General features: G+C 44.6%; 1 protein-coding gene across 2 annotated transcripts; it reads right to left on the reverse strand.

Annotated features, from left to right (window-relative positions):
* Positions 1-301: 301 nt before the first annotated feature.
* On the reverse strand, positions 302-107,705 carry SLC9A3 (solute carrier family 9 member A3). 2 transcript variants are annotated; one of them, XM_035134704.3, is made up of 17 exons: positions 107,334-107,705; positions 35,254-35,556; positions 33,393-33,553; positions 32,479-32,557; positions 28,440-28,617; positions 26,809-27,029; positions 23,690-23,892; positions 21,979-22,068; positions 19,629-19,699; positions 18,035-18,164; positions 15,733-15,848; positions 13,359-13,488; positions 11,629-11,802; positions 8,065-8,122; positions 4,430-4,537; positions 3,235-3,478; positions 302-1,798 (listed from the first exon to the last, which is right to left on the reverse strand). In XM_035134704.3, exons 1-17 carry the CDS (start codon positions 107,554-107,556, stop codon positions 1,795-1,797), a joined length of 2,493 nt encoding a protein of 830 aa, XP_034990595.3. In that variant the 5' UTR covers positions 107,557-107,705; the 3' UTR covers positions 302-1,794. The 2 variants fall into 2 exon arrangements, with proteins under 2 accessions (XP_034990595.3, XP_034990597.2); XM_035134706.3 differs by lacking the exons at positions 302-1,798; positions 107,334-107,705 and adding an exon at positions 61,584-61,892 and having other exon boundaries at positions 3,231-3,478.
* Positions 107,706-119,704: the final 11,999 nt, after the last annotated feature.

The raw sequence follows: 119,704 nt of genomic DNA on the forward strand, positions 1-119,704 counted from the left end.
AGTATTTGAGGAACTAATGGTGTAAAAATTAATAATTTTATAGATTTTTAAAATTCACTCTGTAACTTGTGTCTATTTTATATCATGTGGATCAACTTATTTTTTTTAAAAAAAAGATGAGACTACTCAGGTTTCTCTGCACTAAAATTCTACATCAGCTTTGGAGGGGGCTGTTTATAAAGCAAAACATTATTAAATTCCCTGCGATATTGATTGTAGAAAACAGATAGAGAATTAAAACCCCATAGTTCAATTAGCTATTCACTAGTTAAAATATTTGACAGTAAGAAAATATATTTCCTTTTTCTTTCGCAGTTGATAAAAAGGCACTACACCATTCCACCCAGAATATATTTCTGCGGATCACCTTACAGTGCAATACTGTGCATGTCTGCTCAGAAATAAGCCCAGCAGAGCTCAATGGGACTTACTCCCAAGCAGGTGTGCACAGGATTGCAGCCTTGGTGCGTGTTTTTGGAAATATGGCATGGGAAGAAAATGCAAAGCTGCTAAAGGTTCCCGGGGTTGAACCAGGAACTGCAGGGGTCTGCTGCTGGGATGTAGTTTAGCAGCCAGTCTGGATGCTCTGTGTCGCCACCGTGGGCCATGACAGCCCATTGCAACTCACAGGGTAACACCAGCCCATCGGTAGTCAGAATGAAGCCTCTGGATTGGCCAGGCCTGGTATAGACACCAGGAGCCAGGTCAACAGAGCGGGGCGTGGGCAGCTTCCAATTTGGGCCACTGATCTTGGGATCCCTAAACTGGAGATCACACCTTCTGAGTCTGGGTTCCAGTATGGATGCCCTTGTGCATTGCAGGGGGCTGCACTAGATGACCCTCCATGACCCTGGCCTGGTACCGGCCCTGCAGCCAGATCCAATTTCTATTTTGAAAATCTTCATATCGCAAATCCCTAAAATAAATACTTTTTTTAAAAAAAGGAAGTACAAGTTGTGGGGGGGGGTTGCATTCTGGGTCATTGCATGTCTCAGCGGCCACACGTAAGCCTGTTCCACCCACTTCCGGGGCCAAAAACAATGTGTGGGTTGGCGGTCGCACATCAATCAGATGCGCACAAAATGGTCACCACCTGTACAGTATATTATCTTGATGTTTGAACTTGAGTTCCTTCACTGTGAAACATAGCCAGCTGAACGCAGAGTTCAGTTTTTCAAATAAAGTTTTCTACAAAATCTGGCTGCATTTAAACATTCTCTTTTTTAAAAAATATACATACATAGAGTCTATATAATTCACATTCTTTCTCATGTGTTCCCCTCACTCAGGTCAAGACTCACAGCTGAGTTTCTTCTTGCTCCCGGGGTGGGGTGGGGAATGTGAAAAGATGCCAACTTTTAAAGTTTAGGATGCTGCACAGGTTTCAGCCTGTGGAAAAAATGACGACTCTGAACCCGTCTTGCTGCTGCTGACCTGTGTGAGCTTGTGCATTAAGCGGCCATTTCTTCTTTCGAGTGTTCCCAAGATCAGATTCCTGCTCGTGAATGTGAATTCACTGGTTCGTACCTAGTGTCAGTATAGTAACTTGTATTAAAATGTGCTTGATTGTCACTTGCATTCAAGACTGCTTGCCGGTGGAGGCCAGGTAACTCCTGGCGAGAAAGAGTCAAGGGTTAAAATGTCCCTGCCTTCCAGAGGTGTGTAGTCTTGTTGCCAGGGCCCTTAAGCGGAGGCGTTTCTCCGATAACAAAATCCGATTTTGTTTGTTCGTATTCCCAAGGAGGGGGCATTTCATCTGAAGAATGTCCTGACATCATAGCAGCAAGGGTTGGGTCACCTGTTGCGGCAAAGGAATTGGAAGTCAGATTACAGTGATGTCTTAAATGAAAACCAACTACAGCTTGGGTCATCTTACATGACAATTTTGGTTCCTGCTTTCGAGGTACGTGAAACAAACGTGAAGATCGCCTATCCAGTGAAGTTATGAAAGGTCCATACTGTACTGCAAGGAGAGCTCTGAATGGCTTTTATTGTGGCGCCACCAAGTGGACATTTAACTGATTCTACTAATATATATATTCTAAACTGCAATCCTTTCTATACAGTACATACATTTTAGGGCACAATCCAGTCCACCATGGCCACAGCACTCAGGGGCTGAGAATTTCCAGGCGCTCAACAGAACCCTGTCTCCCACCTGTGTGCAGGTAACAGGCAGGTGGGATAGGACTGGGTACACTTCTAATACATCCACCCAGCCCTACCCCTTGCCTTGATAAGTGTTACTCATTCTCTAGCGCCAGGGGCTATTTGCACCAAATGGAGATGCACGCCTCCCATTCACACAAATGCTCTGGGGTTGCGGCGCTCATCTCGCTCTATAGGCCGAGGGAGCCAGAGTTTGTCCGCAGACAGCTTCCAGGTCATGTGGCCAGCATGAAAAGCCGCTTCTGGCAAACCAGAGCAGTGCACGGAAACGCCATTTATCTTCCCACTGTAGCGGTACCTATTTATCTACTTGCACTTTGATGTGCTTTCGAACTGCTAGGTGGGCAGGAGCTGGGACCGAGCAACGGGAGCTCACCCCGTTTCAGGATTCGAACCGCCAACCTTCTGATCGGCAAGCCCTAGGCTCTGTGGTTTAACCCACAGCGCCACCTGGGTCCCTTGCACACACACCTTATCAACCCCCAAACCTATTATCAACCCCAACAACTCAACAAATACAGCAGTTCAGGAGGAAGACAGGAGGAAGACACACACACACAGAGAGAGACACAGACACATGCAGACACACACACACACACAGAGACAGAGGGAGGGAGAGAGATATTTTAGCCTCATCAGTGGGCCTGCTCTGCTGTGTGGGGTAGGGCTGTCCCTTGCATTTGCGAGAAAAGCATGTCAGTTGTGTGACTGACATATATTTAAGAAAGTAGAGAAGCATAACCATATATAAATCTACATTCAAAACCTGCACTTCTTTTGCTTCAAAACAGAAAATATAAAGTTAATGCTAGAGATGACAAAAAGATCAAAAGGAGGCAGATAATGTAAAGAAGAGTTTGGACTGCCTTTGTTCCTATGGAATTGCTAGAATTACTGAATCAAAGGTGATCGATGAAGCGGATGTGATCAAGTGAACCCTGGGCCGTTAGGATCCCCAAACATCTAAAGGATTGCTCCTTGAGAAGTTCAAAAGAAAAGAGAGAAAGATGAAACCTCAAAAGTGAGGAAATAGCTGTCTGCAGACATGCTTAAAATATGACTTACATGTGTGTTGATTCTGGGAGGAAACTTTGAGACCGCTCTTCAGGACCATCTACTTGCAAAAAGGAATCTACAGATCTATTGCTGAGTCGAATGGGAGCGATCCGCTGGAAGTTGTTTGGAGAATAAGGTATCTGCACTCTGGCCCGTTGCGAAGGCACCACCATCTCTTCCCCGGAGAGCCAAGGCGAAAACCTCACCGTGGAGTTTTGTTCGACATCAGCTGAAAATACTGGATTATCAATGCCTATAAAAAGTTAGGGAGTGACGAATTCAGTTGTTAAGTAAACAGGCAATAAGTTCACTGGCATGCAACAGTCTCCACCCTGAAATTGGCTAGGAACACAGAATTGTGCTGGGCTGGTTCATCTTCATGTAGCTTAAGAAACTAAGATCTCCCTTATTGGAAAGAGAAAAGCTTCCAGCTTCCTTCACCCATTTCCTCTGTAGGACAATATTATGTCTACTGCATTGCAATATGCCAAGGATACTTTTCATTCAGAGTCCCATTCATGGAGGTTACAAACAGACCCCATAGAATGATCACAGAATCATGGAATTGTAGAGATGGAAGGGACCCCGAGGGTCATCTATTCCAACCCCCTGCAATGCAGGAATCTCAACTAGAGTAGATCATACATGACAATGGCCTTCCAACCTGTGCTTAAAAACCTCCAAGGAAAGAGAGTTCACCACATCTCTTAACAACACAGAACTTCATGGTAAACCCACATCAAAATTTTTGCTACCACTCGTAATATTTCTCTCTCCATTGTAGCCTGAAGCACTATTTCATCATCTCAGGAACAGAGTTGAAAGTGATTGCTGAAAAAAAACCCAGTTCTGCATTGTAATTGTAATTTCATGATGAATTTAAATACTTCCTGCAAAACCCTGTCCCCTCCAGAGAACTCTGAAAACTTAGTTTTGCAGTATGGAGAATGAGGTTTAATGTTTGTGGCTTTTTTACAGGGTTTCAAGCAATGAGACTGCATTTTAATTGGATTTCAAATTTAGGAAATTAATCAGATCTTGAACCTGTGCAAATTCTCATTTTAGCACCAGTTATGGTGTCCTTAATCCTCAGTCTGCTGTTGTAACTAGAGTTAACTATGTTAGATAGCATCATGATAAAAAAAAAATCAAGATATGCTTTCATAACATTGCAGAGGTGATATCGTGCCATTCATATCCTTACCACTCGTATCTGTGAAGTTCTGCTTGGTGACATTAGCAAGGAATTCTATTGCTTTCCCTGTCTGTAGATTGTCATAATCATTCTCCTCTGGTTCAGAAAACTCAATTTCTGGAAGAAAGCAATATTAATTTACAGTACAGTCTTATACAGTAGTGCAAACTGAGGCATTCTTAAAAAATAAAAAAATCCCCTCACCCACTTCTGGAAGTTTGGCTAATTAAACAATCTATGGGGGGTATTGTTTTTGTTTGTTACTATGTTATGTATTTTTGTATTTTTATATTGTAAACCACCCTGTGATCCTCAGATGAAGGGCATTATAGAATTTATTTATTTATTTATTTTAAACTGCTAACCTTGGCTTAGTTTGCACATAATGTTAATCCAATGCCTCAGCACAAGCCTGAACTGTGTGTGCTCTCAGGGAAGAGGCAAGAACTGTTTGGCTCTTCTGGGCCTTCTGCTGCTGCCCTGATTGTGTTGCCTGAATCTGGTCTCCTGGTTTAGCTTTCTCCAGACAGAGCTGCAGCCAAGGGTTGTGTTATGCAGGGCTGCCATACATCTGGGAAATCCCAGACATTACCAGGATTTCAAAGGCAGAATTGACGTCTAGAAGGAATTTCTGAAAGTGGCACTTTGTCCTAGATCTTAAAAGGTAAAGGTAAAGGGCCCCCTGACCATCAGGTCCAGTCGTGTCCGACTCTGGGGTTGCGGCGCTCATCTCGCTCTATAGGCTGAGGGAGCCGGCGTTTGTCCACAGACAGCTTCCAGGTCATGTGGCCAGCATGACAAAGCTGCTTCTGGCGAACCAGAGCAGCGCACGGAAACGCCGTTTACCTTCCCGCCGGAGCGGTCCCTATTTATCTACTTGCACTTTGATGTGCTTTCGAACTGCTAGGTGGGCAGGAGCTGGGACCAAGCAACAGGAGCTCACCCCGTTGCAGGGATTCGAACCGCCGACCTTCTGATCAGCAAGCCCTAGACTCTGTGGTTTAACCCACAGCGCCACCTGGGTCCCTACATCCTAGATCTTAGGCAAGTCAAAATCACATTTTGGGGGTTTGTCTAAAAAAAAAAGTTCAACAATTTCAGTGGTTTCCTGGTTTTTACTTTTTGAAATATGGCAACCCTATGTTACGGTTTGCAGATCCTAGCGTGCCTGGGAGAAGTACGGTAAGCCAAAGGCATAAATGGGGGCAAGAGCAGATTAGAGAATGAAGCAGTATTCACACAAAGTTGGAAAGGAGGGAAAGAAAGAAAAAGGGGGAACAGGCAGCGGGTGGACAGAGGGGCTGGCTGAATGTGAGAAGGGAGGGACAAGAGGAAGGTATGAGGCAAGAGGAATGGAGAGACTCATAGAATCATAGAATCATAGAGTTGGAAGAGACCACAAGGGCCATCCAGTCCAACCCCCTGCCAAGCAGGAAACACCATCAAAGGATTCTTGACATATGCCTGTCAAGCCTCTGCTTAAAGACCTCCGAAGAAGGAGACTCCACCACACTCCTTGGTAGCAAATTCCACTGCCGAACAGCTCTTACTGTCAGGAAGTTCTTCCTAATGTTTAGGTGGAATCTTCTTTCTTGTAGTTTGAATCCATTGCTCCGTGTCCGCTTCTCTGGAGCAGCAGAAAACAACCTTTCTCCCTCCTCTATATGACATCCTTTTATATATTTGAACATGGCTATCATATCACCCCCTTAACCTTCTCTTCTCCAGGCTAAACATACCCAGCTCCCTAAGCCGTTCCTCATAAGGCATTGTTTCCAGGCCTTTGACCATTTTGGTTGCCCTCTTCTAGACACATTCCAGCTTGTCAGTATCCTTCTTGAACTGCGGTGCCCAGAACTGGACACAGTACTCCATGTGAGGTCTGACCAGAGCAGAATACAGTGGTACTATTACTTCCCTAGATCTAGATGCTATACTCCTATTGATGCAGCCCAGAATTGCATTGGCTTTTTTAGCTGCTGCATCACACTGCTGACTCATGTCAAGTCTGTGGTCTACCAAGACTCCTAGATCCTTTTCACATGTACTGCTCTCAAGCCAGGTGTCTCCCATCCTGTATTTGTGCCTTTCATTTTTTTGCCCAAAACATCAAAAAAACCAAGATCATGGCCACTGGTCCCATCACCTCCTGGCAAATAGAAGGGGAAGAAATGGAGGCAGTGAGAGATTTTACTTTCTTGGGCTCCTTGATCACTGCAGATGGTGACAGCAGTCACGAAATTAAAAGACGCCTGCTTCTTGGGAGAAAAGCAATGACAAACCTAGACAGCATCTTAAAAAGCAGAGACATCACCTTGCCGACAAAGGTCCGTATAGTTAAAGCTATGGTTTTCCCAGTAGTGATGTATGGAAGTGAGAGCTGGACCATAAAGAAGGCTGATCGCCGAAGAATTGATGCTTTTGAATTATGGTGCTGGAGGAGACTCTTGAGAGTCCCATGGACTGCAAGAAGATCAAACCTATCCATTCTTAAGGAAATCAGCCCTGAGTGCTCCCTGGAAGGACAGATCGTGAAGCTGAGGCTCCAATACTTTGGCCACCTCATGAGAAGAGAAGAATCCTTGGAAAAGACCCTGATGTTGGGAAAGATTGAGGGCACTAGGAGAAGGGGACGACAGAGGACAAGATGGTTGGACAGTGTTCTCGAAGCTACGAACATGAGTTTGACCAAACTGCGGGAGGCAGTGCAAGACAGGAGTGCCTGGCGTGCTATGGTCCATGGGGTCACGAAGAGTCGGACACGACTAAACGACTAAACAACAACAATACTTTACATTTTTCCTTGTTAAAATTCATCAAGGGACTTGAGGGAGAAGTACGCAGGGTTGTTGACACACCACCTTATTCCTCTGCTTCATGCACATGCTCACACCCCAATCGTCTTTGCTTCCCTACCAGGCTCCCACAGAGCCCGGAAGCCTCCCCTGATTCATTCCAAGGCAAGTTCCCCCTGCTCCGCCTCAGAAGGACCACCTGGGCTGCAGAGCTGGTGGGCAGGAGGATGAGTGGGAGAGAAGAGGAAACTGAGTCAGGATGGTCAGACAGGAGGGGGGCTGGGAGGGGCACTGAAGGAAACTAGTGATTGCAGGTTAATGTTTTAAATTATCATGATTAACTGCAAATAGAGAGGAAGGGGATAAGAAAGGGAAATTTACACAAGAAGAAGTGAATATAAAAAGGAGCAGGGAGGAGGGATAAAAGAAACGGCGGGTTATGGGGGAGATGGGGAATAAGATGCAAGTTAGATGTGACAGGAGAGAAAATAACAGGAGATGAATAAAAATACTTTTAAGAGATATATATGGAAAGAGGGGGACACAAAAAATGAAAATCCTTCTCTAGTTAAGAACTTCTGCATGAGCAAATTCTATCTAAAGTGGAGAGTCTGAATCAGTCAAAGGAAAGCTGAATTACAGAATTCCCTGCCAAACTTGTTGTGGCAAAATTTTCCAATTTTTGGCCATCTCAAGTGGGCGCTGGGTGAAGAAAGTTTGAGAACCTCTACTTCTGGCAACTACAAGATACAAACCCAAATATATTTGCAAATGTGAGTCAAGTGTTCTTATTCCTAAACCTTTAAAAGGTACAGGGGGAAGGTATTACTATTTTAAGAGTACATTTACCTTTTTCCTTTATGGCTTCCGAAGAGAGATTTCCATTTGGAATGACATTGCTATTTCTCTGAAATAAACAAGCAAAATGACACACACATTTTGGTACATAGCATATACAAACAGAATAAGTTTGGAATCTTTTAGTGGGCCCAAAGATTCCAGTGGTGAAATAAAAAGTGAGTCTCCATGTGTCCCATAGCAGAAAAGCCTTGTGAAGCACCTTGCGCTACACCTTTTCTGTATTACCATTGTATAAGGAGCTCTCACCTATTTTCAATTTGTGTAATCAAAATTACATTGATTGCTCCAGGATCCAATAAATGGAGCCCATTTCTCCAGCAACAGAGCTGAATGAGAGACTCCTGTGACCTGGCTTGCATGACACTTGGGTTTGCCCAGGTCTGGCAGTTAGTGAGAAGAGAGCTTGACCACAGGCCAAACCTTGGTTCAGATCTAGTAAAAAGGGAAGAGGAAGCAAAGCGGCTGTGAGCTCCTCTCAGGGAGCCCACACCTTCAAGCAGTCTCAGTGTGCCATAGACTGGCCTACTGTGCCATGCAAACTAGGTCCATGTTGTCTTCTGGTAGTGCTTGTCACCTTGCCCATGTGTGCACTTTAAAGCCATTCCTTTATCACAGGCATCCCCAAACTTGGCCCTCCAGCTGTTTTGGGACTACAACTCCCATTATCCCTAGCTAACAGGACTTGTGGTCAGGGATAGTGGGAATTGTAGTCCCAAAACAGCTGGAGGGCCGAGTTTGGGGGTGACTGCCAGTGTCTACCTAGAACTAGTCTTAGCTGCAAGTTATATGATTGTGTCGGCATTCATGAAATCTCATCAACTTTATCAAGTGAGACTGTGGGAGAATCCATGTGCAGAGGGTTGTCACCGTTCACCGAAAAATAAGAGCCAAGGCTCGTTTCATCTGTTAACTGCTGCTCAGGCCAGTAGAGGTCACCATCCCCACTCTGAGACACAGCTTGGCCACCAATGGAAAGTGCAAGAAACTCTTAGACCAAAATCACCATCGCCACCCAAAGGGGGCATTACTACAGATAAGCACAATTCCTAGTTTACTCAGAGGTGGTCCCACTGAGTTCAGTGCTACTTCCCCTTGGAAAGCGTGTATAGGATTGCAGCTGCAGCCGTAAAGTTTTTATTATACCTTGAGACAATTGCACAGGTGGTGATTAAAAAATTCATGTCAATGGTGGTGATGATAACAATGCACATCCTTGTAGGTGCAGAGAATGTGGCTCCAGCTCCCAAACAAAGTCTTTCAAAATCTCAGTTATGCAGCAGCCTAAAGCTCCACTAAGTCAGCAACAGTACTCAGTGATCATATCTTCTGTTGGTCTTTCCACAGTTCTCTTAGTAACACCAAACAGGTTGGAAATGTACTGTGAGTGGAAAAAACAACCCTCACTCTCTATCATTGGAAATGCTGGACTTGTTGTTTCTCGCCTCCTTGTTGCAGAAGCAGGTTCCTTATGCGGCAGAACTCCTGAGTTCCATTGTGGACCCACCAAGAAATTAGTCACCCTAAGGGTCCTCATAGTTCCTCACCAGGGATTACTGGCTCCAGCATGGCAAGGCTAAAGCTCTCCATAACCGGCAGAGATGGCAAGCTTTTGCCATCACTGGATCTATCCCCCTCCTCGTGCCAGCTTTTGAGATAAGGAGACGGGAAACTGGATCAAACCAACAGATCAGATCCTGGCCTCCCCCACCGCTGTGGGCGACTCTGGCAGATGGGCAGGGCCACCTACCTCTCCCTCGCCTGATACGGTTATGATGTTGGGGGACCACTGCAGAGGGGCTTGCTGTCCAGGCCAGTCAGCTGACCCACAGCAACAGTGAGCCCCTTTGAAGTGGCCCTTTTGCAGGCACACTTTAGATTCAAAGTGGCCTGTGGCAGGGCTGGGGGAAGGGCCAGGATTTGGCCTGCTGGCCAGATCCAATTTCCCACCAATGTCTAAAAAGCTGGAGCAAGGGTTGGAGTTGCAATGAAGAAGCTGCTTCTGTTTGGATCACCGGCATTTCATGATCTCTGCAGGGTCTTGCACGAGGAAGGGCACAGTTTGCATGGCACTGACTCCTGCATTTACTTATTAACTTCATTACTTGCAGCATTTGTGTGGCACCCCATCACATAAAGATTGCTGGGCAGTTTCGAAGAGGTACCAGCATATTGCATGTATGGTGCAAAGCAGCTTAGCACAGTGGCTCCCCCAGTTCATTTTCCAGCCACTTCTCCTTCACGGCTGGAAAATACTTTTTCTTACATGTTTTTTTTTTCCTTTTGGCAACGTTGTAGCTTTACATCCGGAAAATTCAGCATACACGAATTCCACATGTGCAATTTTGCAAAGAACTCAAAAGATTGTTTCAGAATGACAGGGACAAATAAAGTCAAATGATTTGAAAAGAGCAGTAAAGTGAGGCAAGGGCCAGTGGGAGAGAGCGCAATAATCCTGAACGGCAGAATGATTTGTTTGTTTGTTTATTTTATAAAAGTATTTATACCCCACCTTTCCATTTAAAAGAAAACTCACAACACACTATTAAAACACACCAAAACATAAACAAACAAAAAAACTAAATAAATAAAATATACAGCAGCAATATGGTGTGTTTTTTTTTAAGGAAGGGAAAAAAATCAAGGCAAAAACAAACCACGCCAAAGCAAGCCAAGTAGAAGGAGAGAATTGAGATTACTTCTTTTTTTAAAGTCAACACAATCTCCCAGGCTCTGCCCCTATCCTGCCCCATCTGAGTCTCAGACCCAAATTATGTGTGACATTATATACGTCACTTAATGTTGCATGTTTGTTTTTCCAATAAAAAAAAGCAGGTGTGTTGTGTGTCTGTGTGAGACACACAGGGCTGGGACCATGCCCAGGAGGAGTTACAAACCTCCCCTCTCTCCACGCTGCTGCAACCCCAACATAAAATACCCCCCCCCCCGCCGCTATTTGGCATGGGATGGAAGGGATTCCATCCCGGCCAAGGAAGCTTGACTCCTGTGCCAGATAGAAGCTCTCTCTGTGTGCATCTTAGGGCTTCAACGCCTCTCGCTGCATGTCGTGGCCCAGTCCTGAAAGCCTTCCCTCATATCTACTATTTAATGTTTGAAAACAATCACACAACTCCCAGGGGCTGCATAAAACTCCTCGGGCCCACTCCCTTGTTCACTGCCTCTTGCACCAGCGAAGTGAGTCCCACCTGCTTGGTCTCCCACCCTCCTGCCTCAGAGGACGTTGATGGGAGCTGCTACCTGGCTGCCAGCAGCCAGGGAGGGAAACAAATGATGAGGCAAGAAACGCTGCCTGGATAACCCTGGCACCACAGGGACACACCGCTATTTCTGCTCCAGTGCTAGAATAGAATGTGGTTTCATTGTGAAAACCTTTTGCAAGCTGCTGTGTGAGACTCTGGGGGTGGGTTATAAATATTCTAAATTAATAAAGCATTTGACCCACCAGAAACCGGGCACCCTTAAGAGGGGATAGGCGCCTGGCCTCCACGTTCCCTCCCCCTGTTAGTGAGGCAATCTCAAGTGCTCTGCTCTTACTCTTTTTTGGCCTCGGTCTCTTTTGTGAATTTTGTTCTTCTTAGGGTGGCTCATGCCTAGTTTGGTGGTCTTGAACGACTCCAGGCGCCTCCTCATGGTCCTGTGGAAAATCTCTTTGTTTTGCTTATCCTCTTCGTTGGTAGATATTTCATGGCGGCTGTACACATGCTTGTGCTGTCGGCAAGACAAGAACGATCAGAAGGCCAAAATGGATGTGTGTAGAACAAGCACCTAGACACAAATCCTTGCCCCTTAATGCCTGTTTCTGACCCCTTGCTGCTGCTGCTCCCCACTGCACCCTGGACTTGAGGCATAAAACTAGAGAGAGAGTTCAGACAAAAGCTCTTTACCAAACTGAAAGTGTTTGTTAAAGAAGGTTGGTGCTTCAAGTCTGTGGGCAGGAGTCCTGCATTGCAAGGGGCTGGACTTAGATAACCCTCAGGAGCCCTTTCAACTCTACAATTCTATGAATGTCTGAAACAGTTAGGATTATGGAAAACAACCAAGTACCTCTCCCTGCCCCCCCCCCAAAAAAACAAGAGGACTACTCAAATTCCTAAAAGAGAGGGGAAAGCCCCCAGGATTCATGGTGGGACAGCAGTGGTTGGGAATCTTGAGGCCATTCACATATCGGTGGAGTACATGCAAGTAGGATCATCCCTAACCATTGGCCAGGGGCGGGAGAGCATGCAGGATGAAGATCATCCTCTGCGTGTCCTGCCCCCGCCTGTTGCGCCCAGCCGAGGCTCCCCCTTCCCTTGGTGAAGGCCGACTTGGGGGTGGAGAGCGGCTGTGATGCGCAAGGAAGCTCCTGCTTCTTCACAGCCAGCCCAGCGGTGAGAGAAGCATTGCCACCTGCTCTCCTGGACTGGGGCCTGCACCCCTGCCTGGATGCCACCGTATGTATGTACTGTACAAAATAAATCCCAAAGAAGAACACAGGTGGGGGCACTTTACGACCTCCATCCCAGAGCTGCTTTGGAGATCTCAAAGCGGAGTTGAGAGAGGAAGTGTGAGAGACTTCTGCCTTCTCTCCCCAAGCTTCCAGGTCTCATCTCTGAAAGCAGGGGAAGGTGAGCACAGGAGTCTCCTTCCAACACAAAACACACATCTTCCCACTTATCATGAGACTTAGGAGAGTTGGGTCTTCCAAAATGGCTCTCAGGTTTGGATCCAAAGAGCCACGAGCAGAAGAAATATAGCAGCTAGTGCTGTCTTGCAAACCATTCTGAAAAAGAGTACAGTGGTACCTCTACATACGAATAACTCTACTTACGAATGTTTCTGCTTACGAATGGAGCTCCGTCCGCCATCTTGGATGCGGTTTAGATAGGATTTTTTCTACTTACGAATTTTTAGATAGGGTTGCTTCGACTTACGAATTTTTTCTCCCAATGCATTCTTATGGGATTCGACTTACAATTTTTTTTCGACTTACAAATGTGCGTTCGGAACGCATTGAATTCGTAAGTAGAGGTACCACTGTAACTGGTGGGGTTTATAGCACTTCTCATGCTCTTGGTTTCACAAGAGGATGTTCATGCTCTTGCCCATGGCAGAAGAGATACTTCCTGGTTGCAGAATTATATAATAGCTCTTGCTGTGAGCTACAGCTACTCATAATGAGAGACCAAAGTCCATTTTGCTACTATTCTATTTCTCCCAGAATATCCGAATATTGCATTGTTAGCGTCTCCTATTCTGGCATTGGGGTGTTCTTATGATCTCACCTCTTGCCTGGGCTTGTACAGATACTGTTGTAGAGTATGGTGGGTGAACATATCTTCTGCATCTCGGATGCTTTTTCTTCTCTGCTCCAGGGCTTGCATATCAAGACACACAGAACTGGCAGTTTCTCTCCTAAAGCAAAATAGACAGATATATATTCATTCTTCCATTCTTCCTCCCTCCCACGTCTCTCTATTGCAGGCATCCCCAAACTTTGGCCTTCCAGGTGTTTTGGACTACAATTCCCATCATCCCTGACCACTGGTCCTCTTAGCTAGGGATCATGGGAGTTGTAGGCCAAAACATCTGGAGGGCCACAGTTTGGGGGTGCCTGCTCTATTGCTTTCTGTTCAACAAACAACAAAACCAGCGAATCTAGAAACATTAAAACACAGACATAATTGAATCCACACAAAACAATTCCTTGATTCAAATCTGTTGTCAGTTTAGAAGAGGCATTTGCAGGGAGTTTCCATCTCTCAGAGGAAGCTGGCGAGGGAGAAGCTCCTGGTGGCTCCTTATTACTCTGAGCGCGCACACCTGGACTTGGCACTTTCTGTTCACCAGAAAGGAATAGATGTGGAACGTGAGCTATTCTCCCAAGGTTGTGTAGGCATGCTTCTAGTTTCTTATTGCGACCACAGAGTTGGAAGACAGCAGAAGTGTCTTGGTCTAAGGTATGTTTGAATGGTCCCCATCCCAGAAATTGTTCCTATATAGAAAACTAGCAGCACATGGGCAGGCAGGAATTTATTGCATGAGAGTTCAAACAGGCAATCCCACACCTGTAGTCTATATTCTAGGTAAAGGTAAAGGGGCCCCTGACCATCAGGTCCAGTCGTGTCCGACTCTGGGGTTGCGGCGCTCATCTCGCTCTATAGGCCGAGGGAGCCGGCATTTGTCCGCAGACAGCTTCCGGGTCCTGTGGCCAGCAAGGGCGTACCCACCGCGGGGCAGGGAGGGGCCGCTGCCCTACTCTAGAGGCAGGGCCGGTCGGGCAGCTGCGGGCAAGAGTGGCGCTGCCGGCGGGGCTGGTGGGCAGAGGCGGAGGACAGCCCAGCGGAGCGCGAGTTCGGCGCCCGCAGCAGTCTCTTGTGCCCGAGCCGTGCGGAGTCCACACAGCCGCGCTGTGTGGGAGGAGGCAAGGGCTGACGCTCCCGACGTTCGGTAGACCTTTGCGCATGCGCAAAGCGGGGCGCATGCGCACAGCGCGGCTGTGGACTCCGGCGGCCGCCGTGCAGGGCGCATGCGCACAGCGCGGCTGTGCTCAAAGGTCTCCCGAACGTCGGGAGTCGTTCAGCGCCTGCCAGACCGCTGCAGCAACGGAGCCTCGGATAGCTTCGCGGAGGCCGGGGCTTTGCTCCAGACCTCCGCGGAGGCCCCGATCCAAGCCTGGTTCCCTTCTCTCCCCCCCCCGCCCACCCCCAGACTTCCCTCTTCTCCTCTAGGCGGCCGCTGGTTTTCTCCCCTTCGCCGCCGTCGCTTCAGGTTTATTTTGATTTCACCTGGGCTCTGTAGCCCCGCCCACATTCCAACTTTGTGGCCCCTCCCCTCCCGCGCCTTGGCCCCGCCCCTTGCCCCCCCCTAGTTTTGATCCTGGGTACGCCCCTGGTGGCCAGCATGACAAAGCTGCTTCTGGTGAACCAGAGCAGCGCACGGAAACGCCGTTTACCTTCCCGCCGGAGCGGTCCCTATTTATCTACTTGCACTATGAGGTGCTTTTGAACTGCTAGGTGGGCAGGAGCTGGGACCGAGCAACAGGAGCTCACCCCATTGCAGGGATTCGAACCGCCGACCTTCTGATCAGCAAGCCCTAGACTCTGTGGTTTAACCCACAGCGCCACCTGGGTCCCTAGTCTATATTCTAATACACCACAATTTACCTGAGAGTAAGCCCCTTGAAAACAATGGGACTAGTTTCTGAGTAGACATGCCTCAAAATGCTGCAGAGCTAAACGTACTGAGGAGTAAGCTCTGTTAAACACAGTGGGAGTAGACATACATAGGATTGTGCTGCATAACTCCTTCAGATTGCAAACCCCTGGGGACAGAACTATTGACATTCAGAAAGACTGCTATAAGATGCTCCGAGCCCATGGAATAGGGCAGGCTACAAATCAAATAAATAGTAGCAGGAAAGCCAAGTCAACCACTTCCCAGTCCCATCAATCTCAATGGGAGAGTTAAGTGGTTTATGGAATCTGTCACATTAAAAGCACTGGGACTTTAAATACTTAACTCTGGCTGGACTGTACCCAAAAGGTTCCTTTTCACATTTCTCTCCCTACTGGACTTGTGATGCATTAGCTTTTGAGCTATTGGCGGACATAAAACTGGATTCATAAAGTACGGGGCAAAACTTGTGGCCTTACTTACAGCAACTGGGAAACAGAGGGCTCTCCATTCATTTGATTAATAATGCTGAAGTCCACATTGGCCGTGTTGTCAATACTTGCTGAGCGGATAAATGCCAGAGAACCTCTTCGCTCTCCCTGTTTAACAAAGAATACAACATACACACTCAAACACATGGTACTATGGGGCTTTCAAGTAGAGAGCAAGTTTTATTTTTTACTATGGCTCATGAGCTACTGAAGTACCAAGAAGCATCATGAAAACATGGAAATAGTTTCATAGGGTTTCTCTGAGCTAAAAGCAATAAAAAATAGTAGTCATACCTCTGGAGAAACGTTTTCGCTAACTACCGTGTTTCCCCCTTTTTAAGACGTAGTCATAATATAAGACGTAGCAGGATTTTCAAGCATTTGAGAAATATAAGCCACACCCCGAAAATAAGCCATACCTAAGACGGCCCTGGATAGAGCTCCTGAGGGTGGCCAGCCTCGCTATCGCCACCTCCGCCACTGCTGCCACCCCGCACGCTCTTCGTCCCCCTGTTGTTGTTTTAGTTATTTAGTTTTTGCGCGCCTGCCGCATTCGCAGAGCGCGAGAGAGTTTTTAATCTCTGCCGAAGCGGGCCCTCCCCCCGCTCCCTCTTCCGAAACCACCACCGAAACCTCCGAGCCGGGTCCGCAGCATGGTGGTAGCGGCGGAGGCGGTGGGTTTGTCAGGGGGCTGTGAAGGGAGGACGCGAAGGGGGAGGGAAGCCCCCCCCCGTGCTGCTGCCGGGCATGTGCGGAGCCCCAGGAAAATGGCAGAGGCGGTGTGAATCCAAGCGATGGGGGCAGCTAACAGACACACGAGCCCAGTGAGTGCCGGTTGGGGGCTCCCGGGCCCGAGGTTCTGCCTTCCGCTGCGGCTGCCGAGGAGCCTTGCAAGGGAGGAAAGGAGGCGAAGCCGGAGCCACCTCCCCCTCCACCGCCTCCTCCTCCTCCCCCTTTGCCTCTTCTCCCCGCTGCAGCGTCTCCCGGGTCCCGCATGCTGAAGCGCGGGCAGATGAAGGTTCGCTCCGCATAGGATCGGCCTGCCTCTTTCTCTTTTTTTGCCCAGCTGAGGAGACCTGCCGCCCCGCCGCCGGAATCGGCGGCTGCAGAGCGGAGCGCTCCGCAGCGCCGAGCGCCCGGCAGTGCTGGGCAGAGCAAAGAGCCAGCGACCTGTTGCCTCGGTGCCTGGAACCTGCTGCTGCTACAGCGCCTCGCAGAGCGCCCAGCAGCACCATGCAGAGCACCCAGCAGCACCCCGAGCCCTCGGCCGGCCCGGCCAAGGAGGCCTTAAGGTACCATAAAAACATAATTTAAAAAATAAGACATCCCCTGAAAATAAGACACCGTGTGTTTTTTTGAGGGAAAAAAGTTATAAGACGGTGTCTTAAAAAAGGGGAAACACGGTAGAACACGTCCCGGTAGATTATATACACTGGAGGTTTGCAGGATGTAAATTGGGATCTACTTGATCTCTGATCTCTTACAATAGATTGGCAAGGATTCTGACTCCCGTTAGTTTAATGGCAGCAAGTAAAAGCAAAAATCAATTTTTGCCATGGCTGGCCTTATACTATCTGCTTATCTGACTGACTAATGGATTGTCTCACAACCCCAGGGTTCTTCACCTTTAAAATCTGAGTTTTAGAATATTGCATTAGAATCTCTGAGCTGCAGCAATTCAGATGTAGTTTTGTATTTAAGCAATGCATGATATTTTAGACTAGAGTATGGCTCAAGGGTTGAGGTAGGTAACTGGTTCAATCTCTGGAACACAATTTTGTGTGCATCTGCCACTGGCTGGTAAAAAATAAAGCATACCCCACAAACTTGAAATAAGCCCACCTCTGCTCTACGTATCAAGGCAGGTACTGAAGTGGATTCTTCAGAAGTGATGGACTTTAAGATCCAGCCATACAAAGAGTCAAAGTTTGGAGAACCAAACAATACACACCTGACCAAAAATAACCACATCGTGCTATGAACCGTAATCTTTTGTTCCTAAACCTGTTGACTCTTATGTTGCTTGTGCCAACAAAACAGATTCACTATGATCTCTGTATTATCTCCAAGATCACAGATATAACCTAGCCAAGAGCTAAGCAATGTTAGATCCCATTCATTACAACAGAAGAGAGTTCAACATACTTATATTTATCCTTGAAATGAATGGGATGAAAAAATGCTTAACTTGGGCCTGATTATGTATGCTAAAGTGCTAATATATCACCAACAGGCAGAAACAAACCTAAAATAGACATGTTTCATCCTGAAATATGAAATATATTTAGAATTACCTCAGCCACGTAGCTAATGGCATCCTTCAAGTTGAGCTCACGGAAAACTTTAACAATTCGGTCTCTACTTTTCTGAGCAGATCTTCTCATCAGTACTTTGCTGAGGATTTGCCTGTCAATATTAGTCCACCTGATGATTCAAACACAACATATGTATCAGCTATTAATTAAATGGGGCATTAGGTAATCAAGCATTAGGTAATCAAGGTGGGCACCCCATCCCAGGGTGTGGAGACAATAACAATATAACTTGAAGACATCCAATTCTTTTCTTGTGATGTGGCTCACAATGGGCAATTTAGAGGAAATGAGGCATTTTTCTTTGGGGCACGCAATGTACAGTCAGGCCAGAGAATCCTGTAGGCAAATCACCAAAGATAAAATTTCACTTTTTTGGGGGGGGGAGAAGAATCACTGTTGGGAGGTAAGGCTAGTGTTCCCATCTTTACCCCTTTTCTGAAGCAGGGAGCTAACCTCTTACCTCAGAAGATCTAAGACTTTTTACTACCTGAAATGCAGCCCCAAATACTGCCACTCCCCTTAGGGTCAACACTTATAAAACAAACTTCTGGAAGCCGCCCAAAGTGGCTGGGGAAACCCAGCCAGATGGGTGGGGTATAAATAATAAATTTATTATTATTATTATTCATTATTATTAACAAGCATCACTTTCCGCACCAGTTCCTGCCTTCATCTGTCCGCCTTCCCAGTGCCACCTTCAGCAGGTCACTGCAGCACTGGTTCCCAACACCAGCCCACCTGATGCTCAGCTTTTCATTGCAACCTGCATGTTCTTTAATGCTGCCTCCAATGTCCCACATCCCCTTCCTTCCAATGAAGGGGGGGGCAGTCATGCTGTCTGCTGTTCAGGACAGATTCACTCAACCACCCAACAGACGCCAAAGCCCAGCCAAGCCGATGGCCGCAATAGTAAGCAGTTGGGCCTGGCTGTCACCCTGAACTGGGGAGGCATGTCCCTCCCTCTCTTGGACCCCACTATGATACCTGGAGGCTATGGAAGAAGTGTTCAAGGTGTACAGCAAGGGAGCCCTTCCAAGTTATTTTGCCAAGGCATATGATGTTAAGAGAAGCTTGTTGCGTTAAGCCCAGAGGGGCTGGGGCAACCCAGTCAGATGGGCAGGGTACAAATCAAATCAAATCATGGTTTTAATGGCCTCACAAGTTTGCTTTTCCAAGGAGAGTAAAAAGCAAACTAATAAAATACTGTAAGTATTTGGCACTCATAAGAAGCACAACCCCAGAGTCGGACACGACTGGACCTGATGGTCAGGGGCCCCTTTACCTTTACCTTTTAAGAAGGGGGTTAAGATATGCAAATTTTGGAATTGTTTTAAACTGGCACAGTTAATGCAAAGAGCTGTAATTGTGATGTCAAAAGAGTGGGAAGAATTCCAGAAATTCCAAAGCTTACGAGAAAGTGTGCCGTTTCTCAACATTGACCTGTATCACCAAATATAAGTTTGATTGGCAGATGACCAGATGTCAGGCCATCCTATCGTGCTATTTTAGTCCACCTTTTCCATTTGTCAAACTGTTCCATTCTCGTAAGACAAAGGTGCCTGACTCCACTTACTTGTCTCTCAGGTAATTATGTCCTATTTGACCAGATATATCTTCAATGGCTGAAAGAATGTGGTCAAAGGCCTGTGAAAACAAAGACCACAAAAGGTGGTTGGGTAATTGCAGACTAACATATAACCGTTTAGATGCAGACAGAGGCCAGGTTTGGTCAACGTATACACACCAAAGATAAAGCACCACTGTGAGAGTCATTCTTGGTATCAGTTGTGCAAAAGACCAGAGTCTGACCTCTGTCCCAGAGCCTGGGACCCTGACTCTGCTCCCTCCACATGCTGTACTGTCAGTAGGATTGCTGATCCCAGGACTTGAGCAGTGCCCCCTACAGGCTGTGCCACTGCTGTGTGGGGCTACTCTCAGCAAAGCCAGGCCCTCCTGAGGGGCCAGCAGCCCCCCCTCCCCAACATGCAAGTTATTTGCAGCAGGAGCCCAAGTGGCCAACCTCAAAGACCTTGGTGGAAGGTGCTAGTCAGCCGCTTCAAAGCAATCAGTGCAGGAAGGGCTCCGCTTCCCAGGTGCAATTCACACCTCTACCACTGTTTAAAATCACAAGTTTTCCCTCTGTTTCCTTAATTCAAACTTCTTCTGTTGTTTAAATCCACTTTTTAAAAACTTTCCTTCTCTTTTGCTCCCTTCCCCCTTTATGCAAAGCCAGGAATGTGATGATGTAGTTACAAATTCTCCCATGGGGGCCTGTGCAATGACAGCTTTACATTTTTATGTATATAGGAAGATACATGTATGTGCATGTATGCACACACAAACAAACACACACTTCCCGCCACCATAACCACCGCAGGAAGCTTTTGCAGCTCAGAAAATACAAACATCATACCGGTAAGTTCAGTCTATCAAAAGCAGAGGGGAAGGTGAATCTTTACCTGATGCCAACGATGCGGTCTGGCAGACCTTCCACAGATGAGGAGCCACAACTGAAAAGGCCCTCTCACTTCTATACTAACAGTGATCTCATTTTCTGGGTGCCTGTCCCAGGCATAGGCAAACTCGGCCCTCCAGACTTCTGTAAACCATACTGATTGTGCCATTTTGGTCACATAAAGATAGGCCAGGCATAGGCAAACTCGGCCCTCCAGATGTTTTGGGACTACAACTCCCATCATCCCTGACCACTGGTCCTGTTAGCTAGGGATGGTGGCAGCTGTAGTCCCAAAACATCTGGAGGCCCGAGTTTGCCTATGCCTGGCCTATCCTTATGTGACCAAAATGGCACAATCAGTCTGGTTTACAGAAGTCCAAAAACAGATGTGGATGAAACATGGAATGCTAAGTGATTGTTTGCAGGGGGTGGGCAGAAGGGAGTATCCATGGCTGCCTGGAAGTCTGAATAGGAACACCCTGCACAGCAACATATTGTTACAAGTCCCACTTGTACAGTATACAGTAGCTAAAATGGGTTTCATCTGTTTATGAACATACAGTGGTACCTCTACTTACGAATTTAATGTGTTCCGAATGCACATTTGTAAGTCGAAAAAAATTGTAAGTCGAATCCCATAGGAATGCATTGGGAGAAAAAATTCGTAAGTAGAAGCAACCTTATCTAAAAATTCGTAAGTAGAAAAAATCCTATCTAAACCGCATCCAAGATGGCGGACGGAGCTCCATTCGTAAGTAGAAACATTTGTAAGTAGAGTTATTCGTAAGGAGAGGTACCACTGTACCTAGAATCACAGAATTGTAGTGTTGGGAGAGTTTACCCACTGCCTTGTGGGACATCTTCAGGAGAAGGAAAAGCTACGGAATACACCTGACACAAATCCAGAGTGGAGCCCCGAAGGCCTCTTTCTGGCAGCTTCTGCAGCCAAGCTAGTGCCAAATGTATTGCTCTGCTGTCCTTTCGACCACCTCAGTCAGGCTGAGGGGAAGGGTCTTGTTGTTTGGGCAGCCCAAGACCTCCCCACACACTGCCCAGGCTTGTGCCGTGGGGAGATCACTTTGGTGCTACTAACACAGCAGAAACAACATGGGAGGCAACCATTATGAGCTCCCGGTCTCTACAGGCACAGCAGGCGCTGTGATCATCACCCCTGGAGGAGCACTTCATTGTCTCTCAAGATAGATGTCAACAACAACAGAAGAGTTGGCTGCCCAGCCCCCTGCATGCTATCCCAACTCCAGTGCGCAGATGCCACCAACAGTGAGAGAGACCTGGGAGCACGGGGCCTTCTTACTGCTCGCTACCCAAACAAGCAAGGGCTAGAATTTACCAGGGTGGTATTATTACTGAGGTATTATTAGGAAGTGGCAGGGTCTTTGCTCACTGTACAAGACTCCAGACTTGACCTCACGGACCTCTATTTGTTCTGAGCATGAGACCTGCTTACCCTGCCATGGAGCTTCTCGTTCAGCTTGGGCTCTCGCTGCTCACTTTTCTTCACTTTCAACCACTGCACCAAAGGCTTGATTGTCAAACCCTGTGGAGGGAAAACCGACAAATTACTCCCACCTTAATTAAAAGCAACAAGAGAAGGTTGTGCATGCATTATAGATACTAAAAATCTCAAAGATGAAGGAAATATCACCAAACGTTTTCACCACGTACCACGGATAAGCAGATTGAGATCCGAGAGTAGGTGGATCTGTCACAGTGAGTTGTAACAAGTCAAGAGGGTGCGCTGGTGCAATCACATAATGCGCAAGCATCTCTGCTCATCTGCTAGGTCCTTTATTCTTAAATAAGCTGCTTGGGCTAAGGGTGGCTGGTCCTTCTAAATGGACATGTTCTATGCCACTCTGAAAATGTTAGGAATCATAGAATCATAGAGTTGGAAGAGACCACAAGGGCCATCCAGTCCAACCCCCTGCCAAGCAGGAAACACCATCAAAGCATTCTTGACATATGTCTGTCAAGCCTCTGCTTAAAGACCTCCAAAGAAGGAGACTCCACCACACTTCTTGGCAGCAAATTCCACCGTCGAATAGCTCTTACTGTCAGGAAGTTCTTCCTAATGTTTAGGTGGAATCTTCTTTCTTGGAGCTTGAATCCATTGCTCCGTGTCCACTTCTCTGGAGCAGCAGAAAACAACCTTTCACCCTCCTCTATATGACATCCTTTTATATATTTGAACATGGCTATCATATCACCCCTTAACCTTCTCTTCTCCAGGCTAAACATACCCAGCTCCCTAAGCCGTTCCTCATAAGGCATTCTTTCCAGGCCTTTGACCATTTTGTGAGACCTGAGTGGGTTCCTTCCCGACTGGCATGTCATATGTCACCACATCCCTCATGCAATTTCCACATCTCAGTCATGAGTAGAGGAGCATCAGATACAACCACTGAGTCATGCTGTTCAGGTGAAATAAAACAACAACCCTCTAACCTGTAACCCTTAGAGAACTTTGGGCAATGTCTCCCACCACACTCCACCAGCTTCTAAATGACTTGTAACTGCCTGTTAATTACTAGTCCTTGACCTGTCAGAGTCTTGTCTGGCATCTATTGGAACACATGTCTTTAAATGAAGGCGATGCTGCTCTAAAATACAAACATTTTAATGATCAATGTATATGCAAAATAAATAACAAATTTCATAAATTTATATTGTGTGTGTGCCTTGTATGCAGAAATGGCATCCCTGCCTCTAAATTCGCCTCATTTAAAGAAAGTGATAAGGATTTACAAATAGCAAATAACATTGGTGTAGTCTCTCTCGTGAAATATTAGCTCAAGATCTACTAATACATGGGGGTCTGACACAGAGATTTTAGTTTTTAGTACGGAGCAAACATTTTTTTTAATACTCCCCGCTCACTGACATAATATAAAGCCAACATTTGAGATCTGCTTTTGATACTTCATTGGGCCCTCGCAGACTTTGCTTCCTAGCAGTCTCTCCCCACTCCACCTGCTAACCCACTCCATGCACCGACTTGCCTGGATTTCATTTCATTCCATGACAAACAGCTTACCACCGAACACTGCATTCAGATGGTCAGACCCTGCTTTTTACCAGAAGGGAAGAGGACATGACAAGGATCCTAACCCGGCACTTCGCCCATAAAAGCAACAGAAAGGCTGAATGATTGGAATTACCTGGAATATGACGGTAAAAAACACAACAATGATTGTTGTGCTGACAAACAGGTTTCTGTCTCCAACATCATCTTTGTTCAGAGTTACAACCAAAGCAAAGGCAACGGCACCACGGAGTCCACCGTACGACATGACCACTTGATCTATTATTCCCAGCTGGACCATTCGGTAGTGGTTTAGAACCCAAGTCTGCAGAATCACACCTGTTAAAGCAAATGTTTCAGAGTAGCAAAAGCCTGCATAACAATATTCTTTTAGGAATTAAGAATGGCATGGCCACTGAAGCATCACAACACAGAGCTGCTGCCAAAATACGTTTCTTTCCTAGATTGTAGTAACAATCTGGCAAATAATGAAGGCAACAGACACTGCCGTGATCCAGCTTTCCTCATGTTTTGTTACATGTGCAACCTCATCACTGCACAACCCATTATGTTCCACGATGAGCACTGCAATGAGCATCCATAGCAGTTGCACACATGGAACTCTCTGGCTGGATTTGTTTGAAACAAAAACAATTCCTTGAAAAGGTTTTAACTGCTTTCCATAGGGGTTGTTTTTTAATAATGGTTTCATTTACTTTCCTGGTAAAGGAGATAAATTTTGAGAAAACAACAAATAACTTGTCCTGACAGAATTACAGACTTCTGTCATATCATGTGTTAAAGTTTCATTGGATTACTCAGAGATCACGTCACATTTTCCCATGAGTGCTGAGTGGATTCATGCCACAGTCTGAATAATTTATGTATTCAATAAACATTTGCCATATCTTATAAGAGGAATATGGATTTGTGTTTGCCCTTTGCTGCTCTCACCTGGCATGTTAGTTTCTCAGCCAATGCTATTGACCATACACTCTTGCTTTCCAACACCTGGCTATCTCCATATGGGCAGCAGTCAGTAGAAAGGCTCAGAGCTCATCTTTGGAATAATCATGAGCAGGCAGGATCCTAAGCCCAAGTAGTGCTAGTGCAGGGGACATTTCCATTGTTTTGTTGTATATTCAGCTTATTTCTTTGAAGACGGCATTCCTGAAGGGTTTGATGACGTCACAACACCATCACATATGGAAATATGTACCTTTGACTGGGTATTCCCTCTGACAATTGGGATTGACTTAATTACATATTTGGGACAGCCTCACCAGTGTATAATGCCATCATGCAGAAGTTTTAATGAGGCTTCCCTTATTTTTGCAGAAACTAGACCATTGGTATTTGCACATCTAGGTCCATTTCCCATGGCACTTTTGTGAACAATAGATTGCCATATTCTAGTGTTATTAGAGCTTTATAAATTGAGAAAGCTACGCCCTTAGAGAGTGGAGGGAAGTTAACAAAGATGTGCTCTATTGCTGTTAGTTTCCTGTTTGCTTGAGTGGAAGTGTCTGGGTTTAACAGGAATCTTCACATCCGGTTGAAGTGGTACCATGACCATTTAAGGTTTGGTATGGCAGCTATGAGTTGTTCCTTTCATAGTGGGATACTGTTTTCACAAAAATCTTTTAATCTACAAAGGCCCACCTGTTCCCAACCATTCCAATCCAAGTATTGCCCTGCTTCTTTAAAAGATGGGTGAAAGCAAAGAGGGATAAGGGGAGATAGTGGGGGAGCCAGTTTTTTAAACATTGCTTTCCACACATTTAGTGTGGAGCGGAGGAAAGGGTTCACAATGGTATGGGTTTTATGTTTTCCACAGGTAAACTATCAGGTGCTAACTGCAATTCTGATTTTTGCTGAAAATTAATCAGCACACTAGTAAAAAAGATGATTAGAAATTTCTCAGATATCAGATCTCATCTATTTAACCAAGTTTAATATATTAAAGTCGTATATTGGGTCTGCAGATGAAGATGGCCTTAAATCTGCTTCTGATCAGCTATCAGGGGTTACTCACGTCAGCCCAACTGCAGGCAGCGTTTCTTCACTGTCAGTCTGATCCTCTAAGTCATGGCAGTCCAACTTTTCATACCAAGTGGGCTGCAAGGGTACTTTGACATGGAACCCAGGGGCTGCACATTGCCTTGCCATGCCAGGGGGGGGGGAGCAGGGAAGGGAAGGGAGCAAGGTCAAAATCTGATACACACACACTTGTGCTGCCTTCTCAAAGCCTGTTAAGCAAAGCACCAGGCATTGGGAACGAGGCATGAAGGCTCTGGCAGGGTCCTAGAAACCCCCCCTCCAACTTCTTCCCAAAGCTGAGAAAAGCACTAACTAGGCTTGGGGAAAGAGGTTGCAGGACTCTAGGACCTTGTCAGAGCCTCCTTACCTGGCTTTGGGAAGACAGGGGGTTAACTGTTGCCTACAGCTGCCCAAAAAAGCCTTGATGGACCATCTTGCTTTGAGTGCTTACACAAGAGAAGAGATGAATGGGTGCTTCTGGAAAATGGGAAGGACCACTACTAAGCAGAGGAAGATGGCCAGCGCCAACCAACACCACCAGCAAGGCTGGACAGTTTCCTGGAGCCCAGAGATGTTTAAAAGGCACACTAAGCCAAGTCCTAGACCAGACATAGTACAGATTCCACCTTCCTGGCAGCTGTCTTAGTGATCAAAATGGCAAGAGGAAGAGGGGATTAAGAATGGTGGGAGAGAGGCAAGCAGCCTGCTCTTGCTGGGTGGACTCTCACTGTAGGAGGAGAACAATGCAGTTCTATTGCACAGTCCCATAAAAATCTGGATCTGTAAAGAGTTTGTTGCAGAATTTAAGCAGCAATGAAAACAAGATCCCTGATTTAAAAAAAAACCTGCAAAATGTTCTAATTTATTTTTCTACCCAGCTGGTGATATAACATGCAGGAGACCTAAAGTTCAATTTGCAGTGGTACCTCTGGTTGGAAACGGAATCCGATCCAGAGCCCCGTTCGCAACATGAGCAGTACGCAACCTGCGTCTGTGCTTCTGCGCACGTGCGGATCGTGATTCAGCACTTATGTGCTTGTGCATGACGTCATTTGATGCTTCTGTGCATGTGTGAACTGCCAAACCCAGAAGTAACCCGTTCTGTTACTTCCCGGTTTGGCGCGTTTGTAACCTGTGTTGTACGCAACCCGCAGCATTCGTATCCAGAGGTATGACTGTAATTAGCACTCTTAGTAGGAAAACAAGTTTCCTTACCAATTACTCTGTAGACTGAGATGAAGACCAACGTCAAGAGTATGAAGGCTGTATTCCAAGTCCAGATCTTAGGATCAACAGCTGAAATTCCCAGGAACATGAAAATAATAGTCTCTGCACCACTCGCCAACATCTTCATGGTGTATTTCACAGTGGTAGAAGACTGCTCTGAAATATTTGCCTTGACGTATTTCTGACAGCAGATACCACAGAAAGTTATACTGAAAGACATTCAACACACATCTTAATCACTTAGCATTGCAGCAACTTGTTCTGCATTGTCATATCTACTGAACTGTTCTATTCTGAAATCTAAATGCAGATCTATGCCTAAATGTTTTGTTTCCCTCTGAGACACTGACCCACCTGAGCCAAATCCTTTGGCAGGCAATGGAAATAAAAAAGTTTAATTGCCACAACTGCCAGATGTTATTGGATCTGTGTTTGGCTGCTCTGTGCAGTTAACCTCTGAACTGAAGATAATGTCAGTTTATAGAAAGTAGTCTTGCTGGGTGTTATATTGGAGTGGATGAGTTGAATTATGTTTATATATAGCTGACATATGAAGAAGTTCATTAGTTTCTCAACTTAATTTTTTCCTCTTTTAATCCTTTATTTCTCTCTCTCTCTTCTTTTCCTCTGGATCTGTGTTTTTATCTAGATTAATGATTCAGTTTGGATAAAAACGATATTTGAGAATAGTCTTTTTATCTCTCTTTTAAAATTCTAATAAACGTTCCCTCCCCCCAAAAAGAGGGAACTGAACCATGGAAGATGATAGGTGACCCCTGCCTCCTGGTATGTCCTTCGGTCCAAACCTCCAGCTCAACCTGGTCTCCTGCCATACCTGCCAAGTTGCTGTCGGAGAAATAAGGGACCGGGCGGAAGTAGCAGACCGGAAGTAGCGCGGCTGCCATTTTGGAACTGGCCGCAGCATGCTCAGAAGTGACTTTTGATGCTGCTTTGCCCAGTTCCAAAATGGCCGCCGTGCCAGAAGTCGCACTACAGCCATTTTGGAACTGGGCAGAGCAGCATCAAAAGTCGCTTCTGAGCATGCTGCGGCCAGTTCCAAAATGGCCGTCGCTCCAGAATAAACCGGGGAAAAACAAAAAAATCCGTTTTTTCAGCTAGGAACAGCTGGAAAAACGGGGATTTCCCGGGGAATACGGGAGACTTGGCAGCTATGTCTCCTGGTTTGCCCTAAGAGCCTGACTCCTGCCGTGTCCCATGGCTTCTGCTTCCTGGCTCACCCAAGAGTGCTGCTCATAGTCCAGCCCTGACACAATCCACATTGCAAGGGCCCCAACTCTCCCTAAAGGAACAGTACGATCCCCATTTTATGCTAGTGCCACTGCTATATGAAGGTTTAGCTGGTGGTTTAGCTATATCATTTTGATTATTGCAATCTGCAGCACAACAAACCATAGAATTCCCCAAGGGTCTTCGAATGGCTTCCAAGCCTAATAGCTTTGGGACATTCTCCCCAAGTTTCCATGAGTTTCTTTGGTTTTGTCTTTTTTAATCCAGATAGACAATGTTTTCGAACTCAGCTGGGCATTACAATCACTTTAAAACGACCCCTTCCTCCAGCAGTATTAGAAAGAGAAATCAATTAATGAACTGAAACTTACGCAAGGATGGCAGAAAGTGACAGCATCTCGGCCGTCAAGTAAGACAGGTAGGAGACAACAAACACGAATCCGGGCTCAATTATTCTGACGTGCTTTGTGAAACGAGTGATAAGCGAGAGAAGGAATGCAAAGACAACTCCGACTAAAGTTCCTCCGATGCTCACCACGAAGAAAGACACTGCAAGAACAAAAGTCACATTGATTTTTTAAAAGACACTTTGATTTTTTAAAAAACAATACACACTTCGGTTTATTGACTTTTTTGGCGGCTGGGAAAGTTGGGGAGATGGAGCTAAGATCTGTCACACAGATACCCAGGTATCATAATAATTCACCTGCACTGAGGGGCCTGATAAGGTAAAGCTAAAGGGACCCCTGACCATTAGGTCCAGTCGTGACCGACTCTGGGGTTGCGCGCTCATCTTGCATTATTGGCCGAGGGAGCCGGCGTATAGCTTCCAGGTCATGTGGCCAGCATGACAAAGCCGCTTCTGGCAAACCAGAGCAGCACATGGAAACGCCATTTACCTTCCCAATGTAGCGGTTCCTATTTATCTACTTGCATTTTGACGTGCTTTCAAACTGCTAGGTTGGCAGGAGCTGGGACAGGGCAACGGGAGCTCACCCCGTCACAGGGATTCAAACCGCCGACCTTCTGATCAGCAAGCCCTAGGCTCAGTGGTTTAGCCCACAGCGCCACCTGGGTCCCCCGAGGGGCCTGATACCCACTCTCAAAAGAGGTGTTCTGCTGGTGAGACACTTGTTTACCTGAAGTATTAAGTACCTCCTGCTCTACGGTGCCTGACCAACAGTGCAGAGAGCATTCCAGGGAAGACACCACAGACAGAAGGGAAATACTGTAGGTGCTTGGCCCTTGAAGAAGCCACACTCCACAGCCAGGAAAGGTGGATCTTAGGGAGGGATGAGGTGTAAGACAGGCTTCCTCAACCTCAGCCCTCCAGATGTTTTTGGCCTACAACTCCCATGATCTCTAGCTAGCAGGACCAGTGGTCAGGGATGCTGGGAATTGTAGTCTCAAAAGATCTGGAGGGTTTAGGTTGAGGAAGCCTGGTGTAAGACCTCAGTCAACCACTAATTTTTGGTTGGAGCCAGTTGCGCACGTGGTGCTGACTGAGGTGCTTGTTGCTTTGTGAGTTTCTGCTGAGGGCATGTCACATCGTGCCCTTGCTCCTTGGAGCTCAGAGTGGCATCTATGAATGGCCATCACAGCCATGTTGCCTGAGGCTCATGGGAGTTGTAATCCAGGACACCTGGAGAGATCCAGGTTGGCAAAGGCTTCCTTGCTTGAGCAAGCCTGTATGCCACCTTAAAGGGAGACAACCAAAAACCCTCTGTATACTATTCGTCAGCTATCCAAAGGAAGAATGGTATAGTTTTGCTTATTAGTTTGCTTTAAAAGTTTGTTTCCTGTTCCCTGCCCCCACTAAAAATTTCCAGTATCTTACAAAAGCCTTTAAAATGGAACATAAATGTTAAACAACAAGTAGTGCATTAGCTATTCTGCAGTGGATACTAAGAACAGCTGACCATTAGGTGCAGTCGTGACCGACTCTGGGGTTGCGCGCTCATCTCGCATTATTGGCCGAGGGAGCCAGCGTATAGCTTCCAGGTCATGTGGCCAGCATGACAAAGCCGCTTCTGGCAAACCATGGAAACGCCGTTTACCTTCCCGCTGTAGCGGTTCCTATTTATCTACTTGCATTTTGACGTGCTTTTGAACTGCTAGGTTGGCAGGAGCTGGGACCAAGCAACGGGAGCTCACCCCGTCACAGGGATTCGAACCACCAACCTTCTGATCAGCAAGCCCTAGGCTCAGTGGTTTAACCCACAGCGCCACCTGGGTCCTTGTACAGAACAACTGTACAAGACCCTAAAAAGTAGGGTTTCCAAAACTTAGGTCTCCAGCTGTTTCTGGACTAAAATTCCCATCATCCACGCTAGCTGACTTAAAAACTTAACGCCTTGTTGTGAAATATATATAGTCTTAAAGCTTAACTTAAAGCTTGTGAAACTAAAGATGTTTTTCATGTGGTATCTTAATATTAATATAAAAAAAATCTCCCCTCTCAGGAGGCAACTTCAAAGGTGTGGCACCACACACAGAGAAAGGCAACTTCACAGCCTCCAAATATGTTGGGGTGGCAAGATTGCCTGAGCAGAGTCTTCAGTCATGTCTCAATGAAAGGCAAACTCGTATGTGTAAATGCAGCCTTTCAGATATCTTTGCCCTAGTTCTTTAGGCGGGGGGGGGGGGTAGGGTGTCAAAAACCACACTTTGAATTGTACCTGGAAACAAACTGGAAATCAGTAGAAACACACACACACACACACACACACACACACACACACACACACACACAAATAAATAATATATAGACAAGACGGTGGTTCCTTTTTATTTACTTTTTTTAAGAGGAAGCGGGAGAGAAAATGGAAGAAAGACAAGGAGGAAGAGATTGAGAGACAGAGCACCATAGATAGAATAACCTAGCTCAAAAACATGCAAAGTGGGCCTCTGTCTGAACCATCCCTTCTGCATCGTTGCCTTTTACCCATTGGCAATGGCAAGCAAACTACTTATCTTTTTTTATGACAGCCCTTAAAAGGACATAAACATAATAGGGCTGTTAACATTCCAATAAACTGCACAAGATGTACCATTCAAGAGTACCTGCTAACACAGGGACATGTGAATGTATGCCACCTTGAGCTCCTTAGAAGAAAGGGGAGATATAAACGCCAAAAAAAAAAAAAGGATTTAAATTGTAGGGGAAATGAGACAACCGAAGCTAGGACTTTGTTAGCCCAAAAATGGAAAACCCAGGAGTTACCGACGATTGAAAAGTGGCAGACAAAAATGATGGACTATGCGGAACTAGCAAGACTGACTAGCAGGATCCGAAACCAGGGAGAGTCAAAGTTCCAAAAGGAGTGGAGTAAATTTGTGGACTATATGGAGAGGAACGGTAGAAGTTTAAAGACACTTGCAGGACTGAAATAAATCCTGCGAATTGACTTTAAATAGAAGGAATAAAGAAACTGTGAGATAGGAATGGGCAGAAAAAAAACGATTGGGGGGAGGGAGGGAAGTCAAAGCTCGGCAGAGCAAAGAAAATGGTAATAATTTATGTTTAGAAGAAAAAAATTGTGTTTGTTGTGGTTTGTTTTGTTTAATGTGTTTAATTGGAAAATTTAACAAAATGTCTTTTAAAAAAATAAATTGTAGGGGAAATGCAGGGTACTTTTCTGCAGAATTCTTAGTAATTGTAATACACAAAAGCTAACTGTTGTTTGATTTGATTTTAATAGTAAAGGCAGGATGGAAACACGTTCAGTTGTCTTACACTGGAATTGCATGCATTACCACTCGGTTCTGTATGGAGATGCCCAGCGATCCCCTGCCTACTGCACGTCAGCACCTAGAGGAGCTGGTTTGCAGGGGAGCAGCAGTAAGGTGGGGGCTGGGGGAGGATGCTAACACCTTCCATTGCATCTGCCACTCTCCCTGCTCAGATGCTTTTCATCCATCATGGGGTATAAATCCGACATAATTTAGGATCAAGACCCCAGGTGGATGGGAATCGCAGAGGAATGAGAATGGCAGGGAAAGGCTAATCACCCCTCTGCTCACACACACACACACCCCGAAAGCTTCCAACATTTCTCTCCCGATACTGCTTTGTGGCAGAGAAGCGGGACCTATACATTGATTTGCATGCAAAAGATCACAGGTGACTTGAAACTAAGCAAGCTTTTATATATATATATATATATATACCCATACCAAACAAATTAAGCAAACAGAGTGATATGGGCTCTGCTTTGGAGTGGGGGAAATCTTTATATTTCTTAACTAGCCCATAGCTGCAACTTTGCTCTCCTTTAAGTGTGCCACTGAGGTTCAAGAATAGCAAATGAAAGGAAAAGTGAAGAGTGTTTGAGGCAACAGGGCATCATTATTAAAATTTCACAAGATTCTTACTAATGATGTAATAATAAGTTTTAAAAGATGACTTACCTACACCATAGACCCAGTCGGTAGCAGCCACATTGTCAGTTCCTATTTTAACAAATGATTCAAACACATTGTATAGCACCTAAGAGGAAGATAAATTGATCATTTCATAAAGGAATCAAAGAAAGCGTTTTATTGTCTACCAATAACAATTTCCTATTTTTGTAATGTACACAATATCTTTCTTTGTCTTCTATATTGTTTTCTACACATGTACTATTTCTTGTTTTTTTTCTTTTTAGTATCTTAAAAGGTAAAGGGACCCCTGAAGGTCCAATGGTGACCAACTCTGGGGTTGCGGCGTTCATCTCGCATTATTGGCCAAGGGAGCCGGTGTACAGCGGTGTCATGTGGCCAGCATGACAAAGCCGCTTCTGGCGAACCAGAGCAGCACACAAAAACACCGTTTACCTTCCCACCGGAGCGGTACCTATTTATCTACTTGCACTTTGACGTGCTTTCGAACTGCTACGTTGGCAGGAGCTGGGACCAAGCAACGGGAGCTCACCCCATCGCGGGGATTCGAACCGCCAACCTTCTGATCGGCAAGCTCTAGGCTCTGTGGTTTAACCACAGCGAATTATCTTATCCCACCATTTTTTTAACAGTACCCTACCAAATGCAACATCTATAGGCATCTATTTTACATTTGTGATTATATTGTGATGGAAGAAAGCCTATTTGCAAAGAATTTGGGTGTGTGCTTACACAAACAGCTAACCTTTCTTTCTCTATGTAGTAAAACAGCAGTGATATTTACCTCAGTAAATTTATAGATTGCTGCTTCATACCGATTTACCTGTGTTCTGAGTCATTCAATGCATTCCTGATTTATCCGCAGTCTATTGGCCATTAGTTCAGAATTAATTCTGAGGAATTCGCTTTTATTTTGGACTGGAAAAAAAATAAAATCTTACCACAGTTACAGCATCATTAAGTAACGACTCTCCAAAGACAATGATGAAGAGGACTTCATTGACGTGAACTTCTTCAAATACAGCCAACACAGCAACAGGATCCACTGCAGCTATTAGACTACCAAACAAGAGGAAATCCAACCAACCACTTTTAAGGTCACCTAGAACAACAAAGCAAACCTCATAAGAATGTTGGCCAATCTTTTCTGGGGTGGGGAATTGAGTTGCATTTAAAATTGCCTTTCTTATGTGCTTGGTCCTTCTTGAGTGCATTGCAAGGGGGTGTACGTGTGCCTGGATTTACTAGTTTCATCGTGGTTAGAATTATTTCCCATTGAAATGTTAGGTTTGTTTAATTTAGGCACCATTCCCATATTAAGACTTGTGTGGATGTAAGTTACTGGATAAACCTGCCGCTTTCTTAAGGGTCTAATTCATGACACGCCTAATTCGTGAGCATGTGGAACAGATGTATACCCCCCAGCCCCTCCAAGTGTCTACCGTAGTATCAGGTATGCCACTTATCTCCTTTTTAGCACATAGATCATGAAGTTTCAAGGTCAAAATAACTAGAGCTGGGAAAGATACAATTAGGACCACCTCTAACACATGCTGCATTTGCAGCCTGGCCACAGAAGCAGTGAAAGCCAGCCTTTCAAAATTAAACAGAGACCATGTTAATTTCGCAAACTGAACACATTTCCATTTCGCCAATGGTCTGCAGTCTGCAGTGATAGTGGCTGAACTGCACGACTGAAAACAAAGTAATAGTTAACCTGCTAGCAAAGAAGGTTCTCTTCCCTACCCCCCCCACCTCCCACCTTTAATGTGTTTAAATGTCAAAGGGGGTGTGTGATTGAGGTTTGCTTCAGACTGACAAGAGTTTTTTTCTTGATGATAATCCTGAGGTTTTGAGAGAGAACTATTCCCTAAGGCTAGATTGGAAGAACAATAGTGGCATGTGCCCATTCAACCTACCGGTAGTCAACAATGGCACTAAAGGGCACGGTTTCCATTTCAGAATAAAAAGGGCCTGTGGGCAGCAACTGTCCCCACTGCGCACAAAAGAAAGCAAAAGCAATCCTTTATAGTTGATTTCCAAACTACACCTATTGTAAACTGAGCCCTAACACAAACACCAAGAGGCTTGCCAATCCTAAATGCTACCAAAATGGCAGCCTATCTTTACTGTAACTTCAGAAGAAAGAGTAAACCAAACACAGGCCTAATCTGGCTTCGAAACTTACGCAACCGGATCTTGATGAGCAACTTGAGATGGGCAATCTTCTTTAAATGCAAAGATCATAGTTTTCTCAGAAGCTGTGAGCTCACCATGCATATCGTCCTAACCTAACCTAATGCACAGGTCGAAACAAAATAAAAAAATTCCTTCCAGTAGCACCTTAGAAACCAACTGAGTTTGTCATTGGTATGAGCTACCTACATGACCTGGAAGCTGTACGCCGGCTCCCTCGGCCAATAATGCGAGATGAGTGCCGCAACCCCAGAGTCGGTCACGACTGGACCTCATGGTCAGGGGACCTTTTACCTTTACCTTTACCCACCTGTAACTAATGCACAGGGTCTGTAGTGAGAATGTAGCTGGAGGGGAGTAACCACAGAGACTGCTCTGATCCCTTTGGAAGAAGGGCAGGATAAAAATATAGCAATAAATATATGTAATAAATTATCAGCTGTGATGCTGCTACCACCGCAAAGTGAGCAAAGCAGGTTTGTACCAAGTTCATGGCTTGGAGCGGTGGATGTGACCAATGCTCCACAGTTACTCATCCCAGGACAACCCAACAAAACATGAGCCAATAGCGAAGAATGAATGAAATAATGATTACCCATGCCTTACCCATTATTCCTGTGAGAAAGACCCCGTAGAGCGAAAGGCCTGTGGTGACAGTGTTCCAGATGGTCCCGACGACGGCATAGATAAGGATGGTGCCCAGGTTGCCAAAGAAGAGTCGGTTTGGCATGAAGTATCCTGCATCTAAGACGATGGGTGGCAGCAAGTAGAAGAAAAAGACGTCCGGCGTAAGGGTGAAGGAGGCAATGTGATCTGCTGCGAAGACAATGCCTCCCAGGATAATGCCCAGCACAATGAGCAAGACACTTTCTGGAACCACACTGGTGACTTTATGGGACAGGTGGAAAACTGTCAAGAAAACAACATGGACGAGAGTCAGAAGGCAAATGCAAGAAGAAACAGTAAATAATGCTTCTGGGTGCATAAAAGTGTGCAAAAGTCTGTAACTGACAATCCAGCCCTTAAAGCTCACGACTGATGAAATAGCACTGTGCAGTAGGTCTCTATTGACAATTTACTACTGCTGGCTTGCCGATCAGAAGGTTGGCGGTTCAAATCCCCGCGACGGGGTGAGCTCCTGCCAACCTAGCAATTCGAAAGCACATCAAAGTGCAAGTAGATATAGGTACCACTCTAGCAGGAAGGTAAACGGTGTTTCCATGCGCTGCTCTGGTTTGCCAGAAGCAGCTTAGTCATGCTGGCTACATGACCCGGAAGCTGTATGCCGGCTCCCTTGGCCAGTAAAGCGAGATGAGCGTCGCAACCCCAGAGTCATCCATGACTGGATCTAATGGATCCTTTATCTTTACCAATGACCTACTGCTCTAGGTTTCACATTAGACCAAGAGTAGGGAACCTGTGGACCCCCTCCAGATGCTGTTAGACTACAATTCCCATCACCCCTGGCCATTGGGCTATGCTGGCTGCATCTGGAGTCCAACTGCATCTGAAGGCCCTGGGAGTTCACCACCTCTATATAACACCAATGGTTTTTAGGTGAGCAGCCATCTAAACTGCTGAAGGAATTTTGAAGCAAGGAATTTTGTGGCATCTTAAAGACTAAGAAATCTCATTATGGCATGAATTTTTGTGGAGTACTGTAGAGCAAACCTCATCAGGTACATGGTGCGAATCCTCAGTTGTCAGATATATATGTTTGAAGGAGTAAATGCAAATGTTGGAATTAAACATGACAAGTACCGGTATGTCTGCAACAATTCAATTACAGCAGGGGTCAGCAAACTTTTCCAGCAGGGGCCCGGTCCACTGTCTCTCAGACCATGTGGGGGGCCAGACTATATTTTGAATAAAAAAATAATGAACAATTTCCTATGCCCCACAAATACCCCAGAGATGCATTTTAAATAAAAACACACATTCTACTCATGTAAAAACATGTTGATTCCCGGACCATTCGCAGGCCGGATTTAGAAGGCAATTGGGCCAGATCCGAGCCTTAGTTTGCCTACCCATGAATTAGAACTTAAAGGTATGCAAAACAACCCTTCACAGCAGCCGCAATTGGTGATAACACAATCACCTCAGCTTTCCTCCGGTGCTTTTTTTCTTTAAAAAAATGTTTAGGGGTACTCTCATTTTCCTACTCATATTAAAATACTGCCCCCCCAATAAGGCCAAACTTAGATCCACAAAATGTTAGGGGTATGCATACTCCTGCGTACCCCCAGAAAAAAACCCACTGATTGCTTTATTCAGACACAAATGAATGGAACTGAACATACGATTGTATTTTAATATTGTACTATTGTACTTTAATATTTTGTTGGAAGCCGCTCAGAGTGGCTGGGGAAACCCAGACAAATGGACGGGGTAATAATAATAATAATAATAATAATAATAATAATAAATTGCTATTCAGTGGTGACACAAAGTGATTTGATAGAACAAAACAGAAAATCCCTAAATGATTTAAGAATCAAAGCACCAACAATATATCTCAATGGAAGATGAAACAGATATAGTTGATGTTATTAAGCCCTGCAAAAGTACTGCCAGAGTAAATATGGGGACAAGCATTGCCAAGTAGAGAAATGGTCACTGGATCTTTCACATTATACTGCTGAAAGATCCAGTAATGGCTTCCCGAGAGTGCAAAAGATTTAGGAGCAGGGTGTGACTATTTTTGTCCTCCCATCCCTAGAGTGCCCTTATCAAAAGATGTGTGCCCTCTATAGTCCTTTTTTAATGCAAGCAGCTAATGAAGTGCTAAGAGCACTTGATGCTGTCAGGAGCCTATACCTGCATACCGGTAGCTGGCCTGCCAGCAGGCATGCATTTGCACAGCACTGGATAATTTTACTGCTGAAGTACCTAATCTAGAAAGCTGGCGTTGCATCCGGGGCTCTGGCCCTTTAATGATTTGATGAAACGGACACAGCTTGTCCTGCCACTGAAGTCTTGGAATCTGCAATTCAGTTACATTATGTGCAGAACACCTCGTTCTGAACTTTGGGGACCAATGGCTCAAGTCTTGTCAAGTCTCTAACATGGTAGAAAGAGCAATGTGAGTATATCATGGGGCAAGATGCCTTGCACCTTCTTCTCCTCCACAGATCTCTGCTCCAATAATGGCTAAAAAGCTGCCTGTTTATAATGGGGGGGAAAGAACTGTAAAATGAATTTTGCAGGGGAGGCTTGGGGTAAACACTCACTCAGAATAGGGAGCTCACATGCTGATTTTACTTCGTATCTTGACCAATGGGAAGGGATTGAAAATAGATAGCTAGTTTAAAGAGTGGAGATGCAGCGACAGCGCTGCCCACACCCTTCTGTTGCGCCATCACAATTATTAACATAATTTTTGGTGGTTCTTCCACCTTGGATTACCCCGCCCCACCCCCTTTGAATTGCTCTACCCTTAATGTTATAATACGTCAAAGACTCCCCAGGCACTCATTTAAATTAGAACAGGGCTGGGGAGAATACAGTGCCCTGTTTGGAGGAAATGGCTGGCTTTTAGGAGGGAGGTTACAGTGCAACATTTTGTTGCAGATCTCACTTGTAACATTGCTAATGTCGATTTTCTCTCCTCCTCCAATTAATATTTATTTGTAGAAAGTAGGTCACTTGTATCAGTTAATACAGTGTAGGAGTGAACAGTGTCCTGAAACGTATTATTCCAGTATGCAAGAAATAAGATCCATTTTCTTGTAATTTCCTTCTCAGTTTCTTTGGGATTCACATTGTTGTTCTCATACTTTGTTTCTAAAATACACATAGCATTGATATTCCACCTTCAAGTCTCACATCCTAAAATCAACGCACTGAGCTACTCTGTCCCAACTCTTCATAACCATCCCCCAAGCAAGCCAAGCGCATGGCTTCGGTGCCACAAATGTGTCCAAATCTACAGCCTAGGAATCAAAATGCCACACACAGCTCAACTACATTTCTAGCCAATGCTTTCTAGACATCTGTCTGCATCCTCTACGACACCATTAATTATTGTGGTTCCCCACTTGCTCTTATTATTTTTCCATATTCTAACAATGTCTGAGCCCTGGTCAAGGGCTAAGATACCTCTGTATTAGGACCCTGGCCAAATAAAACTCCTGCCTCAAAAGCTTTTAAAGTTTGAAAGAAAGAAATGGATGGATGCTATGATAGACAATAGGGACCCAGGTGGCGCTGTGGGTTAAACCACTGAGCCTAGGGCTTGCTGATCAGAAGGTCGGCGGTTCGAATCCCTGCAACTGGGTGAGCTCCCATTGCTCGGTCCCAGCTCCTGCCAACCTAGCAGTTCGAAAGCACGTCAAAAATGCAAGTAGATAAATAGGAACCGCTACAGCAGGAAGGTAAATGGCGTTTCTGTGTGCTGCTCTGGTTTGCCAGAAGCGGCTTTGTCATGCTGGCCACATGACCTGGAAGCTATACGCCGGCTCCCTCGGCCAATAATGCGAGATGAGCGCGCAACCCCAGAGTCAGTCATGACTGGACCTAATGGTCAGGGGTCCCTTTACCTTTACCTTATGATAGACAATAAGTGGGGTGCTTCCAAATACAGTACTATTCATTATTCTCTTTGCACATATAGACTATTATAGCAAAGAATAAATAAATTCTTTCCAGAAACCACACTGCAATAACCAGTGGAAGATGTTAAAGGGCCAGCCCACCCTTGAGGCAAGGTGAGGCAACTGCCTCAGGCAGCATGTTCCACAGGGGAAGCAGATCCTGACAATAGATCTTTATTCCGCCCTGGTTTCTGATGTAGATTTCCATTCATCCCTTCTTCCCTGGTGGGGAGGGGGAGATGCTATTTTACATTTCGCCTTGGGTGCCAAAATGTCTTGGTTCAGCCCTGGTAAAACATATTAGTAAACAATCAAGTAATCAATATACTTGCAGTGCCCTAATTATCGAGGCTTATGGCTCAATATCAGCTGTAAGAGCTAAAGAACAAAACTCAAAGTACCCCCTGTCTACCTTCCCTAATCTTAGCAAGTGCTGAAAATGTCTCCCAAGTTAGATATAATCTTAAAAAAACAACGGCTGGTTAGCACTTGGCTTGCTCTCTGGAAGGTTTATTAGTTGCTACACACTTAATGATCACCACAAAACCTGTATACACCATTGCAATGAGCTCATTAAAATCACAATTTAAGGTCACTGTTCTTTGTGGGTCAACAAATTAGCAAACTTACATTAGCAATTTAAAAGTGGACGCTATTTTAGGATCACCAGGTCAATGTTCCTCATTAAGTTATGAGGTCATGTGCACACCTGACTTCAGAAGTCAAATGTCAATGGAATTTGGAAACAGACCTATTGAAAACCTTGTGGTCAGTTTTTTTTTGGGGGGGGGGGGAACCAGAGCAAATTGAAAGACCATTCTAGACCTGGATTTTGCAATCCATGAAATGAGGTGCATTTTTACATTGATCTTTGGAAGAGTGCTGTAGTTTAAAAGTCAAGGTAGCATGGGTTATAGCTTGACATGCTGAGCCATGGAAAGCCATACAAACCGATCTCTTCTAACATTCCCATGTTCCATTTTCTATGACTAAGCAGATAAGGTCCAGTTAGAGTTGCCAAAAAGCTTCAATACATTCTATTACATTGGCTTCTGTAAAACCAGAACAAGCCCTGTTACTTCTACTCTTTGCATACTGACTGTGGCTTTGTTAACATATCATTTTCTTAAACATAAGGTTAAGCAAATGCATATACAGTACCTTGATTGTTGCAAGCCTCCTTGTAAAAAAATCCAGGACGCCCCATCATCTCAGGTATTGGCACTATTACAGTGGGTGTTTCTGGCTATATGGACTCTGTTCTGAAACCATATGCCATCAGTGTTCCCAACTATGTACATGACACCACAGATTTTCTGAGGAAAATACAATCTTTGAATAATCTTCCTAACAACACCATACTAGCCACTATGGGTGTGGAATCTCTGTATACCAACATCCCACACAACAATGGTTTACTAGCCATAAGGAAAACCATTTCAGATCAAATCACAGCGGACTTTGCTACCAAACTCTGCTATTTTGTCCTTACCCACAACCACTTCAAATTTGGTGATGACCTGTTCCTCCAGATCAGCGGCACAGCCATGGGCGCCCGCATGGCCCCACAGTATGCCAACATCTTCATGGCAGATTTAGAACAACGTTTCCTAAACTCCTGCCCACTCAAACCTCTCTTGTACCTGCGATACATTGATGATATTTTTATTATCTGGACACATGGTCAACAGACCCTGGACACCTTCCACCAGACATTCAATGAATTTCACCCCAGCATTACTCTAACAATGAACCAATCTATGCAACACTACTATAAAAATATAGGATGGGCATATAGACACCACCTTATACCGTAAACCTACTGACCGACAAACATATCTACATGCTTCTAGCTACCATCCCAAACATACCAAACAATCCATTGTATATAGCCAGGCCCTATGTTACAACCGCATCTGTTCCAATTCTACAGGCAGAGACTCTCACCTAAGAGATCTACAGCAAACCTTTTTAGAACTATATCTGCCCAATGAAGTTAAACAACAGATCAACAGAGCCAGACTGATACCCAGAGAGAACTTGCTGCAAGACAGACCCAAAAAAGAAAATAACAGAACACCACTAGAAATCACATACAGCTCCCAAGTTAAAACAGTACAATGCATCATCAGAGATCTACAACCTCTCCTAAACTCTGGGAGGAAGACCTTTCATTGCCTACAGACAGCCACCCAATCTTAAACAACTCCTCACCCACAATAATACCACCACCAGACTTAACATGGGCACTAGTACCAGAGCCTGCAATAAACCCAGGTGCCAACTTTGCTGCCACACACACCCAGACAACACCATTACTGGCCCCAACAATATCAAACATACCATCTCAGGACTATTTAATTGCTCATCTTCTAACATTGTGTATATGCCATCAAATGCCAACAGTGCCCTTCAGCTCTCTATATTGGACAAACAGGCCAAACCCTATGCCAAAGGATGAATGGACATAAATCTGACATCAGGAATCACAAGACAGAGAAACCAGTAGGAGAACACTTCAGTCTCCCAGGACATTCTATACAAGATCTCAAAGTAGCTGTCTTATTACAAAAGAATTTCAGAAATAGACTGGAAAGAGAAGTTGCTGAACTGCAATTTATCACCAAACTTAAAACCACAGAGAAACCTGGTCTGAATAAAGACATTGGATTCTTATCTCATTATACATGATAAAGCTATCTTTAGCCATCTCAGCCCTTGCTTTTTCCTGCAAGACCAATTGCAGCCAGTCAATCACCCACTCCTACCACAAGGAGGGAGTAATACCCCTCCCCACCCTCTCACTATATATAAGCATCTGGTGACTTCTGTTTCAGTGTATCTGAAGAAGTGTGCATGCACACGAAAGCTCATACCAATGACAAACTTAGTTGGTCTCTAAGGTGCTATTGGAAGGAATTTTTTTTATTTTGTTTCAACTACACCAGACCAACACGGCTAACCTACCTGTAACTACTTCCTTGTAACTATGGTAAATGACCAAGGTGGGTGTTGGCAGGCTGGCTACTAGCTAATGAACTTGGAAGACACTTCCCCCCAAAATTGCTTGCATGATTTTAAAACTTGGCTTTGGTTTGGTTCACTTTTTAAAGGGGTTGCAGGAGGCATGATGGAAAACATAGCCCAATGAGTTACATTGGTTACCTTAGGGGAGGTGACATCCCAAGTCATATGCACAGAATATGACTATTGGATTTCACAATCCAATCAATGCAATTGAAGAAATAATTGCAAGAGAGTGGCCCTCAGGAGAGGAGGCCATTGTTCAACAGCTGATCTCATCAAACTAGCTGAAGATAGCAGGTACCACCACCTGTCCCAACAAAAGAAAATTCTATCAGGGTGAGGATCCATGTCAACCTCACCCCAGGAGGTACAGAGCTATACTAAATGACACCTCCCTGATCCTTTACACCTTTTGTTTATGGGAAGTTGAATATCACTCCACCTAAAATCACTTAGCCACAACCCAGGGGGTCTGACTCACCTGTTTTTCTCTCAGTACCTCTGGTTCCCACTTCTCTGGATCCTACAGAAGTAAAGGTCCCTGTTTGCTGCAGCTGCTTCAAAAGACCACCACCACCCTTGCTAGTTGGAGCAGAGAATCAATAAGCAATTTTCAGGGCCTGCTCTTGCTTGACTTTTCTTCCCTGTTTCCCTGCCTGACCCTGGAGTTGCAACCCTTCCCCCCCCCCCTTCCAATCCTTCAGAATTCCCACCAGAACTAGGAAAGTTGCATCCTACTTCCTGTCTTCTGAACATACATTCCCCACAAACTGGTAGCCTCCACATCTAGTTGCTCTTCCCACGTGTGTGTTTGTGTGTGCGCGCACACATTTTAGAAGCTACCCTTTGGTGTCTCTCCTCTTCCCAGCCAACCATGCCTGACTGAGGAGGCCTAGTCTACAAACGTGGGCAGAGAACAGGATAGTGCTGAACTCAACTATGCCTCCATCTCCTCTGATGTTTGGGTGCTATTTCTTGCTTGCAAGGGGGTGGGTGTTTGCGTGGCTGCAGTTCCTCTCAAACTAAAGAAATGTACGTCATAACAGTGTGAGAGATTATGGTAATTCATTATCTCAACCAGGTAGGAGTGACTAAGTCACGTTAACAAACAAGAGTATGTCTCCTTTTCATATCAGTATTTTTTAGAAGAGAAAGATGCTTTCGCAGGCGTATCATCTGCAGTCAAGAACAACATTCACCTTCCCTTTGCCATTTCCATAACAATCTTGTTCTCCTATGCTGTCATACTGTGATTTTGCTATTCCAAACTGAAGCAATGAAACTCGTATGTTTCATATGCATGTTTTGTTTGGTCATTATTGACCCTTTATGCAAGTCAGTGAGTGAGTTACTCCCTGATGCTTTTTTCTGTTAAAAACTGTCACCTAAATGAGAGGAGGAAAGGGCTATCAATGGGCAACCTCCAAAGCTGGAGTCAGCAATGCTTCTGAATATCAGTGGCTGGAAACCACTGGAGGGGAGAAATGTGCATATGCTCGTGTTCTGCTCCCTGCTTTCCCATAGGCATCTGGTTGGCCACTGTGAGAACAGGATGCTGGACCAGATGAGCCACTGGTCCGATCCAACCTGTGCACTCTCCCCTGCAGCTCTCCAAAGACTTGGTGAAAGGATTAGCTTTCCACCATGCACCTCTTCCCCATGTGTGTGAATGGATGAGTGTACATGTGCATAAATGAAGGCAAGCTTGTGAGGAGGCAGGGTGATGCAGTGCAGATCAGGGCACACGAGGGGAGAGTCCTCCCCATGTCCAGCCACATTAAGTTCCTATACCTGCCAAGTTCCTCTCTGAAAAATAAGGGACCAGACCGAAATTAGCATGCCGGAAGTAGCGCGGCGGCCATTTTGGAACTGGGCGGAGCATGCTAAGAAGTGACCTTTGATGCTGCTGTGCCCAGTTCCAAAATGGCTGCCGCGCCAGAAGTTGCACTGCAGCCATTTCAGAACTGGGCAGAGCAGCATCAAAAGTTGCTTCTGAGCATGCTCTGCCCAGTTCCAAAATGGCCGCCGCGCCAGAATAAACCGGGAAAAAACAAAAAAATCTGTTTTTTCGGCTGGGGACAGCTGGAAAAACGGGGGTTTCCCGGGGGAAACGGGAGACTTGGCAGCTATGTAAGCTTCTGACCACCCTTCTGTGGCAAAAAGGTTCCTCGCCCCCAAGATAGAGGGTGGCCAGTTCCATCTCACCCAGCTTCTGAGCTTTACATCTGGACTTCAGGTGGACCATTTCGTTGTCCCAGCAGGACAATGTTCTAAACTAAATCTGGAGCCAAGGTTTCACTGGTTTTTCTATGAGGAAAATGTCAAGTAACATTGTGGCTGAAATCAGAAACATAAACATTAGGAAGTTAAGTTGTTCCAGACTCAAATGAGGCTTATTTCTCAGTAAACATATTTAGGGCCAGGGTATGTATGTGACATAGTTCAAGTGTAGCACCACAGGCTAGAAAGAACATTTAGTTTTATTACATCTTATTGTTGACCAATAGTAAAAGGTCAGCAATAACACTAAGTGGTATTAGCAGAAAAGAATTGGAAGTAAAAAGGTTCGCCTCAGGTGTTCATAAAATGACATCAGCTGAGGTTGTAGCACAAAGCAAAATGGCATTCAAGAACATTAAGTCAAGGTTGAATAAGTTATTCACTTAATTCCCTGTTAAGATTGCCCTTCAAATGAATATGTGGTTTTGAAACTGAAGCAAGCTAAATAGTATGTGATTTTTTTAAAAAAAAAAAAAGTTAAAGCCATGTTCTGTAGATGATGGGAAACACATAGTGTAAAGAGGGGCAAAAGAGTCTGAAGTATTGACAGTCTCACAAAAAATTTTTTCTCTGTCACACATGCACACTGCCTTCATTCCACCACCGTCACCCCTTTAAATACACTGGCCAGAAGAAAGAGGAGTGTGAGGTAAATCCTAAAAGAGCAGTTGTCAGCTGCTTTACTCCACAGTTTGCCATCTAAAGGCTTTGTCGCCTCATGGTTTTCTCCCAGTTTGTTCACCAGTACAGTACTCGGGTGGTATCTGAACATAGTGTTTATTGATTTCAGTAAGGCTTTTGACAAAGTCCCCAATGATATTATTCTGAGGAAGCTGGTAAATGTGGGCTGAACAAAGTACAGTCGCACCTTGGAAGGCGAACGGAATCAGTTACGGAAGTCCGTTTGACTTCCATAATGCTCAAAAACCAAAGCACAGCTTCTGATTGGCTGCAGGAAGCTCCTGCGGCCAATCGGAAGCCAAAGAAGCCCCATCGGACATTCGGCTTCCATAAGAATGTTCAAAAACCAGAACAGTCACTTCCAAGTTTTGATCGTTGGGGAGCCAAAACATTAGAGAACTAGGCTGTTTGACTTCCAAGGTACAACTGTAACTGTTAGGTGGATTTGTAGCTGGTTGACTGACCAAACCCAGAGTACTCATTAATGGTTCCTAGTCATCATTCAGCCTGAACACTAAGGTCCAGACCCAAGGGCCTTCTGGCGGGTCTCACTGCGAGAAGCAAGATTAGAGGGAACCAGGCAGAGGGCCTTCTTGGTAGTGGCGCCCGCCCTGTGCAACACCCTCCCATCAGATGTCAAGGAAATAAACAACTATCTGAGAAGACATCTGAAGGCAGCCCTGTTTGTTGTTGTTTAGTCATTTAGGGAAGTTTTAAATGTTTGATGTTTCGTTGTGTTTTTAATATTCTGTTGGGAGCCACCCAGGGTGGCTGGGGAAACCCAGCAAGATGTGTGGGGTATAAATAAATAATATAATATAATATAATCATCATTATCCTGGGGAAAAGTCTGATGCTGCAGGGTTCTGTCCTGGGCCTGTTGTTGTTCAACATCTTCATAAACGTCTTGGATGAAGGAATTCAGGAGATGTTCATCCAATTTGGAGATGGCACCAAACTGGGAGGGGCAGCTAATGCCACAGAAGACAGAATCAGAATTCAAAATGACCTTAACAGATTGGAGAGTTGGGCCCAAGCTAACAAAATGAATTTCAATAGGGGAAAATGTAAGGTTCTACACTTAGGCAGGAAGAACCAGATGCACAAATATAAGATGGGGGGGTACCTGGCTTGCTAGTAGTATATGTGAAAAAGGATCTCAGGGTCTTGGTGGACCACAAGCTTAACACGAGTCACCAGTGTGATGCAGCAGCAGCAGCAAAAAGAAAAGAAAAGAAAAGAAAGCTAATGTTATTCTAGGCTGCATCAACAGAAGTCTAGTGTCCAGATCAAGGGAAGTAACAGTACCACTCTATTCTTGGTCACACCACACCTGGAATACGGTGTCCAGTTCTGGGAGCCACAGTTTAAGAAGGATGTTGACAAGATGTAATGTGTGCAGAGATGGGCCATCAAGATGACCAAGGGTTTATGAGGAACGGGATTTTCAAAGAGGGGTTTCACAGTGGACCGTATTAGGACTCCAGAGTGCGGGACTCCTTTCTGAACACAAAATACCAGCTGAACATATAAATGTGCTGCTTGATTTAATAGTTCCTTTTGTACTCCATTTAGAAAAGTATTTATTTAGTCTCTAATTGTGAATATTCTTGTACATCCATTTTTACATATTACTCTCATGAAGTAATTTATTAACTTTACTCTGATGCCTTCTTCATTGTCTTGCAGACAGGGGCAAGGAACCTCTTGCAAAGACAATAACAGGAAGAGCTGCAAGTTAAACAGTCACCATTACTGAGAATTCACCTGACGGGAAAGCACCTACAGCATTTTTCTTCTTTTGTTGTTGGGGGTGGAAAGAAGGTGGCAGACAGGTATCTGCAAAAGTATGTACTTAGCACTTACTAATGTACACATTTAAGAACTGAAGAAGATTAGCTTGACAAAGTACACCAAAGGAAGTGCACAGAGATTAAGGGGTCAAAGCACTTGGCTTTAGGATAGCTAATGCAACTACTTGTGAGTAAGTGATTTGGGACAGCTATCAGCTTGTGTTTTGCTTCCAAAGTGAAGAGGTGAGAGGGCAGAACCTGGCAGAACTGAACAGAGTTGGATTTCTAGCAGTTAATTCTCCAACTATCTAGTTACTAGTGGTTATGGGGAAAGAGAAAGCCAAAGAGATTATGGACTGTAGGTCTGGTGAATCATGAAAGTGTCCTTAAACATGGAACATCAGAAGCTGCCCATACAGCAGCTCACTAACACTTTGCTCCTCTAACCCCGTAGGCAGGGTCTCAATGGCAGAGAAGGTGTGTGTGTCTTTCATGCCACCTGCTACCTAATTGTGAACCTAGGATCTTCAGTGTGCAAACAAAGTGTGTGGTCTATCACTGATCCTTAAAAATGCCATTTACCATATACACCGGGGGGGGGGGGTTGCCAACCTGGTCCCTACCGTCCACTAGTGGGTGTTTCAGGATTCTAGGTGGGCAGTAGGGGCTTCTATGGCACAAGCTGAATCCTTCCATTGAGCACTGGTGGGCGGTAAGGAAATTTTACCATCAAGAAAAATGCATTAGTGGGCGGTAGGTATAAAAAGGTTGACTACCCTGATATACATGATGTTTTCGGTCTGAGCCAATAAAAATAAAAGAAATCAAATTAAATTAAAACTCTTCTTTATATGTAGGGTGTTCCTGTCCTACAAAGTCCCCAATGTACATAGGTAATGCCCAGCAAAAACTAACCTCTATCCTACTTAAATTAATATGACTAAAAGTGCTCAACTTTGGGCTGAATACGGTACATACCTACCCATGTGAACCAAGCAATGATATAACATAGCCAAGCATAAAAAATTGTGGCTTCTTTTCCCAAAAATGGGCAGCTGTTTCCTAGAATCATGGTGGAGCTATGATGTATCTGGAGGTTTGCCCCTTAGATTCTCTGTCCAGGAGGTCCAGCTCCTGTCTTTCTGGAAGCTATTCTACCCCCTAGGGCCTGGGCAGAAGCCACCCAGCTGCACTGCCACATTATTCAGAGTTTTGTCCTAGGGAGAGCCCCACCCACAATCATAAAGATTTAAAGCAGATTATTATTATTTCTTCTTTTTGCCACTGTAGAGCTAAAGCTCTACATTTTGTCTACAAAGTAGACATAATGAAAACTTTGCCTGCCAAAGCTTATTTCAGTCTGGCTGGGGTCCATGGGAGCTGTATTGCAAAACATCTGGAGGGACCATAGCTGCCAAGTTTTCCCTTTTCTCGCGAGGAAGCCTATTCAGCATAATGGAAAATCCCTTTAAAAAAGGGATAACTTGGCAGCTATGGGAGGGACACATGTTGAGGAAACCTGGTTCATATAAACCAGTTCATTTCTCATGTCTCTAGGCTGCCGTGCCAACCCTTTTAATTGTTACGTAACTAAAACTGGGACCTGCAACAAAATACTGCACCATGGAATACCCTATTGACTTTTACAGCCTGTCGGCTAAGCTCACCTCTGCAATACTCTGCTCCATTCCTCCTATTGAGTGGTTTACTAGTTTCCCACTCTGAGCTCTGTCCTTGTTGGGCTGATTTTTATGGGGGGGATTCCCCTCCTTAATATCCCCCCACCTAAAGATTTGTTGTTCCTGTATAAATCTTGGGGCTTCCCCACCCCCAGCCCTGCTGATAAGCTTCTCTGGTACATGATTGGGACTGTTTTGGCTGCATAAGCAACGGCATTCACACCTGAGCATTGGTAATAGAGGAAATGATAGGTTTCCACTAAGAAAAGCAAAGAATGACATAAATTGTATCCTCTTAAGTGTGGTTGCTGTGTCCCCTCTACTCTAAGAACTTTCCTCCCCAAAGCCTCAGTATTAAATGCATATTGCATACTTTTTTCTGTTGCCTGCTTCTCCAGGCCCAATGAGATTTGGAAGGAGCTGCAATGGAAGTTTGCAGAATTGGAAGGTGCAAGGCAGAAGGAGAACAGTACAGGCAGGGGAAAGTGCTTGCTCACCACCTCCCAAAATTTAATGGTGAACTGCATTCAAAATGAAAAGGTGCCTTATTTTGCAATGCTGATAGGTGCAGAGAAAGCAAGAAGTGGAGAAAAAGTACTGTGGGATCAGTTCCCAAACTTCAAAACACTAAACAATGGAGCATGGCATTAAAACATGGCTCCTCTGTAATCAGCTTTTGTCTTCATCCAGCCTGGGTAAACTCTTCCTGTTTCCTTCCAAAATGGAACCTGCATCTATGACATGCTGAAGGAAGCATGTTTCTCTGCAGGTTACTGAAACTAGAATCTGTATCAAGGATAAGGGATAGTTACCATATTGAGTATGGAGAAAGCTAGAGAGTTCCAGAAAAAAACTTCTGCTTCATTGACTACGCAAAAGCATTTGACTGTGTCGACCACAGCACACTATGGCAAGTTCTTAAAGAAATGGGAGTGCCTGATCACCTCATCTGTCTCCTGAGAAATCTCTATGTGGGACAAGAAGCTACAGTTAGAACTGGATATGGAACAACTGATTGGTTCAAAATTGGGAAAGGAGTATGACAAGGTTGTATATTGTCTCCCTGCTTATTTAACTTATATGCAGAATTCATCATGCGAAAGGCTGGACTAGATGAATCCCAAGCAGGAATTAAGATTGCCGTAAGAAATATCAACAACCTCAGATAAGCAGATGACACAACCTTGATGGCAGAAAGTGAGGAGGAATTAAAGAACCTTTTAATGAGGGTGAAAGAGGAGAGCGCAAAATATGGTCTGAAGCTCAACATTAAAAAAACTCAGATCATGGCCACTGGTCCCATCACCTCCTGGCAAATAGAAGGGGAAGAAATGGAGGCAGTGAGAGATTTTACTTTCTTGGGCTCCTTGATCACTGCAGATGGTGACATCAGTCACGAAATTAAAAGATGCCTGCTTCTTGGGAGAAAAGCAATGACAAACCTAGACAGCATCTTAAAAAGCAGATACATCACCTTGCCGACAAAGGTCCGTATAGTTAAAGCTATGGTTTTCCCAGTAGTGATGTATGGAAGTGAGAAGGCTGATCGCCGAAGAATTGATGCTTTTGAATTATGGTGCTGGAGGAGACTCTTGAGAGTCCCATGGACTGCAAGAAGATCAAACCTATCCATTCTTAAGGAAATCAGCCCTGAGTGCTCACTGGAAGGACAGATCCTGAAGCTGAGACTCCAATACTTTGGCCACCTCACGAGAAGAAAAGATTCCCTGGAAAAGACCCTGATGTTGGGAAAGATTGAGGGCACTAGGAGAAGGGGACGACAGAGGACGAAATGGTTGGGCAGTGTTCTTGAACCTACCAACATGAGTTTGACCAAACTGCGGGAGGCAGTGGAAGACAGAAGTGCCTGGCGTGCTATGGTCCATGGGGTCACGAAGAGTCGGACACGACTAAATGACTAAACAACAACAACCATATTGATTATATTTTACTTCTATGCAACTAGTATTTCTCTCACTCACTTTCATGCCTAAAATGGCGAGATTGGCTTATTTCACATCAGCCTTCATTCCCACCTTGCCAGGCCCATTTGACTTGAATTTTTTGGCAGGAAAATCTGAGTGACTTTGTTACTCTATTCAAATATATATTCGCACAAGCATGATCTTAAGAGCCTGTGCTAAGTGATTGAGCTAAGCAGCCTATTTGTCTTTTGAAGAAAAGACCAAGGAACTGAAAATCATTTATCTTGGCTCTGATATGCTCAGAAGGAATAGTTCAGACTCAGAAAAAGAAAAGAAACAAGAAAAGAAGCTATAGCTTTTCACCTAATTACATTTTAGCTCAGTACAAAAGAAATCAAGGTGTGAAAACAGGCATTCTTCTGTGCTTGAGAAAACAACAGCTATGAATGAAGTCAAATTCATGTATTGTAGAGTAGGGGAAAACAAGCTGATGGGCATTGACCACCTCTTTTTTAAAAAAAATCATGCCACCACCCGGAAGTACTGAAAAATTAAGGCTAAGACTTCAGCTGAAAAATATTTCTGGTACTAGGATCAAATTTCTAGATGCCCAGGTGACCTCCTAGATCTTGAGATAAATCCAGTCTGCTTGCCACCAAAACCCACCTCTACACACTGAAAAGTGTTATACCATTTGGAGACTACAGCCATAAGGATCACGGGACCCACAACACCCCCTGCACCATATTCTTGGTGACCACAGCAGAGGGCATAGCATCCATCTCACAACATTCATCCAAATACCATAGCAAGGAGAGGGAAGAAGTCACCACATCCCCAGGCTATGTTCAATGTGCATAAAGGCTGCAGGCCTTGTCCAAAGGACGAGAAAATGCCTGCTTACCACAATGAATTTCAAACAATGTTTCAGGGAACCCTGAGGTTTCTCTGTCATGAGGAGTTTCTCACTGAGATGGTCAGTAACGAAATACAGGCCCCTGAGAGGGACACTAGGACTGAACTGCAGCCTCAGTCCAGTTTTGAACGTGCTATAGGGCAGGGGGCACCAATCTTTTTTGCTTGCACTGACAGTTTGCAGAGCTTACAGCAGGAATGCACAACCTTTTCTCCTTTGAGAGCCACAGCACCGCCCCAGTGGGTGTAGCCATCACTGGGAATAGCCAGAGTCAAATGTGGGGGAAATACCATAAGAAGAGCCTGCTGGATCAGGCCAATATCCCATCTAGTCCAGCATCCTGTTCTAACAGAATCCAAGAAACTGGTATTCCAAGGCATGGAGGCAGAACATAGTCATCATGATTATTATTATTATTATTCATTTATTTATTTATTTATTTCTACCCCGCTCATCTGGTTGGGTTTCCCCAGGTACTCTGAGCAGTTGTCAACAGAACATTAAAAACAGAATAAAACTTCAAACATTAAAAACTTCCCTAAAAAGGGCTGCCTTCAGATCGAATAGCCTTTGATAGTCCTCTCCACCATGAATTGGTCTAATCCTTTTTTAAGCCATCCAAATTGGTGACCATCACTGCCTTCTGTTAACTATGCTCTGTTCGAAGGAGCACATTCTTTTATCCATGCTGAACAGGGCCGTCTCAAGCATGTCGGGCGCCCTGGCGCCATGGTGTGGAGATCGCCCCGGTGGGTGGGCGCAGTGTGCAGCACGGCTGCCGCACAGCGCCCCCCTGCCGGCCCCGCGCCCTGGCGCCCCGCGCCACCCAGCCTTACCTGTTAGGGAATTTTATGGGGGGGAGCTGGGTGACTGAGCAGCCTCGCACCCAGAATTTTGCCCTAACACTACCCCTAGAGCCAGCCCTGATGCTGAATCTCCTAACATTCATTTTAATTGGATGCTCACGAGTTCAAGTGTTATGACACAGAGAGAAAACTTTTCTCTATTCACTTTCTCCATGCCATGCATAATTTTATAAACTTCTACCATGTTACTCTTACTTGCCTTTTCTCCAAACTAAAAAATTCCAAACACTGCAACCTTTCTTCATAAGCGAGTTGTTCCATCCCCCTGACAGTTTTGGTTTCCCTTTGAGAACCTTTCTCAACTCTACAATATCCTTTTTTGAGGTGAGGCAACCAGAACTGTACACAGTATTCCAAATGCAATCACACCATAAATTTGTACAATATTGTTAAGATATGAGCAGTTTTGCTTTCGATTCCTTTCCCAATGATCCCATGAAAATTGCCCTTTTCATGGCTGCCACTCACTGGGCCAACAACTTCATTGAGCTATCTACAATGGCCCCAAGGTCTTATTCCTGGTCTAGCACTGCCAGTTCAAACCCCTTGTGTGCACATGTGAAATTTAAGATTCTTTTTACTCCAACGTACATCACTTTACATTTGTTTACATTGAATTGCATTTGCCATTTTACTGCTCATTCACTCAATTTGTATGTGCTTCAAGCTGCCCAAAGTGGCTGGGGAAACCCAGCCAGATGGGTGGGGTATAAACAATAAAAAAAATATTTTAGTAGTAGTGGTGGTGGACATTTTGGAGCTCTTTTCGCAGGGGCAAAAAACCAAAAAACCTACCAAACCAACCAACCATCACTTGGACAAACCTGTACCTAGAAACGTGGCACAAAAGGAAGTCTGGATGAGTGCTAGGTTAACCAGATGCCCATCTATCTATGTGCTTGCTGACACTCTCAAAGAATTCTAATAGGTTTATGAGACAGAATATTCCCTTACAGAAGCCATGCTGGTTCTGCTTCAGTAAGACTTGTTCTTCTATCTTTAAAAATAGTTTTTACCAGTTTTCCGGGGACAGATGTCAAGCTAACTGGCCTGTAATTTCCATGATCCCTGCTGCATCCCTTTTTTAAAAGTGCTATGTTGGGCACTTTCCAGTCCTCAAGTTTGGAGACGGATCCAAGGGACAAGCTTCTTTTTTTTATTGTTGTTAGAAGATCAGCAATTTTACATTTGAGTTATTTGAGAACTCTCAAGAGGATGTCATCCAGACCCAGCAATTTGTCAATTTTTATTTTGTCTATTAGACCTAAAACTTCACCTCTTGTCACTACTATCTGTCTTAGTTCAGGCACTGGGATTCATCCTATATCCTCTGTTGTGAAAACAGATCTAAAGAATTCATTCAGCTTCTCCCCGATCTCCTTATCCTCCTTTGACTCCCTTATCATCCAAGGGTCCAACTGCCTTCCTGGACATTTTCCTGCTACTAAGAACTTATTGTTTCTGGTCTTAATGTTTTCAGCAACGTGTTCCTCAAATTAATTTTTAGTATCCCTTACTTATTGTCTGCTTGCACTTTTTTTGCTAAAGTTTGTGTTCCTTTTTGTTATTTTCATTTGGACAAGAGTTCATTTTTTTGAAGGAAGCCTCCTTGCCTCTAATTAACCACGCCAGTTTCCTCTTGGCCTTCATGGTACCTTTCCTGCTCTGAGGTATATATTCAAGTTGTGTTTCCAATTTTCTGTCTTTAAACAATTCCCAAGCAATTCTGAGTGATTTGACCACCTTGATTTTGCTTCTCAACTGCCTTTTTCACTAAGCCCCTCATTCTGGGGAAGTTTACTCTTTTGAAATCAGCTGTGACTGTGGTGGAATTCCTTCACAATTGGCTATTTACAGGTATACTTTATTTAACAGCACTCTGATCACTGCTCCCACCTGGCTCAACTAAGCTTACATCTCACACCAGATCCTGGGTGCCATTTATCTCCATTTATTCTGCTGCTGCTCCTTCCCTCTTCTCTCTCTCTCAACTCTTCCTTCCTCTCTGCCCAGTGAGCTGCTGGGGAAGGAACACATCACTCTTGTCACAGGGCTGAACTGTTTGCTTGCAAAGGGCTTTTGATATTTGGCCATGGGCCACAGATTGCTAACAGTGTATTTGTTTTCAATGGATTGCTCCTTTTGTTTCAAAACACTTACAGGTACGTCCAAGGGCATAGGGTTATTCTAGAATAGCTGGGTTCTTTGATGGAATGAACTTTTGGTTTTGGTTTCCATCAGCCTTAAAATGTATGATTTAACCCATATGGGCAACGTATTAGTACCTATGAGTTATCTCTCTTTTTTTAACTTCCAGAGTTCAATGGATTGTGTGTTTCTGCATAATATGTATACAGTAATAAGAAAGATGAGCAAAATAAACAAATTTTGTGTTCCATCAGCTGGCATAATCAAAAGGATTTGTGTTGACTTTAAGCACTGAAATGCAACCACCAAGAGGGGTCCACTGAGACTTGCGCAAAAGCTGCTTACGTTGAGGCACACCTTGATTCCTTATGTAAATTCACTGTATACAAAGTGCTGCTGTGAACAGCTGCCACATTATCTATGGGCTGTAATGTGAACCATGTAGAGCTGTGCTGCTTTGGGATCTCATTTCTTACTGTAAATAATTAAGACTTGCATCTAGAAAAGCTTAGTTGTGCCCTTGCATGTGTGTGACTAGGAGGTGGGGACAAAGGAAGGGAGGATACAACCTAACAGGTCTTCTGAATGCATTAAATTAGTCAGATGGAAACTAAATGTGATCACAGGCATCCATTTACAGTAAGGAAATTTAACACAAGCATTGTTTGCATAAGCCCTAAGACTGGCAACACTCACTTGGCAAGTCCAGGCTTCTAGAAATTCCAGGCTAATATATTTACTTACTTTATTCTTATTATAGCCAAAGTGCAGATTTAAAAGATACCTGGTGCAGCAACACAAATCGAAGCCATATTCTTCATTGATAAGATAGCAAGCCACGTGCAATCCATACCTGTGCCTTTTCCAATGATGGAAAAAGCCTCGTTTTAATTGAACGTCCACAAAACCCAACACAAAGGAGCATGCCTGGAGCTAGACAGTGTACACGAGTGTAATAGTTTGCTGCACAGGATGGATTTTGTTAAACAATTACCTATTTTAAATCAGGAGGAGGAGGCTGCAATCCTAGGCACAGGGAATAACAAGTCACATTATAATAATTGGCATTTTCTTGCAAATAAGCATGAATAGGATTGTACTGCAAGCATGCTACAGCTTTCACAAGTGTTGGTAGCGCTGGTCAAATATCTTCAATTCTATTTAATTTGTTGAATATATGTAGTCAAATTCAGGGGAGGGGGGGACAAATGCCTAAATGTGTACCACTCATTGCCAGAACACTGTAAGTGAAGAGCCAAACTAGGTAGAATATGTATGTATATTTTCTCTTCTTTACCTCTGTAAGTAAATAAAGATTTAGGGCCAAAATATATATGCATGTATCTTTGCAAACCAGCCCTTTTCCCACTCAAAAGCTTTTCTCTAGTGGACTGGAAAGCAGCAATTGGTGAGCAATTTCAAGTTTAAAAAAGGAGATTCTGACTAAACACCAGGAAGAACTTTCTGACAGTAAGAGCTGTTTGACAGTGGAATGGAATCCCTCAGAACAGGCATGTCAAACCTGCGGCCCTCCAGATGTTTTGGACTACAATTCCCATCTTCCCCAACCACTGGTCCTGCTAGCTAGGGATCATGGGAGTTGTAGGCCAAAACATCTGGAGGGCCGCAGGTTTGACATGCCTGCCTCAGAAGGTAGCGGACTCTCCTTCCCTGGAGTGCAGCTGAGTGGGACTCAGCTGTGGGCAGCCTGGGGAAGCATTTTTCACCTTGAGCCTGTCCATAAAAGCAAGCCCTGCTATGGACGAGAAAACAGCTAGAGGAGGAGGAGAGGACAGAGGATGAAGAAGAAGCTGAGTGCGAAGGGAGACCCTTTCCTCATCCTTTGGACCTCCTGGGAAACTCAACAAGCCGGCTACACCTGGAGCTGAATGGGTCACAGCTGTGGGCAGCCTGAGCAGCGTGAACCCTGTGCAAGGCCATCTGATGACCTCCCTGCTTTGAGGAGGCGGCACGAGGCTCTGGCAGGGTCCTAGAACCCTCCTACCTCCTTCCCAAAGCCTGGTAAGCACTTGCCCAGCTTTGGGAAGGCAGAAGGACTCTGGGACCCTGTCAGAGCCCTCATGCTTACTTGGGCTTTGAGAAGCCACCTTCCTCAGCTGCCCTAAATCTGCCCCTGGCCTGTGGAAGTACCACCCACCTTGGACCCGGCAATAAAAAGTAAGCCAAGAATGACAGACTACAGGGATGTCTGCTGTTTTGTTTCCAGACACCCTTCTCATAGCAATAAGCCTGAGAGGGTGTGTCAGAAAGAAAATGAAATTGATATTGGTTCATGTATGTTAGTAACTTTGTTTTAATGTCACATTTCTATATGTAACTGTGTATTTTTATAATACCGTATTTTAAGTTATCTATTGTTTCAATTTTTTGTACACTTAAGAGATACTTTTAATTTACTAAGTGGTATAGAAATCAAATAATTAAATTGGAGATTTTAATGCAGAGGTTGGATGGCCATTTGCCATGGATGCTTTAGTTGAGATTCCTCCACTGGACCAGATGACCCTCAAGGTCCCTTCCAATTCTACAATTCTATGGTTCTTTGAATTTTGGGCAGGCCAGAAGAATCTCCTCCCACCCAACAACCCATCACTCCCGTTCTCCTACAGCTGCCTTTCTTCTAAAAGGTATAGAAAAAATTACACATAACTGCATGCAGCCTGTACTTGGATCCTGTGTGTGCTGTCCAGCTAAAGTTGCACACTTTTAAGTCCCAGATTCACAGAGCTATTCTACGCATTTTTATTTGGAAGCAAGTCCTACTGAGTTCCATGGGACTTGCTCCCAAGTAAGTGGTTTAGGTTTGCAGGCATATAGAACACAACGGGCAGAAATGTCCAAAGCTTGGAAATATTCTTCTGCTGGCACTGTTGAGAGTCAGGCATAACAGATGCTGCTGCTCCCAACTCCTAGATGGGCATTTCTGTTAAAGGGCTGATAAAACTGACCACCTAGCAAAAAATAAAATAAAATAAAATAGGAGGAAGAGGAGCTGCTGTTGCTGCTACTATTACTACATCATCATTACCATAGCCAAATTATTTCATCAAGCGACTTACAGCTCAGCAGCTACTCAGGGCACAGAAACTGTATTTCTAACTAATAGCAGTGTTGGAAAGGTTTACAAACTATAGAATCACGAAGAAGAGGCTACGTATTTCTTTCCATATCCTATAATGCAAAAACCAGACCTGAAACTACACCATTTCAATCCCTAACCCCAGGGGTTCTCAAACTAAGGCCCGGGGGCCGGATGTGGCCCAATCACCTTCTAAATCCGGGCCGCGGACGGTCTGGGAATCTGCATGTTTTTACATGAGTAGAATGTGTCCTTTTATTTAAAATGCATCTCTGGGTTATTTGTGGGGCATAGGAATTCATTCATATATTTTTTCAAAATATAGTCCGGCCCCCCACAAGGTCTGAGGGACAGTGGACCGGCCCCCTGCTGAAAAAGTTTGCTGACCCCTGCCTAACCCGGACAAGCACATTTGGCTACTCATTCCAGCATTCTGACCAATTTTGCTTAAAGTGCAATTCAATGCAGATTCGGAAGATCAACCTGACAGCGTCAGGCAATATCCAAAAGAGAAGACCAAGAGTATTAAAATGAATGTTGCCTGGATTTTCTCCCTGCAGAGCAAACAGAAGTTTGGGTAGGAGATCAGAAAAGAGTGATATCATTGGGAGGGGGGGTTAAACCTCCCTTCCTCACTTCCCCTGCTCTGCAAAGAATCAGTCCCCAGTGCCTAATATACAAGGGGGTGGGAAGGACATGGCAGGAGCCAGCCCTAAAACTCCTGCATGATGTCTAATTTCACACAGGTCCCATCCCTTGGAGCTGCTTCCTATGTTGTGTCTGCCACAGCTACACTGAAGTTGTTCTGGTGTTTCTCACAACAAATGCATCAAGAGTGAAGGGCAGTGTTGCATTTCCGAACACTCAGAGGTAAGCTGCGGCAAAGCCAATTGGCAGAAAGTTAAAGGGAGGTAAAAGTAAGTTCAAGAAAGTGAGGCACTCCCTCAGGAAGCCTAAGATCCCAGCTGCAATTTTCTGTATTTCACAGGATAACCAGCAGTGCACCAGAGCGAAAACTTGGTACAGAATTTGTCAGCAACACGTTACCTGCTGAAAACAAATGTATTACACCTCCAGGGCTCTTTAAAGGTGTATTCCTTGCTCAATAAAATATGCAAGGGGATATAGCTGTACGTCAGCATGCACAAGTAAAAGATCTTCCCCTCTACCTTCTCTCTTTCCCACACACAAATGCACACCAAACTCCATACTCACGTGCTGAGAGTAATAGTTTGCCTCATTTTTTTTTTGCCCATCCTTACTAAAACATATATAAACCCTGTTGTCTCTTTGGCTACCAATACAATGAACTGGTGTAGTGGTTTGGTTTGGAATATGAATTTAGAGATAGGAATACCTGGCTCAAATCTCAGCTCTACCATTAATTTTCTTGGTGACTATAGGCTCAGCCTTTCCCCACCCCCATCTAAGGAAGAGCAATGCTGACCTATCTTACAGGGTTACTGCACTTAAGACAAGACGTGTGGGAAACACTAGGTGTTGTTATTATGTTATACATACATTTATTTATTTATTTTCCTTGTTGTATTTCATAGAATTGTAAAGTTGGAAGGAACCACAAGGGTCATCTAGTCCAACCTACTACAATGCAGGAATCTTTTTGCCCAACCTGGGGCATGACCTTGAGTTTAAGAGTCTCGCGCTCTACCAACTGAGCTATATGTATCCCACTTTTTTCTCCAAGGAGCTCAAAGGTGCTGGGTTAGGCTCACCCAGTGAGCTTCATGGCCAAGTGGGGGATTGAAACCCTGGTCTCCCAGGTCTCAGCATGATACTCTAAGTGATTGTAATAGAGGTCAAGAAATGCAGCCGTCTGCCCATGTTATATTTCACCAACTTCCCAAACCCCAGAGCCAATTCACACTTTAAAATCAAGCACAAAAAGTATGAGACTTTAAGATGGCAAAATACGCACACTGAATCAGCCCCTACTTGTGCTTATTGCAGGAATCCTTGGTCATTAAACACACCCGCACCAGAGATTCGTGCCATTGAAACCTGGCTACCTTTTTTGTCCCTTGATTGAAAAAGTAAAATAAAATGCAAATTGGTCTTCCATATTCATATGGAAAATGCAGAGGGAGCTGGTGGTCCTAGCCAGGTGGGAAGAAGAAGCCCATGCAAAGCAGCTAGTCTGCAGCCGGTACTTATGAAACCCTAACACCATTGCAGCAAAGCATCACAATTAAATGATGAATTTTAGAATCCAGGGAACATCATTACAAACTGCTCAGATGTTAATAATACTACTCATAGGGAAATCCTAACTGCTAGGCTTAAAAAGAAACCTGAGCAATGTGCCCAGCGGCATGAGACACAGAGAAGTTTTCCAATATAACCCCCATTGACACAATTATTTGCGTCATCTTAAAGGTAAACGTAAAGGGACCCCTGACCATTAGGTCCAGTCGTGACAGACTCTGGGGTTGCCCGCTCATCTCGCATTATTGGCCAAGGGAGCTTCCAGGTCATGTGGCCAGCATGACAAAGCCACTTCTGGAGAACCAGAGCAGCACATGGAAACGCTGTTTACCGTCCCGCTATAGCGGTTCCTATTTATCTACTTGCATTTTGATGTGCTTTCGAACTGCTAGGTTGGCAGGAGCTGGGACCAAGCAATGGGAGCTCACCCTGTCACAGGGATTCGAACCGCCAGCCTTCTGATCAGCAAGCCCTAGGCTCAGTGGTTTAACCACAGCGCCACCTGGGTCCCCTTTTTAAATGTGTTTTGGGGAGGGGGTTATTGATTTGTTTTTGTTCTTGTTATTATCATGTATTTGATGCTTCTATACTGTATTTTTATCTTGCGAACATCCCTGAGATCTGAGGATGAAGGGCTGCATACAAATTTAATAATTATTATTTGCAGGGCAAAAGGCTAGCTTGACATCAGCAGAGTGAGGTGGCCTTTCTGGCAGTTATTTTGGAGTACAGGTAAGGGACAGCAAATTATCAGCAATTTCATTCATAAGCCCCACCAGGGGTGCATTCCCCCCCCCCCTGCCTTTGGCACCAGGGCCATGTCCTGAGCCATCACCAACACCCGCTTGCATGCAGCAGGCAGGTCACATCACTGGTCCATCTAGCCCAACGTTGCCTGGTCTTGCTGGTATTTTCAGGCAGGGTCGTTTTCAGTCCCGCTGCATTGGATCCTTTCAGCTGGTGCTGGGCGGGAGCGACCGGGTGGGGCTGAACATGGGACCTTCTATAGGCAAAAAGCTTGCTCTCTTCCTCCTCCTCCTCCTCCTCTCTCCTACTGCCTGAGCTCCTTTTACAAAGCCCACTACAGTTGCATGGTCTGCCCTCCTTCTCTCAAACTGCCACATTGCACTCTTTCTTCCCCACCTTTTACAGCAGAGCAATGCCCTTTAGTGCCTAATGGAGTCAGCCAAAGATGCTTCATGGGGCAGAAAGAGCACTTTCCATTCATTGTGAAACAGCTACATACAGTATATGGAACATGGCAGGCAGGCCTGAAACATCTAGCACAGGCATCCCCAAACTTCGGCCCTCCAGATGTTTTGGACTACAGTTCCCATCTTCCCCAACCACTGGTCCTCTTAGCTAGGGATCATGGGAGTTGTAGGCCAAAACATCTGGAGGGCCAGTTTGGGGATGCCTGATCTAGCAGCACCGATTTGCCTAGCCGCTCTTCCCAGGAGCGAGCTGTCGGCACTGAAGAGAAAAGCAGGACGCCCTACGGAGCAATACCAGGGCAATGTCAGAATTATATGTTCCAGATTCTTCAGCGGGAAAAAAAACTATTCAGAAAGTTAGGGAGCACCAATGCAGTTGGAGAACAGTCAACCCTCGGGTCTGAGGCACCCATTTGCCAAGGCGGAGTACAAAAGGAGTGGAGGGAGGGGGGACGGGGGGGAAGGAATAGAAGAGGCTCGCAGACTCACAAATCTTGGCCACGCTGGCGACGAAAATCCACAGGACGATGATGTAGGGTGCCTGCACGTGGTGCCACTTGAAGGTGACGATCTGGAAGCCCTCGCTTTTGTGCTCCGGCGGCGCCTCTTCCATCCCCGCGGCGGCGGGCAGCAGGAGCAATCCCAACAGGAGCCCCCAAGGCTGCAGCGGCCTCATCATGTCCGAACCCGTCGGGGCAGAGACCTTCCAAGCGGCTGGCGGCGATGTTGGGAAGGCGAGCCTGGCGCGCCGGTCAGGAGCAGCGAGCGCACAGCGTCTGCCCGAGCGCGCACGGCCGGCAGGGATCGGCCACGCCGCCGCCGCCGCCGCCTTTATGCTGTGCCCCCCGCCCCCGAGGGGAGGAGCTTCCTCGGCGGAGCCCTCTTGCCCGAAGCGGTGCCCCGCCGCGGAGGGCTCTTCCCCGGCCCAAGGGCGCCTGGTCGCTTGGCTTGGCCCCGTGGGGCCCCGGAGCCATCCGCTTGGCGAGGCGGCAGCACCACTCCGGGCGCCGAGGAAAGTGCGTCGGGGGCGCTGCGTCCGGAGGATCGCTGTTCGCCCCTTCCTTCCTCTGGGGAGGAAGCCGGGGAGCTTGGCTCCCGTTACCCCTGCAAGGGAACCGAACCACCGTCGTCCCCACGCCAGAAGTCTGAACTAGGTGCGCGATCATTTTGAAGCTTGTTGCAAGAATCGCTTACTCCCAGTGTTAGTCAAATGCTAAGTATGACTACATGGTGGAGCTGGAGACGGCCCCCTTAGAGCTTTTTTTGGGGGGGGGAAGTATTTTTTATTAAAGATTTCTTGATTTACAAAGGTATATGCAGTGTCTCTCTCTTATATTATTCCATGTATCGTTTTGTAAATCAATCCCCATAGAGCTTGTTATAAGAATTTTAAGTTATCACAAGCTTCAGGGCCAGTTTTACAGCCCCCTTTGCTAAACCGAGAAGTCTCTCCCTTCCCGTCGCGAGGTTTGTTCCTCCTCGATCCTCTTCCACGCTCGCTCCCTTATCTCTCCGGGGAGATGTTTGAACTCCCACGCCAAGTGGCCTGGCCGGAAAGGTGGGTGGGCGAATCGCGCAAATGGGCTCGGCGTGCAGCTTTTCCAGGGTGTCCAGCTCGCATTGCCTGCTGTGAAAACAGGAAGAGGGGAGACCGAGGGATCGGGACCCCAGCCCCGCCAGCCCTGCCCTTCGGGCGGTGGACTCAGCTTGCTCCTCATCCGCCGCCGCCGCGGCTCTCTGGGCGCTGGGGGAAGGCACCGGCTCCTTGGGAAGAAGGGGACGGCACCAGGCTCTGGATCGGCCGCGAAGAAGACGCAGAGAGGCGAGCAGCGCTGGCGGAAACCAGCGCGCCGCTCCCTCCAGCGCAGTTTCTCCTCCTTCTTTGGCGATCACTCGTAGCCGAGTAAGATTGTCTTCCATAAACACGGTTTTAACAATGGGTCCGTAAGTGACTGTGGAGTCCAATTCTGGATCCACACGTCCTTCCACAGTGGGGACATTGGTTTCCAGGTGGGAGTTGATCATGGTGTGGATTTGCCAAGCGTGCCTTCCTCTTAGCACGTTTCTCCCTTGCGTTCTAAGATCGAGTTTCTTCAAAGCCCATGACACCTTTGGTAAAGGCTGTTCTCCAACTGGAGCGCTTGCAGGCCAGTGTTTCCCAGTTGTCGGTGTTCATACTGCAGCCTTATTGGGCTGATAAGGGTCCTTTTAAGTTGCACCCAGGCAAGGACAAAGATAGTCAAAACGACACCGGGTTGAGTTTCAGAGAAAGAGTTTTAATCTCTATATAGAGAGACTCCTGATGACAAGAGTCCCGTAACAGGGCTACAGCCATACAGTCAGAATTCATACAATGCAAGCAATGCAAACTATAGGATCCGATCTAGCTCAATAATACAATTTGCAAATCACTCTCTACAATACTACATTTTTTTTATATTTGCCTTGAGACAGTCTTTAAACCTCTTTTGTTGACCACCAGCATTACGCTTTCCATTTTTAAGTTCCAGATAGAGTAGTTGCTTTGGAAGACGATCATCAGGCATCCGCACAACATGACCAAACTGCCCTCCCCAAATGCCTGTAATGTCTTGGAGGAGGAACGGAAGAGCCCCTACCTGCAATGAGCCCACCACATGTAACAAAACAAAATAGTGCTTTCTTTGGCACGTGTCAGAGAAAAGTGAAGAATTTCCACAGGCCAGGGAAGTTTGGGTCTCTCAGACTTGCAAATATCTTTATTTAATGCTCTCACGGCAACCCTTGTAGCTTCTGCGCTTCTGCCTGAAGGCAGCCTTTCTCCAGGCAGGACATTGGCTGGTGGGTATTGTGGTCCCAAGCAGCTGGGTGGTAGCAGGTTGCGGACTTCTGCCTCAAGGCATGTCACATTTCCTGGCAGAAGTGAAGCATACCTTTGCTCCTGCCATCTCAGGGCACTGATAGGTAATGGGCAACCAAGGTATCTGAAGAAGTGTGCATGCACACGAAAGCTCATACCCAAAATAAAAACTTAGTTGGTCTTTAAGGTGCTACTGAAGGAATTTTTTTCTATTTTGCTTCGACTCAGACCAACACGGCTACCTACCTGTAACTAGGGCAACCAAGGAGTTATCTTCATATCATTCAGGAACTAGTATTACATCTCAGGTTTTACTCCTCTCTTTTCAATGTTTTAAAAATCCTGCAAGTTATCTTGGTGCTATGGGAGCTGGCCAGAGAAGGTCACCTCTCCCCACAGCAGGACTAAACCTCAGGAAAGTGGGTCACTGTGGCACAGTGAGGAGCCACAGCATGGTTGGTGAAGTGGAGCATTGCTACTGTGTCTCTCACGCTTCCAAGGTAATGATGTTTCAACCCAGCCTAAGTGGTGGGGAAAATACATAAGAGGAGCCGGCTGGCTCAGGCTAAGTACCCACCGAGTCCAGCATCTTGTTCTCGCAGTGGCCAACCAGATGCCCCAATGGGAAGCCACAAGCAGGACCCAAACGCAAGAGGAACTTTCAACACGCCCCCCCCCTGCAGTTTCCAGCAACTGGGATTCAGAAGCATGTTGCATCAGAAGCATTTAGTGGATACACTGTGCACATCTGACATATCCATAATGGAGAGGCTGCTGGTATGCAGTTCTCCAATGACACATGTTGCCCTTCTGCATCTTCTATGGCAGGGTAGGTAACCTAAGGCCCGGGGGCTGGATCTGGCCCAATCACCTTCTAAATCCGGCCCACGGACGGTCCAGGAATCAGCATGTTTTTACATGAGTAGAATGTGTGCTTTTATTTAAAATTCATCTCTGGGTTATTTGTGGGGCATAGGAATTTGTCCTCCCCCCCCCCCAAAAAAATCATAGTCTGGCCCCCCACAAGGTCTGAGGGACAGTGGACTGGCCCCCTGCTGAAAAAGTTTGCTGACCCCTGTTCTATGGCATTGCAGGGGAAGCTGGGAACACATTAGGGAGCTGGGTATGGGTATGTTTAACCTGGAGAAGAGAAGGTTAAGGGGGTATGATAGCCATGTTCAAATGGGTTTGGGCTGGGTGTTCATCAGTATGCGGACGATACCCAGCTCTACTCTACCTGGTGGTGACGGTCCTGTGTGAGTGTCTGGAGGCGGTTGGAGGTTGGATGGCGGCTAACAGATTGAGGTTGAATCCTGACAAGACAGAAGTACTGTTTGTGGGGGACAGGAGGAGGGCAGGACGTGTAGAGGACTCCCTGGTCCTGAATGGGGTAACTGTGCCCCTGAAGGACCAGGTGCGCAGCCTGGGAGTCATTTTGGACTCACAGCTGTCCATGGAGGTGCAGGTCAATTCTGTGTCCAGGGCAGCTGTCTATCAGCTCCATATGGTATGCAGGCTGAGACCCTACCTGCCTGCAGACTGTCTTGCCAGAGTAGTGCATGCTCTAGTTATCTCCCGCTTGGACTACTGCAATGCACTCTACATGGGGCTATCTTTGAAGGAAACTACAACTAATCCAGAATGCGGCAGCTAGACTGGTGACTGGGAGCCGAGACCACATAACACCGGTCTTGAAAGACCTGCATTGGCTCCCAGTACGTTTCTGAGCACAATTCAAAGTGTTGGTGCTGACCTTTAAAGCCCTAAATGGCCTCACTCCAGTATACCTGAAGGAGCGTCTCCACCCCCATCGTTCTGCCCGGACACTGAGGTCCAGTACTGAGGGCCTTGTGACAGTTCCCTCGCTGCAAGAGCCAAGTTGCAGGGAACCAAGCAGAGGGCCTTCTTGGTAGTGCCGCCCGCCCTGTGGAATGCCCTCTCATCAGATGTGAAAGAGAAAAACAGCTACCAGATTTTTAGAAGACATCTGAAGGCAGCCCTGTTTAGGGAGGCTTTTAATGTTTAATCAATTGTTTTATTTTTCTGTTGGAAGCTGCCCAGAGTGGCTGGGGAAACCCAGCCAGATGGGCAGGGTATAAATAATAAATTTATTATTATTATTATTATTTAAAAGGATGTCATATAGAGGAGGGAGAAAGGTTGTTTTCTGCTGCTCCAGAGAAGTGGACACGGAGCAATGGATTCAAACTACAAGAAAGAAGATTCCACCTAAACATTAGGAAGAACTTCCTGACAGTAAGAGCTGTTCGGCAGTGGAATTTGCTGCCAAGGAGTGTGGTGGAGTCTCCTTCTTTGGAGGTCTTTAAGCAGAGGCTTGACAGCCATCTGCCAGGAATGCTTTGGTGGTGTTTCCTGCTTGGCAGGGGGTTGGACTGGATGGCCTTGTGGTCTCTTCCAACTGTATGATTCTATGACATATTTTAGTCCAGGCACTACTTCCCTGGGCCAGGTTATAAAGTCAGTGACTTGTTAGAGTTGCAGGTTACTTTTTTAACCAGGAAGGAAGGAAGGGGGTGGGAAGCAAAGCCAACAGTTCCAAATGGGATTATGCTGAATCGTTGTCGTCCTGGTGGTTTGGCATGCCAGAAGTAACAATCCTAAGACTCCAAAGTAACTGGAGCAGAGGTTCCCCAATGGTGGTCTGTGAGCTTTGTTCAGGTGGTCCGTTGCATATCTGTCGATTTGCGGTTGAAGATGGGGGTGGGGGTGGGACTGGCATATCCATCATATTAAATATTCATATTGAATTTGAGTTGCCTTTTTTAGCGCTTCTTTTGTTTCTTTTTGTGCATTTTACTGCATTACAAATTGAATTCTATCGAGGAACAGTTGCTGCAACAGGCAGAAAGAGGTCTGCCAAGACCCTCAGCAAATTCCAAGTAGTTGGTGGGGAAGAAAGTTTGGATACCAGTGGACTGGAAAGATGGAAGGGAGAAAGTGCCAGTGTTGTAATCAAGCTTCTCCCACACAGATGGGGAGCCCCTCAATTTTACTTCCCCCTGGACTTAACAAAGTCAAGAAATTCATCATATATCCCGGGAGATTATAAATATGTAATAGACACTTAACACAGGGGTTATCTTTGGACGGGTCTCTATGGGCCCCAGATCTGCTCCTTTCTCCCATTTTTAGAGCTTTGAAAAAACTGCTTACAAGGCTGCTGGGTGTGATGCAAAGAATAATGTCCAAGAGCACAGTTGCCAAGGGAGGGCTACATCCCCATTTTTAAATGCTACATAGTATATGGCAGAGGGATTCAACTTTTTCGAGTTCAGGGCATCAGAGGAGGGAGAGAGAGAGAGAGAGAGAGAGAGAGAGAGAGAGAGAGAGAGAGAGAAAGAGAAAGAAAGAAAGAGAAAGAAAGAGAAAGAAAGAAAGAAAGAGAAAGAGAAAGAAAGAGGGACAGAGGCCGTTGCGGCCTGTGGCACCCCTGTCCCCTGACCATCATTCAAGACACCCCAGGGTGCCACGGCACACTGGTTGAAAACCAATGGTGTATGGTACAAAGCTGTAAGGTGAAGAATGTACCAGAGACCACAGAAGTTCAGTTTATTGAGAACCTGCTGTTTCGTTCTGTTAAAAATGAGAGTTTCTACCCACTCTGGCTGTGTACATATCTTTGAAAATATTTAAACAACAACTGCTGAGATTTCATAAGAGTCCCAGAAGCGAATAAAGGAGTACCAATACAAACAAAGCTGACATCAAGCGCTACATATATTAAGCAAAACAGAAACATCGTCACCTATTCTCACCCCCATCCACCCTCCCATCCCCTATCTACCTCGTTTTCCCTCTTTCTTCTTAATGTCTTAACAAATGAAACTGATTTGCAAAAATGATACATGTTAAAATATGAGTGACACTGCACACACCTTTGTAATTCAAGAAATCTATAATAAAAAATATTTTTTTTTTTAAAAAAAAAGAGCCCCAGAAGATTTCCAGTACATATTCAGAGCTGGACTTCAGTGGCCTGCAGATCTCCTCTCCTCTCTCCTTGTAACAACACTAGGATAAATGATGCAAAATAATTCTAAAGTGCAGAATAAAGTACTCAAAAAAAATATTTTTTCATAATTTTTGCAGGCCACATAACTCAGCTTTATTTGGGGAACTCTTTCCTATAATGAGTGATTGCACAGGCACGATCCAGCACTATCGCCTAACATGCACAAATTCTATCTTACCGAGATGGTGATCTGGCCACCCCTGAAAAAGTCCACTTTGGACCCGTTGGTTTGTGCAACTACCGCCTGGCCGCTAATACCCGCTTTTTAGGAAAGGTGATTGAGAGTGTTGTGGTACAACAAACACAAGTACTCTTGGACAAAGCATATTATCTCAGCCCATTTATATCTGGGTTGGGGCTTAGGTATGGGACTGAATCAGCCTTGGTTGCCATGATGGAGGACCATGCATGTTCTAGAATGGTGCCTGGACTTAGCGGTGGGGATGAAGGCCAATAAACTGAGACTGAATCTTAATTGAGTATTGAAGGGAAGATTGCAGGACAGCGGGGAAAATACAGGCTAAGCTTCTTTCCAAGCCAGATCCTCACCTGGGATAGTGGCATTAACATGACAGAAGGGGTGGATGGCCCATCTAAGAGGAATGGGGCCTGGGCATGCAGAGGTTGCCATGGTGTTTGAGGTGTGTTTGAGGTATCAGGAAAAGAGCTACGGTACTTTAGAGCAAGGTATGGGGAACAAGTCCCCTGAAATGACCATGCTGTAAGATCTGGACTCCCTCCTTGCAGACTAAAGGTGTAAATATGTGAATAATTCATATTTCTTAAAGCTACGACGGTCTCTGCCGTGTCTTCAGTTCTCCAAAGGAGCATAAAATCTGGGTGAGCATCTGGAACTCCCTGGAACCTTGCTATCACCTGGCAGAGAGTGGGGGGTGGCACCCAACTTTTGTAACAATATAAATGGCATGTGAGGAAGATGGTAGAACCGTTTCTCCTGCCATGCTAGTTTGGGTTTGTTTTTACATGACAGGTATTTTTATGCAGGAAGAATTCATATGGGCAAACACCTGTAGCCTAAAGTCATATGGCTGCACTTTATCACGGTTCTGCTGACTGTGTACACGGACTCTAACTATAATGTGTGTTGCAGCATTAAAAACCCCAATGGTAATGACAGTTTTGCTCAGAAAGAGGCCCCACTGATTTCAAGGGGTCTTACTTCCATGCAAGTGTGCACAGGGCTCCAGTCCTAGCCTTAATTACCCTCCTCATAGATTCCTTCCTCCCTGGCTACTCATCTTACCTTAATTTAACGAATAGATTTTATATACCGCTTTACATTTAACATTTTCAAAGTGGTGTGGAGAAAAACATATAAAGAAAGCAATATATAAGCAGAACAATGAATAACACATAATGTGTGATAATATAAAATTCATAGCAATACAGTAACCACAGCAGCCAACTACTGTATATGCACCAACTCAACGCCTGTGCACGTAGGTTTTCATCATGCACATAATTCCATGACTTATTTCTGAGGCAAAGCTGTTCCACATGGTGGGTGAACTTCTCTTTACTGGTATGAATGCCCCATTTAATCAATAGCAGCTCCCATTGATTTTAATTGTTGTAAGCTACATCTCAGGGAAAAGAGCCAAGTGGTGTGCGTGCCTTGATGCTGAGGACACCAACAGACAACATTCCAAAAATTTCCCTGATGTAGCCAAGATACACGGTTATAAAATGAGCAAAATCATTTCCCTTATCAAATAAATGTCAAGTGCAGAATGAAATTCAGAAGACCATCTATTGTTGATTTTTATTGACCTTCAAGGAGGAGGAGAGCTCTGTGCATAGCAATGATCTGAACAGTGTGTGGAGCCCAAAGAGAATAACCTGGTCTGTTGACATGATTTTGCGGCAAATTTTGGGGCTCATCCACATTTCCGTATGTCCCCTTATTTCTACGCATGGGTTTGAGAGGGTTTTGTTCTTTTTTTTTTGTCCTGGCACTTTCCCCACCTGCTGTTTTCTACAGAGCAAACGCCAATCAGGTTTTCTGCAAATTGACATTTATTCCGATTCAGCAGTAATCAGCAAGTTTTCCTAGGGAAAGTGGAGAGACCAAGTTAAACCTCTCAGGCCCTATGACTGGAAGTCACGTAGCAAGCAGAAGTGTGGATGAGCTCAGAGTTGCCTTAGTGGTTCACACACATTGTGGTGTTGAGGGGGCACTATTCAAGTTTGCGTGCTACTTGTTGCCTATTATTAGCCTGCCTTCCCTCACCTGCTTTTGTCGTTTCACCCCACAGTCAAAATTTAGACTGCAAAGGTAGACCCTGGAAGGCACACTGATGGTGCTCTATATTAGTGCAATAGATACTGAGAACCAGCTTGGTGTTTTTTGGCATTGGAGACCTTGCTCCTGTTATGCTAATTACATTTTTACTATTTTTATATTGTATTGTACTGGTAATTGTTAATTAAACTTTTGCTTCCAGTGTCTTTATTATGTCCCACTTTGGGGATAATTGTCAAAAAGTGGGAGGGAGATTTGGAAATAAACTCATATAAAGCCAGGTATGTTAACCACCCAGTAGTCATGGCTTTAAACAGCCAGCAGAGAAAATATGCAATTCTAGGGATACCTTCTTTGGTGACAAGCCCTTCTGAGTAAAGGTGCAAGGATTTGCACCCTGAACCTCACAGTAAATTAGAAAAAAAGTGTAAAACAATCCAATTAAATAATTAACCTTAAATAATCTGATCTTGGCACACATAAGCTTTACAACCAATAAATGTAAAGCATTACATAAGAAGGTGCTTCTCTTTTTACACCAAGAGAAACTTAGGAGTCCAAAAACAATAATCAAATAATTCTATCACAAGTGACAGTTTTCTTTACATCATACATAAATTCAGTTCAATATTCTTGTACCTTGTTAATGGCTTGCATATTATAATCTTTGTTTTTAAATGCAGGTTAGGAGACCCACACACATTCCAGGGATCAATTTCTCCATTCAATCAAGTGAATCAAGGGTCCACCCACACAATAAAGACGTTCACTTGGAAACCTTTGAAAGTTTCCAGGGCTGGGACCGGCCTGCCTCCAGGGCACACAGGCCAAGAATGCAGACATGCTTGCTGCCCTATGGGGAGTTCCTGGAGAATCCAAGCAATTCAGATATGCTAAGGCTCAAAGCCTTCAGGAACACAACAAGCAAAACCTGACCCAAGGCAGTCTCCCTATCTTTTGCCACTGGAGTAGAACAGCAGCAGGTGGGCCAGCTCTTTCTGTCCTCTGTTGAGGCAACTGAGGATTGCACCTGGGTGACTATTGCTCCTCTTCAAGGGAGACCAAAGATGCTAAGCTCGCCTGCCTGGATGCTGCTGGCTGTCCAGCTTATTGCTGACAGATTGGAGCTGGTGCAATAGCCTTGCTTCCATAAGAGGGTGAGTGTGAGACCCACAATCTTTGGGGCCTTGTGCTGGAATCACCTGATTGCAATCACAGTCAGAGTGGGAGAACTGCCAGCTGTGCTTGCACTTCAACATAGGGGTGGGGCAGGATCCGGCCATTCACCATTTGAAAGGTACCGTAACTTATGAATATCATACCCTCCAACATTTCTCCATTGAAAATAGGGACATCCTAAGGAAACATGGGGTGTTCTGGGATCAAATCAGAAACCAGGACAACTTCTTTTAATCAGGACGTCCCCGGAAAATAGGGACATTTGGAGGGTCTGGAATACTGTTAAATCATCATCATCAGCTTGGCAAACAATTTCCAAAGGAACCTGCTTCTTCCCATTGCTGGGCTTACCCTCAAATTCACACTATGCAAAGCACACTATGGCGGACTTCTGTCTGCACTCTCTTTCTGCTCATAAAAACCAGCTTTGCAGTTATTTACGTTTTACAGAACAGAACTTTTGGGCAGTGTGTTTAGCAAAATCCTTATACCACATCAGTTTATTTGTCTTATGTAGCCCAATCTTGTCTACCCTGACTGGCAGTGGTGGCCCTCCAAGATCTCAGGCAAATGACCTTTCACAGCCCTTCTAAACAGATCCTTTTTTAAGGTCAAGGGTGGAGCCAGAGAGACCTTCTGGATGCAAAGCGTGTCCTCCTCTCTCCCCGACCTTGGGTCCCTTCTGCAACAAACACTTGCTGACCTCTCTGGCTTTAGCGCCCACCACTTGCTCTTCGTTCACCTTCAGTTGGGATGATCAGGCACAGGAAAATGCTGCAGTCACACACCTGGCCTGGGAACTACCAGTTCCAGGGGCAAGCAGAAGCAGGATGTCCACCCACTGTGTCCCTGTGCCAGCTGCACCTCCCTATCTAGAAATCCTATCTTAGTCTGTGTTTATTTTATTCATTGTTTTTTCATGTGAAAACCTTTCAAACGTTTTACTCAACACCCTCTCCGGCAACGCACATTGTGCTTTGCTTCCAGAAAGAATAAACGACACGGGAGATCATAAAAATATAACATTAGAAAAGAAAATTCTTTTGAAGAGAATGTAGCATGAGTTTTATCTCAAATAGTAGTGGCAGTAACAATATGTATGAACTAATTGTATCCTTGCAAATATAAAACTACAAGATCCCCCCAATCCTGATGGTGTGCTGTTGTTTCGCTTAAAAAAAAGTCTCAGGTTTCCTGCAGCAGACTTCCCTTACATGGTACAATGGAAAAGTCCCCATGAATAGAACAGAAATTAAGAGAGATTCTCACATTTCAGTTTGGGTATGATCCAGTCAAAAGTATGCAAGCTTATGGTTCATCCATTTCAGTGATAAACGCACTGACTTCAATAAGAAATTTCATAACGTGGTTAACTGTTAATAAAATCAAAAAGAATACAGTTGCCTGTTTCGCTCAGAAGTGTGTTTAGTGGACTTATTCCCTAGTAAGTAAGCATAGGATTGCAGCTCTAAAAAAAAAACTTACATTCAGTGGAAGTTTGTAGTGGACTAACAGAATAAGGAAGGGACCCAGGTGGCGCTGTGGGTTAAACCACAGAGTCTAGGGCTTGCTGATCAGAAGGTCGGCGGTTCGAATCCCTGCAATGGGGTGAGCTCCCGTTGCTCGGTCCCAGCTCCTGCCCACCTAGCAGTTCGAAAAGACATCAAAGTGCAAGTAGATAAATAGGGACCGCTCCAGCGGGAAGGTAAATAGTGTTTCTGTGCACTGCTCTGGTTTGCCAGAAGCAGCTTTGTCATGCTGGCCACATGACCCAGAAACTGTCTGCGGACAAACGCTGGCTCCCTCGGCCTATAGAGCGATATGAGCGCCGCAACCTCAGAGTCGGACACGACTGGACCTGATGGTCAGGGGCACCTTTACCTTTACCTTTAACAGAATAAGGAAATTTATGGATCACTCTGAAATCCATGTGTGCATATATCTTGCTTTTCCATAGAGGAAATGAGGCTACAAATAGTCAGCCTTTCAAGACTTGTACACTAACTAGGCCAGCACAAGTGTTCCCACAACACAAGGACAGCCACACCTTGCTCACCCTCCCATCTCCCAGGTGCTGCCTTCTATCATGATGCTGGCTTCTTCTTCTGAAAACGCACTCAGGATATAGCACTGCAGACTGACCAGGCGCTGCTTCTGAAATAGCCAGAAGCACATCAGCACTCACTGGAGACAGAACCATTTTGGTGAACACAAAGTCCAGTGCTACCTTCCCATTTGGTGCTGAGGAATCTGAAGAGCATGACCAACTCAGAAGTAGCGGATCCCACCACTGGTACCAGTTATGTAGCAGATCCCACCACTATATACAGTACCAATTGCAGTGGATCCGAACTACTTACACATCGTATAATAACCACCACAGGTTATCTTCTGGTTTATCTGTGAGGGAAATCTTAAATACATGAAGACTCAGGCGGAAGTTGAACAAATAAGAAAGATTCATTTCACAGAACAAGATGGATAGCAAAGGATGTGTCAGGAGATCATGTCCTTTCAGGAAACAGTTAACCTATTAATAATTATCCTAAATCTAATTGATGTTACAGGCTTCTGATCAAGCACAGCTTCTTTTAAATGTCAGTCACTTTAAGTTCAGTTATTACACTTCAGGTAGGTGTTACAAGTGTCCAGACTAGATGGAAAATGCTCAGATTATTTGGAGTCACTTCACTTCAGTTCCTTAAGTTAGTTGCACAGATGCTATAGCTGAATACTTTGGTTCTTAAACAAGGTGGTACTTTCTGTCAGTTACCCTTTTCTATCATTTACACTCCTGAGGTAATTTGAATAGTATTACTGATGCAGGGGATCACCACAGACCTCTTAACTGGTCTGGGAGTCTCTCTTTCTAGAAGATGTCTCCTCTCCTGACTGAAATGAGACCAAAGCAGACGGTATCCTCACAGCTTCTACTTCTCCTGGCTGGATGTTAAACTCAATATTGAACCAACTCTCTTAGACAAACCCTATCTCCCATCTCAAATCAAGCCCTATCTAACCACTCCCTCGGAAACGGCTCCTTTTATTCTCCCTCCCAAATTGCTGGCTCCACCCCCCTCTGACTAGCTGTCTTGGTATCCAATCAGAGAGGGGCTCCAGCCCTCTGGTGGAATTCTGAAGGACTGCATCACCAGCCTCTGGTCCGGCTCTGCTGTCCATCACAGCTGCCTTGCTTCCTGAGCAAGCCTTCTCCAAGTGGTACAGGCCAAGTTAAGCAGTGCTTCTGAGAAGGCCGAGAACTGAGGAGGTATCAGGAGTATCACCAGGAGATGTCAGGAGGCAGTGCTCAGGCCTCAGCACTGGGCCCACTGCCAACCCCCAATTTCCCTACCCCTCTTTGCTGTTCCTGCCTGTTCACTTGTCCTCACTTAGCAAGTGAACAGTGAGAGGAGCAAGGAGGAGAAGCTTCCATTCACCTTGTCCTCTCTTCTCCCAGGGTGTGGATTGGGCCCAAACGGAGAGGACAAATGAACAGACAGCAGGGACCATAATTAGGAGGTGGCGCTGTGGTTAAACCACTGAGCCTAGGGCTTGCTGATCAGAAGGTCGGCGGTTCGAATCTCTGTGACGGGGTGAGCTCCCGTTGCTTGGTCCCAGCTCCTGCCAACCTAGCAGTTTGAAAGCACCTCAAAATGCAAGTAGATAAATAGGAACTGCTACAGCGGGAAGGTAAACGGTGTTTCCATGTGCTGCTCTGGTTTGCCAGAAGCGGCTTTGTCATGCTGGCCACATGACCTGGAAGCTATACGCCGGCTCCCTCGGCCAATAATGCGAGATGAGTGCGCAACCCCAGAGTCGGTCACGACTGGACCTAATGGTCAGGGGTCCCTTTACCTTTACCCTACATCAACACATGAGGAAGGGGTCCATTAGGCACCTTGAACCAAGGTCTTCCAAAACCTGGGATCTGGACTCAGCTCAAAGATGGACCACAGAAACAGCACACAGATATATTTGTCCTCTGAGAGCATTTTCAGAACCAGACATTAAGACAAATAAAGCAGTTAGGCTGCTGTTGAAGCACACTGACCCTGCTTTGGTTGGATGTATAGTTTTCCTTGCAAGATTAAGTTCAGGAGAAACCTGCTCGTTTCCATTGCAGAATTCCTGTGTGCATATCAACTGATTGACTGAGCCTGGTTACATCACAAAGTTCCCAAGGCAGTTTTTCTAGTTTGAAAACTTATAGTTTAATAGTTTTGATTAACTTTCAAGGCCCTTTTTAAGATGAACCGCCTGCCTAAAGCAAAGATGAAAAGAAAAGCGGATTTGGAAGTACACATTTCATGAGCCAAGCAGGGTGGGAATTCAAACTCAACCTGAAACGGAAAAAATAAAAACTGGCTCCAAGTTAAATGTATGTATGATGCTCGGCCTGTATTTTAAGTACAGTTTTTTTAAAAAACATACAAACTACTTTTTAGTAAAAAATAAATAAATAGTGCATTGTCATGAATCTCAAATAAGGGACGTCTAAGCAAATTTTGTTTTTAATTTCAGGAATGATATTTGCTTTCAGAAGCCAAAAATAGGCCAGCATTTTCTTAGTTATATGAGTGCTTAAAAATAATAATTGGAAGTCGTGTGTATATTATCTTTTATCAAAAACAAAGCTGCTTGCTTTCACTTTGCAAGGTGGTGTTAACGTTTTTAAGCAAACTGGTCTTGGCAAGCTAACAATGACAACAATAAACCCATTTCTTCTAAAATCATTTCCTTAAACTTCCAGCTTCCTAAATATCAAACAAAGGACAATCACTGCTATGGCTTCTCTCATCTGGGGGGCTTCGTAATAATTAGAAGTTTAGGAAGCAAAAATGTTGAGATTGACTCTCCAGAGACAGGAAAAGGGAAAGGCAGGGGAATTGTTTACTAGGCAGGGAGATTCATGTGAGCGCAGGAAACTTAACTCATTGGTGCTTTATGGTGCTTGGCGGATGATTCTGACTAGGTTCAGGCCACTTACTCAAGGGGAGAACCACCAGTAACTTATTAAGGGTTCTCACTGTCAAAGGACCCAGCCCTACCGCCATCTTTAAGACTCAGAGGTGGAGTCGCCTGCAGTACATGCATCTCTCTAGATCAAAGATGGCAAAATCAGGCAAGGTTCCAGCCAGTTCCTTCATGGAGATGAGGTCAAGCACACTACAGCTCTTGTTAGTGTGCATAAGGCTTCAGTTGGCTTTAGTCTCCCTGCTGAGACAACTTTCTCCTATACCTAAGAAGAGCTTTATCCAGAGGGGTTCCCTTGGAGGTGAAGGATACTTTGGACCTGGTTTTGCCTACCTTTCCTAGGCTTTCCGTGCTTTGAACTAAGTTGCCCTGTGGTGACTTGACTTTGCCTACCTTGACCAGTCTTTACCTAGCCTGTCACAAGTTGACTTTGCTTACCTTGACCAGACGTTGCCTGTTTGGACATGACTTCACAATATGCTACCCGCTTCCTCTGTGGATCTTAAACACCCATGGAATAAGATAGCTCTACTTCATGTTTTGTCTTCACTTGTCCCATGGACCCTATTTCACCTTGGTGAGAAATGAACTTCTCTTTGAAGCATTTACCATTGGTACAGATGCCACCATTTTTTCTTTAGTTATTTCCATTACTCCTTTCAGCTTCATTTTCACCTTGTGTGAATGGGGAATGGGGATTTTGTGGCCTGTTTGTATGCTGTGTGGCTGGGCATCCAATCTTAAAACAATGTCCACAGGATCTCATTTGAACAGCAGGGATCGCAAACACTTATTCTGTTTCTCCAACTATTTTCAGCAAGCCATTCTCTATGAAGCCCAGACTTCGCTCCTGGTCCATCATTGCCAGTGCATGTAAAATTAATATTTTTTTGCCCATTAAAAAACACCAGTCTGCAGCAAAAGCCCCCGTCCTACAGACAGCATGCACAAGATGTAGAAAAGTTATTGACCTTGGAAGGGTTTGCCCAGGTAGAAGAGTGCAGTGCAGGAAGGGTCCAAAAATAGGGCATTTTGCTACCAGGTGTCATACCCAGATGCCCAGGTGTGAGGCATCGCTGCAAGCCAGTGGCTCAGTGAAGTTAAAGGCAAGAAGTTAAAAACCACCACTAGGCGTCTTCTCTCTCATAATAAGAATTCCCACCTGAAGGAACTCATGCACTGCTGCCACTATTCATTCTTAATTGAATTTAGGTGAGGAAATGGATGTAATATTGAGGGTAACTAATGGAAGGAACAAGGATTTTGGAGCAAGATCTGGAACATTGGAGTGCAACATTTAATTGTTTTATTGGGTAAATTAATGGAATATTTTATTTGGGCGATATGGGTGGGAGGCACATTAATTTATCTGGGGTAAACTTTATGAAGAATTAACCGGATTCATTATGTGAACTTTTTAATTCTAGTAATTATTTAAAAATGGTCGTATAAATATGTGTGCAAATTTGTGTGCCATTTCATTCTTTTTTCCAGGTGCAGATCCTCTCATTACGACAATACATAAATGGCTACATATAAAGCCCTAACAAATTATTCAACAGTTTTTTCAGACTTCTGAGCTCTTCAGCTGAAGCAGGTCATCTCCTAAACTAGATTCCTCTTGGTGAATCCTGAACTTCTGAATTTTAAATAACAGGAAAACAAAACTAGCAAAATAAGAGGAAGAAAAATAGGTAACAATGCAGGTTAAAGTACAGTGGTACCTCGGTTTAAGTACACAATTGGTTCTGGAAGTCTGTACTTAACCTGAAGCGTACTTAACCTGAAGCGAACTTTCCCATTGAAAGGAAGGGAAAGTGGATTAATCCGTTCCAGACGGGTCCGCGGAGTACTTAAACTGCAAGTACTCAAACCGAAGCGTACTTAAACCAAGGTATGACTGTAACAGAAAGGCCATTTTTATTTTGTAACTTTTCGGTAGTTCAGAGTCAGGAACAGTACTTAGTTTCTCTCCACCTGATTAGTGTAAGTTTACACATGCACTGACATTATCATAGAATCATATGACCGTAGAGTTGAAAGGGACCACGAGGATCATCTAGTCCAACCCCCTGCAATGCAGGAATCTTTTGCTCAACATGGGGCTTGAGCTCACAACCCTGAGAAGAACAGTATTTGCAGAATCAACTGAATTACATTTACAAGATGATGAGAAAGTTCTGTGGGAAATAATTGGTCTTGTCACAATGCGTTACTTCATGCTGTAGTCATCGAGTGGTAAGCATACATGTTTGAACAATTGTCAGTCATAAATCAAAGATACTTTAAAATGGAGAAATGGGGGAGAGTAGAGGGAAATATTCACTTTCCATAACTCTTTACCAACCCACCCCCACCATATATGACATTCTGAAGTGACAAATGGTGCCTTCCATAGTTCTAGTTACAGGTCTAGATACCTATCTGAAGAAGTGTGCATGCACACGAAAGCTCATACCAAAATAAAAACTTAGTTGGTCTTTAAGGTGCTACTGAAGGATTTTTTTTTATTTTGAAGTGACAAAGTTCATGAAATAGCCCAGGTCATAGTTTCAAGGTCCACTTCAATTGCTGAAGGCAATCTAATCTAATTTTGATTAGCCAAGCAAAGTAATCTTCCAGACATCCAGTATTTGTAGCAGGATGTATCATGTTTCACTTCCTCTTCACTGTACACAAACAAGCCACTCCATATTCCCTCATATCACCTTTTATAGGTACCAAACAATTAGGATTATCATTCCACTCAGAAGCTGCAGCTAGTGGAGAAGTCAGCTGCCGGGTTATAAGCAAGATAAGAGACAGCAGAGCCATGGCCCAAAGCCCTGGTCTGTTGTTGAACTCCGTACGTATAGCGTTATGTGACTGAGAGGGTCATGCACGTCTCCATTGCAAACCACTGATGATACACGGCCCTCTCACACTCAAGACTAGCAATTCTAACCCCCCAGCATTGGCATTATATGTGTTCCAAAATTAATACCATTTCCCAAAGAAAAAGAAAATTCAGCAGATGTTCTAAAAGTAATATGAAAAAGACTATGGCATACCATGCCAGAAATTCCTGGTAGAGCACACACAGAGGGCTGCCACATACAAGTGGAGCCACATCCTTCATTCCCCTGAGAGAGCCAGTCAGACCCGGAGAGAAATTCCTTTCTGCAGGAATGAGCTGGAGGTGCAGGCAAGTCTTGGGCATCAATAGTTCACTCAGATAACATTGTTTTGGCTTTTTATTACCTTTCTATCCTGGAGGAGACAAACCCCTCTTGATATGTGGTTTTCTCTGGTGCCCCAGTGAAAGTGAGAAAACAGCCTTAAGGAACCCAGTCAGTCAGCATCAATAGCTCATTACGGAATTTTTAGAAATGTTTACCGAATTAGCCAGGAGGAGGAGGTTTCAAGATTTCATCCCTTTCATACTTAGAACTCTTCTATTTTCAGACCAAAGAACTGAGGATGATAACTGGAAATTATTTGTCTTTTTTGATATGGGATGGAAGATGGTTTACTTTTTCCAGTTTTCATTCTCCTTCCTAAATACATTTTTCACCTGTGCTTTGGCTAACATTTGTAAAGAGCAACTCACCTGTTGTTAAAGGTTTTCATATGGAAAAGCCTCTCCTGTAGCCTTTCCTATTCCTTCTGTGCAACTATGCATCATCACCATGTCATCAACTGCAGATATTTATCACCACCAAGAGACCACCCACCCAGGAACTTCTCATACCAGGAGTTGAATTCAGCATTAAACTAGGGATGCAGAAAAATAAAAGGAGCTGTACAATGTGTGAAGCCGTCCCCCATTTTCTTATGCTGGGAATGTGGGCTTGGGGCAGCACACCTTTGCTTGAGATTCTGTCCTGCCATGTGATGCCCAAAATCCTCCTGGTGCAGTGCATATGAAAGGCATTGAGGCGTTGCTTCCATAAAGCAGCATGCTCAGCACACAAGCCTGGTAGACCTTCATCTTGGTATTGGTTGTTAGCATCACATTCTCTCATACCCTTTTGCAGAGGAGAGCCATTGCTGTAGCTGCATTGCTAATACACTTGTCCAGCTCAGCATCAATGGAGAGATTGCTGCTTATGGTGGAACCCAGGCAGACAAAATTGTCTACCACCTCATGTGTGTGATCACTAATGCTGATGCATGGAGTGCTGGTGGATGTCCTGACTCAGGATGTTGGTCTTCTTCAGGATGATGGTAAGGCAAAACTCCACACACAGGCTTGAGCAAAATGGTTGATGAGTTTCTGTAGAAGTTCCTCAGAGTGAGCTGTCAAGGCTGTGTCATCTGCAAACAACATCTCTTGGAAGAGAACCCGGCACACTTTTGTCTTGGCATGGAAACATGCCAGGTTGAACAGACCCTTGTTGCTCCTTCTTCAGTCAAGCTGAAGGCATCGGAGGTCAACAGGGGAAAGAATATGCCCAAGAGAGCTGGGGTGAGGACACAGCCGTGTTTCACACTGCTCTTTAGAGGGAAGGCGTCCAAGGGTGAACCGTAATACTGGACGGTGCTGTGCATGTTCTCATGGAAGGATATGATAATCTTGTTGAGCAGTGTGAAGAGTCTTTTTTTGGCTGATGAGGTCAAAGGCCTTTATCAGGTGCATGAAGAAGATGCAAGGGGTGTCTCTGCTCTTGGCATTGCTCTTACAGCTGGTGCAGTGAGAAAATCACGTTGACTGTTGACCCCTGAGCTCTAAAGCCACATTGTGACTTGGGATAGACCTTGTTAGCAAGTGACTGTAACCTGTTGAGAACTACACAGGCAAAGGCTTTCTCCACAGAACTCAGCAGGGAGATTTGGATTGGATTGAATCTTCTTGCAGGGCACACACTTGGCACCAGCTTGGCTGCAAGAGTTGTCAGAAGGAGGCATCTAAGGCACCATCCAACTGCCTTAGGGATTCCACTCCAATTTGCGTAGGGTTTACTCCTTGGCCTTTTCTTCTCCCAAAGATGTCCCACAAGGAAGCAGTTAGAGATTAATCCTCAGGGTTTACTACTGAAGTCTTTCTCACAATTGAGTATAGCCATAAGGCAGTGGAGGTTTCAAATCAGAGATTTCCACCTCCCAGATGGGCTACCTTCCCAGGTGGATGAGCCCCACCTGCTCCTCATTTCCCTCTACAGCACATGCAGAAACCTCCTTCTTGACTGCCTTCATATGCAGGGGAAGTCCCTAACTCATTGAGAGTTTGAGACCCATCAGCTACCCTCACCTGGTTTAGCCAGCCAATTATAGCTGTTTGCCAGGATGTGGCCGCTGTCACACGCTGACAACTTCAGCTGTGCAGCAGTGTCTTGGTGGAAGCAGAGGGCTGGGTAACCCAGCAAAATATGTAGTTTGACTCCACTGATTTATCAACCTACAGAGTGAGCTCAAGTACAAAGTGAAGCTCTGCCTGTGCTCTTAGCATATCTGGCTGCTGCAAGCCTACAAAATTGGTCAAATGCAGAATATAATTGTAAACAGACTATCATCAAGTTGATTGCAAGACGTTTAAATCCTTTTTTGGACCTCAGGTGTTGGTGGTTTACAGTTCACAGCTGTGAGGTGAAGTCAGTTTTGACTTATTCTGTGTTGATATGATGATATTCAAAATTTCAAATATTTAATTGACAGGTTTTAGCCAAAAAGTTTGAACAGTGCAATAGTTTGAAAAAGTTTGAACAGCAACTTCCGAATCCAAACAAAACTATCATTCTGGGGCAGCACCAACATGCGATAACTCTGGACAACCTTGGTCGGGTTGATCAAAACCTATGTTAATCTTTGACTTGAGTTAAGCACCTTGTTATTTTAACCTCTCTTTATTACTGGTTACTAATTCCGAACAGGATGTTTGCAGGGATATTTTAACCTTGGAATTATTGGTTTAAACCAGTTCACTTATAACCGTGGTTGGTAGGCTTGTTTTCATATATTTTTGTCTTTCTTGATTTAACTGAAGTCATTTTGAAGAGCAATTTACTTTCTTTACCCATAATTCCCCAACATTGTAATTTTATTTGTTACGAATCCTTTCTCCATCTGATTTGTGACTGCAAGCAAGAAGTCACATCTTGGAGGGGGAGGCAGAGTCTAAATCAAGAGGGACCCACAGGACATCCACCTAACACTGCCATGCAAGCTGGTTGTGAGATAAAATGGGATAACCCCAAATTTCCTGTCCGGTGCTCCTAGGAAGAACACAGTACAAACAAATATGATAAATAATGATAAGCAGTTGAGCTGGTATAAATAAAATTACCAGATGTACACAATGTCAGGAACTGCTGGATCTGTGCACATCTGCCTTGCATGGTGAACCACCCCTGGCAGCCTCTCATGGCACTTCTCAGTGAAGTACCTTCAGGTCCTGGATTGACTCCACCCACCCAGGTTGCCCATTGGATACTGATGGACTAGATGGAGTATATGAGTTGATTCTTGTACCAGTGGACTCTTAAATGAGCAGCATCGTCGTCCTGACCAAGTTTAATCACACTTCAAAATGACCTTAACAGATTAGACAACTGGGCCAAAGCAAACAAGATGAATTTTAACAAGGAGAAATGTAAGGTACTACACTTGGGCAAAAAAACACGAAAGGCACAAATACAGGATGGGTGACACCTGGCTTGAGAGCAGTACATGTGAAAAGGACCTAGGAGTCTTGGTAGACCACAAACTTGACATGAGTCAACAGTGTGATGCAGCAGCTTAAAAAGCCAATGCAATTCTGGGCTGCATCAATAGGAGTATAGCATCTAGATCAAGGGAAGTAATAGTACCACTGTATTCTGCTCTGGTCAGACCTCACATGGAGTACTGTGTCCAGTTCTGGGCACCACAGTTCAAGAAGGATACTGACAAGCTGGAATGTGTCCAGAAGAGGGCAACCAAAATGGTCAAAGGCCTGGAAACGATGCCTTATGAGGAACGGCTTAGGGAGCTGGGTATGTTTAGCCTGGAGAAGAGAAGGTTAAGGGGTGATATGATAGCCATGTTCAAATATATAAAAGGATGTCATATAGAGGAGGGAGAAAGATTGTTTTCTGCTGCTCCAGAGAAGCGGACACGGAGCAATGGATTCAAACTTCAAGAAAGAAGATTCCACCTAAACATTAGGAAGAAGGTCCTGACAGTAAGAGCTGTTCGGCAGTGGAATTTGCTACCAAGGAGTGTGGTGGAGTCTCCTTCTTTGGAGGTCTTTAAGCAGAGGCTTGGCAGGCATATATCAAGAATGCTTTGATGGTGTTTCCTGCTTGGCAGGGGGTTGGACTGGATGGCCCTCGTGGTCTCTTCCAACTCTATGATTCTATGATTCTAATCCCTGGCATCTCCAGGTAGGGCTGGGAATGTCCCCTGTCTGAAACACTAGACAGACGCTGCCAGTCAGTGTAGACAATGCTGAGCTGCATGGACCAATGGTCTGACTCGGTGTTAGGCAGCTTTCCATGTTTAAATAAAGCAATTCTTTTCATGCTTTCTGCCTCTAGGGAATCCTTCCCACATTGACTTGTCTGCCAGGAGACCCTGCTTATCCCTCACAGAGGCACAGAAGACTCCAGAGTGTGTTCTAGTGAGACCCACACCCTGTTTATGCAGGCCAATGGTCAGGCCTATTGACCCTGACTGATGACCCATGTGCCACTGAGATATTGGCCAAGAATACACCCAAGACTCCTGCATTGTCAGGATTCAGGAAAGATCAGCAGCGGTGGTCCAGCTGATTTTAAGGGAGGCTTGTCCATCATTACTGATACTTTCAGCAACCAGTCCCAGGTTCCTGGGGATACAGCTTGAAAAACCACTGACATAAAAGAATGATTGTGTCAGGCCATTTGCCATGAATTGATATTGACGTTTCCAAGTTAATAAATGTGTATGCGTCCACTTAGAGACAGTAGACAGCAGTTTAATCCCCTTTGCACCTTCCACAGCTTTTGAAGAACAGCCAGCTACCATTACGCAATAAAGTAATTTGAAGAAGAAAGTAGCAGAGTTCACGTTTAGCTCCTCCCAAGGGGGAGAGAGTTCACTGAAGGGTAATAGAGGCAAAATGTTGACTCCTAAGGGATTGTTTTTCCGGAAGCAACTGATGACACACACAGAAGCGACGTAACTGTGATCTTGCGGTGATTGTTTTGTGGAAGTTCCCCGAGTGTGCTGCTCTGCCAAGAATGGTAAAAGCTGCAGGAGAAGGAAACTGTTGCAGAGAAAATGGCCTGAGCTATAATTTGCTAAGGGTGCTGGGAATTAATTGCAGCTTTATGAGGTGAACACTATAATTCCCAACAGTATTCTGTCCACCTGCAATTCACAGCAACAGGTGTGCCTCTCACAGTCAAGGTAAAATATAGCTATTATGCCTAGTAGCCATGGATAGCCTTCTCCTCAATGAATTTGTCTAATCCTCTTCAAAAGCCATCCAGGTTCGTCGCCATCACTGCCTTAGTTCCACTGCTTCCTGGAGGAGCAAGTTCTATAGTTTAATTATGCACTCCACTAAGAAGTACTTTCTTTAATCTGTCCTGAATTTTCCAACATGCAGTTTTGTTGGATGTCCATGAGTTCTCGTGTTATGAGAGATGGAGAAAAACTCCTCTCTGTCCACTTTCTCCATGCCAGGCCTAATTTTACAAGCTTCTATCATATCACCTCTTACAAACCTTTTCCCCAAACCAAAAAGTCCTAAACACTGTAACTTTTCTTCTTGGGGGAGCCATTGCTGCCAGTCAGTGTGGAGTAGACAATGCGGAGCTGGATCATTTTGGCGGCCCTTTTCTGAAACTTTCCCAACTCTACAATATCCTTTTTTGAGGAGAGGGAACCAGAACTGTACACAGTATTCCAAATGCAGCTGTATCATAGATTTGTATAATATTGTTAAGATATTAGTAGTTTTGTTTTCAATTCCTTTCCTAATGATCCAATGGAAACTGTGTTTTTCACAGCTGCCACACACTGTGGCATCTTCATTGATCTATCTGCTATGACCCCAAGGTTTTGGTCCTGGTCAGTGACTGCCAGTTCAGAGCCCAGGGGTATGTATGGAAATAAATATTTTTTTGTGCCAACAAGCATCTCTTTACATTCAATTGCTTTTGCCATTTTTATTGCTCATTCACTCATTGGAGAGGTCCTTCTTTGTTTTAGCAACTGAGCAATTTAGCATCATCAGTAAATTTGGTGATTGTTCACCTCTGACTCTTAATCATTTATGAACAAGTTAAGAAGCACAGGTCCCAAAATGGATCATTGGGGAATTCCACTTTTGACATTGCTTCATTCAGAAAACAATCCATTTATTTCTACTCTTGCTTCCTGACACTTGACTGATTCACAAGAGGACCTCTCTTCTTATTCCATTACTACTAAGCTTACTAAGTACCGATAAGTACTGCTAAATATTTTGTAAAGTACATTACTGAAAGCTTTTTTGAAAATCCAGGTGTACACTATGTCAACTGGATCACCTCTATCCAGGTGTATGCTGGTCGACACTCTCAATGAACTCTAACAAGTTCATGAGACAAGACTCCCTGTAGCTCATGGAGAATTTTCTCTTTCACTACTTGCTCTGTCTGAAGTCCTCTCCCCTAACCAGCTCTCCAAAATACTCTGGCATGCACCCACTCATCATATGCAGTTCATGAACCAGTGTGACATGGTGGTTAAAATGTTATATTGGGGCCTGGGAAATCAGGGTTTCCCCACCAAACCATGAATTTAACTGGATGACCATAGACTGATCACCATCTAACCCTCTAACCCACCTCACAGATGGTGTTGTGAGAGTAAAATATTGAATGGGAGAACCATATACATCACCTTTAAATCCTTGGAGGAAAGGTGGGATATAAACATAACAACAACAACAACAACAACATCATCATCATCAACAACAACAACAACAACAACAAATAATAATGTGATCATAATTACCAACTTTCTAAAAGGACTAGAGTGCTAAAAAGGGGTAACTTTCTAAGAAGGCTAGCATTTTATTTATGCTTTCCTTGCAATTGCCTGGACAAAAACATTGTCATTAGTAGAGGAGCAGCTGAGAACAGGATCCGCTTGTGCCAGAGAAAGTAATGCAGGAATTGCTGTGTCAACTATGTTGGATTCATTCTCAGATCAGACTGCACATTTTCAGATAAAGAATATCCACACAAATAAACCAACAGGTACTGAATTATACTAGGAGAATGCAGAGCAATACCACTCAGATAGGTTTTTATTATTATTGCCAATTAAGAATCAGGAATCAAAGGGAATCCAGTAGCTCCTACGGCTGGATACATCCATGGCTAAATCCTAACAGAAGCCGTCAGCTGGTTGCTCAGCAGGAAAGGCAAAAGCCTTTCACCTAATACACAGTCACCCACTGTCAAACTTCAGTTGTACTCTTCACACTATTGCTGTGCAAATACACTTCACTCTGATCAATAAAAATATAAATTCAAGGCATAAAACACCAAAGAAAAACACTGTTGAGGAAGAAACAATCAGCGTTCAATATTCTGTGGTAACCTTTAACTCAAGAACAGTATCTTCTAGAAGCCATACATTATGTTAATTGTGAAACTGGGTAGTTTAGCAAAGATTATTCCCCTTTTCCTTGAAGAGGGTAAAATTTTACAGCTTGCTTTGTAGCTTTAAATGGTCAAATTAGATGTAAAGTGGTAAGTCATATGCATCAGATTCAGCTGCCCCCCCCCTATGGCTTCCCTCCCTCATGGACTGGCACTGGTGTAAAGGAGGGGCAGGGCAAGAGAAGTATTCTGCTTCCTTCACCTTGGTGCTAGACATCTTGCATTGTGTTCCCTTTTGCTGGGGGAATGGGCAGGGAGCATGGCAATCTTCAGTGCCAGGAGAATAGCGAGGTGAACCCAGAAAACATGGTGTGTGGACCCAGTTTGTGATAGCACGCCATGTTCTCAAACTGGAGACGTTCAGTTTCCAAAACCTTCCGTTCTAAATTTTTGGCACCATCACCAATCCTTAATTTTGCCAGATGTCAGAGGCTGATGTGTGATAAAACATGCCAGAAAGCAATAATCACATACAGTACAAACTTTACTAAGTAATAACTTACCATGGTAAGCATGTAATCACTTGGAATAGTCTCTGGTTGTCATCAACTGACTCTCCAAAGCTTTATGGTAGCACAGTGTAAAGGGAGATTTGCCCTGTACTCTGAGGCCTGCTTCTGTTGTATGACAACACTCAAGACTGTGGACATTCCCCAGTATCTACCTAACATTGTACACATGACACACATTTCACTTGGCACAACGTCCTGCTGTGATACATTATGCTTGGCACTTACTGGATTTTCTTGTTTCAATAGTTATTGATTTCCCCTGCTAATGATTATTTATATGCTGGCCCTATGATAATAACCAATCTGTCATTAGGTAATGCAAGGCACCATTTCATAGACTGCCTCTTCTTTCTTAATGATGCTTCTGAGTTAATGCCAATAGTAACATTAATACAAAAAAGCTCACTCAAGAAATTGTGCAGTAAGAATATGGCTGAATTTCAAAATAATTGCATAAGAAATTATTTCTGAGACAATGGACTAGCATAATAGATAGCATACTAAAAGTTGCAATATCCAGTTTGATGCAAATAGCAATATTTAATCCCTAGTTGGTGCTGGAAATGGCTAGAAAGGTGTCTTGCTTGGATGGAGGCATCTAAAGGCCTCTTATGAATGTGAGATCATCTTATTTATGCATCAGGCCCTCTGAAATTAGGTAGTACCTACTGGAAAATCACAATTATGGAACTTTGTCCTGAGACATGTTGCACCAGTACTATTATTTATTAAAACAGTAAAGGTAAAGGGACCCCTGACCATGAGGTCCAGTCGTGACCGACTCTGGGGTTGTGCGCTCATCTCGCATTATTGGCCGAGGGAGCCGGCGTACAGCTTCCAAGTCATGTGGCCAGCATGACAAAGCCACTTCTGGCGAACCAGAGCAGCACACGGAAACGCCGTTTACCTTCCCGCTGTAGCGGTACCTATTTATCTACTTGCATTTTGACATGCATTCGAACTGCTGGTTTGGCAGGAGCTGGGACCGAGCAACGGGAGCTCACCCCGTCACAGGGATTCGAACCACCGACCTTCTGATCGGCAAGCTCTAGGCTCTGTGGTTTAACCCACAGCGTAGGGAGCCCCTTATCTCATGTGAGGGTGGAGCCAGAGTCAAAAGTGGATGACATTTTCAGGATTCCACAGTGCTCTCCCCCACACCCAGGCCCACTATTTAGAGAGCTGCGTGAAGTTAGACTGTGGGCCATGGATTCCAAACAACTGAATTACGGAAACTAATAGATAACACAGCATCCAGCGATTATTGTTAAATCGTTAAATCAAGGGGTCACCCAGCTTCTGTTTATCTTCCAACTGTCCTGTGGATGAGAGGAGACATGAGTTTCATGGCATCCCTGAGATTAATACTTGGTTAAATCAAGGGCTAGTTTTGTTGGGTGGAAAAATATTCAAGACTGTTGCCAGAGCTCCCACCTAAGTCAGATATTCTGTGGTTTTGTCACCTGCGGGAGAGCTCATTTACAGCCCAACCTATAAACTAGTTAAACGGGAATATTTGGTTTTAAGCCAATTCAGTCCTGGGAAAATCAGTCACCTGAAATCAAGACCTCTGGGCTCCTAGGCCTTTGGCATTTGCCAGGTAGTGGTGCTGGGCCTGGTATCATGCATGCACACATACAGCATTTCATGTTTAAACCTTCCTCGTCCTGAGTGGGCTACCCCTTTTAAATGCTTTCAACAGTCCTGTAAGGTTGGAGAGACTGAGTAGCAAAAGGACGTTAAATGAAATCCATGGCGGAGCATGTTCCCCGATCGAATTTCGACACCCAAAGAGCAAGTTAATGAATGGGTGAAGAATTGCTGGCTTTCTTTTCCAGCTGAAGAGCTTTGTGGAACACTGACTTTTACTCAGGAGTTCTCCCCGACACATAGGACCTAAGAAGAGCTCGTCTAGTCCAGCATTCTGTCCTCACAGTGGCCAACCAGTTGACTGTTGGAAAACCTGTAGTAAGCAAGACCTGAACACAAGAGCCTCTCCCCTCCCCTGGCCTCCAGCAACTGGTATTCAGAACTACAGTCTCCAAACAGGCAGGCAGAGAAGAGTCTCCATCATGGCTAGCAACCATTGATAGACCTATCTTGCTTGAATTTGTTGAATCCTCTTTTAAAATCCTTCCACTGGTGTCCACCACTGTCTATAGCTGAACTTTGTGCTGTGTGAAGAAGTACCACCTTTTATCCATCCTGAATTGTCCAATATTGAGCTCCATTAGATCTCCACAAGTTTGAGAGAGGGAGAAGGACTTTCCTCCGTCCACTGTATAAAATTCTAACAAGTCACTTTTGACTTGCCTTTTCTCTAAACTAGAAGGTGCAAAACGATTTTAACCTTTCCTTGTAGGGGAGTCTCACCCCCTTGATCATTTTGGCTGCCCTTCTCTCAACCTTTCCCAACTCTACAACCATTTTTACTTATCTTCCTAAGATTTGATCAAAATAGATAAAGTCAGATCTTTCTAGGGAAGACTATGGTACTGTAATAAAAAACGCACTTTCCCACACCCTCATTATATGGCTTTTAGAGGACATCTGAAGGCAGCCCTGTTTAGGGAAGCTTTTAATCTTTAAGAAATTAGTGTATTTTAATATTTCTGTTGGAAGCCGCCCAGAGTGGCTGGGGAAACCCAGCCAGATGGGTGGGGTATAAACAATAAATTATTATTTATTATTATTATTATTATTTATTTATTATTATTATTATTATTATTGTTATTATTATTATTATTTTGGCAGGGTTCAGCATATAGATGAAGGCATTCCTTAACATAAGCCCTAAAGTAACCTGAAATTCTGAGAAAACTAAGAACATGAGAACAGCCCTGCTAGATCATACCAATGACCTGTCTATTGATTAGTTTAATGTCTGTTTCCAACAGGAACCAATCAGATGCTTCCAGGAAGCTCACGAGCAAGGCATGCCGAGAACTGATGTTTATCCCTCAGTAACTGGGATTTGGAGATACACTACCTCTGAACCTGGAGCTTTCATTTAGCCACTGATAGACCAACATCTTATTCTGTGCCCAGGAACCATCACCACATTTGTTGTATTGAATTTTATAATAGCCTGCAGACCAGGAGCAAGAAACTACCCTGAAAGAATTATGTCCTCCCCCGAGGTTCTCCTGTGTTTGCATTTGTAAAAGGCAATGAAATTTTTATGGTCTCATGTGAAATTATCAGGGCAAAACTGAGTTTCAGCAAAGGACAAAGGAGAGTTTACTTCTGCCCTGTAAAATACATTATCCCCTGAATGATCAGGGCCAGAGGGGAATACTCAATCCCTGAACATTCAATTGCAGTTGAGTGGGCAGATCAAAGGTTTGCAGACACAACTAACAGCCCACTTGTTATCTAATCTGGTCCACTGGAGCTTCTGGTGAAAAGAATGCAAAACCAGAGAGGAACCACAATTTCTAATTATGGATGCTTATGAAAGTAAATTCAAGAAAATGTAAATTAATCCCCAAATGCGCTAATTCCTACATAATTTAAGAGTCTGTGGGATCCCTGATTGTACCACATTGTGCGGACAAGACTATGGCCCCTGCTCAGGTTCACTTACACAATAAAGCCATCATGAAGCTTTATGCTCCTTTCCCAAGGGAAAACCTGCTCTTTAGAGAGAGACTGGAACCAATGGCAATCCTAGAAAAACCCAAATCTCCGTCTGCACTGATTGAGTGCTAAAGAGTGGCTTCCACGGGGGAGGAAAAGCAGCAGGATAAGAGGAAGAGAGGATAAGCCCTTTATCGCATCCACATAATGCACGGAACAGATCTTATGAATCCACTGCTGTGTAGGGATAACCTGTGTGTGTGTGTGTGTGTGTGTGTTTGCACCTGGTTAAATTTAATCCTCAATCAAGGTCTCTTGCAGTGCAATACCAATTAATGGCACACATGGGTACACCTACAAGAAACATTAGTTATGTGAAATTTGGGGAAACAATTTGGGCACCTTCTCATGATTTTTTACCATCAAGCTTTGCAGAAACATGTGAAAGTGTCATTGTGCAGGATATGGAGGGGCAGCGAGATGCTGCCTGCTGAGCTCCAAGGTTGAACATGCCTGTTTGTATCAGATAAATTGTGTAAGTAGCACCTACACAGAGGATGGAGGGAAGAAAGGAAAGCAAAAAGATGGGTTTGGGCAGGAGAGAGGCAGGAGAGAGGCAGAGGGCAGGGAATGAAATGGGAGCCTCCTAGAGGAGGCTGAAGACTGCTACTGCTCCAATCGCATGCTTATTTTAACACCAAAACTGATTTTAAGAACCTATAGGTGACCCAAAAATGCAGCCCTATATGTATTTATTTGGGTATCCCACTCTGTGCATAAATGTTGTCATTATTGTGTTTTTTTTAAAGCAAAATAGTAAACAGTTTCTGTCCTTGAAGAACCCACACACATTATTGTTGTTGTTGTTTAGTCATTTAGTCGTGTCCGACTCTTCGTGACCCCATATAGGTAAAGGTAAAGGGACCCCTGACCATCAGGTCCAGTCGTGTCCAACTCTGGGGTTGCGGCGCTCATCTCGCTCTATAGGCCGAGGGAGCCAGCTTCTGGCGAACCAGAGCAGCGCACGGAAACGCTGTTTACCTTCCCGCCGGAGCGGTACCTATTTATCTACTTGCACTTTGAGGTGCTTTCGAACTGCTAGGTTGGCAGGAGCTGGGACCAAGCAACGGGAGCTCACCCCGTCGCAGGGATTCGAACCGCTGACCTTCTGATCAGCAAGCCCTAGGCTCAGTGGTTTAACCACAGCACCACACATTATAGAGCAATCTTAATGATCCCATCTGTATACAGATGTGCCTTCTCCCTGCTTCTGCTTTACCAATGGGAAAATCCCTAGGCAATACTCTCTGGGATATTAAAAGCATTTCAATGGATCATTGTGTGAATTTTAAAAAAGAAATAAATTGCCCCCTAACCTTTGGTAAACACCTCATCCTTACTTGGGTAGATGACCACACCTTGTCTGCATAGAACACAACAGAGAAGACTTAGAGACAGGCAGGCATTCCCTAATGGAAACTGCAAGAGAGTCAGCGTACTGTTGACACTGGTTGTTTGAAAGCCATGTGTGCATTTTGACCTTTTGACAGTTATGGGTATCTTCAACGGCTCATAGTTGGAAAAGATCACAAATCAGAAGAAGTGTCCAAGTTCCCTCCATTCTTTGTTTCTTAAAATAATCAATAACCTCTCTAATTCAGGGATCATAACAATTTATTCATTTCAGGAATTCAAACAAGGATCAAGTCTTATATTATACAGTGGTACCTCTACTTACGAATAACTCTACTTACAAATGTTTCTACTTACGAACGGAGCTCCGTCCGCCATCTTGGATGCAGTTTAGATAGGATTTGTTCTACTTACGAATTTTTAGATAGGGTTGCTTCGACTTACGAATTTTTTCTCCCAATGCATTCCTATGGGATTCGACTTACAATTTTTTTCTACTTACAAATGTGTGTTCGGAACGCATTAAATTCGTAAGTAGAGGTACCACTGTAAGCAAAGCAGGGAACACCTATTTCCATATCTGTCAAGGAAGTTCTCTCGCAATCATGTTACAAAAAAAAGATGGCAATCCTCTTTTCTAGCAGGGCTCCTGCCACTCTGTAACAGTAGCAGAAGAGGAAAGCAAAGTTCTCCACATTAGGAAAAGGTCCAGCTCTTGAATTTCTGCTTGCCTTGAAGTTAAGAAAGGCACAGGAGCACCTTACCAGAAAATAAGTTGGCAGCCCTTGTTCCAGACAATAGTACAGACCTTCAGGTGAGCAGTCTGAGTCCAATATACTATTTTAGACTAATGAAATTCTGCGCAACCAATTTAGAAAAGCGTCAGCCTTAATCCTAGCCAGCAGTTGCAGTGATAAGACAGATAAAATGAATGCTGGCTTTGCATAGGCAGGAACAGCCCAAAGCACGGTAAAGGGACAGAGCTTTATTGGTTTCAGAAACCAATAAAGAACTTGTAAAATGTTTTGTAGGAGCTGGGTACACATTGCCAATTCCCACTTGCAACATTGGCTTACACACAGACCATCAATTTCAGGTGCAGAATCTGCTGATATGCTTCTGTAAACTCCTTGAGTTAAAGGCTGGAAGGTTAGGAACTTTTTCCTACATTAATGTCAGTCATTCATATGAAAATTTAGCGCAAGTTGGAAATGCTTGTCTGTGTAACTGTTCAGAGATTACTGTGCAGGATTTGTCTGGTGTAATACAGCAAACCCAGAATTCACGCACATTTAACTTGTGCTTTATACACATGGCAAAAAAATAAAAATATTAAAAAGTGGACGGGAAAAAGGGCAGGCTTCCAGGAAGGATACAAATACAGTCATACCTCGGTTTAAGTACACTTCGCTTTGAGTGTTTTCAGTTTAAGTACTCCGCGGACCCGTCTGGAATGGATTAATCCACTTTCTATTACTTTCAATGGGAAAGTTCGCTTCAGGTTAAGTACAGACTTCCAGAACCAGTTGTGTACTTAAACCGAGGTACCACTGTACACTTTTAGGACAGTCCAGAAACACCCCACATTGTTGGAATAGGGAGCTAAACATCAATATGCATTGCACACACAGAAAGGGCAGCACTTTGGGGCAGCACTGGTTGAGGAGCAACCTTCTACATGCCAAACAGCACAAAATTGCTCCCACAAGCCCCAAAAGCAATCTGAGAATGGATGTAAAAGCAAAGCAAATGGATGTCAGTTTAGAGGCGGGTTTTTCACCAGAAACATAACAGAATCACTTCACGTCAGCAATGGAGCACCAGACAACATTGTGGTCAGCCAAAACTAAAAAGAAATGTTATTAAAAACAACCTTTGTCGGCAAAGGTCCGTATAGTTAAAGCTATGGTTTTCCCAGTAGTGATGAATGAAGTGAGAGCTGGACCATCAAGAAGGCTGATCGCCGAAGAATTGATGCTTTTGAATTATGGTGCTGGAGGAGACTCTTGAGGGTCCCATGGACTGCAAGAAGATCAAACCTATCCATTCTGAAGGAAATCAGCCCTGAGTGCTCACTGGAAGGACAGATCCTGAAGCTGAGGCTCCAATACTTTGGCCACCTCATGAGAAGAGAAGACTCCCTGGAAAAGACCCTGATGTTGGGAAAGATGGAGGGCACTAGGAGAAGGGGACGACAGAGGATGAGATGGTTGGATAGTGTTCTTGAAGCTACGAACATGAGTTTGACCAAAGGCAGTGGAAGACAGGAGTGCCTCGTGTGCTCTGGTCCGTGGGGTCACAAAGAGTCGGGCACAACTAAACGATTAAACAACAAATTAGAAACAACAGCAACAGGTTGATGCTTTCAACAAATACAGAGGGATCCTTCATGGGCCACAGAAAAGCTTTTGAAGTGCCATAGGCTTTGTGAGAGCATATAAGATGTACAAAATAACAGATGCAGAAAGGAGCTTCCCTAAAACTAGCCACTCCAACTAAAATCTTTTTCAGGAAACCCATAAAAGTTACTTCCATTACTATTATCCAGCACTTTTTTCTTTTTCTTTTTTGTATACAGGCAGCAACCATTTCACTCAGGGGATCCATTCCTGGCTCTTGCACACATTGGAGGACTGCATATAAGCGCGCCCTGCCCTGTTACCCCCCCTCAGCTCCCCCTCCATTCTGCCCCCATCCTGCCTTCTTCCAGGTCCAAAAGTACCTGTGGGTCATCGATCTTGTGCCAGTTGGATGTGCCTAAAATGGTGGCCCCCTGTACTATTCCCATGTAGGAAAAGGGTCAAAGTACTGAACCATAAAGCCAGCAAAGATAAAAAGGCCAGTGACAAGTTAAGACACTTTAAATTTGACCGTAGAGTTAATAATAATCAGTAAATACTTTTACTTGTATTTAAATTTATAGGAGACTTTCCCATCACACAGTCCTCAAAGCAATGAAAATAATTAAAACATCATCAAAAAATTCCGACAGAAACCAAACAGGTTCAGAAACAACAGCATTTTGACAACTGTATCTCTTTTTAAAAACAAGAATCCCAACAGCTCACAGATGTTACTGGAGCAGATCTCTCTTTTTTTTGAAGGGCACTGCTTCCTAATACTGCTTTCTAATACTGGGGTGGGTGGGTGGCTGTAGAACTATGGATTATTTCAAATTTTTGGATCTATGTATGAACTTAAACTTATTTGGTGAGATGGGGCTACGGTGGCTCCATGGAGCTCTTCTCCAGATGTCTGCTCACCGCCCTCTTGGTCATGAGAGGGCTTACCTTTCTCTCTCTTGAAGAGTACTGTTATGTACTTAGTACATAACAAGGAAAGGGAAAGGGAAAGGGACCCCTGACCATTTGGTCCAGTCGTGGATGACTCTGGGGTTGCGGCGCTCATCTTGCTTTACTAGCCGAGGGAGCCGGCGTACAGCTTCCAGGTCATGTGGCCAGCATGACTAAGCCGCTTCTAGCGAACCAGAGCAGTGCACGGAAATGACGTTTACCTTCCTGCTGTAAAGATAAAGGGGCCCCTGACCATCAGATCCAGTCGTGTCCGACTCTGGGGTTGCGGCGCTCATCTCGCTCTATAGGCCGAGGGAGCCAGCGTTTGTCTGCAGACAGCTTCCAGGTCATGGGGCCAGCATGACAAAGCTGCTTCTGGTGAACCAGAGCAGCGCACAGAAACGGCGTTTACCTTCCCGCCGGAGCGGTCCCTATTTATCTACTTGCACTTTGATGTGCTTTCGAACTGCTAGGTGGGCAGGAGCTGGGGCCGAGCAACGGGAGCTCACCCCGTCGTGGGGAATTGAACCACTGATCTTCTGGTCAGCAAGCCCTAGGCTCTGTGGTTTAACCCACAGCGCCACCTGCGTCCCTTACATAACAAGTACATAGTGTCAAAGCAGGAAGTTGGGACAATTGCACTCTTTCCCACTTTCCCCTTCGCCTCTATTGTTTCTCGAAGCTCAGTTAAATAGCCAAATGCACCCACAAGCTGAAATAGGTTGGCAACCCCGGATTACAAATTCTGCTGTTTTAGAGGCCCAAACTATATGTCACACTCTGTTCATCTGCATTTTCCTGATTTTAATCCATAGCAGTTGAGGAGGCTATGTTCTTGACATGAGGACTACAGTAGGCTGCTTAACCCTTTCCCCTCTGACCATTTTTGTTGTTGTTCAAAATCTCCCTGCCCCCTATGTTTGAGTTGGTTTTAAGCAGAAAAAAACAGCAGAAGAGTTACACAACGCCCCCCTCCAACATACTATCAAGGCTGCAGCCTCTGCAAATGCTTAATAAAAAAAAAAAAGCAAGGAGGAAAAATACACGTGGATCAGATGTAGTTCAGGCCTCTCTCTCTGCACATTTGACCTTTGTTATATATGTTTTGATAGTTATTGGTAGCAATTACATAGTCTTGAATAGCAGTGATAAAACTTTCCAACTAAAAGTTGATCCACTTATAACACCTTTCGGATGAGATCACATCCATATTTCCTCTCTAAAGAGTTTCTTACAATTTCTGCACTCGGAACTCGCCATGTCTCTTCTATTTTATTGATGCTGAAGAAGGGCAGAGAAAGTGACTCATGACTGAGGCTGTGAGGAGTAAAGATTTGATCTGCCTTGACTACTGCCGGGAGAACGTGGTGATCAGATATTCTAAACAGTTCCACAGTTCTGGTACCTGATTTTTCAGAGTGCAGAAATCCTCAGATGCTATTCCATAGATACAGATACCCATCCTGGATATAGAGAGATGGGACTACCGCATATTCTGGCGTATAAGACGACTGGGCGTATAAGACGACCCCCAACTTTTCCAGTTAAAATATAGAGTTTGGGATATACTCACCGTATAAGAAATACAACCTGGCATATAAGACGACCCCCGACTTTTGAAAAGATTTTCCTGGGTTAAAAAGTAGTCTTATACGCAGGAATATACAGTGCAGAACTTAATTGCTCACCCTGGAAAGACGGTCTGAGCACATAACACCAATCCTAATTCAATTGCTCAATTCGATTCAGACTCAATTCAAAATGTTGGTTTGTTGCTGTACAGCCTTATACAGCTCAGAACCCCAAGACCTCAAGAACTGCTTTCCTCCATATGAACAGACCCAGACCTTGCAATCAACCATTTTATTTGTATGCTGCCTTTCCAAAGTTAAACCATGCTCAAGGCGTTTATGCAAAAAGTTTCATAATTACAAACATCACAAAATTAGGCATAAACAATAAAAATATCAAAAAGTACACAATCAAATCACAACAATTTCCACATAAATCATGAGGAGATCTAAAAGATACAGAAAATGAATGTCAATGAACCCACCTAAACGCCAGCCCTTCTCCGTGTGCCCTCTCAACAGGGGCAGCACACACAAGACCAAGCCTTTTCCGTGGCGGCTTCCCACCCAGGCAGCCCTGCAGCTCTGCAGTATTACCAAGTTGTAAGGCTTGTGCAGGACTGCAAAACACAGCAGTATAGCAGGCCTGTTACACCAAAACGGTCCCCCAGCAATGTGCCCATTTTTAAAAAATGAAGAACTGTAATAAAGCCAGCTCCAGACCACCTAGCACAAAGTTGTGCTTGTGTGTGGAATAGAGTCTTCTGTACAATGGCCTTCACACTCTTGCCTCTGGCTTTGTCCACCAGGGGGATGCCACGAGGAAATAGCCGGAAAAAGGCCAGGAACTGGGACCCAAGGAATTGCTCAAACATCCCTATGCTAGCCTCAGGCACTCTTCATACTCTGGAATAAGTCTCCAACTAATAAAAGAATGAATGCCTAAGCATGTGTGGGATCCATGCCTGTGCACGTGAGCATGAGGCCAATCAAATAATGGTCTTACTCACCAGAGCCTTGTATCTCAAGATTTATTCCCTGATAGTTGTGCGATGTTGTACTCCGCTCCAGAGTTCATGGTTTAGAGGAGCACTTGGAGAGTGTTTATACTCAAAACTTAGTGGCAGCTTCTTGTCTTGGACGCATTTCTAGGAAAGATATTTTAAACTACCGTATTTGCAGACCATCCAAGTGTCCCTATTTTCCAGGGATGTCCCTGATTTAGAGAAGCCGTACCGGCTTCTGATTTGATCCCTGAAGGGCCCACTTTTCCTTAGGATGACCCTTATTTTCATTGGAGAAATATTGGAGGGTATGGAGTTATCCGACCTTCGAGCTGTCTGAAGGCAATCCTGTATAGGATAGGATAGGATAGGATAACTTTATTGTCATTGTACATAGTACAACGAAATTGAATGCCATCCCATAAAAAACAAAATAAAAACACAATTACAGCCACACACACACACACATACATACACACCCATTCCAACTTCCCGGGATCATATTATTTAGTTACAGCATTTAAGGTGGTTATAGCTCATTTAATGTTTTAATGTTTAATTTTTTAATCTTCAAGGTTTTATTATGTTTTTCCATTTCAGCCTCTTAACCAAGGATGTGAGCATTCTGTGAGAAATCCTGCATCCTAGTAGCCCAAATTCGATGACTCTTCTGCCTGCCAGTGTTAGGATTGCTCCGGAATTTTTTTTACAGGTATCAGGTTACACACCTCAGATTTTTTTAAAAAAAAAACACACAAAAGCCAGCTGCTATTACCCAGATCCGTCAACACATGAATTTCTAGCTATGCAGAGAGCAGAAATAAAGAAAAAACATGGCAGCCTATATGTTAGCAAAACTGGAGATTAATTTTCAGTGGTGTGCAAGTAATTAAGATTGATCCATGGCTCCTACACCATCCCACTTTATTTATTTTTTTTTCATTTCCCTCACCCATTTGTTTACCATCTAGCCTGCTGAAGATTTATGGAGAATTCAAATGCTTGTATACTTTTTTGTACCAGTTGGTTTCCAAAATGTGGATTTTTCATATGGGGTGTCCTTTGTTTCTTGTTTGTTTGACTTGAAAAATACAGAATTTAGCCACACAATTCAAACTGGTATGGAAATGTGAGGAACTGATCTTAAGTTTCGAGAAAAAAGAGGAGCCCAAACTGACAGATTCCACCATTCCTATGCTGAATGTGGGTTTGGGGTTTTTTCCGATGGGGCTTGTTGTTGTTTAGTCGTTTAGTCGTGTCCGACTCTTGGTGACCCCATGGACCAGAGCACGCCAGGCACTCCTGTCTTCCACTGCCTCCCGCAGTTTGGTCAGACTCATGTTGGTGGCTTCGAGAACACTGTCCAACCATCTCATCCTCTGCCGTCCCCTTCTCCTAGTGCCCTCAATCTTTCCCAACATCAGGGTCTTTTCCAGGGAGTCTTCTCTTCTCATGAGGTGGCCAAAGTATTGGACGGGGCAATAGGCTTCTTGCATTCCTCAATTTCACTTTCCTTCAACATTCAGCACCTGCTGCCACCTAGTGGACAGATGTAACAGTGCTTGCGGGGGATCCTTTATTTGCAGCCAGATCGCCCTTTTTATTACTGTATTTGCGTTGCACAGTTGTCACAGAAATTATTTGCCATGTGCAACTGCTAATCGCAAACTTGCTGTCATCTTCTGCTGCCGGTCAGCTTCCAAGCTTTGTCGACTTCTCCTTCCTGCACACAATAAATGCCAGCAGGAATTAAGGAATTCTGGGACTTTTAAAAATAGTTACTGTTTTGGCAGAGCATGGAAATGCAAAAGACATGGAAACAAAGGTTCATCATAACCTTCCCTACCCCTCTTCCCTGCCTCCAGTGCCTACACAGGCTATATTTATCATACAAGAGTTGCCTTAAAGTTGCTGGGCAAAAGAGTTGCCTTTTAAAAAAACCATTTCAGGATATTTAATGGGAAGTGAGTTATAAGCATGTAATGAAATAAATAAAGCCAGAAAGCCAGATTATGTAATAAAAGAAATTGGTGCCAGTGCTATTTATGAACAAATAATTAATGGAGAGAGGTTTATAAGAGAGATCTTTCACTCTTTCACATTGTTCCAAGCACATTAAAAGTTGGTTAGATGTTGCAACTGCCCTCACCAACCATTAAAGAAATTTTCTCCATGAAAATACTTAGGCTAGAATAAATCACAGACACTTAGCTTTGCAAATAAATGAATGTTTTACTCAGAGCTTCCAGAAGTTACAGCAAACAAGTCTCCATCCGCTGGCAGTAAAACAAAGATTAAAAAGGTTCCATACAACTTAAAAAGAACAAATAAATTGGCTTCCCTACATAAAGGATCACACTGTTAGGGCACCAACAGCTTGGCGTGCTGAAGGGGGCAGTCAGATGCAGATGGAGCCAGGTCCAACAGTCCAGGCAAGGAACCAGCCGAAGTGGGTATCAGTACCGGGGGTCAGGAGAAGCCAAAGTCAGGAACACTGGAATCAGGAACAGGGCGAGCAAAGACAACCATGCGCTTCAGCACAGCAGTTGCAAGTGCTGGCAAAGGGAACAGCCGGCCTTCCTCAAGTAGGTGGCTCCTCACCACGCCTCTTACAAGCTGCAGCTGCCTCCAATTCCCTACGTTTCTCAGCTCTATGCTCTACTGCTGTGAAGGGAAGAGTGGAGGGGGCCTGCCAACTCCTCTCCTCACAAGGGCCTGATTCTGACTCGACCCCTTCCTCTTCCTGCTCTGGCCTTCCCTCTTCCCTATCTGATTCTTCTCCAGGTATGAATTTCCCCAGACTCTTCCATGGTTGCCGCTTCACCTAGGGGGGCTTGCCACCACTCCTGCTCATCTGGCGCAACCCTGACACACACAATCTTTGGGTTAGCAAAGTTGTTAAGGGTTGCTGAGAATTGTACCTCTGTGAAGAGTAAACTGTAGTGCCCAGCAGGGGCGGCGGGTCCTGTTTTGCCACCTGAGTCAAAATGGAAATGTACCTGGCCACACCTGCAAAGCAGAACCAATGAGAACGGGTTGTGGCGAGATCCCGAAAAATCTCACCAGAGGTTGGCACCACAGCTGAAGGCGGCTGCCTCCCGCCCACCTCATGTGTGAGCCAGCCTGGTGCACAGAATTCTTTGAAAGACAGCATGTGTTTCATATGGTGCGGATATGACTAGAGCCACATGGTATTAAGAAATATCCTATCCCTGCCTCTTTTGCTTACATCTAGTTAGCTCCTACTTGTCCCTGGCTCCCCTTACTTGTTTCACAAGGTAAGTTTATAAAAAAAAATTCCTTCAGTAGCACCTTAAAGACCAAATAAGTTTTTATTTTGGGATGAGCTTTCGTGTGCATGCACACGTCTTCAGATACACTTGAAAAAGAAGTAACCAGACCCTTATGTATATACAGAGGGTGGTGGGTGGGAATGGGTGGGAATGGGTGATGGGCTGATAGGAGTGGTAAACCTGTTGATGTCTGTTAACGACTGCTGATGACTGCAATTGGTCCTGCGGGGGGGGGGGAAGCAAGGGCTGAGGCGCTAAAGAAAGCTTGATCATGCATAATGAGATAAGAATCCTATGTCTTTGTTCATCCCAGGTGGCTCCATGGTTTTAAGCTTGCTAATGAGTTCCAATTCAGAAACTTCTCTTTCCAGTCTGTTTCTGAAATTTTTCTGTAATAAAAATTTCTGCATGATCAAGCTTTCTTTAGCGCCTCAGCCCTTGCTTTTTCCCCCGCAGGACCAATTGCAGTCATCAGCAGTCATTAACAGTCATCAACAGGTTTACCACTCCTATCAGCCCATCACCCATTCCCATCACCCCCACCCCCTGAATATACATAAGGGTCTGGTTACTTCTGTTTCAAGTGTATCTGAAGAAGTGTGCATGCACACGAAAGCTCATACCAAAATAAAAACTAAGTTGGTCTTTAAGGTGCTACTGAAGGAATTTTTTTCTTTTGCTTCGACTCAGACCAACACGGCTACCTACCTGTAAGCTAAGTTTATATTACTATTATTATTTACATTATTATTTTTTATGCAAAAAATCCTCCTGCCTCCCTCTTCTTGTAAGCAAATACCTCCAGCTCTTGGGAAAGCCTCTTATCTTCCCAATGTAATCAGGGATTGGCAGGTGTATTCCAATAGTATTGAACACCCACTTTGTTTGACATACTGAGATCCTAAGATCCTGAAATGCATAAAATGTGCACCTCAATCAGTGGCACGGGGACCCGGGTGGCGCTGTGGGTTAAACCACTGAGCCTAGGGCTTGCTGATCAGAAGGTCGGCGGTTCGAATCCCCGGGACGGGGTGAGCTCCCATTGCTCGGTCCCAGCTCCTGCCAACCTAGCAGTTCGAAAGCACGTCAAAGTGCAAGTAGATAAATAGGTACTGCTACAGCAGGAAGGTAAACGGCGTTTCCGTGTGCTGCTCTGGTTCGCCAGAAGCGGCTTTGTCATGCTGGCCACATGACCCGGAAGCTGTACGCCGGCTCCCTCGGCCAATAATGCGAGATGAGCGTGCAACCCCAGAGTCGGTCACGACTGGACCTAATGGTCAGGGGTCCCTTTAACTTACCATAAGAAAGGAAAAGGGGACACGGGTGGTGCTGTGGTCTAAACCACAGAGCCTAGGGCTTGCCAATCAGAAGGTCAGTGGTTCGAATCCCCGCGACGGGGTGAGCTCCCATTGTTCGGTCCCTGCTCCTGCCAACCTAGCAGTTCGAAAGCACGTCAAAGTGCAAGTAGATAAATAGGAACCGCTACAGCGGGAAGGTAAACAGCGTTTCCTTGTGCTGCTCTGGTTTGCCAGAAGCGGCTTTGTCATGCTGGCAACATGACCTGGAAGCTGTAAGCTGGCTCCCTCAGCCAATAATGCGAGATGAGCGCCGCAACCCCAGAGTCGGTCACAACTGGACCTAATGGTCAGGGGTCCCTTTACCTTTACCTTTACAATCAGTGGCACCTCCTTTAGCCCCCAGTCCCATAGATTTTAGAAAGGACTTTGAATTTTTTGTTTAGTTTAGATTAGATTAGTTATTGTATTGTATTGTATTGTATTGCCCAAATAACTTTTTTAAAAAGATGTCAACAGGAGCAAAAGGAGGTGGGAGGAACCTCTGGCCTTCAGATGCTGCTACATCACCCCGGCCATTGCCCTTGTTTGCTGGGGCCGATGAAAGTTGTCATTTCAGCCACAAAGGCAGAACCAAAGGTTCCCCACACCTGGGAGAAAGTGGAAGTCCTCTGCCACCAGTCAATGTTGAGTTGTGTCACTCAAAGGGGCCAGAAAGGAACCAATGGGCTTTTCCCACCCTTACACTTAGCCAGTGCAGCACGTGACGTCAGAACAGAGGGTGTAAGTATTGTACATTAGGGAGGGTGAAATTAAATGTCCCCCTTTTTAGTGGTGCCATGCACTTAATGTAATGTGTTCCGTTGGTTTCCATTGAGTAACCTGGCTTTTCCCAACTAAGACCGACCAAAACATGGTCTCACAAGCTTCAATAATGAGCTGGGGAAAAAAGGTGTCAAAGGAGTTTGCACTCACAACATTTTATGTACTGAGCTGCATCATAGAACAATAGGATCCAGAATCAGCAGTCTGATTGGTCCGCAGGAGCCACCCAATCCAACTCCAGGTGGAAGTGAATCCGCAACCTGATTGGCCTGCAGGAGCAGCCAATCAGGCGGCTGGCAGAAGTGAGTCCGCAACCTGATTGGCCTGCAGGAGCAGCCAATCAGGCTGCTGGCAGAAGTCAATCCACAAACTGATTGGCCCACAGGTGTAGCCCTGAAGTAGCCAATCACGCAAAGCCCATTGTGTAAATAATGTATATAAGCAGATGGTTTTGGGGAAAGGGCATTCTTCTCTTCTTCTCCTTGATTACTACGAGCTGAATAAAGAGCATGAAATTCACTCTCGACTCCGAGTATATTTCAGAACACATTCAGGCAGCCATGATCCTCTGATATGCATTAAGATGGTGGCGCCTCCTCTCCAGCACCATTTGGGTAACAAGCCAATTCTCTCAGCTGATAGTGCTTCCAGAAGGTTCAGTGCCATTTGTTCCCCATTTGGCCATCTCTGCCTAGAGACAGTGGCGTTAACATGAAACCAAAAAGGGTTGGTTATGCAATAATGCCTCGCCTAAATCAGATGGACGGCAATTCCCTTACATAGCATTAGATTAATTTGTCCTCAGTGACATGATCATGAAATTGAATCACATTGGCTTGGTGGAGATTTTGCTGTTACCAGGAGAAGACCCAAATGGGGTTTAAGCTAGTGCGCAAAGTGAGCTGAGGTACTGACTTGCATATTTTCAGGAAGCTCTAAAACCGGCATCCCCAAACTTCGGTCCTCCAGGTGTTTTGGACTACAATTCCCATCTTCCCCGACCACTGGTCCTGTTAGCGAAGGATCATGGGAGTTGTAGGCCAAAACATCTGGAGGGCCACAGTTTGGGTATGCCTGCTCTAAAATGACCCCGCTTCTTTTCAATGGACCCGAGTCTGGCTTAATTTGAAATAAAACCACCCCATTTCCCTTTTGCTTACTGGGTTGCAAATAGCAGCAAAAGGGCACGAAAGAGGTAAACATTTTGCTTTTTGTTGTGAAAATGTTCATTACAGAACACAAGGGAACATTCAGCAACACAGACCTCCTAAATTCTTGCACTGTTTTTTGGCACAAGCGTTTTTCAGAAGACTGCAGTCTCCCCCATGGTTTTCTCTCCACATTGTACCAGAGGACATGCCCCTACCATGGCATGTTTCAGTGAAATGGAATGCCCCGACGCGGGGGAGAGTTCCTCTGGAAATATGCATCTGTCTGTGAAGAATTTGATGCATTCAGAAATAACTATTGTCACAGATTAAAAGACTCAAGGATTATTTGTTTAACACATTGGTTTGGTAACCTGAGAAAAGGGAGGTGCTGGAATGGCATTCCTCCCATACGAGGTAGCGGGTGGCGGCAGCGGCGGGGAGAGACACCTGATAATGACTTGAGCTTATACTCCCCCCCCCAAAAAAAGAAAATCCTAAAAATGTATACTACTAGAATAAAAACAGCCTCTGAAAAACACAGGGAATTGCCTGAATATGCACAAAACAAGCAATTTTGAAAATAAAATGTACCTTTAAACAAATGCAATATCCAATATATATTGAGCATAAGAATAAATATGTCAGTTGATGTAGCTCTTATATGGAAACTCTGGACAAGTTTGTTTCCATTGGATTTCTTCAGTCCTGTGCTCTCAATGAGATTACTTAATGTCCACAAAAGGACTGAACAGCTACTGTTTGAAAATATGTTTTCCATAAACTGTAAGGAGGAATGAAGCAAGACACAGCGATAACAGCAAGAACCTTTATTGAACTACAGAACTGAACACCAGGGGCAAAGCAACTGCTTGTATACATTTATGAAGGCCTGAGCCACTCCCACTCTCAATGTGATTGGCTGTCTAAACTCCCAAGCAACGAATTAAATCAGAGTAGTTTAAGGGCCAATGGAAGTAGCCCAAATCCTGAAATGTTCTGTGATTGAATATCATGTAGCAAATCAGAACACAGGGGCTCAGAATCTTTAGTCCAGACTCAAGCTCAGGCAAACATAAATCCCTGAATACATAACAGACCTTGTGCAGTCGGTTCACAAGACATCCCTCCTTTTTAACAACAACTACTAAACACATAGGGACCCAGGTGGTGCTGTGGGTTAAACCACAGAGTCTAGGGCTTGCTGATCAGAAGGTCAGCGGTTCGAATCCCTGCAACGGGGTGAGCTCCCGTTGCTCGGTCCCAGCTCCTGCCCACCTAGCAGTTCGAAAGCACACCAAAGTGCAAGTAGATAAATAGGGACCGCTCCGGCGGGAAGGTAAATGGCATTTCCGTGCGCTGCTCTGGTTCGCCACATGACCCGGAAGCTGTCTGCGGACAAACACCGGCTCCCTCGGCCTATAGAGCAAGATGAGCGCCACAACCCCAGAGTTTGACACGACTGGACCTGATGGTCAGGAGCCCATTTACCTTTACTAAACACATATACCAGATTTTCAGCAGCAAGTAATCAAATCTATTAAAAACCTGTATAGCAAAGTACATGTTTGGTCAGATGATTCCATTTTATCCCATCACACCCTGTGGCATTCATCGCATGGAACCGGGAAGCAAAACAGTAATGCTGTACTCTGTGAAACAATGCTTTCCTCCAGCTGCAAACATCAGAACAGTACTTACTTTACAGGAAAGAAAAGAAAATATTGGATCTGTCAAAATGGGACAAAGACATGCATTACAGAAAAGACTGCCTTCACTATAAAACTCCTCAGATTACATATGAAATGATTCTCAAACTGAAGAGCATACATTTAAGTCTCACCTAAATCAGAAAAAGATCTCTGTGAGAATCAAATGCCATGGCATTGGCAGTTCCCCATGAAATCCAATGGGGAGCAATATCTGTCGGAGTTGATGCTATTAAACCACCATCTTATGCTGAACTCATATATATGTGCAAATAATCCTTATACAGTGGTGCCTCGCTTAACGAATGCACTGCTTAATGAAATTTCCGCTTAACGAAAGGATTTTTCGAGCGGAGGTTGCCTCGCTAGACGAATTCGTTTTATGAAAAATTCGTCTAGCGAATCGCAGTTTCCCATAGGAATGCATTGAAATTCAATTAATGCGTTCCTATGGGCAAAAAAAAGTAAAAAAAAATTCAATGCATTCCTATGGGATTCGCTAGACGAATTTTTCGCTATAAGACCTGTGGAACGAATTAAATTCGTCTAGTGAGGCACCACTGTATCGCAGAAACACTGCAAGTCTCCAGTGACCTCATTGAAAGGAAACCATACGGTACTTCCCATTGCTCAGAGATTGGGGTAACAATACTGTAATAATGCCATTTGAAACAGACAAATGACCCCAAAGAGTGCCAAAGCACCGTTACTTACCAATCCCAGCTGAGAAAGCCACCAGGACCCAGAAAGTAACAAGGAAAGGCACATGCACGTGGAGCCAATCAAAGGTGACTATCTGGAAGCCGCCACTGTGGTTAGTTGCCTTGATGGTCTCATTTGCAGTTCCGAGACCATCTCTTTCAGAGAGCCCTTCTGAATGGCACATCAACACTATTAGCAAAATGAGGGAAGGCAAAACGAATGCCCTTTTCTTCATGATCCAATAACTGCTATCTAAAAATTGCCTCCTTGCACGCAATGTGCTTTTTATCCCTTTTAGTATCCCTTAGCTTAGAAGTCAAAGTGGGCTTCCCACTTTTGCTTGTATTTTCTTGGATGCCCAGTTGAGAACTCCTAGCTGTCATAAACCATGTCACTATCAGGTTCTTCCTCTCAAATTTTGCTGCCCGCTTTCCAGCCGATGGGGGGGGCACTATCCCTCCAACCATTTATTCATGAAAAGCTGGGCAGCAATTTGGCAGGTGCAGCACTGAGTACAGGATCTTACTAACTCTAGGAGAACCTCTAAACCTCTTTCCTGCCTTTGGAAGAAGGAGTGCTTTTTATGGTGTTTAATTGGAAGGAGGGGCCAGATAAACCTCTCGGCAGGTTTATGATGACTACTTTCCCCCTCAGTTCCGATTTGTAAATAAGTGTAAAAGATTAATGACATCTCTTCTTAATAATTATAGAGAGGTGGGTGTTTAAGGTTCTTTTGGAGAAAGTGCATGGCTAAGGACTTCGCTCTTGCTTGAACAAAGTGTATCCAGAGGGAGATTAACATGTAGGAACAAGCCGTTCAGGTAAAAAGCAAACTCTGCAGGTAGTAGCCTTCAGGACAGGTAGTCAGCCAAAGGACACCTGACAATTGTACCAATTAACGTTATTTTTTTTTAGGTAAGTAGGAAAAATGTGAATGAATACAGCCGATTGTCAGTTAAGTGATGAGCCAGCCAACATCAGATCAGGTCTACACTGTCTTGCCATGTGGGGAGGAGGAGGCCAAACTTTGATTCCCCCCCCCCCCGGTGCTGCCTTCCCAAAGCTAAGTGAGGTGCTGGGCTTTGGGAAGGAGGCATGAAGCTATGGCAGGCTCCCAGCTTTGGGAAGGCGCTGGAGGATTCTAGGACCCTGTCAGAACCCTCATGTCACCTTTCCAAAGCCCAGCACCTTTCTTATCTGGCTTTGGGAAGGCAGCACAAAGGCTGCAGGAGGGGGCATTAAATGTTGCTGAGGGCCGCTAAAAAAAGGCCTCACGCGCAGCATGCGGCTCTCGTGCCATGCATTGGACCGCCCTGGTCTAAGGTACAGTAGTTCCCAGAAATAGCAATTCAAGTTTAGAAAAGCAATGTCCATCAGCTGAGCTAAAGAAGGATTAATTAGATCTGGATTAGCAATGGAGAATCTATTTTACAAACCAAGATCAAATGAATCTAGTCTGTTTAATTAAAAAAGTGAAGGCAGGAAGACCTTTTCCTGTGGAAGAATTGCTACACGTGCAACTTATTTGGAACGGTTCGGCTCCCACCAGTGGTTGAAGCAACTCAGACTGGGACAAGGGGAGAGTCTTCTCCATGGCTCCTTGGCTCCAGAACCTCTTGCCTAGGGAGGTTCATCTTTCCCCCTTTCTGTCTATGTTCCATAGACTGGTGAAAGCTTTATCTTTCGTTAGGCTTTTGGCCTGTCACCTTTAAAGTATGCCCGTTTCTGAACATTTCCCAACTCTGCAATAGAAAGGGAGAATAACTTTTCTCTACCCTCTTTCTCCATGCCATGCATAATTTCATAGGCTTTTATCATATCACCTGTTACTTGCCTTTTCTCTAAACAAAAAAGACGCAAACACCACAACCTTTCCTCATAGGGGAGTCGCTCCATCCTCTTCATCCTTTTCTGAACCTTTTCCAACTCTACAATATCCTTTCTGAGGTGAGAAAACCAGAACTGTATACAGTATTCCAAATGTGGTTGTATGCACAGAGTGTATCCTGATTTCAGTAAGGCTTTTAACAAAGTCCCCAATGATATTCTTCTGAAGAAGTTGGTAAAACTGAACCCAAAGAATGTTCACTAATGGTTCCTTATCATCCAGGAAGAAAGGGAAAAGTGAGGTGCTACAGTGTTCTGTCCTGGGCCCAAGGTTGTTCAACATATTTATAAAGGACTTAGAATGAAGGTATAATGGGAATGCTCATCAAATTTGCAGATGACACCAAACTGGGGGGGGGGGTAGCCAATGCCGCTGAAGATAGAATCAGGATTCAAGATGACTTTAACAGATTGGAGAACTGGGCCCAGCTAACAAAATGAATTTCAGTAGGGACAAATGTAAGGTTTCTACACTTAGGCAGGAAGAACCAGCTGCACAAATATAAGAGGAGGGACATCTGGCTTGCCAGTACTACCTGAGAAAAGGATCTAGGGGTCTTAGTAGACCACAAACTTAACTTGAGTCAACACTGTAATGCAAAAGCCAAAAAAAAAGCAAATGTTATTTTAGGCTGCATCAACAGAAGTCTAGTGTCCCAACCAAGGGATGCAATAGTCCTGCTTTGATCAGATCCCACCTGGAATCCTGCCTCGTTCTGGGTACTACAATTTAAGACGAATATAGACAAGATGTAATGTGTGCAGAGGTGGGCCATCAAAATGGTAAAGGGACTGGAAATCAAGCTTTATGAGGAAAAGTTGAGGGAATTGTGTGTGTTGATAGCCATCTTCAAATATCTCAAAGGCTGTCACAAAGAAGAAGGAGCAAGCTTGTTTTCTTCTGCTCTGGAGGGTAGGACCCAAACCAATGGATCCAAGTCACAAGGAAGAAGATTCATCAGGAAAAACTTTCTGACAGTTTTTTCATAGTGGAACAGGCTCCCAGAGAGGTGGTGGACTCTCCTTCCTTGGAAGTTTTAAAGCAGGGATTGGATGGCCATTTGTCATGTATGATCTAGTTGAGATTCCTGCCTTGCAGGGGCCTTGACTAGATGAGCCCCAGAGTCCCTTTCAATTCTATGGCTCTATGATTCTATATTAAAAAGCACAGGTCCAAATACTGATCCTTGGAGGCCTTCACTTTCTACACCTCTCCGTTGAGAGAATTGTCCATTTATTCTTACTGATACTTAACCAATTCCTGATCCATGGTTGCTAAGCTTACTCAGGAATGTTCATTACAAAGTCGGGCCGCAGAAATGGGTGAAGGTTGAACTCTCCATGCATTATTATTTTATTACTTATTCATTAACACATTAGCTGATGTGCAGAGAGTTTGATCCTGCTGGGATGGTATTTTTTCCAAACCCCTGCAGGCCAACATTGTCATGGTGATTAACAGGTAGGCTGTCCTGCTCAACTTTCAAAATTAGCCCATGAAGGTGTGGTAGATAAAAATCTGGCCCACTGGGCCAAAACTATTCCCCACCCATTTTAATGTGTCAAATGTGAAAGGACCAGGGAGGTATCTGAACTCTTTCACAAAGACAGTCCCAGTCTCACTAGGACATTTATTCTGATAACAGGTATTGTACTTTGGAACCATGTACTCTGCATTTATTTGAAGCATGATAGATGATTTTAAAACGACATTAAGTTGCATAAAAATCAATGATGGCGTGTCTAACCTAATCGAAAACTTAAGCACACAATAAAAGCTGACAGAGGCAAAGGAAAAGCCATGTTCCTAGCAAATTCTCTTCAACAAAACGACAGTTTATGAATCCATGAAAGGTGAGGTATTGTTTGCAAGGACACAAGCACAAAATGTGGGTTATGTATCAACCTGAGTCGAAAATGAGTAATGACGGATTTTTCTGTGAAATGTGTACTGAGAGTGAATCTTCACAATGCCGGTTAGACAGGCGTATGAGCACACATTAAAAAAAAATATGATTCCATGCACAGGCAATCCAGATTTTCTCCCGGCCGTGTTTAGAGATGCCAGGGATTGAATTAGTGACCTTGCACATGCAAAGGATATGTTGTACCAAATGTTAAAGAGGAAAAGGAGGAAAATTAGACTACAAAGGCCAGGAGAGAAAGTGATCAGGGTTCCTGCACTTTTAATAAAGGTAAAGGGACCCCTGACCATTAGGTCCAGTTGCAGACAACTCTGGGGTTGCACACTCATCTTGCTCTACCGTGTTTCTCATATTATAAGACACGTCTTATATTTATTTTTTCCTCAAAAAAACACACTATGGCTTATTTTCAAGGGATGTCTTATTTTTTTCCTCCTCCTCCTCCTGCCGCGGCCGGCATTGCTGCTGCACCTATCACTATGTCTTATTTTCGGGGTATGGCTTATATTCCTTGAATGCTTAAAAATCATGCTATGGCTTATTTTATGGGTATGTCTTAAAATATGAGAAACAGGGTATAGGCCGAGGGAGCTGGTGTTTGTCTGGAGACAGCTTCTGGGTCATGTGGCCAGCATGACTAAGCCACCTCTGGTGAACCAGAGCAGCGCACGGAAACGCCGTTTACCTTCCCACTGGAGCGGTACCTATTTATCTACTTGCACTTTGATGTGCTTTCGAACTGCTAGGTTGGCAGGAGCAGCGACCAAGCAACGGGAGCTCACCCCGTCACGGGGATTCGAACTGCCGACCTTCTGATCAGCAAGCCCTAGGCTCTGTGGTCTTTTAACCTGCGTCTTTTAACCCGCCACTTTTAATAGTTGTGTAGAAAAGGAAACTCCTGTAGGAATAGATTGCATAACAAGCTGCACCTAGCCACCCTAAACCCACTTTTTGTGGCACCTGCATGTATACTGTGTCTACTTCCAGCACTGTAGACAACAGCCCCTTTTGCCATCTTCTGTTCTTACAGTGAGATGTAGGGGGACCACTTGAAACATCACGTTTTTGGCATCACATTGTAAAAGATTCAGATCCCTTTTTATTCCCAAATGCCCTTTCATTACTTTTCCTCTTGCTCTTAGGTGCCACGGGATTTTGTGATGCATTTGATTTGTCTGTATTTAATTAATGCAGAAATCTGAATTGATTAATGGCATCATGTAAAGACTAATTAAAAGGATGGAACCTAAACTAAAGAAGCCAAGACACATTGAATTGAAATATGGGAATCATTCGGAAGATTTTTAAAAAATTAACTAAAAGGCATTAGACTCAACCCCAGACTTGGTGAAAGAATTCATTTGCTAGAAACTAAAGAATCTGTGAGATAAGTGCAGCATTTTAATGCAAATTTCCCACATAGTTGTAGTAGATAAAAGCCTGCAGGGGTGCCATCTAAATCAGCAGCATACCATGGAGTCTTGGCTCTCCTTTCCTTGTCTATTGAGGAGAAGATGTCAGGTCACCTAAGGTTATCAAAAATAACAAAACCATTGTAGGCCTCCATGATATTGCATAACACAGTGAAGTGAGTTTGGAAGAGAACCCAGGGCACAGAATTATGAAAAGCCTCAGGAGGTTATATGAGGCCCTAGAAGAGTTATTGGGGGGAAATTATACAAAATAGTTAATGGATTATGATTTCATTGGACTATTTTTGTGGTGTAAGAACATGCCAGCTATTGAATTACACAATGACTCTTCATCAAGAGATCCTGCAAGTGGTTGGCATTCTCTTACACTAACAGATGTGGCTTAGTGAAAACAACACTTCAATAATTTGTATCTCTTATGTCCCTGGGACAAACATTACAACAGCGGTCTGTTTGAAAAAGAAGTATTTGATCAAAGTGCCAAACTGTATGGCAGAAACAAGATATCCTTTTTTTCTCCTGGTTTTTTAAATAAAAATATAAGCCTTTATCATTAGTAGATGAAGGCTTAGGGTTATTGGGGTCAACCAAGCACCTGCCAGGGCAGTACTATTTAAAAAACAACAACAACACCCTTTCTTCTCTGTGCTGTTATGCTCCAATCACCGGTTGAAGGCCATTCTGTTCTAGAGCTGGTCTGTCAAAGTTCTCATTCTCCTGATTATGTCCAATGTCAGGCCCTCGGAATGGGTTGAGAGATTAACGTTAGGAAGGGATGCTAGATGGGAAAGAATCCAGGGCTTCTGGACCTTGTATAGTTTTGTAGAAGAGGACAATTCAGGTGTAGCTGGCATGAGAACATGTATGAGAAGAAGGAAACTTCCCTGTGCATGGTTGCAGAGTTGTGATTCCTATTCTTATTCTAAGCCCCATTTTGGATTAAAGGCTTCTGTACATGACAGTGTGTGGTGGTCTGGATGTTCTCACTATGGGAATGTTAGGGATGTGGATTAGGATATATTATTAGATAGATCCTATCCAAGCTTGTGTTAGCAAGCTTCCAATATCAGCGGAGTGACATTCCCCTTTTGTGCGCAGCAAAGCATGTGCGTTAGATTCGCTAGAATCTCTATAACAATATTACACTTTATAGTTCAATATTACATTTCCTGGCAAAGGTCCCCTTTGTCCCTCTTAAAAGAAATACACAACACAGTGTTTATAAAATAAGATAGAGTTTACTTACAGTTTCATCCTGAGTTACAGCATAATCTCAGAAAGGCAGGCTTGCTTAGAAAAGTTACAAGTATATATACATCTAGAGACTACTTAGTAAAGTAAGGCTCCATTTGGTCTCACTCTTGGCTGCAGGCCTAGAGTGAGAACCATGCTAACTGGAGATTCTCTGAAGATGTGTTCCCATCGAAGGAGGAAGTAGCTAAGAGAGAGAGTGATTGCAGGCTAGGGCTTTTTGTCTAATCCAACTCATTTGCATGTCTGAGGGAACAGGAACTGACCTCAGGTGTCCCTCCAGGTGAGTTCCTGTTAGTGGACACTCTAGGAACTGTTGTGACTTGTCTGCCCCAGTGTTCCATCCCACACTCACCTGTGGAACAGGTGCTTGCGTCTGGTGTGTATGCACGCTGAGTGCCAAAAGTCTAAGGCAGGCATGTCAAACCTGCGGCCCTCCAGATGTTTTGTACTACAATTCCCATCTTCCCCAACCACTGGTCCTGCTAGCTAGGGATCATGGGAGTTGTAGGCCAAAACATCTGGAGGACCGCAGGTTTGACATGCCTGGTCTAAGGAAAACTGCTCCAGGAAAAAGAGATTGGGTCACTTTGGGTGCCATCAACTGAGGCAGGAACTGGCAATCTCGTTTGGACAGAGATACCATTTCAGATTCCAACAGGTGAAGAAGGGGCAAAAAAAAGGGGGGGTGAGGAGGCAGCAGTTCAATACATTTTGGTGTCTGAGGCAAAACATCCTAATGCCGTCCCCATGATTGGGTATGCGGTGAGGCTCTGCAAGGGCTTCTCCTCAAGGAAAAGCTGTTGCAAACCCTCACCACGCTGCTGGGGTGCAAAGCTATGCAACAGAATGCCTCCCTCTTGGTGGCGCTCCCTGAGAGGGGGGTGACCCGCAAGGCTTTGCTGCTTGTCTCTTCCTGCCCTGAGGGCTCTGCCAACACCTCCTCCCTTACCTGGGCTGCTTCTCTGGTGGTTTGGAAGCAGTGGGGCAGGTGAGGTGACTGCAGGGACACCACCTTTTGCATTTCTGCTGCCTGAGGCAGCTGCTCCACCCTACCTCATGGATGGGCCAGCTCTGGGAGGCAGACACAAGAAGATTTGGAAAAAAAAACCCTGACTCCACTCTTAGATACCTTGAAAGCTAAATGGTAGAAAAGTAGCACATTTGTTGTGATCATTTACTTTTTCTGTTGCGTACGTTCTATTGGGATGTTATTGCAGGAAAAACAGCCCAGCCCCCTAGTTTCTGAAGCAACAAGAATGTGTGCCATCAGCTCATATAATAGACTAGTATAAAGCAAATGTAGTGAGATGGTCAGAGATATAGATGCTCCTGAGGAATAAGCACACAAGCTCTGAACATTTGGGGGGGATAGTTGACCCCATCCTCCTTAAATGACCCTCTTGACCATGCTTCTAATAACTAGGAATTAAATAAATTCCTTCAGTCCTTCAGTCCAGGGCAACTGGATAGCTCAGTCAGCAGAGCATGAAAATCTTAATCTCAGGGTCATGGGTTCGAGCCCCACCTTGGGCAAAAAGATTCCTGCATTGCAGGGGGACTAGATGATCCCAGTGGTCCCTTGCAGCTTTACAATTTTATGATTTTGTGTATGAGCTCTTACAAAATATCACAATCTGGTAGTTAACACACACAACCTGCCTTCTGAGTTTCTTCAAGGTAGTTTGAATTGCAAAGGAAGTAGATGAAGCGTACTCAAAAAATTGTTTTAGAACTTCCTAATTCAAATACTGTTAGAAACTAAAGCCCATCATTAGAGAAATTGCATGAGCTACAGATATTGAACAACACATGAGCTCCAGGCTGAGAACAGAAGAACTCGCAAACCCCAAGGAAGGAGGGCGGAGCGGGAAATCACATTCCCTTTTCCAACCACATACATTAGTTCTCGCAGCGTCTGGGAGCAATTTGGTGTTTATCATTCACTATGTTCCTGGGTGGAAGCTATTTTTAGACCCCCATAATCCTTCTGTCTTGTCCACCCTTGCCCCCTCCTCCGTTGTGACTGATAACTTTGCTTCCAGGAACCCTGCAGGGCATGTTTCCAAATCTCAAATGTTTTAACATCTTTAGTGCCCACCCCCACCCCCCACCCCAAAATTCAAGGCAGGTTATTTTTAGCCATTTATCTTTTTTGGACCTCATTTTAGCTTGCTTAATGATTCTCAATTCCTATCTCTTTATTTTCCTTCCTAACACAGCCATACCTTTAACATCGTCTCTCACTGCTCAAATGTCAGTGTGGTTAAGCTCTGTTAAGCCATGTGCTATAGCGGGTTTTTCTAGCCTATCTTCTGAGCAGTGGCCTAGCGTGGGGGCTGGCGGGAGCGTGGCCTTAGGCACATTTTGTTGATGGGGTGCAACCAGGCGCCCCCACAACAGGCTCCCTCCTCAAGGCTGCAGCTGGACCTTCAAGGGAGCAACAGCAGTGCCTCCTTCTCCATATGGCCACTGAAGGGACAGCCATGTGCATCTCTCCCCTGGGCCATCAAGGAGGGAGGAAGAGCGCGTGACCCAGGGGGCGGACGTAGTAGAGAGGCTGCGGCAGCTTTGCCAGCCCTCTCTCCCACAGGGCTCCAGCGCATGAGTGTGCCCCCTGCACCGCTTTGTGAGGCTGGGATCGGACACTCCAACCCCAGCCTTGCAATTCTACACAGGGCTGCCAGGGTGGAGTGAGTGCGCCCTTCAAATCAGTCTGATCGGATTGATTTGAAGCTGTTGCAACAGGCTCCCTCTGTGCCTCCCCTCCCCCCAAGCACACACATGCCCTGGGCAACAGTAGCACACGATATGCTGCTACTTCTGAGGCTGAGAAAGGAAGAAACATTTGAGGCTGTATAAGATTTTCTCACTAAGCTGCTGAGATACCTCCACAGATGCTAGTACTGTAATATGGCCCATATGCAGGGCCGTCTCAAGCTGGCCGGGCGCCATGGCGCGGAGATCGCTCCGGCGCCCCTGCTTCGCCGCACAGTGCCCTCCTGCCAGCCCCGTGCCACCGAGACTACCCCTAGAGCCGGGCCTGCCCATATGAGCTTGCCTTAGAGTGGAGCCAGTGGCGAACAAAGCCGCTCTTGCACCCGGAGCGGCAAACATGCCGCATGCGTTGCTACATAGTGACGCTGCGCATGCGCGCTACTAGCAGGTTGCCGGTGGCGCTGGCCCGCCCCTTGCCTCCGCCCACAGTCCAAACAGGATGGAGGCAAAGTGCTTTACTTCCATCCCGCTTGGGCTGCGGGCGGAGGCGAGCCAGGGAGGGGTGCGCCAAGTGTCACCCCCCTCCAGGTTGGCACCCGGGGCAGAGCGCTCCCATCGCACCCCCCTTGCTACACCCCTGAGTGGAACTATACTTAAGTTACCTAAGGAATGCACAGAATTTTAAACAGAGGTCCCTCAACTCCATGTGAAAACCAAGAGTCCTCTTGCCATTATTCAATTCAGTTGCTTACATCATACAGGCAAAATGGGGTCTTTAGCCCCCCAACTCTATGTGAATAATGGAAGCTTTGAGAACTCTCCCTTAAGCACTTCAGCAACCTGCTCCCATTTGCATGTGTCCTGTGCATGTGATTCAGAAACTGAGGGGAAACGAGGTAGTCTCTGTTGCTATTCGCTGGAGAATAATTTAATTAAAATTATTACAGAAACAGCCAGCAATACAGAATATCATAATTCCAAACGAAAGAAAATCAGCAATTTGGAGAAGGGGAATAAAAAAAGAGCCCTCTCTGTGTGTCTCATTTCATACTACAGGTAGTAAGATGGATGATGTGTATAAGGGTCAGATTGACTCAAAGGATTGCCAGCTAGATGCCTATCTTAAAAGTAGACAATTTAAACAATCAGTGCATGCATGCATATTTGCATCTAAAACAATGAAACAAAATGCAGAGTGCAAAGCATTCAAAGCTTTGAAAATTACTGAAGAGGACAGTGGTTTGAAAAGTTACAACCTGCTCTGTACTTTAGTTATACGATACCACTCTTAGGGGAGAAATCTGCTCTATTGAAATTCCTGCTTCAATTTTTAATTTAATGATTTGCCTTTTTGGCCTGCACGTTTGCTGTAAAACCCTAATAAAAGCAGCATAAACAGTCCATGAATGCTATCATTATGTTAAAATTAAAGGGAAGGAAGATATTTCTAAAAAAAAGCTGGCAGAACATCCAAATACTTTAATCTCTGCTTGCTTCACATGACAACAGATTCATCATCATTCTTTCAAAACTCACATTATTCTAAAACAATTACTCTGTTACCTTGCCAAAACCCATAGAACAGACTTCAAATAAAAGCCCTTTTTTTAACTGTTTAATAAAAGGGATGCCAATTTGTATTCTTACTGTAAAAACATACTGAGCTTGTCATTTAGGGGTGCAATGAATTTAACGCTATTGGCAAATGATGTTCAAATATTGTATACATTTTTTTTTTGGATTCAGAAATGCACTTTATATGCAGTCCAGTGTTCCATTTGCTAAAATGTAGGGTACAAATCTGATCAATGTTGGCTCAAATTCAAGGATTTATTTGGGGTGGCCTTGGGAATTTAACTTTCTCTCGTCTGTTTCATACCTACAAAATGTAAAACTATAAACTTTGAAGAATTTAATCAATGGATTACATTGCCATGGTCCCAGAACACAACTCCGCAAAGGCCTATGTAAGTGATGTCCCAAGAGGGTACCTGATGCCTGTTTACCTCTTCTGGAAAAAAAGCAACCATCTGCAGGGAAGGGGAAGTTTAAAATCTTTGTTCATGGTAGTCTAGTTTGTAAGTTAAAGGGTTGATTGGGATTCAGAAATGATGCTACCTACCTTGGGATTCTACATCTTCATTCTGCTGTATGGGAAGACCAGGCTACAGAGTCATAAAGAAATGAATAATCAACTGCTATTATAAAAGTCCTGCCCATAAATTCATCACCACTAGGTTCAACTTTCCTTTGTAGACCATTCAGAGCATGCTACTTGTTTCCACAAGTTTCACAATGGGAAAGAGACCCGTTTTAAGGTATGGTCTTCAAGAAATTACAAAATCTTTCTCAGCTCCCGATGATAAACACTTTTGCCATCACTCAATTCCTATGTTTGATTACAACACGTTGGTTTTTTTTGTAACATGTAAGTTTATTAACATTTTGTTCCAAATGCTGAGGAAAACTCTTGACATCAAATCTCCACCCAAGAAGCGTCAGTTTGTGAGCCTCCTCCCTCTGTACCTTTTGATATCTCATGAAAAGCAAGACTTTGTACAAGAACATCTTGAAGACTTTTGTAACACATATCCTTCTCCCTCTTACTTCCATAAAAACCGAACATCCCACTTTCCCCTTTAAAAGGTCCTGGCAGAGGAAGAATCATGCTCTGTGCTGAAGTTGTTGCACTCCCATTGTTTTGAAAGCATTTCTATGGTGTTTTTTATAAATAATCCAGTTTTCATTATTCATTTAGGAAAGGCTAGACCAGCTTCTACATCCTTGGAACTCAGTATACTTTGCAGACACAATTCAATTTCAAAAAGGCAAAAAAATAAGGCGTAAACGACCAATTATTACTCAGCTGCAATTCCAAAAGAACGAAATTCCAGTAAATCCTCTCATGAAATCACAATATAAAATCGCAAAATACACAAAGTAAATAAGAACAACGCAATACAGTAACTCCCTCCCCCCGCACACACTTTAAAGAGATTGCTCGTCTCAAACTAGACTCAATATAAGAGATCATCCGGCAAAAGTGAGCTCACGTCTCTCATGACTTATGTTCATATATACTTAAGAGCCTCCTTTATAATCCTATTTTGGCAATGGTTCGGGTTCTTATGCAGCTGCATTTATTTTTTACTTTCTGGATGTCCCCGGA

This window comes from Zootoca vivipara, chromosome 12, assembly GCF_965207765.1.
Source record: "Zootoca vivipara chromosome 12, rZooViv2.hap1.1, whole genome shotgun sequence".
Taxonomy (NCBI): domain Eukaryota; kingdom Metazoa; phylum Chordata; class Lepidosauria; order Squamata; family Lacertidae; genus Zootoca; species Zootoca vivipara.

Coding starts and splice junctions, on each gene's coding strand:
- SLC9A3 (XM_035134704.3), bottom strand. CDS start 107,556: ATGAAGAAAAGGGCATTCGTTTTGCCTTCCCTCATTTTGCTAATAGTG. Junction 23,893..26,808: donor CTCAGTCTACAGAGTAATTG/GTAAGGAAACTT, acceptor TTGCTTTAACAG/GTGTGATTCTGCAGACTTGG. Junction 3,479..4,429: donor GAACTTCACAGATACGAGTG/GTAAGGATATGA, acceptor AACTTTTTATAG/GCATTGATAATCCAGTATTT.